Here is a 105,506-nt window from a genome sequence, read left to right as displayed (position 1 = left end):
TTATTTTTATTTGTTTTTACATGGTGCTGATGATTGAACCCAGTGCCTCGAGCACGCCAGGCAAGCGCTCTACCACTGAGCTACAACTTCAGCCCTAACCATCATTTTTTAAAAAATAACTTTTATTGGGTTGAGGCTTTAGCTCAGTGGCAAAGCGCTTGCCTAGCATGCATGAGGCACTGAGTTTGATCCTCAGCACCATCTTAAAAAAAAAAAGGCATTCTGTCCACTTTACAATTTTTTAAAAAATAACATTTATGTGGTGCTGAGGATTGAACTTAGTGCCTCACACGTGCTAGTGCTAGGAAAAGCTCTACCTCTGAGCCACAACCCAGCCCCACCGACTGTTTTTTATCAGCCTAGTAAATGTGGGACATGAAGGCTTTGACAGCAGTCTATGGAGATCACTCACTCAGCAATTCATTTAATTGAGCTTATCCCATGTGCTAGACATTGTGCCAGGGATACAGACATGGCTATGCAGCCTCTGCCCTTTTGTTTGTAAAGAAAAAGACAAAACACAAAGTACTGTTGAATTTCTATGGGAGTAGGAAATGAAGCAAAGTGCTTAATGCAGTACTTTGCATGTCATGGGTATTCTTAGGGGAAGAAAGGACTGAAGAAGCAAAGAAATAAAAGGTAAAACAGCGCTAAGCAGGCAAGTGGAGACCAACAGCCAGGGTTAAGAAAGTCCCTGGTCCAGGTCTTTATGTAGGCCTCTGCCTCATGCATGTTTTCTGGCATCTCCTTCCCCTAGATGTGGGCAGCAGCCGCGCCCCCAGCTTCTCCAGCTCCCGTAGAACTCCGCCTTTGGTATTCTAAATTTTAGATCAGGTGTAAGTATTAGCTTTTCTTTCAGGTCACCTGTAGCAGTGAGGATGAAGGCTTAGACAAGGAGACCGCCAACTTGGGTTCTGGTGAGAGGTGTGAGCCTTCAGTTTATTGTTTGGAGGCCTCAGTTGTCCACACTCTTCCCCCATTAGGACCTACATTCCTTCCCAACTCACAATCTTCCTGTGCTCAGATGAAGCAGAAACAGCCAACAAAGACTATCTTCTCGGCTTCTATAACTGCTTCAGGTCAAATCCTTTGAACCTCAAATAACCCTGACTGGTACCATAACATTACTCTTCAATATTTTACTTTTTTCTAATAGATTCTGGGAATTTGACTTTTATTTTAAGAAACTGATGGGTCTTTCTTGGTTAGTACTCAGTGACCTACCTGGCCACTACAGGATCCTCCAGGATTGGGAAGTCAGCTTGGAGTTGTGAGAGATCTGGGTGGAAGTTTCTAGCCTCGACTCGCAAGCCATTTGGTTTCCTTGAGTCTGTATTATACTTTGGATTTTAAACGTCCCCCAAAGGTCCACATGCTCAAGGCTTGTTTGCCTACAAATGGCAGTATTGGGAGGTGGGGGAGTTTTTAGGGAGGTGGGAACCTAACAGAAGGAAATTGGATCATTGATGGCGCGTGCTTGAAGAGCTATTGGGGACGTCGGCCTTTCTCACTCTTTCTTCCCGAATGCCATGAAGTGAACATGTCTTCTCCATCACATGCTCATAGACCCAAAACAACAGGGTCAAACGACTACGGACTGAAACCATAAGCCAAAGTAAATCTTCCCTCCTCATAAATTACGTCAGGTGGAGCCGGGGTTGTGGCTCAGTGGCAGAGTGCTTTCCTAGCATGTATGAGGCACTGGGTTTGACCCTCAGCACCACATAAAATAGATAAAATAAAGGTCTGTCAACAACTAAAAAATATTTTTAAATTATGTTGGGCATTTTAGAGAGATAAAAAGCTGACATACCAACCTTTTCCTTCTGGCAAGTCTGCAGTTCTAAAAACTAAATATTTAGCAGCAATCAAGAACATTTCTCTTGTCTGAGCAATAGTCCTGAGTCTTAATAATCTCTTTGGACACTCAGGGATCACTCTAAATATTCTGCCACATTTTTTTCATATCAGAAATCTAGACCTTCCCTATTTCCCTCTTAGTTTTTTTTCTTTTATTTGTTCTTAGTTATATATGACAGTAGAATGTATTTTGACATGTACATACATGGAGAATAACTTCCCATTTTTGTGATTGTGCATGAGGTGGAGTTACACTGGTTCATATTGGACATAGGTTTTTATTTTTAGTTGTCAAACTAGTCTTCCAAAATTCAGAGCTCCCAAAGGAAAGCTTCCTTCCTTTTACTTATAAATTAGGTATTGACTGTCTCTTAAAAGAGCCTATTTTGCTTGTCTATCAATCTGTTCATCTGTACTTATGACGACTGTAAATAGGCTACTGTACTACAGTTTTATTAGGTGAATTAGGTCAGTAGAAGCTGGCCTTCACCCTTTGTGCATCTAAATTTATAATATGTGAGTTGTAAAGTTGGGAGCAGAAAAGTAATATTCAAAGAAAAAGACCTTACACATTAGTGGTTAATGTCAGAAAAACAAAACCTGACAACAGTATTTAAAATACCAGTGAACATTTTGAAGCTAAAAATTTTTTTGTCATCTTGTCCCACAACACTCTGCCCTTCACAAACTGTCACAAGACTCCAATTTGGCCATATTTGTCTCCACATCTCAGAAACCTTCCCTATTTCCCCCTGGTTTTTGTCTAATTGTAGGTGTCAGATCCAAACCAGCCCTCTCCCAGCTGCTCGTGTTTTCTCTAAACGCCTCTAGCTCTACCTTTAAGTAAGTGAACAGTTGGCTTGACCTTCAGGCCTTCTCAAGATCTAAGCCTTTTCACCTGAAGCCTCTTAAACAAACACGTTGTTCTACTACCCTCCATCTCTGGAGACAGTTATTTCATATTCCCTTTATTCTTCTATCCCACCCATTTTTTCCCTACAATGTCCTCACCAAGGCACCGCTGGTATTGGCCTACCCTGTCTAGTCCTCCTTACTTTCAAATTTTCTTAAGTCCAACGGCAACTTGCTCAGGAACCTTTTACAGTTCACTTTAATGAGGTTACCTTGTGAGTCTTTTTTAGTAATTCCATCAGCTGCACTAAGGTAAATAGTTGATTCCTGTAAGGCATGATTTTTACTGCACTAATGAGCATATCCAGTGTCACAGGCTGAGAGGTAGGCCATTAGAGTACCCATGGCAAGGATGGAATAGATCTCTGTTATGATTCCTCCATTTTTCCTGAAACAATTACAAAGTCATTAATTTTATTTTTCTTCCAAAATCAATCAAAATATTTACCAAGTCTTTGGTTTCTACAGTGTAGTGTGCCTTAGGTATACACAGAAAGAAGGCAGCCAATGATATGTTAGCCAGTGATCCAGTATTCCATGTGAATGGTAGTAGAGAATATATCTGACACTATCACCACTTTATTTTGAGCTAAACCTTATTCGAGAATAGCAGGACAGGTTCCACCACACTCTCCTTTGACAACTTGGATGATGCTATTTGTCAATTTTACAGCTGCAAAGAAAGGTCCTTCCTCATATTTATGTATAAACAGGTACCAGTTTTGATTTTATTTCATCATATTAACATACATGACACATCAAAATGAGAAATGCACAATTTAACCATTCAACAGCTTTTCTTGCTCCAAAAGAACACTATATTCATATTAAACATTTATACAGTCTTTCCACCTAACTTTACAAATGTCCTAAATCAATTTCCAGCATTTCTCACACAAAAGCCTAGCCTATTTTAACTCTTTAAAATCACCATTCTGTATCATCCTAGTAGACTCCAGGGGTTCCCCTGTGATTCCATGCTGAAGAGAACCAGCCTCCACATCACCCACAGACCCGAGCAGCTCCAGGACTTGCCTTGGAGGCTGCCCCTTCGGCATGGTAATCTTGATTCCAAGAACTGATTATTGGACATAACTGATCAAGGACTGACAGTTGTAGTGTATGACTATATCACAGTTACAGGAAGGAAGGGGGACCATAGCCAACAGAAACCCTAAATGACACAAGGTGAATTTTTGCCCAAAGATCTATTGAACCTAAGTCCCCCAAGCCTCCTGAAACACTTAACGATGGAGCTATTGCTTTCATTTCTTAAAAAATGTTTGACAGATGTAACCAGATTCTGGAAGTGGGGAACTGTTAAACATTCGGTGTGTGTATACACAACACACCAAAAATTACTGTGTGAAACCTTGAGAATATCTGATTACATAAAAGATTTAAATGCATATATAAAAACTCAGATCATTTCACAGAAATTTGTCAGTACCGTAATAATGTGCTCCCTATGCAGTTCATGCTCTTTTGTGTCCATTTTATACCCACATCATAGCACATTATTTGTACATAACCAGTATGTCTGTGAAGCTCATAATCCCCATGATCAAGCCAGTCAGTTCTGAATCGTTATTCTGTGCTGGTTTTAGCAGTCACCATAGGAAACAAATCACAGCCTAGTCCAAGGAATATCCATTTCTCAAACATAGAAAAACCTGAGATATAAGTCAGCAACTAGCTACACTTACAGTAAAGGAAAGAACAATAACACCTGTCCCACTTCCCACCCCCCAAAAAAAGCTGCTGACATGAATTAAGGCTTCAAAAGAGGACCATACCGTAGTTGATAAAACATAAGCCAAGAAATTTAAAAGCAGATACATACTATCACTTGTGTACTTGTTCTAATTACTTTCTATTTTCAGCTGCCAGGATTGATTCCATACAGTGATTGTAGGTCAAGGACTGAGAAACCATCTTGGGTCTTTTTCCATCTTGATATGCCCCTTTTACTAAAAACATGCCAGGGATACTTTTCAAAATAGCTTGGCTATGGCTTTCCACTCTACTCACAACTGAACAAAATTCAACAGCCTTCTTCTCACCTTCCTAAACTGTTTTACTGAGTATTCCTTGCTTCCTAAAGCCTCTCTCAACTCTTATTAGTACATTTAAAAGTATGAGGAGATTTTAGAAATACCACCCTCATCACATGCCAAGAGGAGATGTGCCATCAAGGAAATAAGTTTCCTGTTTCTCCTCAGCATTTTTTTTAACCTTCTTAATATTTCTGTAGTCCCCCCCCCCAGGTGGTTTCCTATAAAATTCTTCCTGTTGTTACATTTTTACAAACTGGATCCATGCAATGAAATAAATGGAAAATATCTACTTTGGCTGAGAACTTGAAGGATCTGTCACTCTGCTATGAACCCAGACAATTCACATTTGACTTTAAACCAAGTTAATCTTTAATAATTAAAGGATTAACAATCCCATTTTAAACATTTCTTTGATTCATAAAAGGGAGGTAGACTTGTTTAGCCTCCCAATCTTGGCTTAAATCATTATACTGCCAGATTCCTAGCTACAGTGGATCCTAGATGGTTTCTCTTCTCTTTCTTAATAAAGCTGAAAAGAAGAAAACAACCTACTCCATCCAGGCCCAATTGGAATTTTGTGCATAGAGAGTTTTAAATTGTTCTGAAAGTATGACTAGCTACCAACCTATTCACAATGCCTAGAAAACGGGCTCCCAGATATGGTAGTGGTGAAAGCCCCAACTGTCCTGTCTGAGGTACTGGGTTTGTTCTAAAGTAGATCTGGGCGAGGCCCCTAATGGTCCATGCAGCAGAATGATGCTTATGTTACTCAGCTGTCAGGTGAGCTTGGATTTGTGAATCAGTTTGGATAAGATCATTTCTCTTGGATTTAACCATTAGGTTCTGTCCCTAAGAGGTCTACCCACCCGACCCACCAGTGGCTCAGTCTCAGCACTAAGGTGCACTATGGAAGGGACTGGACAAAGACAAATATTTGAGATCTCATTGTAGCACAATGTGAAAATGGTACGGGATTTTGTCCTCTGACATCAAATAAAGTTGCTTCTGTAGGAGCAATAAATGTGCAATTCACGGAATACAAGTTGGTTCCTCTGGTTAGGGGGATTCTAACATCTGCCCTTCCACTTTTCTTGAGAGAAATATTAGCTCATCTCTCAAATGCAGATGCTAAGAGAACAACTGTGTTGATCCACCTTTTGCTTTTACACCACAGCTCCATTTTCCAAAATATATATGTATGTACATATATATATTTCAGATTTACAGGGAATATTTTTGTGGAAAAAAAATCAATAGAAGTCACAAGTGTCTTTCTTCTCAGGAGACCTCAATGATTTCCATGCTGCCTGAAAAGCTAGACTGACTGCCCACTTTCCCCAGCTCTTCCCGCGACCTGTTCTCTGACATGATGCTCTCTCCAAATTCCATTTGGCAGCTTCTACGTTTAAACTGCTTTTCAAAGGGGCTCTCTTCGTGCCAGCTCCGCCGTGAGTCAGCTCTGTCACTTGGCTTCTGCCGTCTGCGCACAGAATAGACTTGGTCACTGCAAGTGGGCAGCTGGCTACAGCTGTAGGCAGAATAACTGGCATTGCCTCCATAGATGGCTGAAGCAGAGTAAAAGTGAGAGGACTCTGTGGCAAAATACCAACTATTGGTCAAGGAGGGGGTAGAGGTCTGGGGAGCCAAGATATCTGAGTGCCAGCCCTTGAGGCCCAGCCCAGCAGCAGACTTGGTGAGGTGTTGCTGGCTGGTGGAAAGGCCGAAGAGGAAGTTGGTATGGTAATTGTCCTCCACACTCCCACTTCGATGCAGTGGAGATAAGAAGGACCTTTGGGTGCCACTGTTGCTGGTTCTTACTGAGTGTAGTCGCTTGCTCTCTGAAGGCCTGGTGGTCTGGGGCTTCTTAAGGATGTGGGCTTCCTCCTTATCTGGGCTGGTTTCTGGAGTCTGCTCTGACACTTCCTGAACTGGGGAGAACTGGCATAGCTTGTTGGTCCCATCCAGAGTAGTTGAAGGTTTGTAGTATTCCAAAGCATCTTCTGATGAGGAGAAACCATGTAAGGATGCTGCCATGCTGGCTGAATATGAAACTGATTTAATATCCAGAGAGAAGGAACGCTTGAGCTTATTGCTATCTTCCAGCTTGTCAGAGGACAGGTGGAGCCCATTGAGTGCCTGTACCAGTGGACTGTCCTCTAACAGTGATGGCTGTAGGCTGGGCGCACTGGCAGGATGCACAGGCCTTTGCCCTGCTGCCTCTGAGGTAGCACAGTCAGCAAAGGGTGGACTGAGGGATGTCTCACTTTTCTGTCCACCCTCCGAGACTGCAGGGACAGGTTCATTTGGCTTTTCCAGGTGCAGCAGCTTGAGTTTGCTCTTTGGCCCTGATGCTCCAGTCTGGTTCTTAATCTTCTTTTCATAGTCAAGGAGCTGGCCCAGAAAATTGAAGTTTGGAGATATAGTAGGTCTTTTTTCTTTCACAAATCTATGAAGAGAGGAAAAATCAAAAACTGAATTTTATACTACACTTTATCTTAAGAATATTAAGTGAGTAAACAAGAGGGGTTTATTAGACCTTCCTAAATACTTTGGAAGATGACTGGTTTACAAGTTCAGAGAGATGCCTCAAGATGGAGAATATAAAGGACTTCTGTGCTGAGGGAACTCTGACTCTGGAGGCATACTAGAGAGAGAGGGTGCCAGGCCCAAAAGCTCTATAATTTTAGCCTTATTATTTTTAATGGCTCAAGACTTCCAATGCAATTGATAAGAGGGGATTTCTTTGGCTACAACCAATGAAATCCTGCCATAATACACGCTGGTACAACCAAAAAAAGTACAGTGTAATGGTCATTGGCCAGCTTTAATTTTCCAATATTATCCCTTCAATGTCCCCATGGTCATTTCTCAAGACATTTCACATTTTAATGACCAAAAAAAAAAAAAAAAAAAGTATCAGATAGTCAAAGCACCTAATTCTGAGTTCCATTTTTTTGTACTCTGCACGACAGAATAACCAACCACAAAGTGGTATCTGGGGGCTAAGTATTATGCTGATGCCCTAAATTATTTATTCAATCTTCAAACCTACCCTAATCAGTGGGTGCCATTATCCCCATCATGAGGGTATATAAATCTTGGACTTGCCTAAAATCACATAGCTACTAACTGATGATACTGGGTCCATTTTTGTAATATGTTAAAGATTCATCAAGGGGTCAAAACTATGAATAAGTAGCTTTTATGTTTCACTGAGGAAACAAAGGCTCTTAAATGTAATAGAAAAATTCTTCAATGGCACCAGAACTTCATGAATCAATTACCTGTCAGATGCTGCAAAAAGTAAAACTACACAGAAAATCTGTATACAAATAAAGAATAAGAAAAATTAAAAACTCCATAGAAGTCAAGTAATCTAAAGCAAATTAACAAAGCCAGAAATAACCAGTTCAACTATAGTTTAAATATTAATGTAGGGTCCTTGTGCTAAGACTTCCTCATGTGATACAATGGTGAGGCCTCTGGTGCAGGTAGACAAGGGCCCATCCACACCTGTCTCCTGCCTCAAAAGACAAGCTGGGCTGCTCATTGCCTGCCTTCCCTTTTGAGAAAATAGGAGCCAGAGCAACCTGGTCAAAACTATACACTGCAAAATCTGGCCAGCTAGGATATAGGAAATTAGTGAATGTATTTGATGGTTATTTGGTTTTACACTTGCCTATATTTGTATTTTTCCTCATAGCAATACAAAGTTTGAAGCAGAGTATATTCTACTGGAGGGTTTTTTTTTCCTTCATAAATACATTAGAACAAATGATACTTCTCCGACGAAAGAAAGGAATAAGCTCTCTGCCTGGTGTTTTTCCTTAAATTTAAAAGGTAGCTGAGGATGAATCTGACACGTTAGGGCAGAATGAATGCTAACTGATAAAACTGCATTCTTTTCAATCTTTGCAAGACCATTTAAAAATCCACAGAAACCTGAAAACAGAGTGACTAAAATAATCACAATTTGCTTTAATCTGCTTTTCTACTCATCTCTCTGTGTTTCAGGGCAAAGGAAAAGCCCACTCACACAAGACATGTTCTTGTCCTCACCTGTAAGCCTCATCTAAAGACATGTCCATCCTCTTCATGATGTAGGCGATGGCAATGGTGGCAGAGCGAGAGATCCCTGCTAAACAGTGCACTAGGACACATCCATTGGAAGCTTTTGCTTTCTCTGTATGAGTCAAATTCAAGAAAGTTAGCAATTTAGTTCAGCAAAATGGAAATTTTGTTTCCATTTGTTTACTCAAGGTCTTAGCCTGAAAACCTCAAAGCAAATCTTTTCTATTCACATTATATCTACTCTTTCAATATTCTTTTGAAGTCAGGGAAGATAATTTCCTCACCATTGTTATACAATGGATGGTTAAGGTCCACAAGCATTAATAAGCAACATGTCACTAACTCAGGTTACCTGACACTTATTTCAGTATTTTTTACCATATTTTTTTCCATTATTATTTTAATAAATTTTCCTGGATATGATTCCTACATTACATGATTCTACTTGCTTAGTGTAGAAATTTTCAGAAATACAGAAAAGTATATAAAGAAAATAAGAACCACCTAACTCCACACCTAAGATAACAACTAACAATTTGTTTACTCATGTTATTTGACACACTTTTTCCTCCCAACTATGAGATTTTAGGGGTGGGGGAGGGTAACTGGGGATTGAACTCAGGGACACTCAACCACTGAGCCACATTCCCCAGCCCTATTTTGTATTTTATTTAGAGACAGGGGCTCACTGAGTTGCTTAGTGCCTCCGCTGGCTTTGAACTCCGGATCTTCCTGCCTCAGCCTCCTGAGCCACTGGATAGGATTGTGCCACCGAGCCTGGCTGATAATTTTTTAAAAAATATATTTGCATTTCAAATAATATATGACACACATTACTAATGAGAAAGGAGGAAAGTGAGGGAGAGACTAGATCATAATGCAAGATGCCAAAACAAGTTGAGTTTTTTTTTTTCCTTTTCTTTTTTGCTATGCTGGAAATTAAACCTAGGGCCTCAAACACTCAAAGCTAGCAACTGGCCACTAATCTACATTCCCAGCCCAAATATTTTTTTAAATGCCAAGAATTGTCAGACATGAGAGTACACACCTGTGATCTCATCTACATGGGAGGCAGGAGGGTCCCAAATTCAAGAGCAGCCTGGGCAATTTAGTAAGATTCTGTCTCAAAATAAAAATTTTTAAAAAGGGCCGGGGATGTAGCTCAGTGCTAGAGTACTTGCCTAGCATGAATGAGAGCTCTGGGTTCAATCCCCATACCTAACAGGCACACCCCCCCCAAATAAATAAATAAATACATAATAAAATTCATGAGTTCTCCATTTAGGAAATTTTACCATGTGTCATAAAATGGCTCAACTTTATTTGCTGAATTTAAGAAGAAAACTATGCATAGCTAGATGGGGTTTACCAGGTCACTTTAATGAGGACAAACAGAACTTTTATCCCTTCCTCGACACCCAGGAGTTACTGTCCTTTATCGCATTACTTCCCCCAAAACATGGCAGAAGGACTCAGAGACACTTTTAGTGCTGTCATTTCTCATTGTTAAGGGGCTTAAAAAAACGTAAATGTGGAAGTAGGTTAGATTATCCCACATGGCCTGGAAGCAACCAACATTCTATGCAGTACTATGACTGTCTCAAGTCTTTTTATTATTTTTTACAATATTTTTAGTTGTAGGTGGACACAATAACTTTATTTTGTCTATTTAGTTTTTTTATGTGGTGCTGGGGATCAGACCTAGTGCCTCATGCATGCTAGGCAAGCAATCTACCACTAAGCCACAACCCCAGCCCTGACTGTCTCAATTCTAAACAATTACATGTGTGCTTCTTTCTTAAAGCTGTTGCCAGGGAGCACATTCTTCCCTTTCATTTTTATTTTAGTTGAAAACTACCAAAAGTTACCAAAACTATGTTAAAATTATTAGAATTAACAAATATGTAAGAAACCAGCTCCAGCACTGCCTATGTCACAAATATTTCACATTTTTTCTAGATATGATTTATTCATTATGTATCCAACAATCTAGGATGAAATAGGCAGCAACTTCAGCTTCCATTCTAGATAGGAAACCAAACAGTAAAACAATAACAAATGACAACAATGCAACACTGAAACAAAGAACCAAGTGCTAAACAAAATAATAATAAACCTGTATATATAAAGTCTCTAGTTCTCTTTGCTCTACTATACAGTGCTTACCCTACACTACTCTGTATTCCCCCTTTTGCCTTGGCTGCTAGAAGCTAAATTTTTCATTTAATTTCAAAAAGAAACAGTAATTCAGATTCTCTATCAGTTATTGCACTTTTCCTACTCCAGTATTATTCGATTCTTGCACTTTTATCTGTACCACCTTAATGTGTATATGAATATGTGCATCTTTTTATCCCAATCTCTTATTGTAAACTACTCCAATACTGATTAGAAGTAGGCTTAAGGTTTTGAATGTTGATCATAGTCTCATCTGGAAAACTAGACTATGAGGACCTAGAATGGTCTTGCCTCTATAATACTAGACATAGTACATATACAGTTAGTACTGGCAGATTGATAAATAAGAAATCTTCATAAAAGTTTTGAAAAAGGGCTGGACGTAGTGGCACATGCCTGTAACCCCAGCAACTCCACAGGCTGAGGCAGGAGGATTATAAGGTCAAGACCAGCACAGCAAGACCCTGTCTCAAAATAAAAAATAAAAAGGGCTGGGGATAGGGCTCAGTGGTTAAGTACCCCTGGGTTCATTACCCCAGTACAAAAAAGAAAAAGGCTAGAAGGAAATGTAACATGTGTTATAATTTTGAGGTTATAGGTTTCCTTTTCTGTTCTTCAAACATTGTTTTTATAACCACAACTCTCTTGATATATATGAATGATACATTGTCGATGGATCTTTATTTTTTATGTTTATATGTGATGCTGAGAATCGAACCCAGTGCCTCACACATGCTAGGCAAGTGCTCTACCACTGAGCTACATCCCGCCCTCTTGATACATTTTTAAAAATCAAATTAAGAAATGCTTATAGGGCTGGGGATGTGGCTCAAGCGGTAGCGCGCTCGCCTGGCATGCGTGCGGCCCGGGTTCGATCCTCAGCACCACATACAAACAAAGATGTTGTGTCTGCCGAAAACTAAAAAATAATAAATATTAAAAATTCTCTCTCTTCTCTCTCTTTCTCTTAAAGAAAAAAAAGAAATGCTTACACTGGAGTGGAGTTCCTGGCAGACATGAGTGCTAAACTAAGGCTTAAAGCAAAGGAAGAAATACACACAGACCTGACAAAGAGAAGGGAAAAGTGTGCAGGAAAGCCCTGTGATGGGCTGAACAAAGTGCCCAGAAAACAGCCTGCCTTGGTTGGCACTCACAAGCTGTATGAGAAATAACCAGAAGATTTCACAGGTGGGGAGCAGCTGCAGGAGGGTCTCTTGGGAATGTTAGGCTAAAGGATGTAATTTTTATGTAGGAAATCAAAGAGCCTCTTGCAAGTTCCTGAATAGGGAACAAGAAGGCAGTGATGGTGTCAATGGAAATAGAAATGGCACACTAGCACTACAGAAATCCAGGAATAAAATTTACACTAAACAAGGAGAAAGGGTCACAAATAAAGAGAGGGGGCATAAGAAAGGAGGAAATTCTCATTACATTATTAAAATATTAGCTGGATGAGGTGGCTCATGACTATTCAGATGGCTGAGGTGACAGGAATTATTGCTCAAGCCCACAAGTTCAATGCAGCAAGACCCCACCTCAAAAGCAAAACAAACAAACAAAAAAAGCCAACCAAACTAAAAATATTTACTTAAAGCCAACTAGGAGCCAAGTACTTTGCAAGGTATCTAATACACATATATTATCTACTTTAATTCTTCAGCATCACAATAAGGTAGTTTCCAGTTCAGGAAATAGGCACACAAGCATGACCTCCATGTTGGGGACTGAACCCAGGGATGCTCTATCACTGAGCTACATCCCCTTCCCTTTTTTACTTTCAGAGAGGCTCTTCCAAAGTTTCCAAGGATGGCCTCAAACTTGAAGTCCTCAGGCATATAAGTTTTAAGCAATTTACTCCAAACTACTTACTATTAACTAAGGGAAGCCAGACTCAAATACTGATAGTTAGGCTCTAAAGTACATGATCTTAATCACCTTGCCTTGGTGCAAAGTCATGAGTTTGGTGTGAGTGAGTTGGGCGGGGGGAGGCAAGGAGACAGTGAGGAGGGAGCAGGGGCATCCAGATGCACTAGAGGGTACCTCATGAGAACCCCACCACACAAACAGGCAAACTTTGCTACTGCTGCCTACATTGACTAAAAATAAAATATAAAGCTCCATGAAAACCCGAGTCCTTCCACCAAACCCAGAGACTTGCTGAAATTTAATCTAAATAACAAGAGAAAAATCAAGATATTGTGTCTAGGTATAGGGGTACATCTTCTAATTACATAGTCTATCATGACTAACCATGGCATCAAGTACCATGGAGAAGACAAATAGCAATTACAGTGAATATGAAAAAAATGAGATTTTTGCCTTCAATTATTTGAGTGGGATAGGGAAGTGGCTCACCTAAATAGAACCAAGCAAATAAGTGTGTGTGTGTGTGTTTGTGTACATTTAACCAATTGAAACATGGTAAAGTTCCTTTTGCATAAATGAAAAGTGGCATGATGACCCCAATCTCTCTGATGAAAGAAGAAAATAAATTGGGAGTAAAGTTACTCATATTCTCTTTTTTATGAATTCCTCCCAAATGTAGGCATTGTTATGACTTAACAGAATCAGGTTCTCCTCTTGATAGATCCTGAGATCATACTTTTAGCTGAAATTAGAGCGAAATGAATCTGGATCAATATGACATGTAATGGCAGCATTAATCATTATTATTACTTTTCTAAAGCAGCAGAAGGTGAATGCTATGCTGAAGACATTTCCTAGAAGCATAATGAGAGAGTATTAATTTGGGGAATTTTTTCTATGATTATTTTAATGGGAGTGGTCATGGTCATTTATCTTTAGTTATCTCACAGAACGAGTCCTAATTGAATATAGAAACTCTTGGCAATCTGGAAAACTTGAGAAAAGATAACTATTTCAGAATTACCCAAAGCTCCAATAGCATTACCTAGAAAATCCCTCTCCTAGATGATAAAATATAGTGGGGACTTAATTTGCATCATTTTTCTTTTTTAAAGAAACTAGTTCTTTTATTTTTAACTACAGTAACCAATTCAGAGTATTTCAGTGTGGATTAGAGTGCTCAAACAGATGTGACTATAGGGGGTGAGCAACAAAAATTCCTCACATGGACATTAAGGGTAAACACCTTATTATGCTGCTCACTAGGGAGCAGTTTTCTCCTCTGTTCAGCCTCTCCACACAAACCACACTTTAAAAACATCACCGATTACCACCAACACACTTGATCCTGCAGGACCATAAGGTCACAAAAGCAACAAGGACTTATAGAAATTCTGAATTTGAAGCTGAATGTGGAGTAGGAAACAGAATGTGTGTGAATTTTATTAGACCCACAACTACTTGAAAATATTGCCACTTGGATTGAGGCTCAGATATCTTGTGACATGTAAGAGATTCTAAATGTACTAGGACTTTTTTTATCCCCCATCAGATTTGACTTTTCCCTGGGGAAAAGAGCAGCAAGGAAATAGGGAATATCATCAAAGTTTCCCAAAGTGTTTTACAGGATTTGAAAAAGTTGCGTGTGTAAGATTTAATTCCAAAAGCTTAACTAATTTTTAAAATTATTTATTTTAATTAGGTATATATGACAGCAGAATGAATTTTGATTTATTGTACATAACTGCAGCACAACTTTTCATTTCTCTGGTTGTACAAGATGTAGCATCGCGTCATATGTGTAGTCATACAGGTACCCAGGGTAATGATGTTCATCACATTCCACCATCTTTCCTAGCCCCATCCCCCCTCTCCACCCCTCCCTCCCCTTTGCCCAAAGTTCTTTCATTTTTCCCATGCCCTCCCAATATGGATCACCATCCATTTATCAGAGAGAACATTCAGCTTTTAGTTTTTGGGGATTGACTAACTTCACTTAGCATGATATCCTCCAACTCCATCCATTTACCTGCAAATGCCATATTTTTATTCTCTTTTAATGTTCAGTAATATTTCATTCTGTACATATACCACAGTTTCTTTATCCACTCATCTATAGAAGGGCACCTTGGTTGCTTCCACAGTTTAACTACTGTGAATTGAGCTGCTATGAACATTGATGTGGCTGCATTACTATAATAGCAGGCTGATTTTAAGTCCTTTGGGTATAGACAGAGGAGTGGGATAGATGGGTCAAATGGTGGTTCCATTCCAAGTTTTCTAAGGAATCTCCATACTACTTTCCAAAGCAGTTGCACCAATTTGCAGTCCCACCAGCAATGTATGAATATGCCTTTTCCCCTACATTCTTGCCAACACTTATTGTTATTTCTATTCTTGATAACTGCCATTCTGACTGGCATGAGATAAAATCTTAGTTTTGATTCGCATTTCTCTAAATAACTAGAGGTGTCGAACATTTTTTCATATATTTGTTGATAGATTGTATATCTTCTGAGAAGTGTCTATTCAGCTCCTTAGCCCATTTATTGATTGGGTTGTTTTCTTTGGTGTTAAGTTTTTTGAGTTCTTTATATATCCTGAAGATTAGTGCTCTATCTGATGTGCATGTGGCAAAAATTTCTCCCCAAATGTAGGCTCTTTCTTCAAACTCATTGTTTCTTTTGCTAAGAAGAAGCTTTTTCGTTTAAGTCCATCCCATTTATTAATTCTTGATTTTATTTCTTGTGCTTTAGGAGTCTTGTTAAGGCAAGGCCTACTTTTTCTAAGGTCTCTGGACTAATTCCTAGGTCCTTGATCCACTCTTAGTTGAGTGTGTGGTGAGAGATAGAAGTTTATTTTCATTTTTTTTCTTTAATTTTTATTGTTGGTTGTTCAAAACATTACATAGTTCTTGACATATCATATTTCACACTTTGATTCAAGTGGGTTATGAACTCCCATTTTTACCCCGTATACAGATTGCAGCATCACATCAGTTACACATCCACTGTTTTACATATTGCTATACTAGTGTCTGTTGTATTCTGCTGCTTTTCCTATCCTCTACTATCCCCCATCTCCTCCCCTCCCATCTTCTCTCTCTACCCCATCTACTGTAATTCATTTCTCCCCCTTGTTTTTTTTTCCCCTTTCCCCTCACTTCCTCTTGTATGTAATTTTGTATAACCATGAGAGTCTCCTTCCATTTCCATGCAATTTCCCTTCTCTTTCCTTTTCCCTCCCACCTCTCATCCCTGTTTAATGCTAATCTTCTTCTCATGCTCTTCCTCCCAACTCTGTTCTTAGTTACTCTCCATATATCAAAGAAATTATTTTCATTTTGCTGCATATAGATTTCCAGTTCTCCCAGCACCACCTGTTGAAAAGACTATCTTTTCTCCAATGTATGTTTTTGGCACCTTTGTATAATATGAAATAACTATATTTATGTGTGTTTGTCACTCTGTCTTCTATTCTGTACCTTTGCTCTACATGTCTGTTTTCATGATAATACTGTGCTGTTTTGTTACTGAAGCTTTGTAGTCTAGTTTAAAGTCTGATATTGTGATGCCTCCTGCTTCACTATTCTTGCTAAGAATTACTTTAGCTATTCTCGGGTCTTTTATTTTTCCAAATGAATTTCCTGAGTGCTTTTTCTATAAGGAATGACATTGGGAGTTTAATTGGAATTGTATTCAATCTGTATAGTGCTTTGGGTAATATGACCATTTTCACAATATTAATTTTGCCTATCCAGAGCATGGAATCTTTCCATCTTCTAAGGTCTTCTTCAACTTCTTTCTTTAGTGTTCTGCAGTATTCATTATGGAGGTCTTTCACCTCTTTTGTTAAGTGGATTCCCAAGTATTTTATTTTTTTTAAAGCTATTGTGAATGGGGTAGTTTTCCTAATTTGTCTTTCAGAGGATTCATCACTGATATATAGAAATCCACTTGATTTATGGGTACTGATTTTATATCCTGCTACTTTGCTGAATTCATTAATTCATTCTACAAGTTTTCTGGTGGAGTTTTTTGGATCCTCTAAGTATAGAACCATGTCGTCAGCAAATAATGATAGTTTGAATTCTTCTTTTCTTATTTGTATTCCCTCTAATTTCTTTGTCTCTCTAATTGCTCTGGCTAGAGTTACAAGGACTATGTTGAATAGAAGTGGTAAAAGAGGGCATGGCATCTCTGTCTTGTTCCAGTTTTTAGAGGGAATGCTTCCAATTATTTTCCATTTAGAATGATGTTGGCCTTGGGTTTAGCATAGATGTTGAGGTATGTTCCTACTATCCTTAGTTTTTCTAGGGTTTTGAACATGAAAGTGTGCTGTGTTTTGTCAAATGTTTTCTTTGCATCAATTGATATAATCATGATTCTCATCTTTAAGTCTATTGATGTAATGAATTACATTTATTGATTTCCATATGTTGAACCAACCTTGCATCACTGGAATGAACCCTACTTGATCATGGTGCACTATTTTTTTAATGTTTTATGTGATTTTCCAGAATTTTATTGAGAATTTTTGCATCAATATTCATCAGGAATATTGGTCTGAAATTTTCTTTCCTTGATGTGTCTCTGCCTGGTTTTGGTATCAGGATGATAATAGCTTTGTTGAATGAGTTTGTAATGGTTACTTCCTCTTCTTTTCATGGAGTAATTTGAAGAGTATTGGTATTAATTATTCCCAAAAGCTTAACTAATTTTTAAACACTTGCAACACACAATCACACATCCTATGAGGCTTACCCTTGGTACTGTTAAAAGTTAGCTAACAGGTCTCACAAGGCCAAACCTTAGGGACAGCACAACACGCACATCACCTTGACAGCTAAGTGAGAAAGCAACATCATGTTTTTTCCTGACTTTGAAATCTCTGAAACAGGTTCCTTTCCTTTAAAGATAAAAAGAAGAGAGAGGGGCTACACCTACAGATGAGACTATAACCCAAAGGACTGTAATGCTACTCGAACTACTTACCAATGAAATCCACTGATTTGTCCAACCATGGCAAAATTTTTTCACAGAAGCTATCATTGACAGGCACTCGAAGGAAATGAGACTCAGGGATAAAGTCAGGCTTTGGACAGGTATTGCTGGCATTTAACACATAACCAATCCCGTTCTGTTGCATCAGCTCCTGTAGAGGGAAAAGCAGTTGAAATGACTAATAATATGATAACATGATCATTTTGAAAGATTAATGTTATGATAAAAATTACCAGTCTCCTTAAACTAATTATTCTCATTAGGAAATCCAAAAACCCAACAAAATGACAGTCTGGAGAGGAGGAAAAAAATTTAAGGAAAAAAGTCTAAAATAGTACACTACACTTGAAAATTATACACGACTAATAAGGCAAATATTCTCTCATCTCCATTGCTACAGAGAAAAGCAAAGCAACGAATACAAAATAAAATGACCACTTATACAACTTCAGAATATGTGCACACATAAGAACATTTTCTTCCCACACCAAATATGCTGGGTTTTCTCTAAGATATTCTAAGATATAGTCCTAGGCATTCTTCTAGAACTCATTCTTTTTGAAGGCTGCATCTCTTTCTAAGGCATTAATTATCTGCTCTACATGCTGCTGGGTGTGTGTATAGTGTGAGAGTTTGTATCTCCTCTTAAATTTCTGGCTACCTACTGAATATTAGGACGTCCCACAGGCCCTTCAAATTCAAAATGTCAAAAACTAAACAAGCTTTTCTTCTTTCTCTGCTCCAATCTCTTGTTTCCTCTCTATAATCCCCCAAATTGGTTTATGGTAATAACATCCATCCATTCAGCTGAGGAAGAAAATAAGATCATCTGGCTCCTTTCTCTTCCTATAACCCCCTTCCAAATGGCTGCCAGATTTTTTTGGTATTGCCTGTTCCATTTATCTTCTTCTATTTTTATTCACTGCTCAGTGATCAATATTCATCAAAATAAATAAAAAAGCTACTAGAGAACTCAAAGTTTGCAGTGTTTTTCTCTCCAAACCATAATCTTTTTTTAAATTTTTTTTTTATTAAAACATTATGGTTATATATAGTAGTTGGGTTCATCCCAACAAACTCATACATCCATTGAATTTTGATTTCAGTTCAGGATCCCCTCCCCCAAACCATATTCTTAACAACTAGAGTTATCTTTTTCTTTTTTTTAAATAATTGTTTTTTAGTTTTAGGTGGATACAATATTTTTATTTTTATGTGGTGCTGAGGATTGATCCCAGTGCCTCACACATGCTAGGCGAGCACGCTACCACTTGAGTCACATCCTCAGTTCCAACCTTTTTCTTTCTTATTGAGACAGAGTTTCATAGTGCTACTCAGGCTGGTCTCAAACTCTAAGCTCAAATGATCCTCTTTCCTCTCAGCCTCCCCAGGATCATGTGCCACCACACCCAGCTACAGCAATTTTTCTTACAATTAAGTACAAGATAATTGCTTTATCCACGCTCTTATAATTTCATTGTTTCATTTCCTGTCCCTGTCCCATACACCCTCCCAATGCCACATATACACTCACCTCTGTGCTTCTGTTTACACCATTACTATGCTTAGAATGCCCTGTCCCTCTTCCTGATGGCTGTCTTCCCACTTTTACTACTTTGTTTAACCTTATCTAATAATTCCTTCCCACTAATGCATAATTGGCGATTCAAATTTCTGCCCTTCCGAAGTACTTTGCTCACACCATTAGTAGAGTGCATGCATTGCATTATCAGTAACTCTTTTCACCCTATTAAGTAGTGAAGTAAAATGAGATATTAGATCAATTTTTGGTTGTTTTTCTATTTTTAACACCAGCTATGTAGTTGCACTAAGTACCAATCTGTTCATTTGATATCCCATCTACCATTTACCAGACAAGTCTAATAAACAACCCCACTTCTTTAGTCATTCCATTATTGCCTTTCAAGAAATGTTCCAAGCCTCTTATTTTAAGCAACCTTGGTCATTTCTTTCTTTTCTTGGAATGTTGACCTCTTCTACAAATTCTTTTCAACTACCTAAAAGCAGCTGATATATGAGAGTTCACTAATATCTTCATTTAACACATTTGGCACAATAAATATATTTCATCTTACACAAAAGGTGGACAGAGTGTAGATTTTGCATACAATCCTTATTGTTGAGATGACAATCAATAAACAGCTTTTGGAATCAGGTGGGCTTCTTAGCTTGAACAATATCCTTCATCTATGCCAGAGCTCAAGTCTGTTGGTTGTCACCTATGCTTCTGTTATGTTAATAATCAGACTATGAAGATCTTTGAGTTTTTTGTTTGCATTTTTGCAGTGCTGGGGATTGAACTCAGGGCCTCATGCATGCTAGGGAAGCATTCTACCTGTGAGAAACACCCCCTAGCCCTTATGGAGACTTTAATAATAAACCTTTAAACTTTTGTATTTGTGGCAAAGGTTACATCTGTTTTTCTGCAGCTGAACCAAAGCTATATCAAGTTTATCTAGTACCAACCAATTAACCATAGGGCCCAGAAACAAGTTCAGTACTCCCAGGTAAAAACAAAAGTGGGCTGGCCACTAGTCAAATCAGCCTTTGAGAGCTTTTTTCACCAATGGTCCTTAGAGAAAAGAACCATATTTCTTTCTCTTTTCTACCAACAATACTATAGATTTATTAAACTGAAAGTGAGGGAAGCTAGGTGCAGTACTGCAAGCCCAGTGACTTGGGAGTTTGAGGCAGGAGGATCTCAAGCTCAAGGCCAACCCAGGCAACCCAGTGAGACCCTGCCTCAAAATACATTTTTTTTAAAAGGGCTTGGGATGTAGCTCAGTGGTCAAGTGGTTGCCTACCATGCATGAGTCCCTAGGTTCAATCCCTGATAGATAAATAAATAAAGGAAGGAAGGAAGGAAGGAAGGAAAGAGTGAGTAGATTCTGTTTCACCTGAGTCAATAAAGAAGATATTCTAGAAGTTTCTAAGAAAAGGGTGTGACACTGCAGGGTGCAGTGGTGTATACCTGTAATCAAAGCTACTTGGGAGTCTGAGGCAGGAGGATTGCAAATTCAAGGCTAGATCCTGCTTCTAACTACCTAACTAAATAAGGGCTGGGAGGGGGAGGAAAAAAGGTAAAGAGAGGCAGCAGCACTATGAAAATTATAGTGTCATCTGCTACAAATGATCCAAAGATAACAGAAAATTCTAAGGCAAAACATGTTGCATGTCAGTGAAGACTGTCAGATGTAATTTATCAAACAAAAGAATTTAACAATGTACACTTATGACCTATAGCCTAAAAACCTATATTTAATGAAAATGTCAACCTATATTCTATCAAAAACAATTTGTTGACCACCGTTCCTAGAAAGTCTCTTAATATAACACTGTGGCATATGGCACATATTAGGAAAATACTATCTAACATCTAAAGAATGCCTATTAAGTGCCAAGCACTACAATAAGCATTTAAATAGACTGTCTCATTGAATTCTCATACCCATTTTTTTGATGTGAGTGTTATTATTATCTTCATTTTCCCAAGGAGAAAACTGAGGCTTAGTTAGTGTTTTTCCAAAGTCTCACTTTCACAAGCTAGTCTTACTAGCTAGCAAGTGATACATTAAAATTAAAATCCAAACATTCTCATCTCCACAAATCTATACTATTCATCACCATATTCTGCTAAACTTAAGTTCCTTCTAAAGCAAATCAGAACAATTAGCCTACGTATATATTTTTTTAATTAAATGAACTATTAAAATATAGTTTTTCTTTTTTATCCTTTTTAACTATAATAAATTAGAAGGCAAAGGCATGACATTCTGGTTATGTACTTCTCAGAGAAGATTTGTGAGTGACTCAGGCCTTTAGATGGTTATTTGAGAAGAAACTTGTCTGAGTTATCTATTTTGTCCTCTCTTCTTTCTCATCACCTCAACTGTAGTCCTGCTATGCTGGTGTTCCTGCCATGTTTACAAGAGTATCTTCTTTGGGATCAGAACTGAATGCCTACAAGCATATTCACGGACACGTTGCTTACTGCCATCACCAAACTGCAATGGCATTGCTGTAGCCAAAAAGGCAGAAGACATGAGAAGCAGTTCTGGCCTAAGGAACATTAATTAAACCAAGTTTATAAAGCTGTCTAATCACCAAAAATATTCTTCACTCATAAAACAATGAATCTCAAAAGATAAATTTCAAGTAACTGTCTAAAGAAGAGAAAAAGACATGTGTTTAAATTGAGACATAATTTATAGAAAAAAAAATTTTAATTTTTTTTTTTTAGTTGTAGATGGACACAATACCTCTATTTTATTTTTATGTGATGCTGAGGATTGAACCCAGTGCCCTCCACATGTGAGGAGAGCACTCTACCACTGAGCCCCAGCCTTAGAAAAAATTTTCAATGACATGAGAGCTGGGTGTGGTGGTGTACACCTATAATCCTAGCAGCTCAGGAGGCTGACAGACTCAGCAACTTAGTGATACCCTGTCTCAAAATATAAAACAAAAGGATTGGGGATGTGGCTCAGTGGTAAAGCACCTGGGAGGGAAGGAGGGAAGGAGGGAAGGAGGGAAGGAGGGAGGAAGGTTAAAATGGCAAGTATAACTATTAATAAAAATTTTAGCTGAAAAGATTTACTAAATCTATTATCCAGCAGTTTTTTGGAATATGATAGAATTTGATAATAAAACAAGTCCCATTTTTTAAAATGGAAAAGAAAAATGTATGTCATCATGTAAAATTAAAATATAATTTGGCTATTAAATTCCATAAATAAGTGCCTTTTCATCTTGGCAGTTACATCATCAGAGGAAAAAAGTCAGTTAAAAGAGAAAATCATTAAAAATAATACACATACACTTGAGCTGGGCATGGTGGCACATGCCTGTAATCCCAGTGGCTCGGGAGGCTGAGACAAGGAGGATCCAGAGTTCAAAGCAAGCCTCAGCAGCAGCGAGGCACTAAGCAACTCAGTGAGATCCTGTCTCTAAATAAAATACAAAATTAGGCTGGGGACATGGCTCAGTGGTAGAGTGCCCGTGAATTCAAGCCCTAGTACCCCTCCCCCCCCCCGAAAAAAAAGATACACATATACTTAAAACATTATTTTAATTTAAAACAAATAAGTGTCCTTTAATTCACTAATTTCTGATGCAGGACTTTGACTCATTCTTTTCTGGGTTAGCTGAACAAAGTTCTTAAGCAAATCACACCTAAATGCAGCTACCACTTAGTTTCCTTTTTTTTTTTAACATTTACTTAATTATAAGTGCACACAATACCTTTATTTTATTTTTATGTAGTGCTGAGGATTGAACCCAGTGCCTCATGCATGCTAGGCAAGCGCTCCACCTCTGAGCCACAACCCCAGCCCCTACAGTTTCCATTTTTTAAAGAGCAAGAACCTGTGAAACAATGTCAATATAGAGGCTTTCCAGAGTATGCCAACTCCCCAAAATATTTTACAGTTGCCTTATTTCCAAATAATTTTACAGAAAAGCAGTAATTTAACAATAAATGTTATATAACAACAACTCTCTTCATTCATATTTCATCAGTGTATGTAATATATATATTTTTAATTTCTTTCTTGTTCTTTTTTTATTTTTTTCTTTAGTTGTAAATGGACACAATACTATGAGTTGCTGAACCCAGTGCCTCACACATTTAAGGCAAGGAGTTTACCTCTGAGCCACAACTCCAGCCCAGTGTATATATTTTAATTAATGTACATAATTATAATAACAAGCACATTGGGGCTTGGGCTGTGGCTCAGTGGCAGAGTGCTTGCCCAGCACGTGTGAGACACTGTGTTCAATCTTTAGCATTGCATAAATAAATAAACAAAATAAAGGCATGCTGTCTGCTGTCCATCTAAAAGTACAAAAAGATGTTTTTAAAAAGAAAAAATTACAAGCACACTGGCCCAAACAGGTCTGCCATGCAACTGCTGATGTCTGGTAAGCATACTCTTCCAATGGTAGAGGCAGGTATGCTGCAGAGAAGAGCCTAAGAGGGGCTGCTGAAGACTCAGAAGAGATGTCATAGCATCTCGGAAGTTAGTAAACAAGTTTATAAAGTTTCATAACTGTTCTATTAACCTGCTTTCTTAATTGTTCTTGTTTTTTTTGATGATGTATATACAAGTGATTGACACAGCATCTCAATGTTTTTAATGGTGCCATTGAGAACTACAATTATGAAAAACAAGTATTTTATGCAATGTTTTTACTCATAGATGGATACCAATGCCTTCTTAATAAATTGTAAAGCACATATTTGTAATTGTTTTGTTTTCAACATTTGTATAAAACATACGTAACTGAGTATTTACTCTGTCCCACGATTAAACATTATAATCTTTAAACTTCCAGAAAATAGTCATCTTATGCTGTTAAAGATTTACCTCAACTTTGTACTAAGTCTACTAATTCATGCCTTCTATTGATAAGTCGTTTTCTGGCCTTTAAATACCCTCTGACACCTTGGCCTTTTCTTCTCACTCCTTAGCTTAGCTGCTCACTCCCATTAGGTCTAGCCTGGCCTCTCTCAATACTAATACCTATAAACCTTTCATAATTTTTATTTCATGTAGCCTACTCTTGGACCATTCCTCTCTCTCCAGTTCAGTCTCTTCTACCACTACTTCTGGAATCCTTCAACCCTCCAGGATCAACAATCTGCTAATCCTACTCACCTTTCGGACTCCCTCCATTATGTCTGTCTGCCTTCCCTACCCAATTAAAACTATAGTCAGTCATTACAATCATTCCCTTGCTTTCACTCTCAATTCCTTTGCCTCCTTATCACTTCTTCACGCTCACTTGGCAAGATTACAACCTTAGTTAAGCCCAATTCTACACCTAGACTGCATTTATAGTTGTGCTGTTGAACATGGCCAGGGAAAACACTCTCCAATGCTACCTGATCTCACTTCCAACTCATGCTCACAATCATTGTATTTCCCTAGCCCATTCACTTTCCTTCTCTCAGGTGCCATTCCATTCATTTCCATTTTTCTTCAAACTCTCTACATGTCCCTGCTCTTCTCACTCTTAGCTCGTGGATGATTATTTCCTACTACACTAGAAAAAGTAAAACAATCAGAAGCAAATTTTGATTTTCACCACCACATTCACCCTTGTACCAGCATATATACCTACCTATACACTCTACCTTTCTACCTGTTGCTGTAGATGAACTTGTTCATGTTTCTATGGCCAATCCCAGCTCTTGCTTAATAAATTCCATCCCCTCTCACTCAAAGATATGGCTCTAGCTATTCTCCATCTCTCTCCTATATCAATTTTCCACTCTTCTGGATTATTCTCTCTACTGACAATCAAACAAGCCACTATTCACCCTATCTTAAAGGTATCTTCTCCCACTTTCCATCTCCAACTAATACATGTCATATCATTCTTTTTAGCAAAACTTCTTGAGAGAGCTGCTTATCTTTACTTGCCATCTCCAATTCCTTTTCTGTTATCTCCTGAATCCATTCCATTCAGGCTTTCATTCCCACCATTCTCCCAAAACTGCTCAGAGATCACCAGTACTCTCCACACTGCTCAACCCAATGACCAATTCTTGGTCATCATCTTCCTTGACCTACAGCACCACCTGGCATACTTGATAACCTCCTCTCTTCCTGGAAAACACTTTGTTAACTTGCTTCCTACAATCTCGTGATTTCCTTCCTTCTCTTTGGTTTTACTCCAAGCTACTTTATTTATTCTGCTCTATCACTTTCATTCAATACCACTTTGTATCATGAATATTTGCTATCATCCTGCCTCAGCCTTCCAAGTAACTGGGATTACAGGTACCCACCACCATGCCTGGTACTTAATAATCTTATCCACTCTCATGACATTAAATACTGTCTTTATGATAATGACTCCCACATTTATGTCTCCTCCTGAGGGACCCCGTCCTGAATTCATATATCCATCTGCCTACTCAGCATGTCCACTTGAAAGTATATCAGGCATCTCAAACATGGCCATGTCCAAAACTGAATTCCTCCTGTTCTACCCAAAGGATTCCCAATGGCAAGTGCATCTCCTAGTCTCCTTGACACCTCTTTCACACACCCGGCCCTCACCATCTAATCCATTAGAAAATTCTAGTGGCTCTACCTTCAATTAGGCAGTTACACAGTATAACTGCTACCAACTTGATGCCAACCCACTACCATGCTTCTATCCTGTAGGGAGCACAACCTATTTTCAACATAAGAACTAAAATGATCTAAAAGAAGATATAAGTCAGATCATGTTACTACTCTGCTCAGAACCCATTAGTGACTCCTATTTTAGAGTAAAAGCCAACATGTTTATAAAGATGTTGTAAAGGCTTGAGAAGTCTTGATCTCTTCCTGTTAGGAGTAACTTTGACACACTCCTCATGTTCACCATGCTCAGCCACACTGGTCTCCTTGTTTTCCCCTCATCATACAGATAACACTTGTACCAGCAGTGGCTTCTATATGTGCTGCTTTTCCTCCAGATAGACAAATGACTCATTCTCTTCAAGTGCTTGTTCAGATGTCTGTATCTGGAGGAAGCCTACCTTCATCACCCTTTAATCACAACCAACACCCTATAGGCACTCCCTCTCTATGCCCTGTTTTCATCATAGAACTTAACCATAATAAATGTGTTATATAATAAATCACACTAACAGCTTACCTACTTACTATTTTACTGTAAAGTTTCTTTCCTCCAGGATATATGCTCATGGGGGGAAAAAAAGTTGTCTTTCTTCCTGATACATCCCCAGCACCTAGAATACTTGTCTGGCACACACAGAGATTAAATAAGTATTTGATGAATGAATCATTATCTTTAAGAAGACTAAAGTCAGGATCCAGTAACTAGTTTATTAGTATCTTTTGATGAAAAATCTTTGCATATATTCCTTACATAGTTTCATTTATAGGTCATAGTAAAATGTCATTAATTTATATTGCATTCATTTTACAACTTATTAAAGACTGATTACTTGGGATTCTCAAATGTATTAAGAAAGGGTTTCTGAGTAAATTAGCAGCATGAGAAAACTTTTTTTTAGGAGATTTTACTTAAGTAATTCTTAACATGGTAAATTGTTTGAATCAAGTTGTACTGTCTAAAAATTAAGTTATATTTATTATTTTGAAAAGTTGCCAAAGTGCTTTGTAGGGCCTTGGGGGCATATAAAGAGCAAGCAGCCCTACTGAGGGTTGAACAACCTACACCAATTAGGCAGCTACATAAATATCAAAAATAGAAAGAGGTATCAAATGAATGTGATCCCACAGAATAAATAAAATAGCTTGCAGTAAAACCAAAGAGAAGAATTTTGAAAGGGAACCATAACACGAACTAAAATTACCATCTGAAGTTTGAATGGGATATAGTTATCCCTTGATCTAAGGAGGATGGATTCCAGGGCCCTCAAAGAGCAAAATCTATGGATACTCACATCCCTTAGATAAAATGACGCAGCACTTCCATATAACTTTCATATATTCTTCCATATACTTTAAATCATTTCTAGATTACTTTTAATACCTAATACAATGTAAATACTATGTAAATAGACAGTATAGTATATTGTTTCAGGAATAATGACAAGAAAAGAGTCTGCCCATGTTCTGTACAGATGCATTTTTTTCCCAAATGATTTTCAATCTGTGATTGGTTAAATCCATGGATTTGGAACCCAGGAATACAGAGGGACAACTGCATAGGTATTGTGGATGGATTTTCTCTGATATAAGGAAGCTGATTCATAGTGGGGTAGGGATGGGGAGCATGGGAGGAATAGATGAATTCTAGATAGGGCAGAGGAGTGGGAGGGAAAGGGAGGGGACAGGGGATTAGCAAGGATGGTGGAATGTGATAGACATCATCATCCAAAGTACATGTATGAAGACACGAATTAGTTTCAACATATTTTATATATAACCAGAGATATGAAAAAATTGTGCTGTATACATGTAATAAGAATTATAATGCATTCTGCTATCATTTATTTTTTTTAAAAAATCAATTAAAAAAAAGAAAGTAAACACAAAGTACAGAAATGTCTGGAGGACTGACCATGCAGCACTGACCATGTCCATTCAGACATGGAGAGGACCAGCGGAGAGAAAGATCAGAAGAAGATATGAAAAGATACAATTAGATCACAGAGGGTCATAAACATCAAGTTGAAGAGTCTAACTGACAAGCTAAAGAAGTTGATAAACTGCCATAATGAGAGGGCTAATTCATTAAAGCAAACTCTTTTTTTCCCCCCTCCCCTCAATCCTCTCTGCACAATTCAAAGTTCCTTCATTCTTCCATATCCCCACCCCTCCCCACTATGGATCAGCACCTGCTTATCAGAGAAAACATTCAGCAGGTTTTTGGGATTGGCTTATTTCACTTAGCATGATATTCTCCAGCTCCATCCATTTACCAGGAAATGCCATAATTTCATTCTTCTTTAAGGCTGAGTAATATTCCATCATATATATATATAATCTCACATGTCCTTTATCCATGTATCTGAAGGACATCTAAAGCTGGTTCCATAGTATAGCTATTGTGAATTGAACTGCTGTAAGCATTGATATGGCTGTGTCACTGTAGTATGCTGATTTTAAGTCCTTTGGATATAAACTGAGGAGTGAGATAGCTGGATCAAATGGTAGTTTCATTTCAAGTTTTCTTGAAATAGAATCTCCATACTGCTTTTCATAGTGCTTGCACCAATTTGTAGTCCCACCAGCAATGTGTGAGTGTACCTTTTCCCCCACATCCTCACCAACACTTTTTGTTACTTGTATTCTTGATAACTGTCATTTTGAGTGGAATGAGATGAAATCTTAGAGTCGTTTTGATTTGCATTTCTCTAATTGCTAGAGATGACAAACATTTCTTCATATGTTTATTGATCAATTGTATTTCTTCTTCTGTGAAGAATCTGTTCAGTTCCTCAGTCCATTTATTGATTAGGTTATTTGGGGGTTTTATGTTTGTTTTTTTTGTTTTGTTTTGGGTTTTTTTTTTTTTTTTTTGGTGTTAAGTTTTTTGAGTTCTTTATATTTCCTGGAGATTAATGCTTTACCTGAGGAGCATGTAGTCAAGATTTTCTACCATTCTGTAGGCACTCTCTTCACATTATTGTTTCCTTTGCTGAGAAGAAGCTTTTTAGTTTGAATCCATCCTCTTTATTGATTCTTAATTTTACTTCTTGTGGAAAGCAAACTCCTAATGGATTTTTTTCAGGGGGAGGGATACTAGGGCTTGACTCAGGGGCACTCAACCACTGGGTCACATCCCAGCCCTATTTTTTAAAAATATTTATTTTTTTTAGTTGTAGTTGGACACAATACACTTATTTTATTTATCTATTTATTTTTATGTGGTACTGAGGATAGAACCAGGGCCTTGCATGTGCTAGAGGAGCGCTCTACTACTGAGTCACAATCCCAGCCACCCAGCCCTATTATGTATTTTATTTGGAGACAGGGTCTCACTGAGTTGCTTAGCACCTCACTTTTCCTGAGGATGCCCTTGAACTCATGATCCTCCTGCTTGGGTCTCCTTAGCCATTGGGATTACAGGCATGTGCCACCGCACCCAGCTTAGTGGCCTTCTTATTAAAAACAGTTCATAAGTAGTTCATGTGAAATCTCAGTGTGGCAAGAAATAATACAAAGTATATGAGTACCGGCCCAAGAAAAATCAAAGCACAAGCCAGCACACTGCCATTCTACCTGAATGATCTTGGTATTCACCTGTAAAATAAGGCTAATGTTGTGTGTTCCATACAGCTGGCATGAGTATAAAGTAATACATAATATAGTCTTATTAAATGTTAGTTTCTTTACTTTATTACATTGTAAATATAACTTATGAATTGTATGAACTATATCAATAAAGCTAGTAACAAAATAAGAGTTTTCAAAAAGCCTATAATGTATATTTTTCACTACTCCAAATTCTTATTTTTCCTAATTGGCATTAAGTAGGGAAGTTATACTGAATACAGCAGGCTGAATTTAAGAACACATTCTTCTGCAGAGTGAAAGAGATGACCCCTATGAACTTAAAAAATAGGTTATAGTTTCAATATACAATTAGGTCAAATTTCAAAAATATTTGTGAGTCAAAAAAGAAAGTTTTATTATTACAATTTTCATTCTTTTTTTTTTTTTTCATTTAAAAGTCTGACTCCTAAACTATGTAATGAATTGTCTCCTCTAGCTGGACTAATTTCTAAGTGTAGTTTCTATGACCTGTTGATGGAGCAATAGAGTACAGATTAATAGATGGCTTTAATAAAACTGATTTATTTGGGCAATTTCCTCATGGTCAGCTAGTATGAAGACAAGAAGTCCCATTAAATCACCATGGCATAACAATTATAGACAATCAAATTATAATTTACCTTACTGAAGTCAATTTCATGAGTCAATTTGAATTTGCCACTCCATTTGCCTTTAAAACTGACCAAGTCCTACTTCCTCTATCCAGCCTTCCTCAAGCCACAAAACCCACTCCACCACTCACTTTAGCATCATGCCTAGTACTCTATCCTATGCTGACAATACTGATGAGTGTCCCCTATAAAGCAGGGACTGTACTTGATGATATGCAAATAGGAATAGATAGGAATCATTACAATTTGCAGATAAAGAAACTGAGATTCAGGATCTTACCTTGAGTGATATGGCTGGTAAGGTGAAAAACAGAGAAGCAAACCTATCCACCCTCAGAGCTGACACTCGCCCATTATGCAGTACTGCCTAAGTAATGATAGTCATACTGTGAATTATTTTGACTTGTGAATTATTGTTTAAAAAATAGGTTTTATCTAACCAACCAACTTGCACACTGTATAGTGATTCTACACATGGTAGACACTAAACGTTTATACTGATAACTCTAATGACCTTCCGTCTTCCTATATCATGTATTTCTCTCTTGAAAACTCTGAGAGCATCATTCAATGATATTGTGTCCAAGATATTGCCTAACTGCCATAAGAACAACAGAGAAAGTATCAATAATCTTACTATCGGGCAAAACAATAGGGTAACATAGGAAAACCAACTTTGCATGTTAAAAGGCTGTAATAAAAAGCTCAATAAAGAATGCTGACAACCAGACAGTAACTCAGGAAGAAGCAGCAGTCCTGCGCTAGTAAGCAGCTGAAGCAGCTCATCTCATACAGTGCAGGTTAGTAAACACTTGCAGTAGGTAATTCTATCATACATTTCATGTATTTAAATGTGAAAGAAAAGTTTCTATTTAAAGTTTTAACTGATAAGGAAGAAAAATGATAAAGGAACTTTGTCTTTCACATAATTAGAGATTCTCAAATCCCACACATTTCAGATACAAACTGGGCATCAGCAAATGACTTTTAATTTTGTTCCTATTTCAGCTTTAGTTACATCCTGTAGTTACAGATACTACAGAATGAAAGAACAGATTGTAAGAAACAAAAGCACAGTTTGAGGGACAAGTAAAATGAAAGTATATTTTTGCAACCAATGACTTGCGGTCTTTAACAGAGAACCATATCTTTAAAACATCAGAAACATGAAGTATTGATCTGCACTGTCCAGTAAGGTAACAATAGGCTTCCCACGGCTACTGAGCACCAAAAATGTGGCTAATCCAATTTAATATGTGCAGTAAGAATAAATCACACACCAGATTTCAGTAGGACAAAACATGTAAAATATCTCGATTTTTAATACTGGTTGCATGTTGAAATGATAGCATTTTAGATATACTGGTTTAAATGAAATGTTATTAAAATTAATTTCACCTGTTTTACTCAGGCTACTTAGAACATTTCAAATTATGTATCTGGTTTTCATTATACTTCTACTAGATGTGGATGGTGTAGAATTTGTTGTGGAAAACCTCAACTGTGATCTAACAGACTGTTAAGATTCAGCAGTCCATCAAAACAGCCTGCTGTAGAAAATTCAATTTTACAGAAGACTGATATTTTCTGTGTTATATAAACATGAAAATCAGAGTAGCTTGGATCTGCATATGCTCCGTCCCTGATCAACTCTGAAGTTAGTGACAATCTTGGGCAAGTGACTTAACAACTCGGGGCCAACCTACCTTCTAATTCTACTATGCAGGTTAAATACAATAATATAAAGAGTTTTTCTAGAATTTTAAATGGTAAGTATTATGATCTTTCTAAGAATACTTCTGTGACAAACTTTTAGTGTATCTTGGTGGCCCTCTATTTTAGAAAAAGACTAATAAATTAGTAGCCTTGTAGGTAATATTTTTCAGGACTTCAAATTTTGAATTGTAATAAAATATATGTACTATTAGGAAAGATTATAAAATTTTCATTTTTAGAGATCTTTAAGGAAAAAGAAGCATATTGTTGCTCCTTCCTGTTTAAATCAAGAAGATCAGCAGGAAGATCAGTTAGTTTATGCTATTTGTGAAAGGTAAATCTGGTTCTAAAAGGCAACTGGGTGATGTTGGGGAATTTGTTTAACATTTCTGGAGTATCAATCTCTAAAATTCCCTTCAGGCTCTTGTCAACAGTGAACACAGAACTCAGATACAAATTCCTGCTCATTGTTTTCAAAGCTGTCTACCTTACCAGTGTCTTATTTCTTAATATCCATTTCTTACCATTTCATCTACACATCTATTCTATTAAAAATATTTATTAGTTGTAGTTGGATACAATACCTTTATTTTATTTATTTATTTTTATGTAGTGCTGAGGATTGAACCCAGGGCCTTGCACATGCTATCCAAGCGCTCTACCTATGAGCCACAACCCTAGTCCCCTATACATATATTTTTTAAAAGTTTCATGACAATCTTCCATGATGACTCCTTGCCCATGCTGATGTCCCATGAACTCCCATAAGCCCATTCTCCCCTCACACTAACTATATGTTTGAAGGCCATAGGACCATGAAAAACAAAAACTTTCCCCTTTCCTTATTCTCAATTCCAGGTTCTGGTTTAACTGCTCTTGCCTTATAGGTGCTCACAAAATTGTTTACTAACACATACTTGTTAAATATGAGAAAGGTATAGAGCAAAATAAGTGTGCTGTTTACAGCCTCAGCAATTTGGTGAGACCTTTTCTCAAAACAAAAATAAAAAGGGATGGGATTGGAGTTCACGAACCAGAGCACCTCTTGGTTCAATCTCCAGTATAGGGGGGAAAAAAAAAAAAGGCTTACTGTTCCTAAACTGCCTGCACATAATCAGAAATAACTGCATCTGGTTATTTAGTTGAATGTCAAAAGTCACAAAAATGGTCTGTAACATAATTATTTGTGGAGTCACCTGCTCACCAAGTTTTACCACAATTAGATTTCTTCAGTAGACTTTTTTTTTTTTTTTTTAAATCTGGGGATTAAATAAACTAGCTCTAGATTTGCTCTGGGAATGCATGTGACTTTAAGACATTAATTTTGGGGAGGGGAGAGGCTATGTGGGTAGGAATGATGGAATGAATGACATTATTACTCTATGTGCATGTATGATTATATGACCTAACTCTACATCATGTACAACTAGAAGAATGAGAAATTATACTCCTTTATGTATGATGTGTCAAAATGCATTCTACTTTCATATATAACTAATTAGAACAATTTAAAATTTTTTCTTAAAATGTAAGTTAAGATGGATTCATGCCAGAGGAGGAAAGAGAGGGGTTAATCCAACATCACTGGCATCCTTATAAAAAGACAAGTGACTCAGAGTAAAACACACACACAGATTGAAAGTAAGAACTGGGGTGCAGAGTATGTCCAGAAACAAGTTGAATACCCACTCTACTCAGGATACCCACTCTTTACAACTGCTGATCTTCACTAGAATCTATCTTCCAGTGTTTTTGCTCAATTTGTTGAGTGAGTGAATAATTAATGAATAAATCAACTGTGGGGTTGTTCACTACTCCAAAAAAATTAATTTTGTTTTCTGTAACATAGTTTGCTTATCTTGAAAAGAGAATTAATAATAATTCCATGCTCAAAGGCATGGTGACCCCACCAGAAATGTTCTATAAGCCATCAAGTCTCAAATAAGCAGATCTCACAATAAGAGCAAGTACATTAGCAATACAATATTGAGGCAAAATTTTGAAGAGGTGGGAGTTTGGTGGGGGGGGATATGGGGATTAGAATGCCTCATTACTACCCAAAGACAGTCATTTTTTCCTCATGGGAAAGTTTGCTTTGCATGTGCTAAAGAAAGCCAATCTGGAAGCTTACTTTACAGTCAGCCCAATTGTTCTAGTCATTCAAGGAGAAAATGTTAAGGGGTACTACTGCCCTTCACAGAGGAAGTAGCATCTGTAAATCATTAATAGTTGAATTAAGATCTCTTCAATTGCTTTTTCAATTAGGGACATAAATTAAGAAGTTTTAGAGAAAAATCACTTTTCCAGACAGTAAGTCCACTGTTTCCTCCTAGCACATGTAAGAGCACATAAGCTGCTGAGTCAGATTTTAATTCTATTTTATATTTGTACCATTATATGCATAGGCATCAATTCTCTCTTAGGGCATGCTTGTTCAGTAATACCAACACCCTTTCCAAACCCTTGCTCCTACGAGCCTCTTTTTTCTCAACCAAACTGCTCCAACAAGCTTTAGACACAGTAGGCAGGCAATGCATAGTTTTTTAACCTTCTTTCTCAAAGGAGAATGCCTCCTTTGGGGGGGGGAAAAATTAAGGTCTTCACTGGGGTTTCCTCTCTGAAGGTTTGCCACCTTTCCCAACAGCGGTCATCATGAGGACATTCCTCAATCCAAGCCCAACCTGAGTTCCTTTCTAGTAAATAAACACATTTCTAAATGTAAAAATACTAGCCTTCCTGAGTGCATCCAATTACTATAATAGCCTAAGAAAATGAGGCTAAACTTCTAAAAATTCTCCTATTTCAGGTCTCATGGACCTCTGAGGAAAGCAAGTAAATATGACCACATCAAACAAAATACCACCCTAATGATGCAAGTGTTAGCTGGGGATTCATACTAAGAATGGTATACTTCCTTTCCGGGATCATGGTGTGTTCAAATGACACACAATGGGCAATTGCTGTTTTTCTAGCTGTACCAATAAACTGAGTTTTCAAGGATATTTTCCAAGCACCCACCTTGTTGAGGACATCTCGCTGGCAGCCAAGATAAAGATTGGGAAGAATTCGTGTTGGCCCAATGTTGGCAACAGGCAAGCAAGGCTGAGAAATGCAGGTAGGGACAAGAGTGGATTTTCCTTCACAGAGGCCAGGGAAACAACGAGAGAACTCAGCAAACCCACCTAAGAATAAACATTATAAGATTATGTCATGCACAAAGTAAAAATCAGCCATTTGTAAACTACTCAACTAAAATTACTTAGAACAGAAAAATCAAATCCCACAGATCCAAGTAGATACCACTCCCTATGAGTTCCTTTCTTTAGCTGCTATGCTAAATTTGATCATAGGATCCAGTAACAGATCTTGGTTTATAAGGCTACAATATGGAATATGCAAGTCCTAAAGGCATTTTACATGACTCTTCTTTCTCAAACATGCTCTTCATCTTCACAAATCCTATGATATCTGCTCCCCATTTCTCAGCCTCAAACAAATGATCTTTGTGGATAATAAAGAGAATTTAAAGTCAGTAACAAATAACCACTTAAGACAATTTTGCACAGAAGCAAAATAGGGATATAAAAACTGAATCAATGCCAAATGTTACTTCTTCTACGTAAAATTTATCACATAATTCTTTCTAGAACTTTACATCTTCCTATTATACATATTTTTAAAAATTTCAAACATATCAAAAATATGCCCCTACTCTTAGAAATATTATCTATATCAAGTTCTTAGGATTCTGTAGGCAGTTAGTCAAGGTTCCTACTGATTACCACTGATTTCTGAAGATCTGTTCATTTACTAAACACTAGAAAGAAGTGTTGACAGACCCTAAATTCATGAGACAAGATTCCTGGATTCTGAAAAGTTCAGTATTTTTCTAGTCCTGTTAATGATTGGCTCTATGACTTAATGAAGATACAATCTTGCCACCACTCAATGGAAAAAAGAGATCTGTGTAAAGAAAAAATTAAGGTCTGCACTGGGGTTTCCAATCTAAATAATCCTATCCAAATTCAAACCTAGGAACCAAAATGATTGGTAAATTTTCATAAAATCCCTTGCTGTCCAAATGCTCATTACTTCATAAGTCCAAACTCATAAGCTGAGATTTGAATTATAATACTTATATATTTATAATACTATTAAATTAAAAATAACATATTAAGTTTTATTAGAAGGTAGTACCATGTCTTCCAAAATTATCTCCAAAGAAACTGGTTAACTTTATTTAAGCCAAATAAGCTTTGCAAATTCATTTGACTATAGAATTGTCTCTAAAAATCTATTAATTTGCTAATGTAATGCACATTTACAGAAATGCTAGACTAGGATTATTGCAACTACTGAAAAGTAGCCAATTAGAATTCTATACCTACAAGCATAACCCACAGATAGATTCAAAGACAGGGATCAGCCAATACTGGTATGTGAGTGCCTACTGTTTAGAATTTATAATCTTATTTACGTTACTGTTCCTTTTCAGTGTCTCTAACTGTACAACACAGTTGTTATTTAAAGTGCGGTTTCTTTCCCCCAGGTAGTTCTCATAATATGATAAAAGATTCTCATCATTCTTTGCTTACCTTATTATACCACCCAATATAATAGGCACTATTTTGATTGTACAATTTTAAATTGTTCTACAGCATTAGATGATTCTAGTGTTTTGCTAAAAAAAAAAAAAAAAAACTGTTTTCATATATGTATTTTTTATTTTCTGGATCCAGTACAGTTCATGGGATGACCTATCATTTAATCCTAATAAAACAATGTTCCAGTAAATGTTTTCAGAGAAATAAAAAGAAACTCCATTTGAATTTCATTTTAAACTTATAAGTAATCATACTTACAAATAATTTTAAGTAATCATAGGATGTACTGAACATTTGCCATGTGGCACGCAGTACTCTAAGCCCTTTACAAGTATAGTTTCTCAATATTTATAATAACCCTATGAGGTAGGTACCATTACTGTTCCCATTTACAGATAAGAAAATAGAGTTTTAGAATGACATTGCATAATAACTAGCAGAGCTAGGATATGAGTCTGCTTCTCTGAGTCCTGTGGGTTTAATTTCAACTCTTCCCTTGCACGCTGAGCCAGTCTTGCTGATGGCTGTGGGGTCCAGCTTCACCACCTGTGATCTGCCAGTTCTTAGTACCAGGTTAATGATAGCCAACTGCCCTCTCCTAAACTGATGGAAGAGCCTTGCTTCCCTAAAGCTATATGGCTCAAAAGTTTCAATGTGGGGGAAAAATAAGAGAAGGAAACCTGACATGACCAGAGATAAGAGACTTGAAATATACTTTGTATGAAAGTCATAACAAAGTTTACAAATGAACTAGCTGAAATGTAAATATGGTCACTGGTTTGTTCATGGTCACAGTGTGCAAGCTGGCAGTGAAGCTGAAGATGTCTTGGCTTTCAAGCTTCTCTACAAAACAGTTTTCAGAGGGATACTGTGGGAAGCCAACCTTATGGGTGACTGAGTTACACTCCCCAGCTGGGTGCTGAGGCCCTCAGTCATAGAAATGGGTGTATCTTCCTACAGCCCCATGGGTGCAGCTATGCTCACCTGTTGCTTTGTAATATAACCCCTTGCCCTGTTTAGGATAGAATCTTCCATGGAAGTGCCTTGTGTGTGTCCCCTTCTCTTACTGTGCCCTTGGTTGTGGCCTATCCAGGTGTCAGTCAACCTGCTGACAGTGGACATCATGAAGACAGACTCAGCCCCCTGAAACCTGACCCCTTGCCTCATTTGAATAGCTTCTCCTCAATAAAAGGGATCAGCGTGTGCTCTCTTTCTGCAGACCCTTAAGGTCAGAGGAGCCGTCACAGCGACCCCAAAGAAAAAGGTATTTGTGTCTCTTGTGTGGTTATTTTGTGCAGCCCAGTTAGCCCAGTTTAACTAGAGTGACCCCTGAGCCTTTTAGTCGAGAGAACAGAAACCCGGCAGGATACTATTTCACAGCAATCATAAACTGATTATCCCAGGCTCAACTAATTAATTAGCTAATTAATTAACTAATTAATTAGCACAGGGATCCTAGATTACTTTAACTTCAACCTATCTCAAAAGCCATTGTTGATGCTAAAAAATTCCATGCAGAGAATAAAAATTAATAAAAGAAACAATTGTTTGGCCTCAAAACAAAAAGCCAACCAACACTACATTGTAAAATGCATCATAAAACAAAAAGAAACCTCTTGTTTACAAATATTTTTCAACTAATATCTAGCACAAACACAAATAACCAAATAATTTTTTAAATATTTAATAGATTTCAATGAAATCAAATCATTCATTTAGTGCCCAGTCTGGCTTGAAATGTACCAAACTGGGGCTCTCAGTCACTTCCAGAAAACACTACCTCAGCCAAAGAGTACATTTCCCCTGATCTTTATCTATGACAATATTCCACTCTGCTGACATCCTCCTTCATTGACAATTTTTTCCATTCACTGACCTTTCATTCACTGTTGTACTCTAGTGACTCCAGTTTCATTCCATTAATTAACAACAGATGAGACACTGCCTGATTTCTCCAGAACCTTTAAAAACTATCCATGGCCTTGCCAGCAACTCGATTTTGAAATATATCTAAAATGTCCCTTTTCCTCTCAAAGGTTCTTTTATAAACAAGATCTATACCACAAGAAAAATACAATTCGTGTATGCTTTGTTACCAAACGGCTGACACAGACACAGAATAAAGCATCATCTTTGTCTGCTCCTGTCATAACTCTCTACTGCCCCAACGACTCTGTGTTAAAGAGTCCATTACAAAAAGACAGCACCAGTTCATTACCCTCCTATTTGAAAAGCAGTACTAAAAAACTGACAAACTTCCTAAAAAGTTTTCAAAAGTATTTTAAAAATTTACTCAAGGATTTTTTTCCCTGTCCAGTCGGTAATTACCAAGTTTCTCTGATCCCTAAATTCTGCTGTTTTCATCTGAGAATACAGAAAATAGGAAGTGGTATTAACCCACATGTGCTTCCCTAACACAGGCCTGAATTTAAGAATGGCTGTGTCTGCTACTGCCCTTGCCTGAGCATGTCTGTGTTCAAGAGGAGGAGGGGATGGGGTTGTGGCTCAGTGGTAGAGCGCTCACATTGCGCAAGGCCCAGGATTCGATCCTCAGCACCACATAAAAACAAATAAATAAATAAAGTTATTTAAAAAAAAAAAAAGGAGGAGGAGGAAAACACAGGTTCAGGCACTTCCAGCCTCTACAGATTTGGATGGACAAGGCAGATTGACTGAAGTGCTAATGCCTATACTTCTCTTGTCTTCACAAATTCAACCAAAAGGACACATATTTAGAAATAAGAATATATTACTTTGGACAGTCAAAATACTTAGTATAGCTTCAAAGGCATATATATTTTACATATCACTTTATTCTATTCGTCCAAGAAAAATTTCTTTCCTCAAGGGCACTTCTTTCACAATTCCAAACCTAAGTACTATTTTCTGTCAACAACCACAAAAAAGGAAACAAACAAATAAAAACCCCCACTGTGAACCACCATTCCATTTTGGTGGGAAGAAATATGCCAAGTACAATAAAATACATATAACAACTCCACTAAACAATTCCAATAAGTCTCTTTTTTCTCTTCCCTTTGACTCAGGTAATCAGTTATAGATCACTATGCATTTTTTTAAAAATGAAAGAATTATTTACTAATTAACAAAATTAGACTTTACTATAGCTTAGTGATTCTCTAAATTTACTTAAGTCCAAGTTTTAAAAACAGAACCCTATCCTTATAGTCAAACTAATGGTAAATGTTAATTTCATCATTTTAAAGACAGTTCCCTATCGGGAGAGACACAGGACTTTTCCCTTATGTTTTCATTCCAATAGGTAACAAGTCATCCGAGCTTTGTCAATTGACTGAGTTATCTAAAGCTGGAAGGCAGAATTAAAAAGAACCACCATAATGTGAATGGATTTCATGGCTATATACAGAAATAGTATTTAAACAAAACTATTTTGTGGGAGACCATTTTCTAAAAATTCATATGCAATTTTTGTATTTTAAATCACATAGGTCCTATGATTTCACAGTATAGAACAGTTTTCTTCATACTGAAAATTAAATCTGTTTCTTTACAATCATATATAATATTAAAAAGTGAAAACATGTTTCACAATAAAATATTTTTATTGCTCTTAAGGGTTTTTTGAGACATGGTGGTGCATGCCTATAATCCCAGGGACTCAGGAAGCCGAGGCAAGAAGTTCAAAGCCAGATTAAGCAATTTAGAGAAGCTCTGAGCAACTTAGTGAGATCCTATCTCAAAATTTAATAAAGGAGGACATGGTTCAGTATTAAGGGTCCCTGGGTTCAATCCCTGATACAAAAAAAAAAACAAAAAAAAAAAAACCCACAACTGATCTACACTAATTTAAGCTCTTATTCCAATTATCCCATACCTACTGAGCATAGAGCAAGTGCAAAGTAGATGGACACATATTTCTTTGAAAACTCTTCAGGAAACCTGAGAAGTTGCCTACATCTCATAAAACATATTCTATAAGTGACAACTCCAAAAATGTTCACCCTATCTTGAACAACTCTATCATTTGGTAGTGGGGAATAAGAAGTTTTTATCTAATTTGGTAATTAACAATTGTTACAAACACAACAAATGAATTAAAAATTTTCAAAGTATTAGCATAAAAAAATCTCTAAATGGGCTGGGATTGTGGCTCAGCAGTAGAGCGCTCAACTAGCACGGGCACGACCCGGGTTCAATTCTCAGCACCACATAAAAATAAAGGCATTGTGTTGTGTCCATCTACAAAAAAAAAAAAAGTTTCCCTCTCTCTCTCAAAAAAAAAAAAAAAAATCTCTAAATAGCTGAAATAATGCAACTTGTAACTTCTTATAATTCTTAATACCAGATTTTACTAACCCTCAGGATATTATCTCAATCAATGCACTGACAAAATCCAAATTCTGTATTAAGAGTTCTCAAAAGATGCAGTATGATAGCCAGTTTACTGACCTTTCAAACTGGCAATACATAACCTGAAGCAGCTCCTTCTTAACACAAACACATACCACCAGGACTTTTAATACATGCCTCAAATAAACAGATTGTTCCAAAGAGTGCAACCAGAATAACCCATCAAAAGGATTATAGCCATAATATACCACTTGGTTAAATAATATTAACAAACTCTCTTAAGTAGAAGAGCTAGATTTGCAGAAGCAACAACTCTGACTGGTCTCCCAGTGACTTTTAAGATGTGACAACAAGTGAACCATATTCTGGAACTTCCTGAGAAGGATGGACTTAGGAGGACTCTACTTCCATCAGCATAGAAGGAGGTTGTTAAGGAGAACATTTCACCTGAAAATCAAGCATACCTAGTTCTTATTTTGGGACTTACTATCAAAACTCCCATCTAACATTTCAATCCTCTCTGGTCACTTCTAGTTAAGGACTTACTGATACCTTAAAATTAAATTAAAAGCCAAAATCTCCCTCTCTCTTTCTGCATTCCTGTTGGTGTTACCAGCATTCCCTAGGCATCTTAGCAGTATTTACTTGGAATGTCAAAACACCAGTATGATAGCTCTTCTCTCTGTCCCTACCTTGCAGTCTCCTACCACAGTGCCAGTCCAAGACCTTCATTGCTCATGCTTGGATAAATTTCAGCAGCTCTCCTGAATCCACATCCTCTTTTCCAATTCCTTTCCAACCTGTTGCCAGATTTAGTATTCAAAAATAATATTTTGAGCCAGGCACAGTGGTGCCCACCTATGATCCCAGAAGCTTGGAAAGCTAAAGCAGGATGTTCAAAGCCAGCCTCAGTTCCTTGGCAATGCCCTAAATAATTTATCGAGACCCTGTCTCTAAATAACTCAGTGGTAAAGGGCCCCTGGGATCAATCCCTGGTACTAAAAAAAAAAAATAAAATAAAAATTTTTAAAAAATGTTTGATGCTATTCTCTGCTTCCAAATATCTACAAAATAGAATCTAAAATTCTTAGCCTGACAATCTAATCCCAATCAAGTGTCCAGCCTAATTTCCCCTACCATCAACCCCTCATTTACTTAACAGACTTGTGCTTTTTCATCTCTGGATCTTTGACAATTCAGTCATTCCAATTCATTTTTTCATTGGTTCTTGTTAGTTATACATGACAGTAGAATCCATTTTGATATAATTATACAAGCACAGAATATATCTTATTCTAATTAGAACCCCATTCTATATGATATACACATTAGAATTCACTGTGGTGTATTCATATATGTACACAGGAAAATTATGTCAGATTCATTCGACTGCCTTTCCTTTCCTACTTCCCACTCTCTTTTCTTTATTCCTCTTTATCTAATCTACTGAATTTCTATTCTTCCCAATTCATTTTATATTTCCTTCCAATTCATAGTCAAGCATAAGTTACACTGTTCCTACACAGCAGTATACTCTAAAGTTTTTTACCATGACCAGTAAAATACATTTTAGATGAAAACCCTCAGAACACATACCACCAAAAGTTTCACAATACAATCTTTCCTTACTATGTGAAATGCTGATAAGTTTCTACTCTATTCTATTGCAATAACAAAATCTATATAGCTTCTCTGATCAGTGTATCTAGATATGGTCTTGTTGTCTAAGAAATTCTATAAAATTTATAGAAATCATTTGGTGACCGATTTGTGAACTGCTTGTGGATAAGAATTATGACTTATACTCCTTTGAAATCACTTTAGTATTCAGCATAGTGCCTGGCATGTAATTAAAATTCAATAAATGTTTATTGAATCCTTCCTTGTTACAATGAATAGCTGTTGATGGATATAAATCTTGGGTGTTTTTAGTGGTCAAAGGATTTCCTGACACCAATCAAAGCCAAAAGTTATATTGGCATGGGTGGTGATGGTGGGGCATACAATCTGCTTCCTATTCCTAGACTATAATGCTCCAGAAGACTCACACGAGGTAAGAGAGGAGGTGCAGGTCAAGAAAGACAATTTTCTGCTATTATAGGGAAAAGAGGTAGAAATGACGAATGCCATTTTGGTCATCCAAAAGCAACACTGAATTGTTTATGCACTTCTTGCTATATCCAGAACACTTTACATAAAAGATGGAACAAGAAAATTTTCTCTGATTATGGCAGCCATAAATAATAGAACAGTAAATAAATGCTGGAGAGGATGTGAAGAAAAAGGAACCCTCTTACACTGTTGGTGGAAAAGTAAATTAGTACAACCACTATGGAAATCAATATGGAGATTTCTCAAAAGACTAAGAATGGAACCACCATATGACCCAGCTGTACCATTCCTTGGTATATTAAAAGTCATCATACTATAACAACACGTGCATATCCATGTTTACAGCAGCACAATTCACAAGAGTCAAACTCTGGAATCAGCCTAGGTGTCCATCAACGGATGAACTGGTAAAGAAAATGTGGTATATACACACAATGAAGTTTTTTTCAGCCATAAAGAAAAATGAAATATGTCATTTGTAGTAAAATGGATGAAACTTGAGAACATAATGTTAAGCAGAATAACTCAGATGGTCAAGGGTCATGTTTTCTCTCATGTGTGGAAGCTAGAGAGGAAAAAGGAAAAGAAAGGTGGAGGAGATCTCATCAAAATTGAAGAGGAGATCAGTAGACTAGAGAAAAGGAAAGGAGAAATGGAGGGAAAGGAGAAATACTGGGGAATGATATTGAACAAATTGTTATACCATGTGCATGTGCAAATATGGAACCAAAAAAAATCCCATCATTATGTACAACTATAAAAAAAATATGGAAACAAAAAAAAAGCAGTATGGAGTTTCCTTGGAAATCTGGGAATGGAACCATCATTTGATGCAGCTATCCCTCTTCTCGGACTATCCCTCTTCTCGGACTAAAAACAGCATACTACAGGGACACAGCCACATCGGTGTTTATAGCAGCACAATTCACAATAGCTAAACTGTGGAGCCAACCTAGATGCCCTTCAGTGGATGAATGGATAGAAAAAAAATGTGGCATATAAATATAATAGAATATTACTCAGCAATAAAAAGAGAATGAAATCATGGCACTTACAGGTAAATGGATGGCGTTGGAGAAGATAATGCTAAGTGAAGTTAGCCAATCCCAAAAAACAAATGCCAAATGTTTTCTCTGATATAAAGAGGCTGACTCATAGTGGGGTAAGGAGGGGGAGAATGGGAGGAATAGATGAATTCTAGACAGGGAAGGGGGTGGGAGGGAAAGGGAAGAGGCAGGGAATTATCAAGGATGGTGGAATGTGATAGACATCATCATCATCCAAAATACATGTATGAAGACACGAATTGGGTGTCAACCTACTTTATATAGAGATATTACACATATAAGAATTGTAATGCATTCCACTGTGGTGTGGTTAAAAAAATAAAATCAATTAAATAAAAAAAAGGAATGGCTAAATGAAAAAAAGAAAAATTTCTCTGATGCTACGAAGTAGCCCATGATTCCATATACTGTACAGAGTGCAGTCAATACCTCTATGGCTCTGGGAATCAGGGCATATCCCTTAGGAAACCAATGAGATACCAACTGCAGTTAAACCCTTGATGAGGATAAAGCCACTGCTGGACATGACTTGTGATCAGTGAAGAGTATAATTAAATAAGATTATCAATAAGGGTAATTCTAAGTCTAGAGGAAAAAGGAATATAGCCTGGTCTCTGGAGAATGACTCGAGAATCAAATCTGCAGACTGGAGATATAGCTCAGCTGCTAGAGTACTTGCCTTGCAAGCACAGGGTCCTGGGTTCAACAGCTGCACCACCACAAGAAAAAAAAAATCAAAAATCTAACCTGTGAACTATCTCTGAACAACTATTCAAGTCATTTCTCAGATCTTTCTATGTAAAGCTCAAAGATTTCTAATCTGACCTTAAGCAGGCTCTCTTATAAGACCACTGCTATGTATTCTACTCATCAGTAGTCCTCCTCTTTGGCCAACTGCAGTTTTAGAGAGGATTTCATAGAGCAGTAAAGGAAGAAAAGGAATACCTGTTCAGTCAACCAAACCCTAGAAACCACTGAAATTCAACATGTAAGTTCAGAAAGCATTTAATGATCACCTACTGTGACCTGGACACAGTTCTAGGTAATAAGGACAGTGTTGACCAAGATAAAGGCCCCCAGTTTAGTGGGACAAATTTTAACCAATTCATTAGATGAATAGTTAACTAATTATCATAGGTGCCCAAAGGAGAATGGAAACCAACTTTGCCTAGTAGCTAGGCAAGGCTTAACAACTGCACTAAATCTAAGAGATAGAGAAGAAGAAAACCCTCGGCAAAGGAGAGAGCCTCTGTGAGGAGCAATAAAGCTCACTGATGCAGGTTTATAGCAGTTGGGACAAACAAGCTCAAACAGAGAAACAACTGAGAATGTAAAGTGGCATTACAGGAAGTTAGAGAGGTAGGCAGAAATCAGCAGGGCCTTGAAAGTTAGTGGAGATTTTATAATTAAGAGAACTAATGCACATTATACTGGAATACTTGAAAAATATAAAATAGGACTGGGAAAATACTTCAGTGATCCAGCATTTGCCTAGCATGCTTGAGGCTGTGATTCAATCCCCAGCACCACAAAACAATAAGATATATTTTTTAAAAGCCCTATAAAATAAAAATTAAAAATATCACTTTGGCATAGTGTGAACAATGAACTGGAAGGTGGTAACATAGAAGATGTGAGAAAACCAGTTAAAAGTTCCTAGGGCAGTCTGGGTAGATACAATGTTGGCCTTAGTTGGTAGAACAGGAAGACTTCTCAGACCCTAGCAGTCAAAGGAAAGATCTGGTGATCTAGTAATTAGTCTCAGTTCTTCTCTACTTTTTACAAAAAAACTACTCTGGTTTCTTAATGGAGAACCCCCTCAAATGTATGTTCATTCCTGACATTTCTAATCATGCTTTCCCCTGCTGCAGAATGCCAAGGATCCCTTCCCCACTCAAAATCTTACTCATCTTTCCTGGTTCAATTAAAATTCCATTGCCTTAATCAAGCTTTCCTCAGCTTCTGCAGACTACACTGAACTATCCCTTACCACTAACTTTATCATGCAATTTAGCACAGATCATATGTTTCCCTTTATTTCATCCAATTTACCATGACTGTGTTTCTTCAAATTAATCATTAGACTCTCAAGAGCAGGGGCAAGCCTTTTGCTTTTCTATTATTCCCATTTCCTAAAGCCAAGTTTAGAGCCCAACTGTAGAAGTACCCATCATATACCAGGAGACTGAGTAAAAAGGCAGAATATGCCGGGAACTGGTATTTCTCTGGAACACACACAACACAATTGGGGGATAAGGGAAGACTGATGTTATTGTTGTCATCTAGAGTACTTTTGTTTGGCTTGTGCAAAACATCAGGATGAAGAAGCAAGGAACTATACTAGTCAGTTCTGCAGTCCATTTTTTTTTTTTTCAAAGGACAGTCTTGGGCCTTGTGTCTTAGCCACTGGTAGCTGGCAAATGACATATACTGGCTTACCACACTGGAAGGTAGCAATTGGAGAAAAGATGATCCACTCTGTACAACATTACACAAAATGAGACTTAGAAGCAGAGGTAGCAAATATGTGGCAACCCATGAGCAAAATAGCATCTGTCCCCCCTCCCCAAGTTTTCTTGAGGTTTCACAAGTAAAATATTGTATTTATTTAAGGTAAACAATGTAATGACTTGATATACATATATACTGTGAAATGTATATATACACATATATGTGTGTATATATATACAAATATATATATGTGTGTGTGTATATATATATATACTGTGAAATTCATAAAATCTGCACATAAGCTAATCTACATGTCAAATATTTATTGAAAACATACAAAAGTGCTAGGCCTTGAGGGTTACATGAAGATAATAAGGTCTGTTAAATACGAAAATAATCCCACTGCATTCCAGTAGAGCTTTCATGTATCCATGACCTTTCCTTCAGTAAGCCTTCACTTTTTATGTCCTGAAGGTAAGTCTGTGTCTCCTCTTGTTTGAGGGACACAGAGGTCACTAAGAGGCTATTTTCAGGCTGGAGTTGTGGCTAAGTGGTAGAGTGCCTGCCTAGCATGTGTGAGGCACTGGGTTTGATTCTCAGCACCACATACAAGCAAATAAATAAAGGTCCATCAATAACTAATAAAAATGTTTTTTTTAAAAAACAGGCTATTTTCAATTTCTTAGAGAGTTTGTTTGTTCCCCTTCTCTGTACTAGTAAGAAAGCCCTGAGGGCATGAGTAGATCTCAGGCCACAAACTCTTCACTTCTATATCTAATGACCGTAAAAGCCATCTCACATAGCTCATGCATTCCTTCTTTTCAAGGTGACTAAAAGTTCTAAATTGATGGAAAAATTACTCTAAGAAACCATGTTGTCTTCCAATTATCATATCGGTACAAGGTTGATAGATTTAAATCTAACTGCCTGAAGCCATAGGGGCAGTTAATAGTGCCCCTATGAAAATCATCTCAACATGAAAATCATCTCCAGTGACCTTATAACTTATAGTAGCCCCTGTGAGAAACTAACATGCTTTATCACATTCATATATTTCTCTCCAAGCAAAACATTTAAGAAACTTTTATCAATATGTCCTGTGTCTCACATTCCTGGCATGTTCTCTGAGCAGTTGGACCTTGGCCAAAAAACAAAAACAGGTTCCCAAGAATTGATGGTCCCACCTTCCCAAACATTGTTTTTTATTTTGTCCAATTTTTCTATCTACTCTGAGCAGTAGATTGACTCACCAAGAGAATTCCCATTGGTCAGAGGCTTTCGGCTAGATGGGGAAGCTTTTAACCATCCAGAACCCTTCTCTTAGGTGCCAAAAGAGACCTGACTGCTTAGAAAATCCCAAATAAGGTAATTTAGAACTAGAAATGATCTTCTAAAAGAAATACAAGATTCCACAGATGTGGATGGGGGTATGGGACTGACAATACAGTCAATGTGGTTCTTGAAGTTATCTCAGTGAATCTGTTTAGGCCTAGAAAATATTTCCTGCATTAAATGGGGATACCAGGGTGTCCTGGCTCAGTCATGTCATATCATGTGTCCTTAGGGTTGATTAAACTAATCAAATCAAACTACATCCTTATTGCCCAATCAAAGCTACACATGAATGATAAGAACTGTCCGAGAAAATAAAAGAATGCTCTTTGGTAAAGGAAGTAAAGGGCATATGGAAAGTTATGACACCTGTCCTAGAAACTCAACATGAGCTCACTCCTCTGCAGGGTGCTGCCTGGCTAAGCTGTCACATCAGAACCTCCCATAAGGAAAAGGTATCTCATAATGATACCAATGGGGTAGAACAAAGCACATTTAGGCAATACCTTAGGAAAAACCCTGGTCTCACAAATTCCAAAGTAAAATCCCACACAGTGTTTAAAAATGCATGAAATGAATGCGTAAACTTGTCAAAAGGGTTTAGTGGAACTAACAGTTGTCACATTTAACACACTTATACTCCTTTAAAAGAGCTTCTATCAGGCTGAGAAGGTAGCTCATAAAGCACATGCTTAGCATGAGCAACGCCCTGGGTTCAAACCTCAGCACCAAAAAATTGCCTGTCCAGATGGACAGGATCTGGGGCTGCGCTGTGACAGAGTGAGAGTGCTTGCTTAGGATGTGTGAGGCACTGGGTTCGATCCTCAGCACCACATAAAAATAAAGGAATGCTATCTAAAAAAAGAGAGAAAGAGGAAGAATCAACATGAAAATCATCTCCAGTGACCTTATAACTTATAGTAACCCCTGTGAGAAACTAGCATATAGAATATTATTATTCTCAGTCACAAAATTCTATAAACTGTATTTTATAACAAGCAAACTTCACTTAAGGATACTCAGAGATTAAACAGACTCACAACATATATTAAAGGTACAGCTATAGATAATCTGAGAACTGAAAAAACTATCCTTGTTCTTAGAGAACCGAAACAAAAGCTTATGAGAAACAACTGGAGACATAGAAATCTTATTTGAATCTGCTGTTAAAAAGTGTTAACACACCAACAACTCCTGCCATCACTGTGGCTGAATTTGCCTGACAGCAGCTTTATGGCAAGGCACTGTGCATTGGCAAACTATTTCCCACTCCATGAGTGAGTGCAAGTGAAAGAACGGACTTCAGTAAGGTCCACAGAACAGGGGAAGCAAGGAAAAGAACAGTCTGCTTTGGAATTCTATGAGATGGAACTACCACACTGCTCTCCCTCAGGACATTATAAAATATTTGGTTTCCTATGTTTTTTTTAATAAAATAGCTGCTTGCTTAGCATTTACTGAATTTTTTGCCAATTATAAAAACAAAATAAAAATACAGATGTAAATAAGGTTTAAAACAGTCCCCCTAATAATTAAAAGATATATTCTGTATATATTCTCTACTATTTCCCTAATATCAAGAAAAAAATCTACTTTTAATAAGTCTGACACAGTAATATTGGTTTGGCTATTGCCACAGGGGTGGACACTAATGACAAGATCTGAGATGTAGATTATTGTTCTTATATCACAGGTGAATGAAAAAATCTCCAGACAGAAGCAACTGGCTCTGAACTGTCCATATGGGCACAGTGATCTATGTGGCACTTAAACACTCAATGAAAAGGCATTTCAGGGCTGGGGTTGTGGCTCAGAGTTAGAATGCTCACCTAGCATGCATGAGACACTGGGTTCGATCCTCAGCACCACATTAAAAAAATAAAATAAGATAGAATAAAGATATTGTGTCCACCTATAACTAAAAAATATTTTTTAAAAGGCATTTCAGCTAGTTCAAAAGTACATTGCCCAATGTGGAAGAATGACAGTATTCAAGTTAAGTGGAACTGTTACAACAATCAAAAGCTATAAATCATTCTATACACCACAGTTGTACTTTGAGCTGTGAAATAATGTTTACTCATAAAGTTCAATGAATTTCCAAGTCCTTTTCATTGTTATTACAGCCTTACCTGCAAGCAGGTGAACAGAGGTGAAGCTCTTCTCCAGTTTACCCAGAAGTACAGTGAGAAAGCAGTCTGATGATAGAGAAGCAACATCTTGGGAACTCTGATCATAAACTACCACCTTCTGACTGCAATCAATGTCAACCTGAAATGCAAACAGAAGGCTTGTTAGGAAAGAAGGCTAGAAAAACAATCTCATAAACCCCTGGCAGAATAGGATCTCACATTTACTGGTGCTGAATCGAATAAATGATTCTGTTTTCAATTAATAATTTTTTAAAAATGAGATGCAGTCAATATATTAAATAAAGTTAGGACACAAATGATTTAAATGTTTGTAAAAATCAACTTTTTAAAAAATTATTTCTTAGTTGGACACAATACATTTATTTATTTATTTAATGTGGTGCTGAGGATCGAACCCAGAGCCTCACACGTGCTAGGTGAGCACTCTGCCACTGAGCCACAATCCCAGCCCCCCAAAAATCAACTTTTAAAAGGCAAAAAATTGATGCTATTTTTGTGTAGATGTGCCCAAAACTCCTTGGTTTTAAATCCTTGACACTATAAAATAGTAAAGTTAAAAAAACAAATAATATGCAAAATAAAAAATAGTAACCCTTGACCTAAAGAAATATTTTTAAATCGTTCCTACATCACAACCATGAAATCAGCTGTTTGTTAAAATTAAAAGCTAAGCTCATTTTTAATCCTGAAGAAAAGAAATAGCCTTCCCTATCACATTGATGCCATTTCAGTATTTCAGGAATAACTTCCCCAAACATAATACCCCTAAGTCTTGACCAATATCACAAGTAAATGTTATCAAATATAAAAAAGCACCTCTAATAATTAGTTCCTACTTTTTTCTAAAGCACTTGAAAATAACTTACTTTTCAATGAATCTTTAGTCAGTACAAAAATGTTTAAATTGAGAAAACAATTTCAGCAAGCATTAATAGGGAAACATAACACCTGTCCAAATTAGAGAAAGTTAACTCGTCTGTGTAGTTTAAATATTCTTAAATTTAACAATTCAACTGCAAATTATTCAACCAAACTTCTTTAAATTACTTTCTCCACTTAAAAAGAAGCTTCAATTAACAATTATTCCCCAGTAGTGTGTCCATTTATTTTAAAAAGGCAAAAAAAGAAAGTCTTTACCTTATGTTTCGCTGAATGCTGGATAAGTTCTGTAATTAACACTTTGTCCTGTTGCAACCTTCGCTTCATAAGCTTGGAGCAGTTGATATTAATGGCTTCCAAAATGTGGGATGTATTGTATTCTACAAATGGCCGGCTATCAATTAGCAGCACTTTTTCCGTTCCACTTTCCAGCAGAGCCACCAACCTCTCAGTAACAATTTGAGTTCCAATCATCTCATGGGCCATGACAACAATAAGTCTTCTTTTTCCACCTCCTTCTTTAATTTGCCACGATGATGTAATGGTGGTGTGCTCAAAGGCTCAGCCACTCCATTGTACTAAAAATGTATGAGGTCAGGCTGGTGGTGACTGGCAAAAGGAGAGTTAAACCCATTTTCAGCAAGAGCCCTCCAACTGAATGTCTCTTTCTCTTTCCCGTTGATGTGCTCTTGCAAAGGACTCCTTCCACAAAGCAGCCCCTCACATTTGATTCATCGAGAGATGACTGGAATAACCATTCCACAACAAAAGATGCTTTGGGGCAGCCAGTGCATTACATCATTCTTTACCTTTGCTCCCTCACTCCAACAGCTTTACACTGGACTGACAGCCTACACGAAGGAAGGAAGAAAGAAAACAAAACGTGGAGTCAGGAAAAAAAGAAAAAAAAACATCAGAGTAGAGAGGGTATATGATTCATAATACTTACTCCATTAATCTAAATCCATCATTAGTGTGCTATTTTATTTGAACAAAAAAAATAGGTATGGTTTTGAGAAAAAAATATGCTAATGATAATTCAACTTTACCTCAAAATGTAAAAACTTCAAGAAAACATGAATATTCATGAATTGGAATCACCTGGAGACCAGAAATAAATGATTTGTATAAAATTAAAGAATTATAAAGAACAGCTTGAAGTATTATTAGTTCAACTGGATTTCTTCCATTTTATTTATCTATTTCTTGAAAAGAGCACTTACAACAGCCTAGGACCAAGTTAGCAATTCCATATTATCAAGACAAAAAAATCTTTTCTGATAACTTAAGAATTACTGTGATGAGTGGTGGTAGTGTGTGTGGGGGGTATGCTTGTGCACAAACTACAGGCTGCAAAAAGCAACCCCTAGAGAAGAGGGAGGAAAATAGGAAGTTGCATAATTGTATTTCAGCTACCTTTTAAGGAAGAAGGACAAAAACACTGAAATGCTTGTTATAGCAACTGTGGAACTAACTGCTGGGGACTTGTGATACACCCAGCTCCACTGGAGGCAGTCTCGAAGCTATGATCCTGGTCTATCTCTTTCCTGTGAGTTTAACTAGACACCCAGAGTTCCTTGATCTGTGGTAAGCTTACCCTTCACCTTCTTGTGCCTCATCCTCAAGAGAATCAATGACTTCCAGCCTTAGAAAATTTTATTCATTAACCAGGTACTCTAAGTCAGCTACCCAAACAAATAGAACCTTTAAAGATGGACCCAGTGCCTCCCCTGTTCTTACCAAATGCCTGTAGTCAATCATTTCCTGATTAACATTTATTGGAGTTTGGTGCCCATGATTTGGACCTGACCCTGACCTTCAATATTCTCTGATTCCTATTTCCCTTGATCCATCTCTGCTTATAAGAAATCATCTGCCACATTAAACTGTGTCTACTGCTGACATTCAACCAACATTCAACCATTATCCAATCAAAGGATAAACTAATTGATGGCAAAGATTTGGTATTACATTTCTTATTTCCACTGTGCTATAAATCTAAGGTGATCCATTTATGAATTACAATAAAACCCTCCTTGTTCCAAAAACAATTTAAGACTCTAAATAAATATCTGATTAGCTGACTTCAGATCAGGATGATAGAGTCTTCAAACTTCTTTGGGTCATATTTTCTTATTTTATACTTATAAATTTGAGAAGTGGCCTTGACATTTACTGGTTATGCAACTTTGAACAAATAATATAACCTATCTAAACCATTTTCCTCACCTACAAAATACAGATGTAATAGTGGCTTTGTTTCCTCACACACACACAAAAAAATTGTTCTGAGGACAAAATTATCTAATTTATTTAAAATTTATAGGTAAAAAAACAACTACACATCAAATAGAGAAGGGAGGGGAAAATGTTCCAAATGCACTAGTGAACAAAGCTGGCTTACATCTGGAATTTTAAAAAGGTATCACACCGCAAATAAAACCAGAAATAATTTTACCCTGCTACACTGCAGCTGCAACCTCTCTCACAGAGTCTGACACATGGGAGTTGAAGGCACCTGAGAAATCTTCTTATACACTCATTTTACAAATCAGCTGTATTTAATATATTATGTGTCCATGTCTTGTCTTCCAGGAAACAAATTTCATTACACTAATGAATTTAGTTTTAGTATAGCTTTATATCAATGAGGTACATAGTCATCTCTAATCTCAAGGGAAAAAACTAGAGCAGAGAATTTGATAATTAAGCCCTAGCCAATCAACTAATAAACTTTCACAAAGCACCTACCAAGCATCTGTCAAATCCTGACTGCTCGGTGACACCATTCACTGCAAAGTAAGGTCCTATACTCAGATTGTCTGACTCCCAAATCAGGACTTCTGCTACTGAGTTACCCAGTTTTTCCCTAAGTGCCTGATCCCATAATGGAACTGGACTGGGAAAGAATAACTTGACTTGTCCACAAGGGTGCCTGGGTGGCACAGAAAGTAGAAATCTGAGAACAAGAGCAAGTTGATTCCAACAATGGCACTGAGTCTCTGGGTCTGATTGGCTCCTCTCGATGATAAAATCCGGATGGAACAAAGCAGTGATCTGGGTTAGCGGATCAAGGAACAAAAGGAGAGAAAAACAGAAAACATGCAAAAGTTGGATTGGGAAACTATCATCATTGCTCCCTTCTGCAGGCAGATATGCAGAGCAGAAAATGATCATTCCTCCCCAGACAATCAGGCAGCAGTGACAGACACAAATTGACTCTAAGATGAGGACATAACTGAAGCAAAGGATTCAAAGTGAAGTGAGAATTAAGTTACATGCTTTCAAGTGTTGTGCTGAGGCCAGCTGGAGCCCTCCTGGTACACCTTCATGGCCAATGTCTGATTTTCTGTAGTCCTAAATGAATTATTCGAGAGGCACAGCCTGCCAAGGGGTTGTGGAGGATGAGGTCACAATGGCCTTAACCTTGTTTATTAAGAATTCTGGTTAAGGGGCCAGGGTTGTGGCTCAGCGGTAGAGCACTCGCCTAGCACATGTGAGGCCCTGGGTCTGATCCTCAACACCACATAAAAAAATAAAAGTATTATGTTCAACTACAACTAAATAGACAAAATATACTCATCCTTGGTTACAGCTCTAAAATTTTTCTCCATTTACCTGAAGAATGTCAGTACTCCAAGATCAGAGACCTGTCTGTGACCGTTTTGTTTTCAAAATCTTTTGCACCAAGTGGGATTTAAAAGATGACAAGAAAACATTTTATAATTTGCAACATCACCAAGCAAACCTTAACCAAAATTTCTACAAGAAGTTCTTAGATTCTTAGACTGAATCATAAAGGTCCAATTACACATAACAAAATCCAGGGCAAACAGGTTTTGCATTTACTTAGCCCACTGTTAAAGCTAAAACTAATTTATTCCCATTTTTAACAGATAGTCATATGATTAGAAAAATAAAAGTCTAAAATATGTGTGTAACATGCATATGTACAGTTTGTGTCCATTATGTTAGAAATTTGTTGAAACTTCAATATATTTAAATGAAAAATGAATATATCGAGGGCTGGGGATGTGGCTCAAGCGGTAGCGCGCTCGACTGGCATGCGTGCGGCCCGGGTTCGATCCTCAGTACCACATACCAACAAAGATGTTGTGTCAGCTGAGAACTAAAAAATAAATATTAAAAATTCTCTCTCTCTCTCCTCTCTCACTCTCTCTTAATAAAAAATAAAAAATAAATTAAAAAAAATGAATATATCGAAAATGTTCCTCAAATCCTTATCCAGATCTCAATCTTGCCCTCTAAATTGTAACCACTGTTAATATTTTTTTCTGATTTCTTCCAAAGTTTTTTTTTTAATTAATACAGATTAAAGCAAATATATATTCTTTTCCTCTCCTCTATTCAAATGGTTACACAGCATATGCAGTTTTTGCATCTTTCACTCAACACTCCAATTTGATTTTTTTCAACATTTTATCAGAAAATGAACCAGTTTATATATCCATGGGTCTTTCATATGTGTCCTTATATCTAAAACATGTATAACAGACAATTCCCCCATACACCCTAGAATTACCGCTGTTCAATCAGCTGTTTACCAGGGTACCTAAAAGCTAAAGAGTAGTTAATAACAATGTGCTCAGAGGGTCATCAAAGTATTTTATGGCATCCTGATAAGCAAACATCATCTATAACTACTCTGACTTAAAGCTAAAATGAGATAGTATACATTCATAGGAAACTCACTCTCTCAAATGATACCCTAAAGTCAATAAGGCAATATTTATCATATTTAAGACTACTAACTTAACCAGGGCTACCCAAGAAATAATTGCAAAGTATCCCATGTTCATAAATAAAGTATTTAAAATTATTTACCCAGGGATTAAGACACAACATTTTAGTATAACAAAATGATCAAAAACAAAATCAGAGTAAAGAAATGTCATTTCATAAAAAAAATGTGGCATTTATACACAATGGAGTATTACGCAGCACTAAAAATGACAAAATCATGGAATTTGCAGGGAAATGGATGGCATTAGAGCAGATTATGCTAAGTGAAGCTAGCCAATCCCTAAAAAACAAATGCCAAATGTCTTCTTTGATATAAGGAGAGCAACTAAGAACAGAGCAGGGAGGAAGAGCAGGAGGAAAAGATTAACATTAAACAGAGACATGAGGTGGGAGGGAAAGGGAGAGAAAAGGGAAATTGCATGGAAATGGAAGGAGACCCTCATTGTTATACAAAATTACATATAAGAGGTTGTGAGGGGAAAGGGAAAAAAAAGGGAGAGAATTGAATTACAGCAGATGGGGTAGAGAGAGAAGATGGGAGGGGAGGGGAGGGGGGATAGTAGAGGATAGGAAAGGTAGCAGAATACAACAGACACTAATATGGCATTATGTAAAAAACGTGGATGTGTAACCAATGTGATTCTGCAATCTGTATTTGGGGTAAAAATGGGAGTTCACAACCCATTTGAATCTAATGTATGAAATATGATATGTCAAGAGCTTTGTAATGTTTTGAACAACCAATAAAAAAATTTAAAAAAAAAAGAAATGCCATTTCTGGTATATTTTACATTTGAGCAGGACACTTATGTTTTACTATATAGCATTTAACATTAATAAGTTAAAAATGGAATTTTAATTGGAATATACAATCTTTAAAGCTTTTCTGTGTTGTTATATGTAATTTATTTTATGTTTTAGGATTCTACTCAGTTACCTAAGGAAATATACCTATGACTTTGAAATGGCAGTCACTGGAGTTTTATGTATTGAAATTCACTTTATATCCAACTTTGCAAAAATACAGTCTATCGATGAAGTATACTACTGAATTAGTTAAGTTTGAGATGTTTATTTAATAATGAGAACAAGGGGAGCCTGCTTTAGTTAAAAGAACAATCTAAAATTTGACTATAAAAGAATCAATTACTTGCCATTAAATTAACTAGCTAAGGGAAAAGATGTTTTGTTTGCTTGTTGCCTTCAGTTAGTGCCCAACCAGGATTTAAAAAAAAAAAAAAAAAAAAAAGATTTTAAAATAATTCTATTAAACATCTTCATCTTCTCAGAAAAGACATTTTTCTTTTCAATTTAACACACACCCTCCTAACTTCTAAGTCAGTCAGTCTGACACTAGATACACTCCACTCAAAAAAGGGGGGGGAGTGTCTCTTTTGCTTCTACCCTTGTATTATTTTTGGCCAAGAGCAATAGCTCCTCTGCCACTGGGCATTGCTGACCTAAAAAACACACTCCTGAGGCCCACAGCAGGTGGGGTAAGGGACAAGGCTCCATACATTTCAAAGGATAGTCTGAAACAAGGGATCCATAAGGAGGCAGGGGTTCCTGCTCAAATGGGCACACCTCCATTCTAAATATTTTCTTTTACAAAAAGAAATTCTCAGGAGAAGGAAAAGGATCCTATGCTATGGGGTGCTTCAAAGACTTATTCTATGAGGAGAGGGATTTAGCTCTATTTGACTGGGCTAGAGCTCAATTTCCAATTCTCAGAGAGTTTATGAGAAGGATATAATCAGGTGAGAAATTTACTTTTGTTTAATTACAAGCCTGATTTAAATTTTTTCCCTCAAATAAAATTGAAAAAACAGGCAAAATACACCAAACAGCCTTTCAGCAAAATACTAAATACCAACTTTCAATAACAGAAAAAAAAAAAATGAACTTATCTAAAGCAGAAAAAAAAAAAAAAACAGTAGGCTATGCAGTCTTGAGGCAGGCAACAACACCACAAGCACCAACCTTCTTTTTTTTTTTTTAAAAAAAAAAGATTTTTTTTTAGAGAGAGTGAGAGAGGGGAGGGGGGGGAGAGAGAGAGAGAGAGAGAAAAAATTTTTAATATTTATTTTTTAGTTCTTGCGGACACAACATCTTTGTTGGTATGTGGTGCTGAGGATCGAACCCGGGCCGCACGCATGCCAGGCGAGCGCGCTACCGCTTGAGCCACATCCCCAGCCCAAACCTTCTTAATTCTACAGTGGCTAAAGCAACTTTACCTCATATGCTGTGGTTTAATAGAAGACTAAGAAATTCAGACAGCTGAATTTTGTAAATAAATTTCATTTGAAAAGAAAACAAAAAAATACCTTCATCAAAGCCAAGACAGCAATGACATAATTTGTTTTGGTTACTAGTGTCTTGACCATATTTTCTTACCCAAACTTGAGGACACATTGTTCTGACTAGTGATGGCAATAATGGAATACTGTCTAGATAGTACTACACATGGAGACAATTAGCATGATCAAACCTGCCACCTCTCATTGATACACCACACTGCTGAAAGCACCCACTCTGACCAGAAGCTCAGGCTTTTTACATTTATCTCAAGGACCCACACATGAAAGCTGGAATAGCAGCCAACCTACAAAGATTGGCTATAATACAATGCCATTACTTTTAGACACAGGCCAGTCCATGCAAAGGCCAGATCTATAGAAGCCTTCACTGAGTTTCTGCCAGCAAAGAGCACCATGTTCTTGGTACTGGATCAACTGGAGTCCATGTCCTTCAGTGTACTTACTGCTTCTTGAATATTACACTCACCCATTTCACCAGCCTCCATTCCCTGATTAACCTGAGCTCTCCTACTTCTCTCCCTAAATTCCTCTTTTCCCCTGCCACTACATGTCTATCCTATACACACCCTTCCTGCACCCAGTGCTCCCTGACTCTTCTATTTAACCGACTCCTCCTTTTGGGTGCCCTGACCCAAAACTAAGGATCCTCCTACCCACTAGAAGAGCCTGAGTATAGAGGTAGTCTTAGGGAGGAGGAAAGGAAAAATCCCTGGATAGAGTCACTAAGCGAGAAGAAACATGTTCAATTAAACAGGTTTAATCTCAGAGCTGAACAGAAAGTATCTTGGAAAGATATTTATGATAAAGGTATGTGGGAAACAGGAGAAGAGAGATTCAGAGCAAGCCAAACAGAGTCAAGATGGGGACAACTTATGCATTCTAGTTTTCTTCATCATGTCAGACTGTTGTAACTCATTCAATTAATGGGTAGTTATGTGGGCACCTAATAAGTGCCAGGCACTACCATGAAAATGCAACAATAAACAATAATTGCTCATTATAATCTACAACTATAAATGTATTACCTAGTTACAAATTAAGGAGGTTAAAAAATTGCCCTCATAAAGCTTCTAATTTAGTGACAGGGTACTGTAACAAAATACCTGAGATAATTAACTTATAAAGAAAAAGTTTTATTTTGGCTCATAGTTTTGGAGTTTCCAGTCCAAGACTGGGCAGATCCAATGCTTTGAGCCTCTGGTGAGCACATCAGAAGGCAATGGCTGGGAGTGTGCAGCAAAGGGATCACACATCATGGATGAAAAGAAGGCAGAAGAGAAAACTGAGGTCCCACAATCCCCTTCAAGGTCACACTCCAAATGACCTGATGACTTCTCAGTAGGCCCCACCTCCTAAAGGCTCCACCACCTCCCAACAGTGCCACCCTGGGGAATAAGGCTTTAACACATAGACCTCTGAGGGATAATCAAAATCCAAACTATAGAGCTGAGAGTGTTGCTCAGTGGTAGAGCACTTGCCTAGCATGTGCTCGGCCTGGGTTCAGTCCCCAGCACCACAAAAATAATAGGTAAACAAAATCCAAACTATAGGTGATACATATAAACAACAACAACAGCAGCAAAACAACATTCTGTGTGATTGGTTGTGGTTAAGTGCTATGGAGAGAAAAAATAAAGCAGGAAATAAAGAAGGGGTATTGAGGAGGTTAACTACAATAGTCAGAGAAGGCCTTACTTTGATGATATCATTGAAGTAAAGATTCCCGAGAGGTGAGAGAGCAAGCTACGTGGATACCTAGAAGACTAGCTCTCACTATGTCAAAGTCTTGATTGAGACCAACAAATATAATAACCAAATAATGCCAATTTGAGCAAATGCCAATAGAAGATGAGGCAGATATTCAGTCTTTCTTCAGAACGATAATTTTATATATTGGAAATTATTCATTTCCAGGCAACTGAATCTTTAATATTTTAATATACATAACACATACACAGAAACACACAAAAGTTCAGCAGTTTCTTCCTTTACCACCTCAAAGGGAAAAGCTATGGTTCCTATATTAGTGTATTTCTTGGCCAAAATAATGAAAAGAAATACTGTAACAAGAAAAATTACTATGAATGTTTTAAGTACAACTCTTCCAACCCCACAAAGGTTTATATAATGAGAGTCTTGATTTTATAGTATGGAATATAGTAAAATATCGATGACATCTTAAGCAAGATGTATGTTTGAAAAAATCTACATAACAAGAAAGTAGTTTAAAGGATCTTCATATTAGAATAATAAAAATGCTTTCCTAGTGTCTTTGTCAAAAGGTGGATCAAATATTTAACACAAGGACTTTTAAGTTAGATTACTGTATACCAGAGGTGGTAACAATAATGTAAATTTATAATCTTCATCCATATGCACCACCTTTACCCATTTCATACCCAGGGGGAAAAAAAGATCTACTATGTGAAAGATGTGTGTACTTTCGTGCACAGACTACTAAAAGTACTAAGATCAGTGCAAATGTCTGGATAATTAGAACACAGTCTAACAGGAGAGAGGTTATAATTTTTCCAAAGGCTCTAGGAGAAAGCAATGGAATACAATTAGAAATCACAAATATCAAACCTCTCACCCATCTCCACAAGAGTCCAAGTTTATAATAGTTAATATCCCAAAATTTTATGTATTTCAAATCTCACAAAATAAGTAAAACTATAATACTGAACTATATTCTCTCCTGCAGATAATTTCTAAATGGTTTACAAAGATAATTCCAAAATTACTTACAAGAAACTTCTTCACTTTTCAGGTGAAACACACATGAAATATATTTGAAAATGCCAATGTGTGTTAAGAAGGGGGACTAAGTTAATTAAAAATTATGGTAAATCCTTCAACACACTATCATGCAACATTCAAAAATGATGGTTGCCTGTTAACGTCTTAAGAGCACACTTTTTGACATCCAAGGAGGGTCATGATATATAAAAGAGAAGTAAATCAGGGCACAGAACAGTTACATAAAGTAGAACCTCAAATACCCACTAAGTATAAACATATAGGATGTAGATATATATTTTATATGCACAAAAACATAGTATAGTTTTACTTAGGTGATTACAAATAATTTTTATATTATTTTCCATAACCTCGGAAAGCTTAAAAAGCATTAGTAATGGGCATGGTATAAACAGACCAGATACCAGCACCAGGCCTGCTGTAATTCCTCTTCTTAGAACTGTTGAGAAAAGTATGGAAAAGGGCAGGATAAGTAGAGGAAGAAGAAGTTGTGCTCCATTTGTGTACAATGTGTCAAAATGCATTCTACTGTCAGGTATAACTAATCAGAACAAATTTTTTAAAAAAGAATTCATTTAGGGCTGGGGGTACATCTCAGTGATAGAGAAAACACCTAGCACACAATGCCTAACACCACACACAAAAAAAGAAAAACAGAATTCTTTTAAATAGCAATAAGGTTTGGGGGGGGGTGATAATGTGAAAATTAAATTTTATTTTTAAATGTTTTTGGTTCAAGGAATTAAAACAAGGATTTTGCATATGCAAAACATATGCTCTACTACTGAGTTATACTCCCAGCCCATCAAAAATTAAATCACTTGTGACTATTAACATGAATTCTTAAACAGGCCAGTTAAGGTATGACTCTTAATACAAAGCTTTCTTCTATATCCAAAGAATTTATAATTAATTGTTTCATAAGTACTGTATTCTTAATACTCTTAAATTGTGTTTCAGTTGATAAAGTTTCCAAAATAAATTTGCTTAAGGCATCACAAATGCAATTCAGTGTAACATAACTTTTCACTGGAAAAGTACAAATTCCTCCAACAAAATATATGTAAAAGGCTTAGGTCACTATTGTCAGCTTCTAAGTAGACATGCACAACAAGGCTTGAACACATTCCAGGCATGGCCTTCAAGCCCAGACCACACCTGCTTCCAAGGCCCTAGGGCTAAAAATAACTCTGGGGCCTCAAAAATGGGACACCAGCCAGGCCAAGGGTAATGCAGGCCCCTTGCTCAGCTCCACTACCAGTAAAAGCAGAAGCTACAAAAGTTAATACAATCACTAAAAACTCTACCCCACAGGCTTCCTTCTCCCAAGTTTTTTGGGCCAATCATCTACAGTCCAGGCCTGCTCAGATTCTTTGCTCCTTGGAACCAAAACTAATCCTAGGAATTAAAAACAAATGAGATTTTATGGTGTACTGTTTCTTAAAAAAAAAAAAAAAAAAAAAGACTGCTGTGGACTATGAATCAGGAGACTTTGTTCCTAGTTAACTCCTCTACTAACATGTTAAGGCATATAGATGGATCACTTGACATCACCAAGCCTGTATTTTCATAGTTGCAAAATGAGGAACCTGGTCATCACTAACAACTGAGGATTGTTTCAACTAAAAATATGAAGATATTGCTGTAAGTTTACGATATTGCTTAAAGTGCCATTATAGGAGAGTACCGGGGCCGATTTGATCATTAAGCAGTCATGTTAAAGAGTTAATGTCCAGGCTGGGGATATAGCTCAGTTGGTAGACTGCTTGCCTTGCATGCACCAAGGCCCTAGGTTCAATCCCCAGCATCACCAAAAAAAAAGAAAAAAAATAATGTCCCACAAAACATAAATTAAACAGGCAACTCAAAGACATTAATAGTTTCACAACCATCATGGCATCTGTTACAGATAATTCCTTTTATGGTAGGGGATTTCCAAGGCTTGCTCTGAAACAACTTCTTCTCTGCCAGCCCCATAGTATGCAGGAGCCTCCTCTGGGACTCATTACTATATCATTTAAGGAAAAAAGAAAGGGAGGCCAGGTGGCAGAGGAAGTTGGTGGCCATAGCATCACTGTTTGCTCAACTCCAGGATCCTAAGCTGTGCAACTAAATCCCTGTATCTGTCTTTACACTTCCCTTCAGGGGCACTGAGAGTTAGTGGCATCAGGAAGCTGAACCGCAAAGGTCCTCAGAGACAGAGCCAAGTCCAGGGCTGGAGAATCACAACATCAAGAGAGGAGGAGACAAAAGACTGGCAAAGCATCCCAAGACGGGAACTGGAAAATCCTCTGGTCCCTCAATTACTTGTTCCACAAGTAATTTTCATTCTTGTTTCATCACAATTTGGCCCCATCACATCATCCAATTGCAATTTGTGTCTTTTCCTAGAAGCTGTGCTTCCCCATCTCACCCCTTTTCTTCTTTAAATTCCTCTAATTTTTCTATGATTATAGCAGAACTTCTTCCTAAGGTTAAGCCTTTATCACTGATTTGTTTTGTTTTGGGGGAAACTGCCAAGGCCCTTGATGTATTGTTACTACAAGTGTTAAAAGTTTGTATGTGGAATGTCTCCCAAAGGCTCAGGTGTTGAAGACTTGGTTCTCAATGCAGCAATGTTCAGAAGTAAGGCTTTTAGGAAGTGATTGTAATATGAAGGCTCTGATCATCAACGCAGTCAAAGCTGAATGGACTACTGGAGGTGGTAGAAACTACAGGGGGTGCAACCTAGTTGAAGGGGGTAGGGATGTGCCCTTAGGGCTCTATCTTGTCTTCTGTCTGCCTCCCTGCACAAAGACACAAATTCTCAGGGTTTTTCCACACTAGGTCATTTAGAAAATGAACTTGTGAATTATTTTATAATCTAATGTTCAAATTCATAAACTGGAACATGACCTCTGTACATGTGGACAAAAATGGCTTAACAAAAAAGTCTGGGGCTGGGGATGTGGCTCAAGCGGTAGCACGCTCGCCTGGCATGCATGCGGCCCGGGTTCGATCCTCAGCACCACATACCAACAAAGATGTTGTGTCCGCCGAGAACTAAAAAATAAATATTAAAATTCTCTCTCTCCTCTCTCACTCTCTCTTTAAAAAAAAAAAAAAAAAAAAAAAAAAAGTCTGATTGGCACGTGGGTCAGCAGTTCTGCTCTCTGCTCTGCCCTCTTCCTTCTCCCACCAGCCTTGGGTGAGCCAATGGTTCTCCTTTCAGTTTAAGACAAACTTGATAGAGAAGAAACTCCAAAGAGAAATGAGGAAAGCCATAATTACAAGTCTCCTACGTCAGTTCCCAGTAACTCTATTAGTTAAGTTTTTTAAAGGATTTCACAAATAATTTGAATAGTAAAATGAATAGTAATGAATTATATCTCACAGAAAATAAATACCAATGAGTCCAGCTTGGTGCGAAGGCACATTCCTGTAATCTCACTGATTTGGGAGACTGAAGCAGGGGGATCACACGTTCAAGGCCAACCTCAGCAACTTAATGAGGCCCTTCACAACACTGCGAGACCCTATCTCAAAAGATAGGGTCTCAATCTCTGGTTGTAATAAAAAAAATAATAATAATACCAATGAGTCCAAAGAAAGTAAAGATTTCCCACAAAACACCTGCCCTACAATGAAAGTCTGAGAGGTTGGCATTTCTGTTTGCTATTCTTTTGTTTTTCTTCCTTTTTAAAGACATCATTCTGTCATCTTTACATTGTATTATACTTTGATTTCTATAAATCCTTAAGATTAGGTTCAGGCATGCCACATGCAGCAACAAACACCTTTCTACCCAAGTCTTAATTTCCCACTCTGAAAAACACCAGCATCTGCACTGGTTTAAATTTAATTAACTTAGGCTTCAAAACCAATGTATGGCAATGTGGAAAAACAAGACAAAGTCTCCAACATTAACTGAATAAATAGGTAAAAAATAACATTTTGAAAACAATATAAAAAGATAACATAAGCCAGGCGTGATGGCACATGCCTGTAATCCCAGCAACTCAGGAGGCTGAGGCAGGAGGATCACAAGTTCAAGGTCAACCTTAGCAACTTAGTGAGGACCTAAGCAATTCTGCAACACCCTATCTCAAAATAAAAAAGGCTGGGGATGTAGCTCAGTGATAAGGTGCTTCTTGGTTCCATCCCCAGTACCAAAAAGAGAAAGAAAAAAAAATGCTAGAAGTATGTACAGTAAGTCAGAGAGAAGTTTCTGGGGAAAATGTAAATTTCAAGGGGCATTTTGAGGGAAAAAAGGGACATGAACTTCCAGAGAGTACAAGAAAAAAAATTACAAATAAAGTTAATATATGAACAAAGGTAGAGGCAGAGCAAGTTGTGCACAGATTTTCCTGGTTGAAGCACAGATTGTACCAGTGAGTAAAAAAATAAAATGTGGTGGAAGGGGCCAGCTAAGAAAGCATGCTGAAAAGCTAAAGCCGTTGAAGCCACTGTAAGCTTCATAAAAATAATGTGAGGAAGAATTTCACTTGGGTAACTATTTACAATGGATTGAAATAAGAAGAATATGGAAATAAGGAGCCTAGCTACAGCCCAGAGGGCTTTAGTTGTCTAAGAATGGACTCTGCCTAACTATAAAACCTGACAAGAAAGGAAAAAGCCAAGACACTGGAGATAGACTATATGACTGGCACAAATAGGGCCTTATTAAATAACTTTCTTGGGTGAGCCAATGGTTCTCCTTTCAGTTTAACACAAACTTGATAGAGAAGGAACTCCAAAGAGAAATGAGGAAACCCATAATTACAAGTCTCCTATGTCAGAATATTCCTGCATTAGCACAGGAACTTTGTGGAGACACCTTATATCCAAATGAAAACAGTATTTGGTGTGGGGACTGAACTGACATGTTCATGGAGAATGGCCACCTAGACTACATTGTAAGATTATTCAATCATAATAACATCTGGAAATATTTTAACCTCCTATAAGCTAATAAAAGCAAAATAAGCATTATGTGCAAGTTCAAGCTTTCTTAGATCACTATATATAAACCAGAAGAATTAGACATAATAAAAGGTTGAAATAAAGTAAATCAGAATATAAACAGAAATGGACTCTGAATGTTGCCATATCTTTCTGTAATTTTCAAGTTTTTTTGTGTGTATATATGTATACATAAAACTTTCATAACAGGAAACATATTTTATATAAACACATGTATAGGTACACATATATGTATTTTATACATTTTTTCCGTGTGTGTGTGTTAGTCAGCTTTACATCACTGTGACTAAAATACCTGATGAGGAGGAAAGTTTATTTTGGCACATGGTTTCAGAGGTGCAGCCCATAGTCAGTCAATGCCAATGCTCTGGGCCTAAGGTAAGGCAGAGCATCATGGCAGAAATGCATGGAGGAAGAAAGTTTCTCAGCTCATCACAGCTGGGAAGCAGAGAGAAAGGAGAAAGGGCCACAGGGAAGATGCACCCTTCAGGGGCATGACCCCAGTGACCCACACCCCACATACCTATAGTTACCATCCAGTTAGTCCTTTCAAATTAGGATGAATGAATTAGGTTTCATAAGCTAATTACTCTACCTCCTGAATATTCCTGCATTAGCACAGGAACTTTGGGGGGACACCTAGTATCCAAACAATAATGATATGTGGTGTGGGGATTGAACCCCAGTCTCAGATGTGCTAAGCACATGCTCTAACAGAGCTATACTCCTAATTCCCAAATTCTTTAATCAGTCATAATTCATGTCATGCTCATGCTGTTCTGAGGAAGATGTGGAAACTGAAGTACTAGGGCCTATTCTCTGAATTAACTAATAAAAATTATTTGCATAAGTAATTAACCAATATGAGTTTTAATATAGTATCATGGGATTCATCCTCCTATGAACATTAATATGAAAAATACTAAAGAAAAATTTTAAATTACAAAACCCTATGATAAGCATGCTATAAGGTACAAGGTATTCATTCATATGTATTCCATAAAAAGCAATATACGTATATATAGTTTGGTACAGAGCAATGTTCCTTTTCCACATGAAAAAGTAGAAACAAAATCATTACAAATACAATAAGATTGCCACAAGTGAAACTTAACATAAAGCAGACCATAAGATAGTCCATTATGAAGCTCAATGGCTTAAACACTAGAACATTTAATTTCACCTTCTTATCAAAAATACGGTCCATGGCAAAGACCCTAAGAATAGTGCTCACAAAGCTCCCCTGTTGAGTCCCTCACTGAACATATTCTCAAGTAGGATTAAAAGAAACATATGGGCATTTACTATCAACAAACTTAAGTACCACAAAATGCTAAGTAACAAGAGATCCAAAGGCCCTCTACATTCAATAAAAGAAACACTTGGCTTTTTCCCTTACAAAGAGTGGTGGTTGTTTTAATTCTGGGGTTGTGCACCTTACCTAATTTGTAGGATTCCAGGAAAAAAAACATGGGTTAAGGAAACAGATGTGTGTTCATTTACTGATTATCGACTATGCTCAATTTCATATACAACAATTTCCTGTTTTTGTCTGATCACAAGAATCACATAGGAGCTTGATGAAAATGTCCATGTAGGCCATCTCTGAAGACTGATTCTTGGGTCTAGAATAGAAATTGCAAGTTTACATTTTTAAAAAATATCCCAGGAGCTCACAGGATCAGGCAATATGAAAAATATTATCCCAAAGACAGCTTTGGTCCTTCTCTCAATGTTCATATTTATTCAGTTGACAAAACCTGATTTCAGTCTCTCACTGGGGGACATAAAGGTACAAAAGCTGGAATAGAAGTCAGAGATAATCAAAATCTCATAGCTGAAGAACTTCCAGTTAGTCTACTACGTGTCATTTGATAAATTAATATTGTCCCTTTTACAAAATGTTAAGTATTTCTCCCAAATCACACATTTGTCAGTGGTGGAAGAGAGACGAGAACTTCTAGAGAATCGTGTTTCTACAACCCTATAGGGCTTATCAAACATTTTGCAAATTTTAAGCTGTTTCCTGAAAAACATGGAAAGCAATGGATTTCAAAGATGAAAACTAATGGCCCATTTAAACATTTGATGCATGTGGATATGAAGAAGGCTGACTTCACCAAAATGCCAGCCTTGGCAAAGTTACAGGAAAAAAAGCCAGATGTGAAGCAGAGAATCTAAGAGTGAGGCAACAGCCATCATAGATCACTAGTAAAGGAGAAGGAACCCTGGATGCAAAAGCTTGTCTACTTCATTGGGTCACAGAAAGAATACAACAAGGTAATTAAAGTATGTAAAAGAATACCATTTTATAAATTGAACATTTGCTAAAACTCAGGAGAGGATTAATAACTTATTAACTAATCAGTAATTTTGAAACTTGGTTTCACCTGGGTAGCTCTTAAATATTCCAATGTACCTCAAACCTATAAATCAGAATCTCTAAGAGTGGGAACCAAGCATTAGTATTTTTCACATAAACAGGTGGGAGAAGCAATTTGGTCACACAATACTGTGATTCATCTGACTTATTACTTTAGGTTCATGTTTTATAATATGTGCTGGAAGTAAGAGTTCTAAATAGATTTTTTAGTTAAGAGATGAGTTCTCCATTGTTATAGCCCCTATAATTCAATAATAATAAACCAGTGAAACAATTCACTTATGATATGCAACAAAACCAGAAGAATATGCTGGGCCAGAATCCCCTAATGGCTTAATAAAATAGTTCATGATTGACAAAATCTAATTTTCAGACGTTCTTTACAGCATTGTTTAGATGCAGATATAAGGTGAATCACACTTTTGTAAGTGTAACAAGAAGACTTTTAAAAGGTTGAGAGGAAACAAGATAGAATTCAGATCTACCAGCGTATGCAAGTTAAATAAATAGCTTCATCCCAGGAATTTCCCTTTATTAAAAGCTAATCAGGTTGGGGATATGGCTCAAGTGGTAGTGCGCTCTCCTGGCAGGCATGAGGCACTGGGTTCAATCCTCAGCACCATATAAAAATAAAGATATTGTGTCCACTTAAAAAAAACTTAATAAAAAAAAAGCTAATCACCACTACAAGGGCATATGATCCTTCAAAATTCCTCACTCTAGTCCCATTCTGTAAATGTTAAATAAGATGATGATGCAAACCAGAATTGGGGCCTCTAGTCAATCTATATCACATCAAAGAAAGGACTCCCTACCTTTCCCAACTTTGGGCCAATAGTTATTTATTTTAAAGAGGGGGTTATTCAAATGGAGTCAGTTTTTATTCATAAAATTTTACTGATATCCAAGAGAAGAAACACTAGGCTAAAAAATGTACATTCAGGCTGGGGTTGTGGCTCAGCAGTAGAGTACTCGCCTAGCACGTGTGAGGCCCTGAGTTTGATCCTCAGCACCACATAAAAATAAACAAAATAAAGGTATTGTGTACAACTAAAAAAAAATATTTTTTTAAAAAAATGTACATTCAGCACATCTAATTGTGGTTCATTTATACAACTGTTCTCAAGCATCTGTATAGTATAAGGCTTTTTGGTCCGCTAAATTTGGTGGGCATTTCATAAAAGAAATAAGATTTGTACATAGATAACTGCAAGATTCCCATGATAGTACTGCAAGAGTGGGAAAGAAACAATTTCCAGAGGCACTGTCCGGAAGTCAAGGAGGTAGTGATAAATCTACCTGAACTACATATATTTACTCTGGATGTCTCCTACTTCAACTCCTTAGGGTGCTACAGTGTCTTTGTACTCACAAATAACCTCTGGCCAAGGGAAGTTTGGAAGAAGTGGGAGGGGAACCTCATTGCCAGCAAATTTCTACTCATTGAAGAGGATGATCCCTAAAGACTGGCTGCTTCCTGCCAGGAGCCACTTGTATTCACAAGGCCCAATCCATCTTCAGGAATCGAGGACTGCTGGTTTTCACTGCAGAAATGACTTAACAGAAGGAAAGAATAGGGAAGACAGTTCATCCTTCCTCAGACCCCCAGGTACACATAGTCCCCTCCCCCCAAACAAATAACAAACACAAAGAGGAGAAGGCACAGAAGAGACTTCTAGGCCTTACAACTCTGGTAAGATTACACTGATGTTATTTCTACTCAACAGCATCTCCCTCAAAGCATAAGCAGGAAAAATCAGTTGTTCTACATTTTTGCTGACACTTAGTATTTTCAAGTTTTTGAACTTTTTGTTTGTTTGGTTTGGTTTTTTTGAACCAGGGGTCTCACTATATTACCCATGATCATCTCAAACTCATGACCTTAAGCAGTCCTCCCACCCTGGCCTCATCAGTAACTAGGATTACAGGTATGCACGACCACACTCAATTTGTTTATTTTTAATTTTTAGCTATTTTGGTCAGTATGTAGTCATAATTCACTGGAATTCAATGGTGATCTACACAGAACTATTAAATCAGTGTTAGCTTTACTGGTATTGATATCCAGATTATGGGTAGAATGTCCTTGTTTTGTGAAAATCTGAAGTAGTCAGTGTTGTAGTGTTTTGTTTTTTATGACTAATATGGTTAAGCAGCTCTAGAAGCTTTTCAAAATCTTTCACATTTAGATCTAACAACAGACCTAGAATTTATTTTTATGTATGATGTAAGGGAGGAGTCAAAATTAGTTTTACTTTTCCATATGGATATGCAATTGACCCAGGATCATTTACTGAATCATCTTTCCTTTCATACTGCTGTACAGTAACATTTTATTCATAAATTAAGTATGTCCACACATATTTCTGTTTCAGGACACAATTCTATTCCACATTTATTCCATACTGCTTATCTGGTACTGTGAATTCTGCAACTCTGTCCTTCATTAATATTACTTTGGCCACCTTGCTATTTACATTGCTATATGAATACCAAAATAAACTTGTATAAAGGTTTCAAACATCTTTCATTAAATTCATTCCTAAGCACTGAATATTTTTTGATGCTATGATAAATATTATATTTCAAAAAATTTCATTTTCTAATTATTACTGTTATACAGAAATACATACTTTGTTTTACTGGCCTAGTATCCAATAATCTCACTAAACTTATTATTTTTAATTTACATAAAATAAAATGCACACTTTTTGGTGTATGGTTCTATGAGTTTTGATCAAATGCATAGAACAATGTAACCATCAACACAAAGTACAAAAAACTTCCATCACTCCAAAAAAATCCCTTATGCAGCTCTTCTGTAATCAACACCTCCTCCCTGCCCTCAAACTCTGGCAACCACCAATCTGTTTTTTGTTTTTGCGATACTGGAGACTGAACCCAAGGATACATCATCACGGAGCTACATCCCCTCCCCTCCCCCCGTTTGTTTGTTTGTTTTAATTTATTTTGAGTCAGGATCTCACTAAACTGCTGAGGCTAGTCTGGAATCTGCAATCCTTCTCAGGCTCAGAGTCACTCAAGTTACAGGCTTGCACCACCTCACCTGGTCACTGATCTGGTTTTTATTCCTACAGTTTTGCCTTTCTAGAACATGACAAATAGAATCATACAGGATACACAGTCTTTTGATAGTGGCTTCTTTCACTTAACCTAATCCATGTTGCTGGGCACAGTGGCAAAGGATTCCAAGTTCAAGGCCAGCCTCAGCAATTTAGTAAGATCCTGCCTCAAAATAAAAATAAAAAGCACTAGGGATGTACCGCCAGGATAAAGTGCCCCTCAGCTTGATCCCCATTACTGAAAACAAGGATTTATCCATTTTGTTGCATAAATCTTTTTATTGCTGGGTAATATGACATTACAGAGATGCAGCATCATTTATATATTTATTCTCCTGCTATAGAACAATTGGGTTGTTTAGCTTTTAGTGATTATAGTTGAAGCTGCATATACACTTGAGTATAGGTTTTTATAAGAACACAAATTTTCATTTAAATATATGTGCAGATAATTATATATTTAGCTTTAAAAGAAACTATTCCAATGTCTTACAAAACAGCTATACCATTCTGCATTCTCATCAGTAATGCATTAAAATTCCAACACTCTGATGGCATCCTCACCAATACTTGGTATCATCAGAATTTTTGTTTGTTTTATCATTGTAAAACCATCTCACTGTGGTTTTATTTTATATTCCCCTAAAAACTAATGGGCATTATTTCTATTAGTTTATAGGGGAATATAAAATAAAACACAGCAAGACACCCTTAAAATGTATATCTTCTTTGGTGAAACTGGCTTCAAATCCTTAGCTCAAGATTGGTTGCTTATTTCTTGCTACGTTTTAAGAGTGCTTTCTATTTTCTAGATACACATCTTAATAAGTGTGATTTACAATATTTTCTCCCAACCTGTGGCTTGTCTTTTCATTATTGTGATAGCACTTTTGGCAAAGCAAGTTTTAATTTCAATGAAGTCCAGTTTATCGATTTTTTCTCATATGAACCATGCTTTTGGTGTCATAGGTAAGAATTCTCTGCCTAACTCGGGTCATGAATAGTTTCACTGGTTTTCTTCTAAAAGTTGTAATGTTTTATGTTTTGCATTTAAGTCAATGATCCATTTTGAGTTAAGTTTTGTATAAAATGTAAGGTTTGGGTTAAGGTTTAAAAAAAAAACACAGGGATGTCTAATAGTTTCAGCACAATTTAATAAAAATACCATTGTTTCTCCATTAAGTTGCTTCTACAACTATGTCAAAATCCAAATGAGGCCAGGTGTGGTGGCACACAACTGTAATCCCAGCAGCTCAGGAGGCTGAGGCAGAGGATCACAAGTTCAAAGCCAGCCCTGCAATTTAAGGAGGCCCTAGGCAACTTAGTGCAACCCTGTCTAAATAAGAAAAAGGACTGAGGATGTGGCTCAGTGGTTAGTGCTCCTGTGTTCAATCCCTGGTACCGGGGGAAAAAAAAAAATCAAGTGGTACCTCACACAGAAAGGGTTGGTGAGAACATTGAGAAATTGAAACACTGCACTATTAGGTTATAAAATGGCGCAACTGCTATAGAAAACAGTATGACAGTTGCTCAAAAAGTTAAATTTACTATATAATAATTCTACATACTACGTAAGCTTCTGTTGTATGATTTCTATAAATACCTTTTATCATATTTATGAGGCCCCTATTTCTGGTAGTTAAGAACTTTTACTATGAACAGGTACTAGATTTTTAACAACTGTTTTGTCTGAATCTACTAAGATAATCACGACTTTCCTTATTTTTTGTAATTGATGTTAAGTATATTAATTGATTTGTGACATTATCAAAACATTTTTATATATTCATTTCATGTTTATTTAGATAATCTTATTATTACACAAATAATGGTCAAATCTTAAGTCACTCTAATAATAAATAAGAGGATTCATGGATAAATGAAGTCTAATGATATTTTACAAGTCACCATCTAGTCAAAATTGTACGATTACTTCAGTCACATTTCCCAGTAAATCTTTCCCCACCAAATACAAAATGGATCAAAGAAATGATAACCAAATCACGATCCTGGAACTAAGCATACCATTCTCATGTTCAATATATAAACACTAAAGCATCTGAAATGAAAAAGAACTTCCATTACAAGTGATATTGATGTTATATAGTACAAACATCACATACTTTTAGAAATCAAAAATTAAGTTACAGTATTGAAATGTTAATTCCTCATTGACATAAATGAATGGATAGTAAAAACATCTGACAGTTCTATATATTGTAAATTTATGAAATTCTATAATTTGGACGGGAAATTTAAATGACTGCATTAAGGAAATTGGGTCTACTAACTATCACCCACAGGTTAGTTGTGTCTTTTTATTTTGTCTATGTCCTGTTTTTTTCACAATTTAATGAAAAGTCTATGATCAAAGGAATGGTTGATGAGGGAAAGCCCTAAAGAACCTAGACATACTTTTACAATGAAATTGTCATAGTGCTACCAAATGCATTTTCAATCCTTGTGTTCACTGTTGTGACCTAGATTGTGACTGATCTTGGGTCGGGCATGGTGGCACATGCCTGTAATTCCAGCAACTTGGGAGGATCACAAGTTCAAGGCCAGAATCAGCAATTTAGTGATATACTCAGTAATTTAGTAAGACCATGTCTCAAAATAAAAAATAAAAACAGAACTGGGGATGTTGTTCAGTGATAGAACACCCTTGGATTGAATCCCCAATACCCAAAGCCGGGGAAAAAAATGTAACATGATCTTGGTGGCTCTGGATATTTTGCAACTTCTCACACTATAGTTTTCTGAGGTGGCCTCAGTCCCCTGAATTCTCTCCTCATTCACATACCTAGCTTCATTTAGTATTTTGAGAGAAGGGACTGATGATATTCCATCAAGACCTGGCAACATGCCAGAAAGCAAGATGCCAGAAAGCAACATGGATGACACAGATGTGCAAGCACAAAGGTGATGCTAAACTGGTTATCTTGGCTTCTATCACAATTGTTAGCAACTACCCAGTCATTCTGAATAACCATACATACATCCCTCACCCATTTCTACTTGGTTTGCTGGATTTTGCAGAATTACTCCACTCTTCCTATTAGCATGAGAAAATTTTAAGTTACAGAACAATATGGCAATAACATCTAACAATTAAAATGGCTCTCTAAAGACTGATTATCAGTATCTATCAGATGCAAAAAATAAATAAAAGTATCAAGTATCGAAACCTAAAAACAATTATAAGCATACTCCAGCAGAACTCATATAGCATCCTTAAACCTCAACCACCACAATTACTACCACTAATTGCTGTCTACATGAGAGCCCTGGACAAGCAGTAAATATATCAGATGAGTAATTTCTAATGTAATCCTGGCATTTAGACCCAAAAAGATGTTTTTCAAAAAGAAGTACAGTCAGGCACAGTGGCACGTGCCTATAATCTCAGCATCTTAGGAGGCTGAGGCAGGAGGATTCCAAGTTCAAATCCAGCCTCAGCAATTTAGTGAGACCTTGTATCTAAAAAATTAATAATAATAAAGGGCTGGGGATGTGGCTCAGTGGTTAAACACCCCTGAATACAATCCCTGGTACCAAAAAAAAAAAAAAAATGAGAGAGAGAGAGAGAGAGAGAGAGAGAAATACAAAGGTCAATATATACATGAAAAAGTACTCAACATCTTTAGGCATCAAGGAAATGCAAATCAAAACTACATTAAGGGGTTGGGGTTGTGGCTCAGTGGTAGAGCGCTTGCCTGGCACATGTGAGGCACTGGGTTCAATCCTCAGCACCATATAAAAATAAATAAAAAAGAAGATATTGTGTCCATCTACAACCCCAAAAAATAAAAAACTATATTGAGACTCCATCTCACCCCAGCTAAAAAGCTACTCTCAAAAATAAAAAAATAAATAACAAATGCTGGCAAGGATATAGAGAAAAAAAGAATACATACTATTGGTGGGAATGTAAATTAGTACAGCTACTATAGAAAATAGTACAGAGGTTCCACAAAAAACTAAAAATGGAACTGTTACATGATCCAGTTATACCACTGTGGATACACACCCAAAGAAAATGAAGCCAACATACCTGAACTAACTGTGGCACTAATTCACATACAGCCAAGAAAAGGAAATCAGACTAGGCGTCTCTTATTAGAAGAAAAGATTTTTAAAATGTGATATATATACAAATCATGGAATATTATTCAGCCACAAAGAAAAATGAAACTACATCATTTGCATTTAGATGGAACTGAGAGACATCAAATTAAACAAAATAAGTCAAAACAAGGTATTGCATGTTTTCTTTCATGCAGAAACTAAATAGACCTAACAGTATAGAAACTGTTAGAGACTGGGAAGGGAGGTGGTGAGAAAGGAAGATGAGAGAGGATGGACATGATCAATGTACTACATATATCATGTATGAAAATGTCACAGTGAGTTTTTCCACTAAATTGCACAATACATGTTAACAAAAAACTGGCATTTAACACTTAGAAATCTAGCTATTCTTACAGAAATTAAAATTCTCTGAATTTGGATTGGCTATACTATTTGATCTATGTAGTTGAGAAAGTAAATATACTTTCCAGTGAGCTTTGTAGCTTCTATTTCTTCATAACCATGAGTACGTTTTAAAAAGCAAGAAAGCAAGCAAGCACTGCTGTGTATCTGCAGGGTCAAGTACAAGCTCTACTATTCTATGATACACCTACTGCAGACTTGTGTACAGCACCAATTAAAGAACTAACCTTTAGGCCCAGGATTCTGAGGTGATGTCATACTGTAACAGGAAAATAATATTAAAAGTAGAAAACCAAAGTTCCACTAGAGCTTTGATAAAGAGCTACCTATTAGATACTGAGTGACAACAAAGATTTCTCAGTCTGTAAGTCAGATATTACCGAGTTCCCGGGCTGGGGATGTGGCTCAAGCGGTAGAGCGCTCGCCTGGCATGCGTGCGACCCGGGTTCGATCCTCAGCACCACATACCAACAAAGATGTTGTGTCCGCCGAGAACTAAAAAATAAATATTAAAAAATCTCTCTCTCTCTCTCTCTCTCTCTCCCCTCTCTCACTCTCTCTTTAAAAAAAAAAAAAAAAAGATATTACCGAGTTCCCAAGGAAATTTTAGGTGCTATTTTGGTCAGATGGTAGAAGACAATACTTAGCCCCTTCCCCCAAGCAAAGGAGGACTGAGTCCAGGGGCACTCTAAAATTGAGCTAGATCCCCAGGCCTTTTTATCCCCTTTATTTTTGAGACAGAGTCTCGCTAAGTTGCCCAAGATGGCTTTGAACTTGCAATTCTCCAGCCTCAGCCACCAGAGTACTATGATCACAGGCATGCACCACCACACCCAGCTAAAAGTAACACTTTCAAAACAGTTTTAAGTTAGAAGAAAACCATCTGTCTGATTTTAGATAATGAGGAGTTGAGGGGAGAAGGGGACAGGAAAGGGGAGAAAGAAGAGAATGAAACTGAACCCTCTAAATCTGCATCAGAGTACAAAACCCTAAGCTAAGCAAGCTGTACTGGTCATAGGCAATGACAGGAGAGGTTGCTCTGCAGTCTTTCCATCTTTATATCCCTGCACTATATTACATATGACATGTGAATAGTTTTAAGCTCCTTTGGATTTTTAAAAAGAAAAAGGCTCCCTATAACTCAAGGGAAAATCAAATAACATTATTAAAAAATGCAGAAAGAACTTAGAGACATTTTTCCGAAGATAATGTGTAATACTCAATTATATGAAAAGATGCTGAACATCACCAATCATACAAAAAACATGAATCAAAGGCACAATAAATTATCCTCTCACATCATGAGGATGGCTACTTTAAAAAAAACATACAGAAAATAACAAATGTTAGCAAGGAAGCAGAGAAATTGGAACCCACATGTGCTTTTTTTTTTTTTTTTTTTGCGGGGGAGTAGTTGTAGATGAACAGAATGCCTTTATTTTATTTGTTTATGTTTATGTGGTGCTAAGGATCAAACCCAGTGCCCCATGCATGCTAGGCAAGTGCTCTGCCACTAAGCTACAGCCCCAGCCCCCATGTGCGCTTTTGATGGATCATAAAACTTAAAAGTAGAACTATCATACGATCCAACAATTCCACTTCTGGTACACATCAAAAAAAATTTTTGAAAGTAGGGTCTAAAAGAGATATCTCTGTCTACTTGTGTTCACAGTAGCATTATTCATACTAAGAGGGAAGAACAACTCAAATGTCTGTCAATGGATAAAATGTGGTACATATACAAAAGAATATTACTCGGTCTTAAAAAAATACTGTTACAAGCTACAACATGTATAAACTTTAACAACATTATGCTAAGTGAAATAAGCCAAACTACACACACAACTAAAACAAATACTGTGTAATTCAATTTATATGAAAAATCTAAAATAGCCAAATTCAGAGAAACAAGCTTCCTGGAGATCTATATCACAAAAATATGAACATACCACTACTGAATTATATACTTAAAAATTATTTAAATGATGAATTTTTAAAATTACAATAAAAAATGAAGAAGAAAAACCAAAAATGGCAATCGATCTTTTTTTATGTTTCCCTCCCAAACTTCAAAAGGAGCCCAAAACTGCAAAACTATCCTAAAGCAGCAGCCAGCTAAAACACTGCTCTTAGAATACAGGGAGGGGGAGTGTCTGCAATCATGGGAGAGAAGGAAAAAACTTCAGGTGGACTATCCACTATATCTAATAATGACTTTATCACTATTGATCTAAGAAAGTAGAGACTTGGGTAGTGAATCCCAAGAAAAGGTGCCTCTAGGGCAAAAAATGAGTCTTTTATGATGTTTTGTTTAAACCATGAAGAGAAGATAATAGAGATGCTGGTGCCAAATATAAATTCCTTAATGGCCAAGGCCATACATATCTCCTTTGCATTCCTTCTTGTACCTTACTCATAGAAATCACTAAGTAAATACTAGTTCATGCTAACAACAAGGACATCATTGGCAAAAGAATGGACCTTTTGTCCAAAAAATGCATATGAGACTCAGAAGCTAAAGTGCTTAATGAATGAAGGTCATTTCTATAATGACAATCTCCACTGATTTCACAATCACTTTTTACTAAAAATTATTTTTAAAACTATTTTTTCCTGGAAAACAGATACCATATTGCCCAATATTTGGCATTTAGAAATTCCCCCAAAATATATTGTATCACTTTAATATTAATTATATTCTCTAATGAAACAATCACTGGAATACAGGCCACTGATTTGCCACAAAAATGGCAGAGGTCTGTCCTTCAGCTGGGACTGTTGGTATACAAGAGAAGGGGTTTTCCACTATACATGATTTTTATTGTTGGTTATACAAGCAAGAAGCTATAAAAATCAAGGTTCCTAAATATTTACATTAACAAGGTTCTTCGTTATTCATAAGATGCAAGATGAAAACAATTGCTTTAATTATATATTTAAAAGGATTTTAACTCAGCTTTAAAAAAGACTGAAATTATGACATTAGTCAGTAAATGGTTGGAGTTGGAGAATATCATACTAAGTGGAATAAGCCAATCCCACAAAACCAAAGGCTGAATGTTTTCTCTAATATGCGGATGCAATGGGGGAGGGGGCACAATAGGAAAGAATAGCATTACCTTAGATTAGGTAGAGGAAAGTGAGGGGGGGAGTGCGGATAGGAAAGATAGTAGAATAAAACAGATATTATTACCTTATGTATATATGACTACATACCAATACGATTCTGCAACATGTACACTCAGAAAAATGAGAAATTATATCCCATCTATGTATGATATATCAAAGTGCATAAATGCATTCTACTGTCATGTATAACTAATTAAAACAAAAAAATTTAAAAAAGGATTTCAGTAGAAGAAAAAGGTTTCTAAACCATATTAGATATTCTGTGGTAATGAAATTAGACATTGTCCCTAAGCTATTTAAAGCTGCTGTTAAGTACATGTGTACACATGCATTTTATTCTTAAAAAATACATCCTCCAAATTGTAAATGCCTTGTGGCCCCTTAAATACTTCAGTCAACTACGTCTACTTCCTATCTCTCCCAATATTGATAAGCCACAAATAAAATACAGTAGGAATTTTTTTGGTATAAAATTAATACTTTTTTAGGTTAAGTTATTTTTAACAGAGCCTTTTATAAGTAGTGTAATGTTTCATCATTTGTTGGAATGTCATTTTCAACTTGCTATATATCCAAATTCATTCAACCTTGATAGAATACCATATAAAGAACCGGATCATCACTTTGAAACAAAATCTCACTTTAAGGTACCTAAAATACCAAAGGTTCTGCCTCATTTAAGTAAATTTTATTTTCTTCACTGCACAAAGGGAATCACATTTCTTTAGTTGTCTAATTTTATCTAAAGTAAATATGCAGCAAGAGCACTATTATCAAATAACAAATGCCCAACAAGCAAAAGGGGATGCCTGAACTGGTTTCTCACAACAGTGCCCAAAATGTCCTATAATGGGACAGGAAGGCATTTCCTCAGAATACTGTGCTGAGGATATTTATAGACTATGCACACATATGTATATCTTTATTAAAATAAAAGAAAAATTTTTTTCATTTTCAATGGAAAATTTGGAAAATGAGTAACTGCCCAAAAGCCAAAACATAAAATTAGCTTTTAATCTTCTTTCTCATCAAGATCTTTATTAGAGATACTACCCAGCAATCAAGATAACCAAAAAGCACCACGCATTTTCATATCATCTTCCTAATCCTGTCTACTTTTTTGATAATAAAATGTGAAATGGTAAGAATACAGGATAAAAAGAAACAAGATTTTAGAACTGAAAATTATTTCAGAGATTATCAAATGCAATGTTTTTGTTTTACAGTTGAGAAAACTGAAATGCAACGGTCTCTAAATTAGCTCTATAACTAAGTGGGATAAAGGTCTCTGTGATCTTCCTCCAAAATAAAAAAGAAAATGAGTAAAGCCTTATTTGGGGAGAAACACTAAAAACTGTCTCCAGAAAGTTGTTAGAGCAAGTTACTTAATACTGTTTGTGCTTTCCTTTCTGCATATCTAACAAACATAGAGCTACCTAACAGACATTTCTTCCCTCTAAAATGCTAACAGAAGGCCAGTTGCCCTGTGAAGCAGTGTGCCTCAGCCTAGGAGATATATAGCACATGATGCTAAGCCAGCCATTGTAACTGCATTCCCCTTAGCCATACATTCATCTCCCTGGTCCTCTGTGAGTGGGGGCAGTCTTTTGAAAAAATTCAAATAAATGAAACTTAAAGAGAAAATCGATGGGAGTTTCCATGAAAGATTTTGTTTTTAACTAGGCAGGTCCAAGAGGAAGCCTTACTTGCTCTGTCCACTTCCTCCTTCCTGCCTTGAAAAAGCTGTGATGCTAAAGCTGAGGCAGCCATTTTGTGAACTGGTAGCAATAAGCATGATGATAACAACAGATGAGAAGATGTAATCAAGGACTGGGAGAACCAGGGCCTTGAAGACACTGCTGAGCAGTGGAGCCAACCCAGACCACTCATCACTGAACTCTGAACTACTTGAGTAAATAATAAATAGCCTATAGTTTAAGCTTCTGGTAGTAGCTTTCTATTAAGTATAGCTGAAAGCAGTCTTGTGTTTAAAAAAAAAAAAATTGTTTTTCTGTGGCACGCTGTGACTTTCCTGCCCAGTCTCTTTTATCTCACACACACACATAGAGCTTATACTATAAGCAACTAAAAAGTAATGAGACTATATTGCTCCTGTATGATTAAGACACCAATTACAGTTAGAGTACCTTAGCTATACAGTTTTATTAAAATTAATGTCATCAGTAGAAAATCAGTAGGAAGAAAATATGACTTAGAATCATGTCTGCCCCTAAATACAGACTTTGATCTTTCCTTCTGCTATTCCAAATCCTTTTTGGAAACAAGTACCATACAACAAATTGATAAATAATAACTGTTTAAACTCTTCTGTCTCCTTTAATTACAACTTCTTTTTTTTTTAAGATGGACACAATGTCTATTTATTTTTATGTAGTATTGAGGATGGAACCCAGGGCCTCACACACGCAAGGCAAGAGCTCTACCACTGAGTGCCAACCCCAGCCTTGATCACACAACTTCTTATTAGTAAAATATAAAGTATTAAAATTTCATCTGTGAATTTGCATCCTCAAACCTAACCCAACTGATATTTTAATATACCAATGCTTGTAACCAAAATTTAGAGATTTACCTAACTCTCCATCAAATTCATGGTACTGCTGTTCTCCCCTATTAAAACTGAATATGGGAGCTGGGGTTGTGGCTCAGCGGCAGAGTGCTCGCCTAGCACGTGCAACGCCTGGGTTCAACCCTCAGCACCACATAAAAATAAATAAATAAAATGAAGGTATATTAAAAAAAACTGAATATGTAGTAGAATTTGAGTACTGGTAAGAAATTAAAAAACAGACTATCCACTTTAGCCATATTTTGCTGCTGTTCTTGTTGGTACCACATATTGAATCCAGGACACTTAACCATTGAGCTACAACACCACCACTTTTTTAATTTTCATTTTGAGGCAGTCTCACTAAGTTGTTTAGGACCTCACTAAGTTGCTGAGGCTGGCCTCAAACTTGGGATTCTCTTTCCTCAGCCTCCCAAGTCACTAGAATTATAGGCAAATGCCAACTCACCTAGCTACTTTACCCATATTTGATGGAAATCTTTCAAATATATGTTCACCTCCATGACTCCTGTTGCATCTAACTCTGTACTTTTCTGGCCCTATTCTTCCAGTATCCAGCACATGGGGGAACCCAGTTCATCCTGAAGTCTTCCTCTGCTTTCCAATGCTTATCTCCACTATCTGCCCACAGCCTAGTCTGAAAATGCCTAATCTCTTCAGCCTTTTCTTACCATTTCTTCTAACATCATTTGTTTTGTCATCCCTCGGCTTTCTCTGGGTGGCGGAGTGTTAACAACTATCCTAGTTAGATGGAACTAACTGCCATGAGCACTCCATTGTCCTCTCAAATATGTGACCCTCTCTCCCCTCTTGTCTTTTAAGGAAAAAAAAATCATTGATTTTTAAAATGTATAAAAATGAATATGAACATGTTATGTGTGCATTTAAGGGCTCAGTGCTTTTTAGTTTTAAAAAAGTAAAGATAGTAAGTACTCATTTTTTATAAACTGAAAAGTGCTTTTACTGATTCCTTCCTTCTGTCTGCAGTTTTTCCATCCACACTGATTTTATATGACCTTGTACCTGTGATGGACTCTGGGCCACCTGGCTCATCCTACACATAAGCATATTCCCTTCTTCTTGACAAATGAACCAGTTAGGATGAAAATATTTTTTTCATATAAATGTGTGCATCATACTGCTCTAAATAGCTCTGCTAGTTTATACCAAAAATTTTCAAAGTGTTATCAAGAGACCAGGAGTAGGGAGCACCCCCTTCAAGGGGTCACCAGCACTAAAACTACTTTTGGTAATACAAAGATCTTTATTTTTTTCACTCTTACTCTCTCATGAATGTACAATAGTCATACCAGAGGATACATGGTATGTGATGATGATGTATCACTCTGACAACTAATGAAAGATGTTTATTCTTCATTCCTATCAGTCTTTAAAAAATTATTTCACTTAGAAATGTCCTTGATAAAACAGCTATTAATTGTATTAAACCTGCAGTCTTGAGAACTTAAATTCTGTATGTACTTTTCAGTTGCACATCTAAATACACTGTCTTAAAGAAAACTACTTAAGCAACCGAGTTATGAGCTTTTTTCAGAGAATGCCAGTTTGGCTTAAAAGAATGACTAGCAGACAACTTAACAGCTACTCAGACTTAAGTTTGGCAGACATTTTCTTTAAAATTAATAAAGTAAGCTCCCTCTTCAAGAAAAACTATTTGGGGGCTGGGGCCATAGTTCAGCGGTAGAGTGCTTGCCTAGCATGTGTGAGACACTGTGTTCGATCCTCAGCACCACATAAAAATAAAGTTATTAGGTCCATCTATAACTTAAAAAAAAAACATTTGTTGTTGACAATAAAATTTTTTTAGGAGAAAAATGAGGAAAAAATCATTGATTTTTAAAATGTATAAAATTCTTTTTTACATGGTACTTGAACTCACTATCAAGATACATCCATTTTCCAGTTCTTAAAGATGTTTAGATAAGACTAATGGTTATATTAATGAATGTAATGTGTTTAACAAATTTGTAATCAAATGTGTCAAAATCTGAAAGATATGCATAACTCAATAAGCCATAATTTTTCAAATGGTCAATGCATGATATTAAAAAAAATTACACACATATCAAAGACCCATTAAAAGATATTAATGGTACAAAAAAAATTCATACATATGGTCTCAGATTCAACACACAACTAACCCTTAAGAATCCACTTCCTGCTAGATTTTGGTATAACAAGAAATATTCATAATTATATGAAAAGATTACTAAAATACTCCATCATTTCCAATTATGAGTCTGTGTATATCCATGTTTTCTTGATATATTTCAACCAGAACAGCATATCAAAACAAACTGAAAGCAATATGAGATAAGGGAAGTGGAAGCAATTACACAATGGGATGGGACTGGCAATGGGATCCTGGTTGTTGGATCCATGGGAGCTGTTATACTACTCTGCCCTTCTCCTTATCCCCTTTTTTCACCCCCTGTGGATATCTGAAGATTTCCAACAAAAAGCTAAAAACAAAAAAAAAAACAGATTAACTATAAAAACAGTGATGCAAATAGAGCTACCTTCTTTAATAGAATACATTTAAAAGAAAACAATGCAACCCTTTCCACTATATTTATTTTTTAATTTTTTTTTGGCATGGGGGGTGGGGGCTGGGGATGTGTACCAGGGGTTGAATCCAGGGGCACTATATCACTGAACAAAATCCCCAGGACTTTTTTTTTTTGAGTCAGGGTCTCCCCAAGTTGCTGAGGCTGGTCTCAAACTTGCAATCCTCTTGCCTTAGTGCCTCTGAACAGCTGGGATTATAAGCATGAACCATCACACCCAGCTGGAATACTCTGTTTCTATATGTTGTAAATACTCACCTTTGATGTTAGTTTTTTTTAAATTTATAAATATTTTAAGCATTTCTGTTTTAATTTTGATATGTTAAATAATTATAAACATAGTCCACATAAAGATATTTGGGGTCAATCATTTTTAGAGTTTCTTGATATCAAAATGTTTGAAAAACACAGTTTAAACCACCATTAAAAAGGGCACTTATGCCAGGCACAGTGGCGCATGCCTGTAATCCTAGCGGCTTAGAAGCCTGAGACAGGAGGATCACAAATTCAAAGCCAATCTCAGCAACAGCAAGGCGCTAAGCAACTCAGTGAGACCCTGTCTCTAAATAAAATACAAAATAGGGCTGAGGATGTGGCTCAGTAGTCGAGTGCCCTTGAGTTGTTTCCCAACCCCCTCCCCCAACATCCGGAAAAAAAAAAGGCACTTTAAAGTGTGTGTATATAAGAGAATGGGCACCTGAATACAAATCAGAAGATAATTTCAGTTCTTGTACCATTTTTTTCTTGCTTTGGGATTTAAATAAATTAATCTAAGGTCTCAGTTTCCTCATCTGTAAAGTGAATAACTTATGTCTTATTCTGAAGATCAAAAAAAAAAGACAAAATACATCAAAGCACTGTACAACTGCAAGGCATATCATTACAAAATCTCAAAGGTGAGTTTTAGGCATTTATGATGTTTCTACAAGTTTCCCTATTCTTAATATTTTATAACTAAAAGAACTTACAGAAAATGCCAAGTGAAGATTTTTTGATTCTCAAATTAGCTCAAATGTCCAACTACATTCTATTCTACTATATTAAATTTCTTCCCTACACTAATAATTGGTAATATACAATTCAACCCATTACTAAGTGTATTTGCATACAATCATACAGAAAATACTAACAAACTACAATTGTACCCAGATTCAACAAGTTTTGGAAATTTTCCAATATTGTTTTATCTCCCACTTGTATTGTGACCATCATTAAGTTTTTGAAACAAATATAAGCATTTCATTTTGCCTATAAATACTTCCACATAACAGATGAGAAAATTCAACATAACCATAATACCATTATTGTAGCTAAAAAATGTTATGGTTAATTTCTTGTCTTTTTTTAAAAGTCTTTGCTAGTCTTTAGATGGTTTGTATTATAAGTGAACCCAAGATTTTTAAGTAAAGCTAGGAAGGAAGGAAATAACACCATGCTTCATATACCATACACAGTTTACAAAACAGTCAAGAACCATCTTCCTGAGGAGTGTGCTTCTCCACCAACCAAACAAACAAAACACACTACAAAATGGATCACCATAGTGACACAGATCCTTGAGTATTCTGAGAAGTGACCAGAAGAGGAGAAACTCGGCTGCTTCAGTGAGGGAAAGAGCGGTTAGACTGAGCGGAAAGAGGTGACAGGAAACAACCACCCTCCATTTCAGAAAAGATGAAGTCAGGTCAGCCACAGGGTCAAAGCTAGAGGAGAGGTCACAGCCAGGTTCCAGTGGGAGCATCCTACTGAAACAAGAGTCAGGTGCCAAGGCCATAATTCAACCCCCACCCCCAACTGCCCTGTAGGTTGCAACATAGCTCAAAAAACAGTGCTCTCAGCTGCAGATATAATGGAACTATATAAAAAATAACAGTTGTGAGAATTAGTTCAATTTATTCAGCAAACAATTATCAAACTTACTATAGTAGGTACTGTCCTAGGATACTACATGGGTATTTGAAATTTTTATATACAAATCAAACAAAAAGTAGTATATACTTCTCTACACATCTTTTCCCCTTCACTTTGAGGGGAAGAATGGATAAATTTAAAATTAATTACCTGGCCATACAACTATGATTTGTTGTATATCTATCTTTTTTTTTCTTTATAAACTGCAGTTATACCACCACTCCCAGAAAGACATTAAAACAAATCCGAATTCTACTGTCCTTCCCAAAGATTTTTGGGAGGTACAAGTCAGATATAAACCCCCTGTGGTTTATATCTACAATTCTTTTTCCTTTTTATTTTTGGTTCTGGAGATTTAACCCAGTGACACATTACCACTGAGCTACACTCCCAGCCCTTTTTTTAAAAACTTTTTTTGATAAATATTCATTTTTTTTAGTTATAGGTGGACACAATATATTTTATTTTCATGTGGTGCTGAGGATTGAACCCAGTACCTCTCGCATGCTAGGCGATCACTTTACCTCTGAGTCACAACCCCAGCCCCCAGCCCTTTTTTTTTATTCTATTTTTTTATTTATGTGACAGCAGAATGCATTACAATTCTTATTACACATATAGAACACAATTTTTCACATCTCTGTATATAAAGAATATTCACACCAATTCGTGTCTTCATACTTGTACTTTGGATAATAATGTCCATCATATTCCACCATCATTTCTAACCCCATGCCATTTCCCTTCCCCTCCCAGCCCTCTTCCAGCCCTTTTTATTGAGACAGTGCCTTGCTAAATTGCTGAGACCAGCCTCCACATCGACAATCCTCCTGCCTCAGTCTCCCAAATCACTGGTATTGCAGGCATGTATCACCATGCCCAGCTCTACAATTCTTTTCTAAATTATGTAGTTGAGAAAGAAATCAAAAAACACTAAATAATTTCCTACCTCACCTTAAAATTGTTTTGTTTTCCATAATCTTATCACAAGTATTTCAGAACATGTTGTAGATGAGCTGGGTGCCATGGCAAATGCCTGTAATCCCAGTGGCTCAGAAAGCTGAGACAGGAAAATCTCGAGTTCAAAGCCAGCCTCAGCAATAGTGAGGCGCTAAGCAATTCAGTGAGAACCTGTCTCTAAATAAAACACAAAATGGCTGGGGATGTGGTTCAGTGGTTGAGCACCCCAAGTTCAATCCCTGGTACCAAAAAAAAAAGAATATGTTGTAGATGAAACCTGGTTAGAGACATATATGAATAATTTTTGAGAGATTTGGTTCTACAGAGAAATATGTATACCCTTAATATAAAACCCTTTCCAGACTGCTTATGTCAGTTTCATCTATAATTTTTTCTTAAGTTTAAAGCTGCTGGGGCTGGGGATATAGCTTAGCTGGAAGAGTGCTTGCCTAGCATGCACAAGGCCCTGGGTTCAATCCCCAGCACCATACACACACACACAAAAAAAAAGTTTGAGAAGCACTCTGTAAATGTGCCCCAAAACCTGAAACAGTCACTGATAAGTTTTTAGTTGACGCTTATAAAGAACATCTTGAAAACTAACAAAATAAATCTGGCAGTCAGATAACTTCAGTAAGAACACACCCCCCCGCCCCCAGGTTTCTACTATTTGAAGACAATAAGGAAAAAAATTTGCCACAGTCTGGCTGGGCACAAAATAACCAAGCTGCCAGGAGGCACTTGTAGGTTCAAACAGGAACTCCTTTATTGCCCGAACTCCACCAGCACTGCATGCGCACTCCCCTGCACTCGCACTCCCCGGGAACTCTATCAGTCCTCATTGGGGCTCTTAAGAATTCAAAAGTAGCAGAGGCAGTAGGAGCCGCCCTATTGCCAGACAGCAGGGGGTCTATATACAACTAAATACACAGCCTGTTTCAATCCAGCATCATCCAGTCACAGCAATTATACACAGTTTAACTTAATTATCATCATCTTAACTTAATTATCATCATCTCGCTGGCTTCACCTTTCAACCACTCCTTCTGGCAAATGCCAGGCGCCATCCCGACTCGGCTGTGGCTCTCAACAAAAATTAAGCTTAAATTAAGTTACAGGTAATATTCTCAGTGAAACCATACAAATCTTTAAGGAGACACAATTAAAAAGAGCACAATATAACCCAAATTTCCCCTTCCATTCCAAAATCACATTGGACAGGTTCTAAAAAGGAATTCTTCTCCCCTTATCCTATATACCTATCTGGTCACTAAGCCCAATAGTGTTCTTATACTGTCTACAACTTGTTTTGTATGTTCTCATAAATGGTATCATTAAAACAAATTAGTGAGCTGGGGATGTAGCCTAGTGGGAGAGCATTTGGCTTAGCATGCATGAGGCCCTGGATTCAATCCCCAGTACCCCCCCTCCAAAAAAAAAACTAGCCTTAGAATTTAGCTTCCCTTTAGAGTACTATTAGGAGTACTATTTCTAATAGAGAATACACACCAATATATAAAAGCCCTAATTAAATAAAAAACAACAATATAAACCTTACTGTAAAAAAACATAAGCTCCATTCAGGTAACTCTAGGGTCTCAGTAAGATAGGAAGATCACAAATTTGAGGGCAGCCTCAGCTACTTAGGGGATGTAGTTCAGTGTAAAGAAGCCCAGGATTTGATTCCCCAGTAACCACCATGCCCCCAAAAAGAACAAGGACCAAAAAAAAAAAAAAAAAAAAAAAAAAAAAAAAAACCTTGAGATTCTTAGCAAATGGCACCAAAAGAACTGTGAATAAATTGTTAATGAGGAATCAAGTCAAAGCTTGCAGGTACCATCTAAATAGAGTCACAAAAACAAGACTAAAGATGAAGGTTATCTTCACTACTTGGCACCACTGGACATCAGTTTTTTCATGTATTGTTTACTTGTTTATGGCCCTTCCAGTTTTGGTTGGTTTTTTGTTTTGTTTCAAGACAAGTTCTCACCAAGTTGCTCAGGGCCTTGCTAAATTGCTGAGGCTGGCCTTAAACTTTTGATGCTCCCGCCTGGAACTTCCTGGGATTATAGGTATAAGCCACTATGCCTGGCTTGTTGTCATTATTTATTGTCCTTCTGTCTTCTCCCCATAAGACTCTAAGTTCCATAAAGACAGTAACCTTCTCTATCTCATATTCCTCTGTTGGCTAGTGTCTAGACCTCAGTAGAGGGTCAATATAAATTTGCTAAATAATTAGGTGGATGAATAACTTCCCCCACTTCCCTTCTTCCATACACATGATTACCATTCTTTCAAGTGATTACCATTCTTTCAACTTCCATACACAAGTTAACATTCTTTCTATCAACTTTGAGGATTACTTTCTCAACCCTCCAATCTCTTTCTCCTTTATAAATGTGATATTTATCAGCAGTAATGATAATTGTTTACACATATATATGTATGTATGTGTATATATATGTATATGCCTCATTTAAAATTCTTTAATCCTGCTCTAAGAGTAGAACTGTATCCCCAACTTTTATGTACCTCTAATAAATGTTTTGCTTAATTTATGTCTGTAGTTAACCCAGAAATCCAATTGAGATAATAATTTCAAAACTTTTTATAATTCATCCCTCCTTTCCAAATAACTCAAAATAGAAAATGACCCCTTCATTTTCATGTCCTATTTTGAATTTATCTCTGGAAATTTCAAGTTTTACATTCTCATATAATTATATTTCATGATCATAATTTACTTTATCCACCACCCTCTACCAAGAATAAATTAAAAAAAAAAATTTAGGGCTAGGATTGTGGCTCAGCAGTAGAGAGCTCGCCTAGCACGGGCAGGACCCAGGTTCGATCCTCAGCCACCACATAAAATTAAAGGCATTGTGTTGTGTCCATCTACACCTAAAAAACTAAATATTTTTTTAAAAATTTTGGTTGTAGATGGACACAATGCCTTTATTTTGTTTATTTATTTATATGTGGGTGCTGTGGATTGAACCCAGTGCCTCACACGTGCTAGGCAAACACTCTACCACTGAGCTACAACCCCAGCTCCCCCAAGAATAATTTTTTAAAATTTTATTCACAATACCTTTATTTCACTCATTTATTTTTTACGTGGTGCTGAGGATCAAACCCAGGGTCTCATGCATGCAAGCACTCTACCACTGAGCCACAACCCCAGCCCCTCCCCCCCAAGAATAAATTTTTTATGTAATAAAAAATCTTATGAATTTTGAGTGGTACCTGTAATGAAGTTTCTATTCCTAATCTAGAAGGGGTGACGTTTCATTACTCCTTTCTTGTTGCTGAAGTATCAGAAGGTATTTTTCCATTTATGCCTATTTCCTTTCATACAAAGACATATTCAGTTCCCTTTTTTCCTGGTCATACTCCTGGCAAGCTTTTTTATTTCTTTGTACCTATCCTCAGTAATCTGCCTTAGATCCTCCTTTTGAGCCACTCTTGTTTCCTCCATTTATTTGATTAAATTTCTAACTAAGCCTGTTTCTTTAAGTCCACACATCTTTATGAACCTCCCTTCACACAGCTAAAACTTGATCATCTGGTCTCAGGAAACAAAAATAGCATTATCCACAACAACAAAATCAAGGGAAAATGACATCTGGCTTTGGAATACATCATATGTAGCTTTGGGCAAGATTTACTTTCTTAATTAAGTTTTGGTTAAGCCAACATTAGAAAGATTTTCTTTTATGATGCTGGATATCTGACTCAGTTTCAAAATTTGATGCAGTTTTGTTTTGTTTTTTAAGGCCATTCAGGCATCAACCATGGTTTTTAACTTGGTCCTTCAATCTGTTAAAATCTTTCATAAAGTCTGTTTTCTGTTTCCCCCAACTTATCTCCTACTTCTCTTGGTATCCTGATCCAAATGGGTTTATATTAATTTACAAGTACCTTTTGCATGAGAACTCAAAGCATTTTAGAAACATTGAATCCAGTGAAATTTTTAGTGCAGATAATACATGACAGAAAACTATTTCTACCAGATACTACAAGAAAATTTGGATTTCTAGAGTAAATTCCACTGGTAATTCTAGCAAAAATATTTAGTAGGATTTTATGATTAGTTAAAAACAGAAAAACTTTAATACTGAACAGGTATACAAATCTATATCATCAATATATTAATCCCATATCTGAAAACTCTACTAACTTAAATTCCCCAGTGGGGCTGGGGCTATAGCTCAGCAGTAGAGCGCTTGCCTCATACATTCAAGGCACTGAGTTCAATCCTTAGCACCACATAAAAATAAATAAAGATTAAAAATAGAAGAAAAAAACATGTAAATCTTTCTTTAAAAAAATAAATAAATTCACCAGGCCAGGCATGGTGGCACATGCAAGTAATCCCAGTAACTCAAGAGGCTGAGGCAGGAGGATTCCAAGTTCAAAACAGCTTCAGCAACTTAGCAAGACCCTATCTCTAAATAAAATACAAAAAAGAGCTTGAGATGTGGCTCAGTGGTTAAGTGCCCCTGGGGTTCAATCCCCAGTACCAAAAAGAAAAAGAAATTAAATCCCTCAATACACATACATATAGAAAATAGCTTCAAAACAAACATCAATCCTTCCTCTTCACTGGGAATGTCACTCAGTGGGAGAGTGCTTGCCTGGCATGTGTAAGGCCCTGGGTTTGATCCCAGCACTATAACAAACAAAAATAAAGAATCCTGTCCCTTCTCCTAAACTCAGGCTAAAGTCCAAAGCTTCTCAGATCTACTCAATTTTTTGGAGGGTTGGGAAGACTGAGGATTGAACCCAGGGCCTCACTAAACCCCCAGTCTACCTACTACTCTTAAACGCTGATCTTAGCTCCACTTCTACTCCCAACCATGCCACAAATAATTTTTGAGTGGATAAGCAAAAGGAAAAGAATGGGGTTAACAGAATTTTCTCTTTTGCCCCCTTCTCTGTTTATGCCATTAAGCTTTTGGCCAAAGAGACTTAAAACCCCCAAATTCACATTGACTATTTTTATTTTATAGAACTCAATTACATTCACCAAGCTAAGCCAAAGGACACAGACTTCCCAAAATGAAGAGGGAGCAAAAGTGAATGATTCTGTAGTTCTGTTCCTTGCCCCTTCCATAATTATGCACTAACTGAAATACTTGAATAAAATAAGTACAATTTTAAGCCAAATCAGATATTTTACTTTGAATTGCTGACATATCAGAAGTTAAAACTAAAAAAAATTTAAATATCGTTACCACAATTTACACTTTTTTTCCACATATCTGAATATAGTTTTATAGCATTTGAACAACTTATTCATCATTACTACGATTCAAAATAATCTCTCTTCTATTTTTCCTACCTAAAAATGAACTCAGCTGGGGTTATTTGGCCCAAATTTTTACATAAGTTGCTAAATGTTAACAAAAAAATTAAACAGCAACTTTCCACAATGTCTTCAGTCAGTAAATTCCACAGCTTATTTTTAAACAAAGACAAAAACTTGCCCAGTGTCTAGTCACATTGTGAATAAAATACAGTCATAAATTCTTAGTTTTTCAATTTACTTCTCTAGGCTGCTGTCTTCACCAAATAAAGAATTCCACAAGCTTTAATTAATTTCAGCTTCCCAAACTGTGTCCATCAATATATGATTCCCAAGGAAAAGTAAATAATTAAAAAATTATTAACTCAACTGGCAAATATCCCTTTCTTCTTTTACCTTACTTTTAACGTTTCTTTTCTTGATGTAAACAGTGTAACTTTTAAGGAAAAAGCTGTCACCTACAGGTATTATCAGCATCATAGCATGGCAAAAAAAAAAAAAAAAAAAAAAAAAAAAACTGACAATCTCAGATCCCCAAATGGTAGTCACCAAGGTCTTTCACGAATAGTAAATTCTCATATTCTCTCTCTCTCTCTCTCTCTCTCTCTCTCTCTCTCTCTCTCTCTCACACACACACACACACACACACACACACACACACCCGGAAAGACAAGAAAGAAACATACCTGGTCATTTTCTAAACAGGTTTGATAGGTTTGGTTCACTTTTAAGAGCAGAGTATTTATTTATAATCTTTTAAAGCAAAGTGGCAGCCACGGCACTGAGTAAATAAAAACTTCAGAGAGTTTTAAAACCCTGCATCTTAACTCACTTCCCCTTGGTTCAAGGGAACGGAACAGCAAGCCCCACAGCAAATGAGATTATGCAACAGGTTTTTCCTCTCCACCTTATTCATCATAGGCTGATTAGAGGTGTGCTTTCTCCAAACAATCCGAGATACCCAGGACTTCAAAAAGTCAAGGATCTTTGCAGTCGACGTTTAATAAGCTTCCTTCGGATTTTGCAGTATCCATTCATTTTAAGATCTACCTCTATTTCCTCAGGTTCATAACCGGCTTCCTTTAGGAAATAAATGCAGCATCGGAAAACTAAGGTTTTGCATATATATTTTCCTCTGTGGTATTTTATCACATGAAACACATGATACACACATCCTCAGCCGTGGCTGGGCTTTTTTTTCCTCACGTTTTATGGCTAGTATAAATTAGGAAGTCTGGAGCACCGGAGTCGCCAACGCCATGACCGAGCCCCAGCAGCAAAGTTGAGGGGTTCTTGTTTGTGCTGTTAGTTGGCTGAGTTTAAGAGAGCAGCACATCACCACCCAGGTGGCCTCTCTGCTTATATTAAAGGCGAATTCGGGATAATGGGAAGAGGCAGGCCGGGGCCCCACTTGGCAGGCGTGTTGTGTAACATTCGCGCCTGGAAGTGAGCAGCTTCGCCCGCGAAGGTGCCGCGTCCCAGGCGGCAGTCGCTCTCGGCCGGGCCGGCCCGAGCCCGCACGCACCTCCTGCCCGGCCTCCCGGCGAGGCCTGCACCCCCCGCTTCGGAACGGCTGCCGTCGCCCCCCCCCCCGCCCCCCCCCCCCAGAGCGCGGCTGGGACTCCGGAGTCCGCAGAGTCGCGAAGGCAGGGCCGGCGGGGCGCGAGCGCGGCGCCCGGCACACGGGGTCTGGGCGCGCCGCGGAGCGTCCATGCTGCCCCGCACCCTCCCGACCCGCGCGCGCTCCCCGCGCCGCCCTCCGAGGCCACTTACTTCTGGGGCCGCCGACCCCCCGACTCCCTCTGAGGGAATCGAAAGTTGTCACGGCGTCTCCTCTCCGGGCCCTCGGCTCCCGGGCTAGTTAGGGGCCGCCGCGGAGCCCGGAGGGCGGCTGCGCTCCCGCTGGCGTCCCGTCCCGTCGCTCTCGCCTCCTCCTCTTCTTTTCACTATATTATCTTCTCCTTCTCTGAGGGGTGGGCGGGGGCGGGAGGCTTAGGAAGAGGAGACGTTTGCAACTTTTCTTCACTCTTTCTCTTCCACCCCCCCCCCAATCAAGACTTCCAAAAACAAATGTCGAAATGAGTGAAGAACTTGGGGAGGTAAAGGTGGGGGCCGCGTGGGGAAAGCCGAGGGGGGAGGGAGAGGTGAGAATAATCGTTAAAATTTGATTAAAGCCCCCCAAACAGTGATACACAGAAAGAGGGGGAAAGGCGGGGGGGTGGGGTGGGGGGTTGGGGAAAAGAGAAAGAGTCGCTGGTCAGGAAACTTCAAGCGCGGATGAGGTCATTGGTTTAAAAATAAAGAGATGGCGTCACTTGAAACCAATCCCAGTGAATGAACTCAGCGGAGCCCCGGGGAAAGGAGGAGACAGGCGAGGGCAGGGCGGTGGGCGCCGGGCGGGGCCGCGCGCCGCCCGCCCGCCCATCCCGCGGCCGCCCGAGCCCGCTGCGCGGCTGGACGCGGCGTTTCGGCAGCTCGGGGAGGGGTCGGGTCACGTTCCCTTCCAGAGTTCGGCGACTCGGAGGCAGGTTCTGCAGGCGCTGCTGGGAGGAGCCCGGCTGCCCGCGGAAGCGGCCCCGCGGCCTCCTCCTCCTTCCGCGCCCGCGCGCCTGCTGCCCCGGGCTCGCGTCCCCGGACCCCGAGCTAAGGTCCCTACCCGCCCCCTCCAGCGCGGCGCCTCAACAGGTTCTGGAGGCTTCCCCCACCCGAACGCAGAACTTTTTCCTTCTCCTTAGATTGTTTTCAGCTGCCTCACTAAGAAACGCAAACGATAATTTGAGAGAATTACAATAGTTTTTTTTTTTTTTTTTTTAAATCCGAATCCAAACTGCAGTGCCCTGCATTAAAAAGTTACAGGTAGGTACTTAAAAAACTGCACACTAGTGTTGTCAGGCACTGAACTATCTGTATGCTGTCATTAAAAGCCCCTGCATGAATGTTCCTAAATTATTTTACTTTGGTTATATTTGCAATATAATAAGTAAAAGTATCCTAAAATTCTCCTTAAATATATTTTATATATCGGGCTGCACAGAATCATCTTTAAATCACATAAGGGATTCTCTGCTTTCTTGGGTGGTGCAAGACCTCTGTTGATTTAACTCCAGGTACCTCATGCTTTTTAAAATTTGAACTCATTACAATAGCTTTGTTTTTGAGACATTACATAGGCTTTGGAAAACTAGAGACTTGAGGTGGTGACAAATCAGTACTTGGAATCACTGAATAGGACAATCAAAGCTTTATTCCAGTGTGCTTTGAGCATCTGAACATGAAGCTGCTTCTACTGAGAAGGGCTCACGTGGATATCACATAACAGGGATGTGATTAATGACGGAAAAGTACACTGTGAGTGGACTGCTCCATGAGCCAGAATTTATGTGTAGGAATAATCTAGCTCCGTTGGCAATGTCCCAGAGTAGGGACACTGGCCCCTCAAGGCACTGTTTGTTGAGGGATATTTATGTGGACGTTGCCTAAGGGAGTTTTTTAATTGGCAAAAGAACTAAAAAGCAGGTTTGGGTTGGAAAGATAATACATCTCTGTTACTACTTTTCTGCCTCTAAATCCTGCAACAAAAGTGTATTCACTGTGACTGGTAGTCATTTAAGGTTAGCATTAGGGAGTAAGTTCCTGGGTACTTCCGGCTCACCTTTTAGAGGAGGAAAAGGAGATAGCTGGACACTTTCAGGTCAGGCTGTAGGTGAATCCTGAAGACCACAGTTGCAGACCCAACTTTCAGGCAGTGCTTTTGACCTGCGACTTCTGCGGAGGGGAAGCTCTCTCTGCAACTTCTTGCTCCCTGTCCTCTGGTGGACAGGAGATGTTACTGCAGCTTCACGGGGATTACTTCTGTTCTACAAGTAAAGCCTAAAAATCTACTAACCATAAAGCTGCTGTTTTTAGAGCAGTTAAAGTGGGTAGTTGGAAAGGATATGCGTCTCAAATCTGCTTGGTTTGGCAGTGTTGGGATTTTTAGGAAGGAAGGAAAAGATAGTACTCATACTAGAGATGGAGAGCATGGATCTTGCCTGGATGAAAGGAAATTTTATGGTATAGTATGATTTATATGCCAAAGCACCAATAGCCTTGCTCTAAGTGACACATCTTGAAACTTCCACCACTTCCTAATTTATAGAGTTAAATTGAAGTGTCTTCCATGTATGTTTTGCTATGATAGCAATTCTGGAAGTGCATATTCTATAGGGGAAAAAAAAGATTAAAGCTAATTAAAAACTAAATTTAAAAAACTAAATCAATGATTAAGTGGCATTCAATAGTAATTAAAAGAGTCCAGAGGAAAGAGGTAATAATGAAGGGTTTTTAAGGGAAGATATCTTATAAAGAGCTTTGACCCATTCCTTGAGGGATAATTAAGACTTGTGGTGAAGGGGGGAAATGAAAGAACTGTTCTACCAGGGAAATGGCATGAGTAAAGTCATGGATGTGGAGTGAATAAGTTATGTTCACATGAGAGAGGAATAGACCCTCCAGTAGTAGAAGAAACTGGTATTAGCAATTAGATATAATGTCAAAGACATTCAGAGACACATTATAGAGGTATTTGAATGTTAGGAAAAATATTAGTCCAGCGAGTTAAAGGGAAAACACGGAACAAGCTTACTTTAATGAAAAGTACATTTCTTTTTGTTCTTTTTAATTTTTTTTTTAGTTGTAGATGGACACAATACCTTTATTTATTTATTTTTATTTGGTGCTGAGGATAGAACTCACTCCCTCGTGTGTCCTAGGAAAGCACTCTGCCACTAAGCTACAACCCCAGCCCATAATATTTAGTATCTAGACCCTCTTAAACTCTTAATCTACCCATGGCTGAAATTTACTTATTCATTTAACACAAACAGTGACTGAATGGCTACCACCTGTGTGTGTCCGGTAGATAGCTAGCTCTGGGAATGTGGTTATAAATAAGTCAAGGGAGGCCCTTTCCTTTGTGGAATTTACATTCTAGTGGTGAGAGAAGACAATAAGCAAATACACAAAAATCAATGACCAGAACTGTGACAAGATCAACTATCTAAGGAAGAAACTGGCTGATGTGGCTGAGAGTAGGGTGAAGGTGGTTGGGGAAGTTTAAATGAGGAGGGACATTTGAACTGAGGCCTGAAGGGTAGCAATCAGTGAAGTGGTCTGGGTGAGGAAAGAGGTCACTCAAAGACCCTTCACAAGAGACAGAGTGACCTGCAGAATTGGTGCATTCCTAAAGCCAAAGGTAGGCCAGTGGGGCTCAAATGTATAAAATGAAAGTGGGCAGGAGTCAGATTATGTAAAGCCTGATAGAGCATGGAGAGAAATTTGAATTCTGTTCTAAAAGATTTAAGCAGGTTAGTATGTGATTTATAAAGACGATATTGGCAAGTAAACATAATAGTTTTGAAGAGTTTTAATAAAAATCTAAAATATTACCCTTTTAATTTAGCAGTTTTCTTTTCCAGTAGGAAGGAAACTTTTTTTTTTTATTAAACTCCACAGATCCCTTTTAATGTCCCCAATAAAGGTCTGTTAGCCAAAGATTCATGGATTCTTAGGGAGTGCACGGATGGACTTCCAATGGTCCAGGAGTTCCTTGAAGTTTTATGTATATATGCTTGTATGTGTTTCTCTGTGAGTTTGTCCCTAGCTTTCAACAGATTTTCAAAGGATTTTTTTCACACAAAAAAGTGAGACCCACTTCACATTTATGTCTTAGGTGTGCTTTTTGAAGAGTGGTCCCTGCTCTTGTCTTAGGGTTCATGGCACTGTACAAACAAATTACATTTCTGGAAAGAAGGAAGTTCTGTCTCAAGAGATGGCAGTATGATGGAGGAGGGCAGTATTTGCAGGAGAAAAGGAGAGAATTTCTAAGTTTGTCACTAACAGAACTTGACAAAAATATTTTTTCCACCTGTGTAGTGAGAGAAGTAGAAGAGACCTATGACAATATCTGAGATCAATCCACTCACTTTACATATAAGAAAGTGAAGATCCAGAGAGGTTATGTGGCTTGCCCAAGACTACACAGCCAGTTAGGGATCAACCTTGAATTATAAATAGGTCTCCCAGCTATCAATATCAGACTCTATAATCCTAATCTAAAGATTTATAAAGAAACTGGATCTAATATTGATCTTGATATTTGCTTAGCATGCACCAACCCCAGAGTTCCACCAAAGAGAGAGAGCTTAAAAGTTTACTAGGAATTAGAGTTGAATTTTATTCAATTCAATTACACAAATACTCATTCCTAAGGAATTAGAAGGAAAGAGGGAAATAAAAGTTTTCAAAAATTTGCAACATTAGCCAGGGTAGTGGTGCACACCTGTATTCCCAGCCCCTGGGAAGGATGAAACAGGAGGATTGCAAATTCAAAGCAGCTTAGTGAGATCCTAAACAACTGAGCAAGACCCTGTCTCTAAATAAAATATAAAAAGTGCCTGGGGAGGGCTGGGATTGTGGCTCAGTGGCAGAGTACTTGCCTCTCACGTGTGAGGCACTGGGTTTAACCCTTAGCACCACATAAAATAAATGAATAAAAAAATAAATGTATTGTGTCCATCTATAATTAAAAAAAATATTTTAAAAAGCTGGGGAAGGATGGGGATGTGGCTCAGTGGTAAAGTGCCTTTGGGTTCAACCCCTGATACCAAAAAAGAAAAGTGAAAGATTTCATCCCTGAAAGAGATGAAAAACATCAATGTAAAGATGCACAACCAGCCACCAGGAACAGTGGGGCCGGCCTATAATTTCAGTGGATTCAGGGCCTGACACAGGAGCATCATAAGTCCAATGCCAATTTAGCAAGGCCCTCACCAACTAAGTGAGACTCTGTCTCAAAATAAAAAGGGCCGAGGAAATAGCTTAATGGTAAAGGGCCCCTGGGTTCCATATTCAGTGCATCCCCACCAAAAAAAAAAAAAAAAAAAGCACAAGCAGCCTTTTCTCCAAGATGTTGCAGAAAGAAAAAAAAAAAAAAAAAGGAAGTTCCTCTCTTTCCCAAAACCAAAGCCAAGGCTTTGAAGGCCAAGAAGACAATGATAAAAGGAGTGCACAGCCACACAATAAAAAAAAAAAGACCCACATGTCACCCACCCTCCAGTTCCCTGAGACAGCAGTTCTGGAGGCAGCTCAAATACCCCCAGAAGAGTGCCCCTGGGAGAAACAAGCTTAACTACTATGCCATCAAGTTCCCCTGACCACTGAGTCTGCTGTGAAGTAGATGGAAAACAAAACACTTGTACTCAAAGTGGATGTCAAGGCCAGCAAGGACAAATCAAACAGGCTGTGAAGAAGCTCTGTGACACTGATCTGGCCAAGGTCATACCCCATGAGGCCTAGTGGGGAGAAGAAAGCATATATTCCATTCATTCCTGATTATGATGCCTTTGGATATTGCTAACAAAATAGGGATCACCTAAATGGAGTCTTACTGGATAATTCTAAGAGGACATTTTCCACCACACACAAGATGTATGACCAGGCAAGAATAAATAGGAGTAACACTCGCAACACTCTGTGTTGTCCATAAATAGCTGATATATTTAATAAATATAAATTTAAGAAATATAAACAGAGATAAGTTACAAAAACTAGATGATTTTTCACTTACTGGTCTTGCAATGATTTTAGAAATGGGTAATCTCATAATTGAGTCAAGAGTATGGAGAAACAGACTTTCTCAATACCACTGATGAAAGTATATAAGTTGGTCTATTCTGGGGGGCAATTTGGCAATATGATTTCAAAAGTCTTTTAAAATGCATATCCAGCAATTCTACTTTAAGAATTTATCTTAAGGAGATTATAGTACTATTTTCAAAGACATATGAATAAGTATGTTAATCATTACCTAAAATAATAGTTGACATTTATTGAAAATTACCTCATTTGTTAAAATTTATTAAAAATTACCTAATTTAATTGAAATTTATTGAAAATTACCTCATTCAATCCTCAAAATTACTATTACACCCCTCCTCCCCCTGTTTAATAGTTAAGTTGTTCAAGGTAGCATAGTACATGGAAGAACTGTGGTATGAATAACATGCTATACACATCTAAGCAGAATCAAGGTCATGGGGCCTTATAAGCTGTATCAAAGTCTTGGACTTTTTCAAGGCAAGTAATGGGGAAGACATTGAAAGAGTTTAAGAAGGAAAAATAAGAGAATGATTTGGTGGGGCATATGTAAAAGCAAGATAGGAAACAACTATACAAATGAGAAAACTAAATAGATGTGGAGATTCAGGACATTCAAAAGCCAGAATCAAAAGGACCAGTTATCCCATTATGAGCCATTAAGGGGAAAGGCAGTGTGAAGGATGATGACTCCTAGTTTTCTGATTTGAGCAAATGGGTAGGTTGTGGTGCTGTTACCAAGGTGAAAGAAAAGATAAGTCAAGGCCTGGGGTTGTGGCTCAGTGGTAGAGCACTTGCTTAGCATGTGTCAGGCACTGGGTTCGATCCTCAGCACCAATATATAAATAAACAAATAAAATAAAGGTTCATCAATAACTTAAAAAAAAGGAAAGATAAGTCAAATTTGAAGCATTCACAGTTCAAGGGGCCAGTGGACTCTTTAGAGGAGTAGGCTTGTTCTATTTACTGGTCTGAAGGTCAAAGGCAATATCTGGGCAGGAGATAAGGATTTGTGATTCATTGGCCATATTTAGTCGAAGCCCTGGCTACTGGGTGAGATCATGGGAGAGTGGGGGGGGGGGGGAATGTTGGAATCAAGAGATCATTGAGGTTTAAAGACGTTTATAGGAGGCTGGACAGAAGAAACAGCAGACATAGAAAGAAAAACAATGGAGATAGTCATTACAGAAAGCCAAGAAGAGAGTTTCAAGCTGGGAAAGAGTGTGTTTCCAGCTGGGTTAATGCCTCAAGGAAGCCCCCATAAGATAAGGACTAAAAAGTCTTTCTTTGATATAGCAATAAAGTAACTGCAGAGAGGGTGGAAACTGATGACAATCTTGTAAGTGGCCAGATTTCAATGAATTGAAAAAAGGAAGGAAAAGGAGGAAAATGGAAACAATGAAATATGATCTGTTCTTGCAAGAACTTTGACTGTTAAGAGGAAAAAAACTAGGATAATACCTAGTTAAAGACAGATGTGGAACATCTAAACTCTACAAAGATCCTAATGGCCTGATAACCTAAGGTTCTGTTTTTGTTTTAATCAAGTAATTTATAGCAATCAAGTCTTAAATGAGAAATTCTGTTTCAATCTCAAAAAAATTGCAGATGGACTTTTACTACCTAGAACCTAAACTCTATTTTAGTATTTGTAGAAAATAATATTGGAGTTTTTGTCAAGGATATTTTGACATGACATTTAATAACTGGAATAAAGTATTAAGAATAAAAGGAGCAGCTGGAGTTGTCGCTCAGCGGCAGAGTGCTTGCTAGCACCTGTGAAGCCCTGGGTTCAAACCTCAGCACCACATAAAATAAATGAAATAAAGGTATTGTGTCCATCTACAATTTAAAATATTTTTTTAGTTAAATAAAAGGAATGCTGGGCACAGTGGCACATGCCTGTAATGCCAGTGACTCCGAAGTCTGAGGCAGGAAGATCACAAGTTCAAGGCCAGGGTCAGCAATTTAGCTAAGCTCTGAGTAACTTAGTGAGACCCTGTCTAATAAATGAAAGGTAAAAAGGGATGAGAATCTGGTTCAGTGGTTAAGTGCCCCTGGGTTCAGTCCCCAGTACAAAAAAAAAAAAAAAAAAAAGGATAAAAGAAACATCATTTCTAATATTAGATATAATCTCTTTTAAAAGGCTGAAAAATACTTTCAGTCATTAAAAAATGGCAGTGGCTACAGGAAAATAAATAAAAGACTAGAAAAGATTTACAAACAATATCTTATAACTTTTCTCAATTGCTGATTTATAGCTCATCAGAAAATTTAAATATAACTTATGAATCCCTGTGTAGTTTTTTATTGTCTATAATTATCCCAAATATTATACAAAGCTCTCACAAAATTGAGAATTAAGTTGAGTTTAATTCACTTTAGTAAATGAAGGTCTTAGAACAGCTTTAATAGAAAGCCTATGTAGGAATCAAAAAATTAGAAAATGTCAATAAGGATGTTGCAGCAACAAAAATTTGTGAACCATTAGTTTAAGTGAATTCTGCTTCTTTTCATGTGTCCCTAAAAGAAAATACTTGGAATGAATACAGCAATGTTCTTTTTTTCTGATATAAAAAATGTTTTTTGAAGATCTGTGATTTTTCATTTTTTTCCTTAGTAAACATAGATATCAATGTGTTCAGTTTTTAAATTCTCAGTGGCTCTTTCAACTAACAATGTCAACATTCAATAACATTATTCATGTTTATAAATGTAAACATTTACCCTTAGGAACAGTCTTCTTGTCCAGTGTTCTTTAAACAGCAACATGAGGTATTCTGACCAAATAGCAAAATGCGACTTCAATTAAAAATACTTTTAAATTTGTGTGAATTCAGTTTTTGATGTCTTGACAAAAAAGTTCTATTCCTCTAGATTAGGTCACTGAGGTTTAGGAATATCTCAAACCACTACTATTTTTAAGACCCAGAAATTAAATGGAATTTGAAAACAAAATGACATCACCACATCAAATCAAATACACAGTAAGTAGCTCTTATGTACCTGATATGTACTGGGTTTTTAACCTTTAAAGCAAACCTAAGAGAGATTATTTTCTTTCCTACCTTATAGTGGAAGAAAATTGAGGCTGAGAAAAGTTAAGAAATTTGCTTAAAAGATACAAAACTAGTAAATAACAAGTTAGGACCCAAGATCCAGTTTTCTCACAAGGATAGGTTGTTGAAAAGATAAACAAAAACAAATGTAAGTCATTCAAAAATAACATTATAAGCAATGCCACTATCGTAGAATGCACTTCTGTGATCATTGGCCAAACTTATCATTCATATATGAGCTATAAATGTTGGAAAAAAAATGAGAGCTCACTGAGCTGAGGCCAGAGCCAGTAGGCTACAGATTCCAGCGCTGCCACATGCTGACTGTATGACTTAGGAAAATTCAGTTTCCTTATCTGAAGACAAGTGATACCAGCCTCCCAAAGGTCTAAGTGGTATACCAAGTAAAGCACCAAGTAAAGCACCAGGTACAGTGTGTTGCACCCACAGTAACTCTGCCAGCTGATTCCTTCCCTCCTAGGAAAGGCTGTATGTAGAACTGACCTAGATCTTGAAGGGTAGATTGAATTGGGGTGTTGAAAGAGAATGGGGAAACTCATTCCAGGAAGAGAAAACAAGCACAGTGAGAGACACAGCAGGGAAAATGTGTTTAAAATAGTTTAACTGAAGCAGAACATTTGAATTTAATATTATAAAATAAGCCTGGAAAACAGTTTGGAGCCAGATTACATCAGGCCTCAGCCAAAGGATTTAGAAGTTATAAGTAACAGGGAATGATGGAAATTTTGATTCTTTTAAAAATCATGTTTTACTGTCCTTATTATAAACCCACATATGTTCAAAGTAGAATGTCTGTAAGTTATTGAGAACTATAGAGTATAAGGGAAAAAAATACCAAATCCCTTTATTCAATGTTCACCTTGGGGCATTCTTAGTAAATATTAGCTGTTATTGTTTTATAGAGAGATAAAATTCTTTTATTGTTATATCCATTAGAGATATAACATCATCCTTATAACCCCTTTTCTCTGCCTCACTTTAGTGAGGTGTAATTGACAAATAGAAATCATACATTCAAGGTATGCAATGTGATGATTTGATATACATATCCATTATAAAATGATTACCATGACCATATTAATGAACAAATCTGTTAGCATTTTCCTAAGATGCTAACAATATGTATTTTGATTGAGTTTCTTTTTTCTTTCACCATGTACATTTATTATTTTAATATTAATACTGAAGTTTATAAACACATAAAAACACTAAGAATATTTATGTAAACTCTCCTTTTAGGAAAAGATTTGCCTCCATAAAATGAAATTGCTTATTTGAAATGGTCACCAGTAGGAAATCCTCAAGAGTGGAACAAATGAAGTTTGAGTTTCATACTTATGGGGTTTAATGGTTATTTATCCTTATTACATATCTTGTCCTATAATTTCAACATGTAATTGTAACATTTTTTCCTTTTCCTTTAAATATAGGAAGTTTTTATTTAATTTCTCTCAAAAATATTGCTATCATCACATTATCCAAAAATGACCTATGGGGACATTTGGGTATATTTTCAGTTTAAAAGTTTGAACTTGAGAGTTAACTGGGATAAAAGTAGGATTTTCAGCAGTTTAGTCAGACCAAAGCATATTAGAAAGATCTGAGGAGAGATATTATGAAATAAAGGAAACCATATTGGGCTATGGCAACAATTCAGACATAAGTCAAAAAGAAGCAAGACTGGTGAGGTGACGATGAACATGGAAAGAAAACAGCAAATTTAAGAAGTAGTAGAGAGCGACTTGGTGAGTCATACACTGTGGAAGGCACTGAAGATGAGTAATGAAAGATGATGGTAAGGTGTCATTCTGGCAATTTACATAAGCTTCAATTTCCTCATCTATAAAATGGGGTTAATAATTGTACCTTCCTCACAGGGTTGTTGGGAGGATAAAATGGATGACATCTAGAACGAAGCACAGTAACTAGAATGCATTCTTAGTCAATATTAGCTGTTATTGTTTTTATAGATGTCGAATCTAGATGATTGGGTTTGAGAATAAATAATTATCAAGAGAAGTAGGGCCTGGCACAGTTGTGTACACCTCCAGCGGCTCAGGAGACTGAGGCAGGAGGATTGTGAGTTCAAAGCCAGCCTCAGCAAAAAGTGAGGCACTAAGCAACTCAGTGAGACCCTGTCTCTAAATAGATGTGGATCATTGGTTGAGTGCTCCTGAGTTCAACCCCTGGTACCCATCCATCCACCCCGCCAAAAATAGAAAAAAAAAGAGGGGGGAAAGGGCTGGGGATGTAGCTTAGTGGTAGAGTGACTCTAGGTTAAATCCTTAGTACCAAAGGTGGGGGAGGTGCAGTTGAGATGTATTTTAGACATGCCAAGTTTATATTTATGGTGGATAGTCAAGTAAAACTGTTCAGCAAGAAGACACCACTGGGGGCTGCAGTTGTGGCTCAGTGGTAGAGCACTTGCCTAGCATGTGTGAGGCACTGGGTTCAATTCTCAGCACCACATATAAAGAAAGGAATAAAATAAAGGTCCACCAACATCTAAAAAAGAAAAAGACACCACTGGTCCATGATCTTTGACAATGGG

The 105,506-nt window shown here is 37.3% G+C and overlaps 1 protein-coding gene across 1 annotated transcript; it reads right to left on the bottom strand.

Moving 5' to 3' along the window:
• Positions 1-3,482: 3,482 nt before the first annotated feature.
• Positions 3,483-94,449, bottom strand: Dusp16 (dual specificity phosphatase 16). The gene is made up of 7 exons (XM_026409288.2): positions 94,014-94,449; positions 51,249-51,841; positions 50,091-50,229; positions 35,079-35,242; positions 17,939-18,098; positions 8,889-9,012; positions 3,483-7,275 (listed from the first exon to the last, which is right to left on the bottom strand). Exons 2-7 carry the CDS (start codon positions 51,474-51,476, stop codon positions 6,108-6,110), a joined length of 1,983 nt encoding a protein of 660 aa, XP_026265073.1. The 5' UTR covers positions 51,477-51,841; positions 94,014-94,449; the 3' UTR covers positions 3,483-6,107.
• Positions 94,450-105,506: the final 11,057 nt, after the last annotated feature.

Source organism: Urocitellus parryii, chromosome 5, assembly GCF_045843805.1.
Source record: "Urocitellus parryii isolate mUroPar1 chromosome 5, mUroPar1.hap1, whole genome shotgun sequence".
Taxonomy (NCBI): domain Eukaryota; kingdom Metazoa; phylum Chordata; class Mammalia; order Rodentia; family Sciuridae; genus Urocitellus; species Urocitellus parryii.
The sequence above is the reverse complement of the archived record's forward strand: the minus strand, read 5'-3'. Positions and strand labels throughout refer to the sequence as shown.

What these genes read in the sequence shown, in the direction of transcription:
- Dusp16 (XM_026409288.2), bottom strand. Translation starts at nt 51,476, where the DNA reads ATGGCCCATGAGATGATTGGAACTCAAATTGTTACTGAGAGGTTGGTG. An exon ending in AGCATTCAGCGAAACATAAG is followed by an intron (nt 50,230 to 51,248) that starts GTAAAGACTTTC and finishes TTTGCATTTCAG; the next exon opens with GTTGACATTGATTGCAGTCA. An exon ending in CAAATCAGTGGATTTCATTG is followed by an intron (nt 9,013 to 17,938) that starts GTAAGTAGTTCG and finishes TGACTCATACAG; the next exon opens with AGAAAGCAAAAGCTTCCAAT.